Source organism: Aythya ferina (genome assembly GCF_964211825.1).
Source record: "Aythya ferina genome assembly, chromosome: 4".
Lineage (NCBI taxonomy): Eukaryota > Metazoa > Chordata > Aves > Anseriformes > Anatidae > Aythya > Aythya ferina.
Window position 1 is genome coordinate 19,106,097 of NC_140300.1, and position 143,078 is coordinate 19,249,174.

A 143,078-nucleotide genomic window follows, 5' to 3' on the forward strand; every position below is an offset into this window, starting at 1 on the left:
GTCATCTTTTGCCCTGCCTCTTGACTAACTTGGCCGCAGCCGGGCCGGGACGCTGAGCCCGGCTTTCCGACCAACCTCCAGAGCTACTCGGCAGCGATGCAGCCTGCCCACAGAACTCATTCCCCTCGCTTTCTTCTTCTGGTCCCGTGTGAATGAGCGAGGCTCCCACTGATCGCTTTATCCTCTTTATTAAGCCTGTCCCTGCAGAGACCATTTTAATTTAATTCAACCTGATAGCAAAGTCTCAAATCCCCGGGACTCTCTCACAACAGTACCATTTCTGACTATTGGATACAAAAGCACTTCTGCGCCATCCTCTTGCTTCCCTTCAAATCAAAAATATCAAGATCCAATTTCTCTAAATCAGCTTTTAGCTCTTGGACTTGTGCCCTTGCTAAGCATATGGTACTAGCAGTGAGCCCTAAAGAAAGTGCTGAGAATTGCCCCTCCTTGTCAGAATACGTGACTGTGTTCAAACGTGCATGCTAGACAGGAAAGGACTAAAAAAATGCCTTCCCACAACACAATTTAAAGAAACATTGTTTGTCAGCCATATCTGCCAAAGTTAAAAAGTTAACTAAGAAAATGGTAAGAAATTTCATTCACTGGCAGATATGTGAATCATCTCTCAGTTTTGTGGGTTTGTTAGTTTAGTCCAAGGACATGTATTGCTAAAACCTACTGTTGTTGGTTTGCAAGATAAAGGGAGAGAGCATCTATCTGCTGGTCTGATTGAACCCACAGGACTGACACCACGCTAGGATTCGGAGAGCAGAACATCGATGCTTCAGGCAGCTGGATGGGCTAAGCTGCTCATTTAATTAAAAATAAAACCAGAATGAGCACCTATACAGGGAAAAAAAAAAAAAAAGAAATTAACACATAACTTAAAAACAGAATAAAATGAGTTATGTCTCTGACAGGCCAGTAACAACTTTTATTTCACAGCAGTGAGGCAAACCTTGGAGAAGGCTGTGATATTCCAGGTCGCTGGTAGATTGCGACTCCTCATGGGAGTCCTTGTGCAGAATCCTCGTTTGCATCGCTGTTCGCATCTGGATGTTGGAAAGCCTGTGAAAACATCCCTATTTTTGGTATTAGGTCATGTTTCATGTGTGTGTCCAGGGCAAAAACACGAAGCTCACTCAGCACAGAGGCAGTGAGATACTCGAGCATGGAAAAAAAGGGCATTTTTATTTGCTCCACTTGCTTTACACAAAGCCTTGCTATTAGCCAGTGTGGAAGTGCAGCAGCAAGACTCATGATAAAACAACCTAACAGGCGATGCAGTATGAAAACAAAGAAAATATTGTATACACAAAAAAAAACAAACAAAACAAACAAGGCTTCTGCTATACAACTTTGTTGGGTAAATATGTTGGAGCCTTTCCAGGAGAACGGTCCCCAGCTGTTACCCTGCCAGAGGCTCTGTGCACACCAGGACTGCTGCCAGATTTAAGATAAATGAACGCCTTATTTTGTAGCCACCCAAAACACCAACGAGACGTGGACTGTTCACATCCTGCTGCATAACCTGCAAGACTTTTGAAAGCTTGGCAACCCAGCAAAAGTCTGGGGCCACCAAGAGGAAACTCTTCTTCTTGGAGCCAGGGTAAGCTCTAGCTTCAACAGCTCTAGCTGCCTCAGTTTCAAAAGACCTGGTGACAACAAAGTCCTGTTTGGTTCTCAGATTCCCCGAGTACAGCTTGTGATGACCAAAACCTGAATTTATTGCTTGTGAGCTGTGCTGGAGGGAGAACTCAGAAGAATAAATCATCTCATTGTGTACAGACAAGATGCAGCATGAAGAACACGGATGTAGATGCATGTTACAAACTAAATTTAAGCTGTGCCTTGTGGAAGAATAAGACCTTGGTAAAACACCTCAGAATCTACCGGGATCATCAGGAAGAGTGTGAATTAGGGCACAATGAGATGTATTTCTGGAATACCTATTAATCCACAAAGTAGACTGAATCTATAGTCAGTGCACTCAAGGCACCAAGCAGCCCTCTGTTATTTTCTGTCTGTATTAACTCGTTAAGATCTCACAGTCTAGAAGCAAAATACCTTTATTTTCCTGGCCACCCAAGTACTCTGGGCTGGGCTCTTGGTTACGTACAATTTGTTGCTGAAATAGTGATTAATATAAGAAAAATGGCAATAGATTTTGACTTTCCTTTTAATCTACAATGAGTTAAAATGACACCTTGGTCTTACTGCAAACCACAAAGACAGATTTTGAAGATAGAGCTCAAGAAACCAAAATGAAATGTATTCCGGAATGTTCGTTTGCTTTTACAGTTCATCAGCAAGCATGATGACCTGCTTCTAATCTTAAAATCTTTGCTGAGATCTTAGCTAAAGAGTCAAAAGCATTTCTCTGCCAAAGCACAGAAATGGTATGGCTTCCTTGTTGCTTTCATTATGAGATGTCCAATTTAAGGTAGTTTTCTGGGTAAAATTTATATTGTTCTTAGATGTCAAAATTAATCCTAATGCACTGCACACTCATCTGAACGGCTGCAGGTTGCAAAGTGTCTTTGAAAAAGGATAGAACGGACATGTCATGCAGCAACCGAGTAAATGCAATCCCTGATTAATATGCAAGTTTTAAAAGTTCAGAAAATGTCATCATACTCCATAGGTGCTCCCTGTTCTCGGAAAGGTCACTGTTTTGCTCGTGTATAAATGTCATTCTACATGAATTTCAATCCAGCAGCTTTTCATAAACTCAAGTCAATGATGATATGTTCAAATATTTGTGTGTTTCCTTTAAAACTGGAGGCAAAGAAAAAATCTCTTCGATCCGTTGACACAGCTGTGAAAGAACGCGGCGCCTGCACATAGATTTCTTTAAATAACCTGAAGATCTTCTTTTCACCATCCCACTGGTATATCTGGGAGAACGTATAGTCACTTCCCAAGGCTAGGTAGTAATTATTCTTAAAGGAGAAAGGCTGCAGCGTCATGGCTCCTCGGGAGGGAAGAGCCTGTATCTCCACGAACTGTTTGCTGTTCCATTTCATTACTCTGGAGTCACCGATGAACCTGGTGAGCGTGATGTACAGGTTGTTCTGCATCCTGAAACTCTTCACAGCCAGGACATCTTCCATGTTGGGGATCTCACTGTGTGGGACAAACTTCTTGGAAGCTTTGTTCCACTGGAGTATAATGGGGACCTGTGAGCGGCTAGAGAGGATTAAATGGGATTTCCCATCTATATCAACAAACTCGGCGTCGGTGTCCCTGAACCACTCGTGAAGGGACTGGTAGGAGTAAAACCCTTTGTTATTCCACTTGTACACTGTGGACAAACCTGCTTTGGAACTATCTGCGATGACAAAAAACATCTCACTGTCTATCTCAAAAAGCTCTATATCATTCGGCTTAGAAATGCGAGACACTTCGATATCCTGGAATTTGACAAACTTTGTCCAGCTTTCATCGTACTTGTAAATGTGCGAGCCACCGAAGAGCTGTGCCACCACCACAAAGACTTGGTCACCAACAAGAATGGCTTTACATCCCACTATGGACTGACCTATTGCCCAAAGAAAAGCACATATTAGCACAGTACAATGCACTCTTCAAACCACAAAAATATTACCAAATCACCCATCCCTTCTTGTAAATCTTTGTCATCTCATAATTGTCTTTTACTACACACCATCAGAGCTTCTTTTCTTGCTTTCTTCTCCCCGGTAACTGGAAAACTGACTTCAAATTGCACCCCTTAAAGGTGAACCCTAAACTGCTCACTACTCTTTATCCAGAATCCTTTGTCCAAATACTACCCAAAACAATTATTTGAACCAGATTTTGTTACTCAGTTACAACAGTTCTTATCTCTTGACTCAGCAAGAATTTGAAATTCTTTTATTCATGGGATGTCTGTATTTCCAGTTTAACTAGAAGAATGAAATATATTCTGTTTTTCTTGGTCCAAGAGGGCCAGAGTCAGCTTTTTGCTACTGATGCGTCTTGTGGATATCAGTACCACAGCAAGATGAAAAAGATAAATCTAACTCTGTTGTTTCTGAATTTTTGGATTACGTTAAACTCAAAATATTTAGGACTACTGCAGTTGCCAGATTAAATCATATCAAGTTATGGTCCATTTTAACAATCTCAAGTCACTATACAAGACCCACATCAAAAGGTAACAACTGAACTATTTATGAAATGATTTGTTGCAAGAAAAGAAGTTGTCTCTGAAACAGTTTATGTAGAACTGAACCTGAACAGACCCCTGTGCTTGCTCTGTCCCCAGCTGGCCCTCACCCACTGCTGTTTCACAGCTAGCCTGTGATGAACCATCACCCATCCAGTGCCAGTAACGTAGGGATTCGTCTCCAGTACCATAAAGTATTTGCAGTGTAGACATGACTACTTGAGCTGATCATTCAGGCTCTTTCTGGTCTAAGTCAAAGAGCACTCTAGAAAATGGTTCACTTCTTTCTTTGCATGTTGAGTATTAAGGCAATCTTGACAACTAGCTCAGGTCCATGAGCCCATATTGTAAAGGGCTAAATTCAGACATCTGAATGCCAAACATACAGCTAATAATGAACCCCCCCTCCCCCCCCAACGAAGTGAACAACCTGTTCCTAAGCCCTACAAAACACACTTTAGGCTCCACAAAAAGCTCTTTACATGATTGTAGTCTGTAACTCTCACACATTTCAGAGTCCAGTGCTTAAGCTGGGCTTTCTGAGAACGTAGGATAGTCATTTGAGAAATGGGTCTCTGCACATGTGCTGGGTGTGCAGCTAGGGTACAAGTCCAGTGGACTTGTAGGCTTGTAGACTGCCCACCCACATGTATCCTTCAAGCCTATTTCTTTCTACATGCAGCAGAATATTTCTGCCTTCTATTTTGCAGGCACTTCACTAACAGCGAGGGCTGCTTTAATCTATCCTTTAACTTAGTGCGATTCAGGCAGGGAGTGGCTCAGCTGTGACATTCACGTTAGTGTTTGTACCTTGAGAACAACTCACAAGTTCAGGCTGAAAAAGCCTAGTTTGTGTGCTATAGCAAGATTAAATGTGCATGTATGAACAAAATGCACTACTCCATGAAATTATTCTTGTACAAATATCGTGAACTTTAATCTGCCAGTTTAAATATAGATGCAGGACAAAAAACATCATCTGGTCCCATCTATGTGTCTCGCCCTCACAATTTTTCCTTGTGAAATGCCAATAGTTCATCAACAACTGGGATCCCAGTGTTTGTGTACCTGTGATGTTGTCGTAACTCCTGAAATTCATTTCAATGTGATCCCACTCCAGCACCATGCAGTTCTCCATGCTGGGCTGTGCAATGGCTACAAACACATCGTTCTTAGAGTTGAATGTATCCACTGACACTGACTGGTAGGGCAAAATCTGGTGAACAACAAAATCTAGGAATATACATTTACAACAGTTAGGACAGGTCCTTGCTGAAAACACAAAGTTGCTGACTATAAACACTAGAAAATGAGTGATATATTCTGAATTTTGTATTAGCCTAAGATGAAGGTGTCAGTGCTCATGTGAGGCATGCAGCAACAGGGGAAAGTGTCTCCTTGCTTTAAGCATCATGAACTGTCCTCTGGCAATACAGCTGCCAAGGAGATCAAATAGGTAAACAGTGGCAGAATTCAGATTTTGCAGCTAGGCTGGCTGGCATCCATGAAATTAGGATCATGTTCACATGCTGTCAAAGAGAAGTCTCTTTCCCCACAGCTGGAAGTTGCTTTCCTGTCAAGTAAAATGGCCTTGCTAGAATCACTTTCAAGCTGAGAGACAGCAACTTCCAGCTGAAGTCCAATAACTTCTTAAGACATGCAAATTTAATCACTAGCAATTTGTGTTACGCTAAACCAGGCAGAAAGTGAAATTATATCCGAAGTTTGCCTGGGGATAACCCCATTTTAGCTAGACCATAGACAAAATGGTGTAATCAAAAACTCAGTTAACGTACCGTTTTACAGGGCATTGTAAAGTAGTTTAAGCATAAAATACAACCAACCTGCAAATTACTATCCAGTGGAAAACTTATTCTAGATGCTAAGACTGAGGAGTTGGAACAACCTGTAAAGGCCAGGAGCGTAACTCCAAAATTCAAGATTTCTACTCAAACTCCAAGTGCCTGTACATTGAGCTTTAAAAGTCACATTGGGCTAAAGTCAGTAGCCAGCACAGAACCAATTTGGGGAAAAAGAGCAAACTGGGTCTGAGTTTGATATTTGGCCTGACAGGTTGTCAAGGTCATTGTTATCAGAAAAGGACATCAGTATAGCAGAGCTGACAAAGAGAAGCTGACACTTCTAAGGTGCTTCTGTCTAGAAGGTGGCAGAAGGCCTGCCCAGGAGTTATACGTAGACATAAATATACAGAAAAGGAAATGATTATCCCACGAAGAGTTTCTCTGCAGAAGCAGACAGCACTCTTTTAAACTCTGTTCTGCTCTGTGCTTCCACCATTCACTCCTACTTTGGAAAGCCCTGAACATCCAGGGATTGGGGTGAAATGCTGATTAAGCCCTCACTCACCCTGGTCCCTCACTTCAGTGTGTTATGAAATGCATGTCTTCCAATGGAAAATTCATCTCTGCATGCTTGAAAGCCTTTGCTATTGAGAAGTTACACTTCTGGTGAATAAAGGCAGATGACTACCATTACACAAACAGAACAGCTGCAACAGAAGTGACAGTCTCCATCCTTTGAGAGACTGTTACAGATAGAGCATGGGCTTGATTCATCAGTGCAGGTAGGAAAACAAAGTTACCTTCATTCCCACTGCGAAAATAAAAGGACTGGAGAAAACTGACAATGTAGGTTGCAGAAAGTAGAAGTGATAAATCATAAGAAGTAAAGTATGGAACAGGAACAGATATAGTCACAGAAAGTTGAAATATTTTTAAAATCTTGAGAGGGGGACAAAAAACAGAACAGATCTAACACTGAAAAAAACATCTTAACAGTTTTGAAACACTTCAAGGAAATCTGTGGGTTAAAACATACCAGTCGATGTGTTAAAATCCACTGCTCATTCAGAAATGATTCAGTGTTAACACAGCTATTTTTACTTGTACCTGTCCTTGGGCTCTTTATGGCACTGGACAACTAAAAATGGGTAACTATGTCAGCCATAATCAGTAAAATGCGACAAACCAGCTGGAAATACCAGACTAATGTGGGACAGAGTTACACAGTAAAGAGATGCTGCCACATCGGGCGTGCCAAAAATCTAGGCCTTAGGGGCGATGGAAGGGGAAGGCCTGTCTTCAAGCCTCCTGAAAGCCAAGCTGGGCTTATAACCAAAAACACGGCGCCCTTGCACATGGTTGCAGGAGAAACACACACACACAAAAGTGAAATGAGTTTACCTATTTGCATGATGCAAGCCATGAGAAGTGGGAAAGACAATATACTACCATAGAAAGAGTTAAAAGTGCAGGTCACTGGCACTGCCAATCACTCTCACTGTGAATAAGTGATCAAGAGTTTCATCCATTGGCTGTTCCTTTAATCTGGCAGCACCTCTTTTACATCTCCCCTTCTGCCATCACTGTGTCAGTTCAGCAAATGCAATGGAGCCTCTGAGATGCACATTTTACCAAGCAAACTCCTTTGTTACCACATGCTACACCCAGTCACGCTCACAGAGCATCAGAGAGCAGAAACAATGAGAGTCTAATCAAGGCTGGCAAAGGAGGGAAGATGGTGCTAAAGGCTAATGTGAATGAAAGATTTGTAGGCTTTCCTCAGGGGAGCGTGTGCTAAGAGCACTGACCAGCACTGAGCAGGAAAGGAGAGTATACCTAGGGGATATGTTACTTTATTTCAAAATACAGCACAGGTCTGAGCCTGTAATTAATCAGCCCTCGGGGAATCAATATGGGCATATTTAGCCTCCCTTTAGATCTGGGTGAAGCAAGGGCAAAGAAGGAAAAGACAGCTGTGGGCTTAAGCCACAGGCCAGCAGACCCACTGGAGCGCTGCAGCACGTGATGCTACATTTATCCTCGGTGTAATTTCACTTCCAGCAGGCAAAGGGACTAACATTAACACATGAATTTTGTCTGTAGCCACTTTATAGCTCAGTATCTAGATGCAAAGACATGACAGAGCATAGGTAAGTCAGTTCAGGTCTGAGGACCAGGAAGACACGGCTTGTTTTTGCAACACTGTCGGTGCTGTTAAATTTCTTAAACCAGACTGAAATGAAATGAAGCCTACTTTTAACATCGTACTTCTGCTCTTCTGTTTACAGACACAGTAACATAACCTGGGAGCAGTTCTAAGCAACATCGCTCGCCTGTTTTTGACATCCTTTCACGTGGCACATTATCACTCCTTACCTCTGCTGCTCTTCTAACATATTTTTGAATTATGAGTTCGTTCTCTTTCACTTAACATATTGCCCTTGGATTACTTTTCTGACCCTGTCCTGAGACTTTATCTTATGTTACCAGTAATCAACTTCTCTACTGTCTCCTAACAACAACTGACTCAATGGCAGATGAGAACTTGAATGCCTCTGACATTACTGTATAGAAGAAAAGGCAAAATACTGACATTATGTACGCGAAACATGAAAGCAATACTCGGAGCTGATGTTCTCATTTGTATGATGTGACTGCATTTAAATATAGGCAACGTCTGCTATTTAGTCATAAAATATAAGCATACCCACATGCAGGATTCTCTTCACTTCCTTCTACATGCTTTACATTACCTAAAATAAAAGTCAAGATCCTGAACAAGACAGTACTTGAAATATTATTGGACATTTCTCTCCAATTTAATGGAGTTCTATAAAGAACTGCTGGCAGTATTGCTGCCACATTTGATGACATTATATCGTGGCCTATTGAATAAAAGTAGCAGATATAGCCAAATCGTTTAAACTTCTCATCATTGCTTTCTGTGAAATACAGAGATTTTGGGAAGCTCATCCGACATCACTATATGGCCTTATTCCAGAAAACAGAAAGCATTCTGTGATGGAAATTAAGTCACAAGTGAGTCATAATCAAGCCCTTTGGAATATGAATGGTCCCAGCTCTTCTCCCATTATCACTTAATCCAAATAAAAACTTTGTATTTCAGCTTCAAAATGAGATTTTCTCATTTTATGCTCGTTCTAGTACTTTGTAGGTACGTAACCCTTTCCTCCCTTCATCCCCCCAGGTCATGCTCACAGAAATGAAATGGTTTAGTCTACAGCTCTGATATTTGACCATTTGCAGTGTGCTTAGAAATATGCATTCTGAATACCTGTAGTGGTGCATTCATAAGCAAAACTTGTCACATCATTTAACTTCTTATCCTGATATTCTGCTGGACCAATACACAGGACATCAGAAACAGTGGAATTTGTCATCTTTAACCACAAAAACAACCACTTGGCTTTGCAGTCACACTCAAATTTATTTCCCCTTAAATCTCTAAAAAAACACACAGAAATAAATATATTTGAAAAGGTTGATAGCAACATAAACACTACAGAACTGTTAGCACCTTGACATACTGAACTTAAAAATATGTGAGTACCTTTGAATTGTTTTTGAACTGAGAAGAGGAAAGACTCGATAAGTTTTATTCTGATGCTCTTTATATGTACACTCCTTCACGGAAGTATTGTCCTCGGAAAAACAGTTTCAGTCTAAGAAATAAGACCATGCATAACACTACTAATAAGAGCACTGTGATTCATGTGCAAAGTCACTTGTATTTACACGTTTTCATAGGATTAGGACTACAGCATAATAAATCCTCACAGGGCGGCTGTCTGCTGCAAGTCTGCTTCCCATCATCTATTGCTGACACAGACAAACCCCATTCCTTCACCAAACTACGCAGCACCAGTGCTTGACAGGGTGGGCTTGCTGCTATCACTTTTGTGCTACGTTAAAAAACAGACCTAAGACTGGTATTTTCAGATTCCCTGCTGATGGGGAGTCCTGTCAGTTTAACCTCCCCCCTATTAACTTACGTACAATTTCACATACTATGCCTGTTCTCCAATGCTTTGGCAATTTTGCGGCTTACAATTGTACTTCTTTAGTTAAGAGAGTCAGGGATGCTGACTAGCAGCTTAGTTACACACACACAGACAAAAAACATGGACTATAAGTCAGCAATGTGCTACAACTGCACAAAATCAGGGGAAAAAAACATTTTAATTAATACATTTCACTAAAATAATCTCAAGTAATACTTGCAACAGCAACAGGAAAAGCTATGCAGAGAAATTATAGTTTTAAAATTTGTTGTCTCCCTTTTGCTAAAGAAATATAAATATAAAATAAAATATAAATAAAACATTAGAGAGAAGTACAATAATGCAAGCTATGTACAGCACCATGAGAAGCAACACTGATTTGAGAAATAGCAGTTATTCTAGAGGGATCTACCAAGTAAACAATCTTAGAGAAAAGACAGAAGAGCAAAATGCACGTTTATTTTCTGCAGATATCAGACACACACGAAAGCAGAACTTCAAACACAGAGCAATAGAAACACAGAAGCAGGCAGGCAGTAGGAAGATTTTCATTACTTACAGTTCAATTAGAGAATCTAAGTCACTGAAGACATCCCTTGGCAGAAATTTAAGATGGTTATTGGCCAAAGAACTAGAAAAAAAAAGTTATAGCTTAATATAATTGTTATCTCTCATCTTGTTGACTCTTACAAAGTCTGAACTCGCTCACAGAATGTTAATTATCGGATACTGTCCAGCCACTGGCATTGTTAACTACCAGGAACACGCAGGCATTAATTACACTCATTCAAGAATGGTGATTGCTCAAAGAAAGAAAATGAAGCTGACGCAAAAGTAAAACATATAAAGCTTTTTTATTGCCTGGGTGAAATGTGACACAGAGAGCAATGACTGAACATGCTGAAAAGAAAGAGGAATGTTAACCACACGTACACAGCACCACGGTGGCACCACTGGCAGCACCCACAGGCAACTGCTGCACCCCAACACGACCTGTGAGCATGCACAGGCAGCTGAATGTGCCTGTGAATTTTTTTAAGGCCGTTTTTTAATTTGTGGGAGGCACGTTACTGACTGTTGAAGGTTGCTGAAAGCACAGAGGTAAACAGAGGTATTAAATGTGGCTTGAAAGCCAGCTATCTGCAAGGAGAGTTTTGCTCGAGTACAAATTACTGGATGTTAAATAACTTACAGGTGGGTTAGGTCTCGGAGGCCACGAAATGCATTTCTTGAAATGGTTTCAATTTTGTTTCCTTCAATGAATCTAGGCAAAAAAAAAAAAAACTATTTTCAAAGACTTTAATTAACGTTATGAGCACCACACCAGTGCTTTAGCCTATGTCCTCCAAACTCAGCAGGTTCCTGGGTAGTCCCTTCAGACTTAGAGGTGGGGAAGTCTTGGTGGAGTTGGTCATATTGCCTCATCACCTTGCCCCTGGTGTACCACAAGTAATGATGCAGGCACCAGGCCACAAATATCTGGCAGCAGAGGAACAAAATGGACAAAGCAAAAAAAAAACAAACAACATTATTCCTTTGTAGTTTAATTCTCATGGAGCGTGTTGTGTGAGGAAAGAGACCTGGGTAAGACAGACTTCTGAGATGGACTTTAGAAGCTAAAGTCCTGCTTTCCTCTCAACGGCTGCCTGAATTGTGGAATCACTGGGCAGCAAACAGCCAGGACTTCACAGGCTGCAGATGGACACTGCTCAAGGAGCCCACATCCGAAGGAAGAGTGCCCACAGCCAGGTGGCTGTACGCACAGTATCACCTCTGCACCCGCAGAGCTGGAGGGCTCCCAGCCCACTGTCTCTGCAACAACGTGAACTGCACCTACATACTGGTATCCCAAGCCCAAAGTCTGCCTAAACGGAAAGACCACTGCCAGAGGCCCTGTTTGTCTTCTTGCTGCCACATTCCAGCGCTCTCCAGCTGGGACATCACCTCTGCAGGGCACCCAGCTGCACACAAGTCATGGCCCTGCGTACTGGAGAACAATGGTAGTGATGCATCGATTGCTGGAGCATGCTGCTCATCCCGAATGCACATCAGCATTTAAACAAAGAGCTGATATTCGAGCATCCTGACCCCAGAGCACTTGAGGACACATCCATAAATATACCATCAGCACTGCAACGTCGCTGCGGCCAGGTGGCCATCAAGATATTGCATGGTACAGCTGTATCTGTAGGAAGAAAACTGAACATCAACGTCAAAAATAGTTTTATGAAACAAAATGGTCTCCCTTTCCCCTGTGCATCCTTGTTTGTCTTACAGGGAAATATAGGAAAGATCATTATGCATCAAGGTTACTGCTTCAAAGAGTCAAGACAGGGCTGCAGCCCCGAGTGGGAGGTGAGATGACAAGAGCTCTGGGTTCCTGAGTTGAGACAGCCAAAATCCTTCATGAAGTGACTGGGAACCTCACTGCATGCAAAGGATGCAAACTAAAGTATCGTGTCTGCACGGAGGATGTCAGTAAAGGGTCAACCATACTCTGTTACAAGGCAGCCTGGGGAAATGAATTCAATCCACAGAGCAGAGAGCCAAACTGCTCCCTGACACAGTACCACACACACCGCCAGCTCGCCCTCAGTGCAAATAAACACGGCTTCACTGAACACAGCATGGAGGGACGATGGAAATTTAGGCTGGGACTCAGTAATTTGCTGGATTCCTGTGTTACCAAACCCAGCCTCGAAGGCCTTCTACCCTGGGAACAGCAGCAAAGTTCCCATCTTTATCAGACCTTTCTCATCCACACTGCGCAAACGTAGGCTGGCAGTGTCAGTGGTGCGGGTGCATGGAATCCTGCTATCAGTTTTGCGAGTGCGGTGTGACACAGTGCTCCTGCTAGGGGATAGAGGTAGCTGCTGTGGGTGCTCCCCAGCTGCTCTTCCTTTGGAGACTGCATGGTACACAAAGAAGCTTGCTCTTGTTCTTCAGTAAGGTTTCCTTATGCTCTGTAAGGTCTGATCATTGGCAATTGTGAGACACCAGCTATTACAACTGTGACGGTGTTACTGTCTGCAGAGACCCAAAAAAACAAAAAGCCCAGTCACATTCAGTTCCCAAAAGGTACTGGTGAGATTTGCTGGGAAGAGGAAGCGCCCTCAGGACTTGGCAAGGCAAGGAGAATGACCACAACCATTAACTGAGACCATTTGGTCGGCTGTCACTGAAGGAAATTCAGACTGCAAGGCTTTACCAGTCTTAATTGTGTTCCCTGGTTTGCAACCAGCAGCCAGAGACAGAAATTGTCCCTTTGATGAGCTAAGGAGGGGCAGGATTTTCTTCTTCCTAACAGGGGTCTGGTTGCAGTTACCAATGCAACAGTTACTGTAGCGTATGCTACTGTGCCAAGCTCCATTTTAGACTCATCAGCTCTTCAAAGCCTAAGCAAGTCATCATGGAAACAACATAAAAATATTTGCAGGGTTGGGTTTGTGTTTTGTTTTTCTCCTTTTTACCAGCTTTCTACAATTTACTTTTTTTTTTTTCCTGCAGACACTTGGAAAAGAGAATAATCAGCTAACTTACTGTCACTCAAAAACCTAAACGTAGCTGAATTGTGGATTTCAGCACGCATCACTTACGATTATCCTCTACCTCTTGGTCTGCTAATTCTACTGTTGACTGCTTCTCGTGTATTAGACCATTAGTCCTGAACATACACCAACTTAATACCTACTTACCTGCAAGTCCTTAGCAAGAATCAGTTTTATGAGCACTGGTCTTCCTTTAGGCAATGACAGAAATGTTTTCCACAGCTACCTTTCAGCGCAGAAAGGTGGGTGGAAAGACAAATTTTTTTTTTCAGATTATATTCAGAGTTTAAAACATACCAGCTCATGTCCGGTAACACAGAGAAATGGCAGTCCTTTGCAGTAGAAGTGAGGACAACCTGGTACCAGGGCTAATACATTTTTAAAAGAAAAAAGGGTGACCTAAAAAAAGAAAAAAAAAAAGATCGGGAAATGAAAATGATGTAAAAACCAATGGAGACGTGAACTCAGTTAAGAAAAAGGAAAGTCAAATAAATGTAAATAATACTATAAATAATTACAATAATTATATGAAATATATGTTTATATATATCCATATATTCATAATTATTTATAATATGAAAATAAATGCCATGGGCATTAAATGAAATATCAGAACAAAGACAAAGTTGGAGAGAAAAGTTGGGGAAAGAGGGCCAGTCCGGTAATCAGGGCCGTTCTGGGCAGTACCCTGACACCCTGCAGCTCCTCTTCAGGCTGTCAGCAGGCCACGAGAGGCTTCACCGCCTCTTTCCTGAGATCCAGAATTCCTTCAAAGTGATGGCACTGTTCTGTAAAGCCAGGACAAGCTCTTGTTCAACAACATTTTTTCAGTGTACGGTAATTACACAGAGCCACCTTGCACCCACGGCATATTTTAAAAATCCACTGCAACCTCTGGAAAATGGTGAGCAACCATAAAGGACATTTGCACAGAAATGGAACATAAATCCTTCATCTCTCCTGCTCCTGGTAATCATAGCAAAGACTAAGACTTCATGGCAGGAGTCTTGGCAACTTATCAAAACATCTTGATTTATAAAGGACGGGGATATACATAAAATACCAGACTTACAAGTATTCTAGATGGAAGAGACCGGCGAAGGCATCGTCTCGTATAACAGTAAAGGAGTTAGAGTTCAGCAAGCTGCAAACAGAGAGCAGGCATTAGGAAAGCACATTAAAACCCAACACACTGTGTTACGCCAGTTGTGTTTATTGACCGTGACCAAACCCATCTTACCGACTCCAGCCCACATTGCCCCACCAATGCAGCACACATAAAACACTGTGGAACGGTCTATAAAAAATTTTAAAAAGAGGCATAATGTGATGCTAGTTCATGTCCACTACTCCCCAAGAAATACGTTTGCTGTACCATTCACCTTGGTTAAATACAGCCTGGTGCTAGATTGCTTTGTCCCCTAAGTAGGACAAGTTGTCCTTTCAGGGTGAGTCTGCTGAGTGTGGACCCCAGGTGCCCACAACCCTGAAGCCACGCTGAAAGTTTTCAAGAGAGCATCTCAGTGCCTCTCCTAAGCTTGGAGACGTAGGGAGCCCTTTTGCACCGGCACCAGCTTCCATTTATGCCATCTTGGTGGATCAGGGCTCGCTTGTTTTTAGCTCACAGGTGGATGCTCCAAGCCCAACCTGTAAACGTCGGAGGAGAGCACACAGTTTGCACGACCTGTTTGTCAGCTGCAAATGCAGACGTGCTCAAACTGCCAGAGACAGAAAGCCCTCCTGCCCCTGGAGAGCAAAACTCCACATCCAAATGAACCAAGGAGAAGCAGCTCCAGGTACTGCCTTGCCCTGCCTTGTGAACTTCAGGGCCAAAATGTGTTGGAGCTGCCCCAAGTGGTTTTCATCTGAGCCAGGAGAATGCAGTTAGGAGAAGGAAGCCATGGAAAGGCTTGGCCAGCTACGTTCCTCCTTTGCTGTATCAGAGCACACAGGTAGACAAGTCTCCAATGTTTATGTTCAAAGGCAAACTCAGCCATCTCCTTTGAAGAGCAAAACTTCTTCAGTCTAAAAAGCAAATGCTACTCAAATCATTTTTGTAAAATTTCAGAATTTTCAGCTATAAGTGAACATCTTTGCACTGATCAGTTTACTACAGTAACTTAATCTTCTTTTTGTATGGTTTTAGGCATTTTGCTAAAATTAATTTATACGACTAATGAACATGAAATGCAAACTTTCCCTGTGATCATTGCATTACTGCTTCATCATGGTGACTGTGACCAAAGATACAGTCCTGATGTACACCAGTGCTCTGTTCAGTACTTGTCGTCATTTCATCCTCCCTTTTTGGCTGTTTGAAGGGCAAACTCCCCAATTACATGGACCAATGAAACGTGTCAGGGTCCAAGGTGATGATGGTGGTGGTTACAAACCCCTCTCAGTCCAACATCTGATCTGCCACATAAAATGAAACTTCTGACTTTCTCAACAGCTGACCTTCCTGCCAGCCCAACACTTCTTCCTGGAAGTCTGTTACACCTATTGAGAGGGAACAACCTTCATCTGCTCAGATTCCCCTGTTCTATTTTGCACCTACAGATTCATCTCTTTCCTTCACAAATGGCACAGGTCTGCTGTTTCCACCCATTCACAGATGGGCAAAGCACAGGACTCTGTGCTGGTCCTGAAGTCCCACAAAAGCTTTGATTTGGGACTTAGCTTATGCTTAAACACTGCAGGGTAAATCCTCTATTTCCCCAAAGAGATCAGAGAAGGCATTGTAGGAACATGCTCTGCTTTTAGTCCTGATCTATGCTTTCAACAAAAGGGGGCTTGAGGACATCAGCTTTTCCTTGCTTAGGTAAGCCTTTCATGTAAGAAATATTAGAAAATACTTTGTATATTAGAAAAACAAACAAACAAAAACTTAGCACAACAGTAAATGCAATTTTTCATTAGCATACATTGTGACAGCTGTATTTAGAAACGAGGTGATTAATTATTTGCTTATCTTGCCTACTGTATCCTCTCACCCTAAAAACCAAAGTTGATCAACCTTCTCATCCCAGGCTGTGTTGCCTGGTGTTAACAAAGGTGAATGCCTCCGTAGACCTCCTGACCAAAGGTGAGTCAGAACCTGCGAAGACTCAGCCCCACAGGCCTTAGAATCATGGAATCATTTAGGGTGGAAAGACCTTCAAGATGATCAAGTCCAACCACCAACCCAACCTACCAAGTCCCATCACTTAACGGCGTCCCTTAGTGCCACATCCACACATCTCTTGAATGTCCTCCACAGAGGACACTCCACTACCTTTCCAGGAGCAGATTTTGATTCTGTGAAGAAATTCCTCTTAACTTCCACCCTAAAGCTCCCCTGGTGCAACTTGAGACCTTCTCCTCACATCTTATCGCTCATCACCTGAGACAAGAGACCAACACCATCCTCACTGCAGCCTCCTCTTCTCCAGACCAAACAACCCCATTCCCTCAGTCATTCCCCATAACTTGTGTTTTCTAGTTCCTTCACTGGTTCGTTGCTCTTCTCTGCACATGCTCAAGCAACTCACTGTCCTTGTAGTGAAGGGCCCAAAACTGAACGCAGTATTAGAGGAGCGGTCTCACCAGTGCCACACACAAGGGAACAATCGTTCCCTGCTCCTGCTGGCCTCCAGCCCTCACCTTGCCCACTTCTCCCCAGTGTTTTCCATGGGGTGCTGTCCCTGTCCCCAGGCAGTGAGTGGGAGAAGGACCGGGCAGGCCGCAGGAGAGGCAGCTGGCCATGGCACTCCCAGATGCATCACACCACCTCTTCCCCCAGACCAATTTAAGCTGATGGCTCTGTAGCCAGCGCTCAGCCCACATTTCTGTTGGGCCACGTATCTTTTAGCCTTGTATCTCTTCAGGGCCCCACCAGGGCGAGGCAAGGAGGGCTGGCCTGGCACAGGGAGGCACAGCACCTCGCTGTAGGGTGCCGGGAGCTGGGACATGTGGCAGGGTCACCTCCTGCGACGGGGTGCATCCCGCCCATGGGACCCCTTCAGCCCTGGCCAGACCAGGAGTTGGGGCAGCCACCAAACCAAGAAGGGTCACGCTGCAGACAACACACACATTTTGGGCACAGAGCCCTTCCTGGAGGGGTGCAGGTGTCCTCCTGCCTTCCCCGTGCCATGCCACATCTCCCCATAGCGTCCCGGAACACCACGCCGTGAACCTGGCGCTCAGTGCAAACGGACGGGGAGGGGAACTCTGCCCTGAACTTAACGCTGAAACTCAAAAAAAGCACTCAGGGCGCCAGAAAGCGCTTTCTGCCCTCCTTTGGGCAGTGCAAACAGACTGCACGATGGCTCACGCTGCTGCAGGATGGCGCACAGCTGCCCCGGGCTCCCAAGCGCACGCCGTGCCCTCAGCCCGGCTCCTGCCAAAAGCGCAGCCGGGGCGCCGGGCAGCGTGCGGGGACGGGCGCCCCGTGCTCGGGGTACTTACAGCAGCTGCAGGGAGGGCAAATGGGAAAACATCCTGTCCTTCACCTCCGAGAAGGTCCCGTTTACCAGGCTCCTGCCGAAGGGAAAGAAGAGCCGCGGGTGAGGCTTCCCGGAGCCTCGGGTTTTGCCGCTGCCCGCAGGGAAGGACGAGAGGGGGAGGCGGGCAGGGCTTAAGGAAACCGTGCTAAAAACAAACAAACAAATAAACAACAACAACAACAACAAAAAAAACAACAAACATGACCGCGACCCCCCGGCCGCCCCCCGTCCCCGGGCACTCACAGGGAGCCGAGCCCGGCGGGGAGGCTCCGCGGCGCCCCGGCCGCCCCCACGCACAGCGCCGACTCCCGCCAGCAGCTGCAGGGCGGCCCGCAGCGAGGCGCCGGCGGCCTCCGGCTGCCGCAGGGCACGGCCACCAGGGCCACCAGCAGCCCGGCCGCGGTAGCCCGGAGCGCCAGCAGCCGCCGCGGCCCCGCCATGCCGCCGCCCGCTCCCCCCCGCGCCGCCACCTCCCCCGGGCTGACATCAGCGCGGCGCCGCCCCGCGGCTGCGCGGCCCGCCCAGGGGCCTGGCCCCGGCTCCCCTCAGCGCCTGCCCCGGGTGCCCCCCGGCGGGGCTGAGGCCGTGGGTGGGTGCCCACGGGGTTATTTTGCCCTCCTGGAGCCGGGGTGTGTCGTGGAGCAGCGTGGGGGTGCTGCCTCGCCTTGTTTTTTTGGCCCCCCGTGAGGGAGATGCTCAGCAGTGAGGTGTCTGCTCCCGTGTGGCATCCCCCCAAAAATCCATGTGGCCGCTCCCCTGTGCAGTACCCCCAAAATCCATGTGGCTGTTCCCGTGTGTCATCCCCTCCAGGGGGCAAAAATTGGGAATATACAAGCAAGAGTTGAGTCAGTAGGTTAATGCCTGTACCATCTGGTTAGGTTGAGGCATGCCAGAGAAATGATTTGAGGTCGGTGACATTCCCAGTTTATATATATATACATAAATATATATATATATATTATATATATTCCCAGTTTTTTTATATATATATACACACACTTGTATAAATACATATGTATTTTTTATTAAATATATATGTATACACCGTGATTTTAATGATTCACATAACACACCTCTTCACAGGAGCTGTTCTGCAGGACATCTGTGTCTTAACAACCACAGTAATCTCAGGATACTTCACTGGCAGGCACGCAGCAATTGTTGCAAACTACGAGCCCTGCTCGATTTTCTTCTTACAGCTGGGTCACAGGCACTTTACACTCTCGTTGTAAAGCAGAAGAAATGGGCAAAAAAAGCTGTGAGAAGTAAAACGGGTAGAACAGTAATTTGCCCAGCACCACATCCAGGTGGCTTCTGGAGATCTCCAGGGAGGAGACCCCATGGCCTCTGGGCAGCCTGTGCCAGGGCTCCGTCACCCGCATGACACAGAAGTGCTGCCTGGTGCTCAGATGGAGCCTCCTGTGTGCCAGCTTGTGCCTCTTGCCTCTTGTCTTGGCACCGGGCAGAAACCAAAGTATTCACTCTTGCCAAGTGGCATGAATGGTCTCAGGTGGTGGGATAGCTACAAAGTTTTAAATGCCTGTAGATTCCTACTGGCATATAAAGCACCTTCTCTAAAAGATATACACCTATTTCATCCCCAAGACTTTATGATCCCAACTCAAATCCGCAACTTCTACTTGAGCTGAGCTGTCTCACACAGGCTCTTTTCAGAAGGGAATGCTTTTTAACCTGCTGTCCCTGCCACAATTAATTTTGCAGACAAGCCGCTTTCTAATTTAGCTGCACCTTCTTTGCTGGTCACCTCCACATCTGCAGGGAAGAGGAAGGCGGCTTTTCTGCTCTCCCTTCTTGCTGGGCTTCGCACAGCTTCACCTGCACCCGACCCACTCCATATGGTGGCTGTGTGGGGTCTCAGGGCCCTAGGAGCGACCTTTCCAGGCTGCTGGAGGAGGACAAGGAAGGGAGACACATGCAGGAGAGAGGCTGAGGAAAGAGCCTGGAGCAGCAGCAGGATGCAGCGGGTGGCCCCGTCTTGCTGAAATTAAAAATGAGCGATGGTTTCCAAACATTGGAATGACAGAAAGCAGGTGCGTGGGGGTGTAGAAATATAAATATGCATACACACGCACCCACGCACATATATACATTTCCTTAAAACAACATTTGGAAATTGTTTGTTTAAGAAGGGTTGTCTACTGTATCCATACGGTAGCCCTGCATAAAAATGAAATGCTTTCACTTGAGAAGAAAAAAGGTGTCAAAACAGAGCTCCAAAGAACAAGGAAGAATGCATTCTGTTGCTTTCCTTCAAATTTCAGTTCATAGGTTTATGTGATTTTTTATGTAGGCTTGCAGGTGCATCCATTTAAGTCATGACACAAATAAATGCAGTCAACTGCATATGAATGATTGTGCTATCAGATACCCATAGATAAAATGGCATTTAGAATGAGTAACACAATGAAAGAAGCACTCAGACAGCATGTCAATGAGCGTGACATAAAAATCTGACCAGATATACGAGGCACAAAGGATATGCCATAGATTTAAGTGCTCCTCACAGTCAAATGTGCACAAAAACATGGACAAGTGCACATGTGTAAGGGCATGGTCCTCAAAGTGGACATTGGATGGAAAATATGCTGATTCTCAGTTGAGAATGGCTTGGGCATCTTGGCACTTTGAAGGATTACGATATTATCATTGTCACTCCTGCTAACAATGACTCTTTTCCAAAACCTTGGTTATTGAAGGGAAGTGTAATCACACAGACATTTAGGAGCACATAAATATTAAAAGACATATCCTGACGTGAAAGTTGTAAACCCTGATCCTTCAAGATCAGGAAGGTGTTTCTCACACAGTATCATATCTGCTTCTCATCCTCTTTTTTGTACCCCCCTGCTTTATTCAGTATAATATTAATGTAAACCCGTTCACTGTATTTTCATGGTGGCTTTGACAGTGGACAGAAAACCACGGATTGGCCCACTCCACATGACATGAGAAGTGTAGAAGGGAAGAAAGATTTCAACCTTCTGTTTGAGAAAATGCAATTTCTAGGTTAATTTGCAGATCACAACTGACCACCTGTCCAAAGAAATTTGGGAAAAAAATTGGGTGAGATGAAAGTATGTCAGTAGAAGTGTTCCTGATACGAGGACACTTAATTCCTTGTGACCCTGCTGTGGAAGAAAGTATGGGAAAATTAATGCTCTGAGCAATATTCATTTTGCTGAGTGTTTTCCTTTCTTTCTTCACTCGTGGTTGATGTGACCTTTTTGGACTCCAACTGCTAGAGGAGATGGACTGCAACATGCAGAGTACATTATTATTCTCTTGAATTTTATCCAGCTTTTGTACCAAATGTTTAGTTTGCTTGGTCAGGATTAAATGTCCTTCGCTTTTGCCTTCTGAAGGTTTCTGGACCAGATCATGCACCTGGTATGTTACTGCAGTTTTCTTTTAAGGAAGTGTGAAAGCAGTTTTCCTTGCTGAAATGCAGCACTACAAGGTATGCTTTCAAAAACTATTAAAAAAAATCTCAGGAATTAATCAAACTACAGCTTTCCAAATCCTACTTCAGGAGAGCAGTCTGCTGCAGTGACACCCTGCTCTCCACCCCCCTCTCTTACACCAGACATAAGCTGCATGCTCTGTTTGACAGATGTTGTTACTCATGTTACACACTGCTGGAAGAAGAGCATTTGGTCACGCAAATTGTCCTTGCGTACAGGTTTTCCAAAAGCTCCCTAAACATGGGCTCATTGTGGCTCCAACACTGGATCTGGGGAAGGCATGCTGTGGGAAAGACGATTAAACAGAATAAGTTGGGGCTCCCCAGAGGTGTTCACACCTAGCTTCACCTACAGTCCTACCTGGCAAAAGGTCTCGCTGGAGCGCTCCCTGTCCACCCCTCAAATGAGGTCTGATGGGATCTCTTCTGTCCTCTCAAAACTGGTTCAGACCAATTGAGCTCAAAATTTATCCAAGGTTTCTGGGAAATAGACCCAAATGTAAGCAGACAGTGCAATAACAGAAGTTGCATTTCTTTACAGCACTAGGCAAAAAAAAAAAAAAAAAAAAAAAAAAAAAAAAAAAGCCAATAGAGAGGACAGCAATTTACAAAACAAAGGGATTTTTGTATGTGAAGGTTGACTCTGTATGAGAATTGGTGCACTAGTTGACCCGCAAAAAGTCAACTAGGAGTTTTAATTTTTCTCTTTCCACCTTAAACAAAGTAAAAAATACCTAAATTAGACTTGTAAATGAAAGTAAAATTCATCGTTTATATTCTCAAGGGCAGAATATCTATAGCACTGGCTACAAAAAAGTGTAGCAAATGTATATGGATTATGTCCTTTGAAATCAATGAAACTGAAATACTGTATTTGGTGTTTGTGTCTGTGCATGGCCAAGGCTCAGATAACCTGCAGTCCTTCAAAACCATAGGCATTTGAAAAGAAATCCTTAGATAACCCATAATTCAGATAACTCACATAAAAAACAGATGCAGAGACAGGGAGGCTGTGGGAGAAGGAAAACAGCCTTTGTGGGAATTATGGCAGGGGACTGTTCAGATAAAGAAGGTCAGATTTTGCCTTGTATGTACCTGTTTACTGAGAAGTTCTACAATCAGCTAACAAGTTTTAATGCTATTTGATCAGCTGCAGCCCCCTGACCACTTCACCCCAATTTTGCTTGATTCCACGTGCACTGAACCACTTCAGAAAAGCACCGATTCTCTGCATTCCCAGTCCTGCTGAAAGGGACACCGAAATATCTTGGCTTCTGCACATCTGAGTCAAAGATAGAGATGATGTCTGTCACACAACAGACATTACCCAGCTTGTAGGTTGCAAACACCAGTTTTAGTCAAAGGAGTCGGACTTAATCTGACATAGCTTTATATATGCTAGAAAGTGCTATGAATATTTTCTGAATTTCAGGTAAGTTAGACCCCATTTTCACAGCAAAGGAGGACAGAAAGAACAGCCCAAGACTGAAGCAGCTTGGCTATATCGGCAGCATGGCATTTGGTGCCATCCTTGATAGATTTTCTCATCTTCATCCTAATTTCTACGTGATTTTGGTCTGTTCCAGAGCCTAGATGTGCTAAATGCTGCTGGAAGTGTGAAGGCGGTGGTGCTGCCTGAAGGGGAAGGGGCCTTGTCGTTTCCTGTGTGCTCCTCTCTCTCCCTTGTAAGTCTATCTTGCTTGGTTTTATATCTTAAGAGCTCTGTTTCCACCACAGCATTTGTACACTGGAGTACTTGTAGATGTTTCTGTCCCCTCGCCAGCTCTTTCTTTATGAAGCAGCTACGTGAAGATGAGTGGCTGAGAGCCCAGCTGCTCATCCTTCCCACCTGGAGAACATCAGGCTGGAAAGCAGCTCCTCCATGGCTTGCTATGCTCATTTTCATGCAAGAAGCCCTCAGTTCTTTTCCTCTTATCCCAATCCTATGAAAATCAAGTGTGGTAACTACTGTGCTACAGGCTTAAAATTGAAGGATGTAAGTCGTATTTTCACTAAATGGGTTCTGTAGCTACTGACATTACACCATGTTAAAGCATGTTTTGTGCTTAGCGGCTTCACTTACCTACGTTTACCATGACATACACCCTCATCCAGTGCACTAAGAAGCTTATCCTGATGTGTATCCTGATGTATATCCCGATACAAGGAAGGCAGGTTTAATCCCAGACGCCTTGAGCCTCAAATAAAAGCCAGAGGACGAGCAGCAGGGGTGAGCTCCATGGGGGCTGCAGCACCTCCCTGTGAGGAGAGGCCAAGCCGGGATCCTTCAGCCTAGAGGAGAGGTGGTTCGGGGGCACCTTCCAGGAGTCCTCCAGCACCCACGAGGAGGTGACCAGGCTCTTCGCTCTTACCTCATGGAAGGAGGACAAGAGACAGCATGTGATGAAACGAGAGGGGTGCAGACTGGATGCACGGGAGAGGCTTTCCCCAGGAGGGCAGTCGGGCGGTGGGACAGCCTGGAGGGGCTGTGCAATCTCCATCCCTGGGGGCTTCGAGAAACGGCAGTAATGACCCCGAGCAACCTGGTCTGACCTCAGAGCTGGCACTGCTCTGAGACGAGGTTGGGCTGGAGACCTCCTGAGGTTTCTTCAGCCTGGATTATCCTGGGATCATTTGAGTCCGTGATAGCAGAGCTCTGTTTATAGGCTCCATAAACAAGGAGCCTGCTTGTAGGTGGTGTCACTGAGAGTAAGAAATGCAACCGTGCAACTGTGAGTTTTTTTTCCTTGCCTATATTTAAACTCTCATTAAAAATGATGGATTATTTTTTTTAACATCACCCAGATATATTCATATATGCACACATCCGCATATAGAAACAGAGAGTGTCTGTGCATTTTCCTCTGTGTATTTATCCACTAAATGCATGTTTTATAATCCTCAATGTTTTGCAAGGCTACAGGGTAATCTGCTTCATTCAGTAGTTACTCTTGCTCAGGAAATGCACAACAGCCACAAATGCTCCTCAGATTGGTTGCTGGGTAAACTGTAGCTCATTTGTATTCAGCACCCTGCGTAAAAGTGATAAGAAGCCAAATACTCCTAGGAAACAGCACAAATGAAATACAGCACGCAGGAGGCAAAGTATTTATAGAAACAAAATATCAGCATTTTCCACACATTTACACAAAGCAATTTCAGTCTTTTCATAGGAAAAAAAGAACATCTCTGGCACTCATTTACTCATTTCCCTGCAGTCATATATTTTGGCCAAAAAGCACTGACTACATAGAAAACCTTCAGGTCACAGCAAATTAAAGATCAATGACAACCCAAAATAGATGCTGTCGTATTTTCACTCCTAACATGTCTTTGTAATAAGAGCGTTGTTTTAGAAAGTAAATAACGTGACATTTCTGCTTGAATGGGGTTTTAGCATCGTGGCTGAACTCTGCCCACAGATCCCCAGCCTGCTATCAGAGAAAAAAATGATGTCTGCGCTTAACTCCTTGGGACCTCTGGGCTGGTTAGCTGAATAAGTGCAAGGCTGAGGCCTGGTGGTCAGAAAACCAGCCCACCACACCTTCCTTCATGTGCACATATCCACTGTGGGCTCTGTTCAGGCTGGCAAAACCTTGCTGAGTTTGGGTGTGATGCCTGCCCGCATGCATCCCTGAGGATAGTCCCTGCAGATCTGCTCCAGCTAACTGCTCTGGGCAGTTTGGCCAAAAAGCTTCAGCTTTGCTCAAGGGAAGGATGAAAAGGACTGTGGCAGCCTCTTAAAGAAGTGAAACTCTGCATCCCACTCACGTCAGGCCAGCTGTATTGGTCGAGGGAGACGTGGGTCAGGCCAAGACCCTGCTGCCCACCAGTGCCTGGTTCTGCTGGTGGTGCTTGCCCACCCCTCCCATCCCATCCCATCCCATCCCATCCCATCCCATCCCATCCCATCCCATCCCGTCCCGTCCCGTCCCGTCCCGTCCCGTCCCATCCCATCCCGTCCCATCCCGTCCTGTCCCCATGCACAACACAGTCACCGAGTGCAGCACCCACACAACTGCTTCAGTCACCCAGCTGACGAATCATCCTCCCTCATTTCTTTAAATGATGGGTTGGAATGCAGAACTATTTTTACAACGTGATTTTGTTATGTGCACTTGCCTTTCCTTGCGTGCATGGCTCATCTTGTGAGTAGCATTAGTTCTATGCAATAACACTTATAGATTGGGGAAAAAAAAAGTAGTTGCTTAGTCATTCCATGATAAAGTATTATAATATACAAAAATCTTTGCATGAAGCTTACAAAATATGCACCTATTCAGCTAATTCCAAGTTTTATTCCCTCGTGGTTAATGATGTGAATAAAGGTTGGGAGACACCACCAGCTGTACCTTCTGCTGTGATCCCTGAACATAAATCATGATTTGGTATTTGTGGATTTGGGGTGGGGGTGGATTTAGGCATGCCTGGAGAGTGAATGATAAAATCCCTTCTGAAAAGTGAATTTATCTTTTATTGCTTTTTTATTGCTGGAGTTTTTATTAGGAACGCTGGGAAACAGGAAAAACAAGTTGGAACCTTCTAATACAGAGCAAAGAAACACAACAATGAATAAAGAAAGCTTCTAAACTGGGAAACAGCAGAAAGACATAAAACGTCTTTTTTTGGCTGTCATAACCTTAAGCTGAGTCAAGAATGCTTTAGACCAAAATCGTTTTAACTATTAGTGGAAAAGACATTACATTTAATGGTACCAAGCAATCTTTGCACATCTCTATTTAAGCTTAATTCTCTTCGATCTCTATCAAGGTTAAATAAGCAAATAAACGTGCACATCAGTGATGTACCAACAGCACAGAGGAGGCTCGGACAGCACTGGCTTGACACACAGCTTGACATGGGATTTTGTTGAATCTGTTTTCTGTCTGTATCTACACACACACTCTGTGTGCAGGTAAAGGAAACAAATTCAAAAGACGAATTCCTACCACACCAGTTTCTTGATCAACAGGAGAGCAACCTGCAAAGTTTCTAATCTGCTCCTACCTGGCAGAGGAGTGACAATATGTACCCACCCGAGACAAGTCTGATAAGACAGACCACTCTGGAAAAAAAAAAGGACAAGGTTAGAAAATCTTTTAAAAACTGACCCTAAAGAGGCTGCAAATCAGCAAACACAAGATATTTTTTTTTCTGACCAAAATATGTGGAGGCCTTGCAAGTTACTCTGCTTAGGAGAAACTGATGCAATGATGCTCCTTACAAAATGTTTAACCCCATTCCTTTGGGCATTGGAGGGACTAAGTAAACAAGGACAGTTTCTTTGCTTCTGCCAAGTCTCTTCCAGACAGTATAATTCAAAAACTGCCTCTCCAGGCTTTTTCTCAGGATAATGCTTATTTAGGGTAGATCTGACTTTCCACTCATTTCTGTGTCTTTCTCTTCCCTTGTATATTCAGTCATGCATCGGGAAAGTTCCTCTTCCTAGATGATTTTACTTACTTCAGTGCATTTACATGTCTTACACTGGGACTTGCAGTGATATGAAGTGAAAGAAGGTTGCTTCACCAACCTCTGCAACACAGCTAGGTTAGCACAACACCTACAGGAGACAAAAGATGAGTATTCAAGCTCAGGAAATCTGTTTTAATCTTCCAGACACTGATTTACTGATTTTCTGTAGTCTTTAAGATTAATGCAAACACTCCATTATGTTTTGGGTCATATGGTTAACTTGATCTGGTTTATTCAGAGCTGTAACAGGGAAGCCAATGTTTCCGATTTGTGCACCTAAACAGTATCTTTTTTTTTTTTTTTTTTTGTCATATCAGATGTCTGTTTCCCTTGCTAGGATTCTTGTCTACATTTCAATACTCATAAATCATACCGATGCAACAAAATAATTTCTTTTGTTGTGAAATCTCTCACGGGGTCAGGAAGATTTTATCTAGAGCAATGCAGACATCAGAAGCTGCAGTTTAGGCATTGCTTTGAAGGAAAGAAAAAAAAATCAGGCTTGGAAAGTAAGCTAATAGCTCTCTGCATGGGGTCTAGGTGCAGGACACTGAAACCTCAGCAAAGTATCAGATGGACCTTGAAGGCCACGTGAGAGGGCACGAGACTCTTCCCTCCCACCGGCAGGAGGAAGGATCGGTAACAGCTAGCTCAGGGTAGGCTGGAGGGAGAAGAATTGCTGATGCAGAGGTGCTAGACTGAATGATTGAGGCATCCCTTCTTGTGTCTTGACCTTTCAGAGAAGAAAGATTCTGCCTGAAGTGGAGCAGGCTGCATTGCACAGCTTGGGAATTCAGGCATCACCTGCAGGTGTGACTCTGTGAGGTGGCCACCCCTCAGAGTGCTTGGCTGCTGCCTTATTCTGGTGGGTCCCAAGCTCAAAAGGTGCCTGTGTCCAAAACCACCCAAGCTGTGGGGCTCCAGGTCAGGCATACTTAAATTCAAAGGAGATCCAGAAACTGAACATTTCTTGCCTCTGTCCCAGTGAAAGCCTTGCTATACCAAGTTTTCCTAGCACACTGTGCTGCTCCAAATGCAAGTAGGCACCCTGAGGATCATAGCCACAAAGCTCAGTACCCTGATCCCCAGCGTGGAGGCTTGGCTCGTGTGGTCCTGCACTGGTCTAGCAGCCACTGGCACTCTGCAGGCTGGATGGGGCCTTGGCCAATGTGACCTAGTGGGCAGCATCCCTGTCCATGCGTGGCAGGGGAGCTGGAACCAAATGATCCTTCAGGTCTCTTCCAACCTGAGCCTTTCCATGACTGTGTGACTTCTTGGCTCCAGCACAGAGCCCTGGGCAGTGTAACCTGCCGTGCTGACAGCAGAGCAGTGATCAGCCTGCTTCATCCATCCACACAAATCCAATGACGTGGCTTACACCAGGAGAATCAGCACTGCCATACCTCCTAGCTGGAGTGATGCTCTGACAGTCACTGGAGACAGAAAATACCTATCGGTCTGAATTCTGAATCAATGAGCTTAAAGAACGTCCTCGCTTAGATAAAAGACTGAAGTCACCGGTTATTCTGTACCATTTGAATGACTCTGCTTTATATTTATATGACCTTTCTCTTTCTTTACATTTCCCCTTTCGCTTTCAAAAGCAGGATTTTTAAAAGGTGCATCAAAGATGCGTTTGAGTGAAAATGATGTATTTGTCTTGGAGCAGCATCGAGCCCCGTTTCCATAAAGAGTGGAAAAGTACAGCCAAGATGAGAGAACTTCGAACAAAGACCAAGGTAAGTTCTTCGGGAGCACAGCCAAAACCCCGCGCGTGGAAGCCGCGTTCCCAGGAGCGCTGCCTGACAGCTGGCTGCGAGAGCGCAGGGAGAGCCCAAAGACCAGCCTGCAAGAGCGATGAAAGGTCAGAGCGGCGAAGGAGGAGTACGGAGAGATTAGATTAATCTGTTGGGAACCGCATATCGTCAAGAACAGGCTTTCAGGAAGATCTGCCAGGAAGATGAGGCAGGCAGAATTTGCTTGAGGAACAAAGGGGAGCAACCCGGACTGAATTTGGAAATACTTAGCACCACCTATTGGTGACAATTTTACATGGAAAAAGCTGGCCTGTTCCCAAGTATCTTTATGCAGATTAAAGACAAAAAAAAAAACAACAAGTGATAACCATCACTCGAAATACTTATAAAGATGAGATTCTTAGTTGCGCTTCTCGTGCCGTGGTTTAGGTTGATTCTCAACAATACCCTAAGGACTTGGGAAATATGCACGTTGGAGTTTAACACGACATCACTAGGTCAGCATTAGGTCTGACCTCACTTCAATTAAAATGAGAGAAAATCCACTGAAAAGCTTTTCCTATGTCTTTCACACTCACCAGCATTTAAAAATACGTGCAAAAAACTCCACATGCACTAACAAGCAGCAAAGTTGGAAAGATAAAAAGAAAAATATCTGTAAAGAAGAACTCGTGCCTTCTCTCCAAAGCTGATCTAATCAATCAAAATGCATTTTGCTCTGCATATTTGCCTATTATATTTGCTGACCTGTGTAAGTAAAGCTCACAAATATTGGCAGTCTTGTGCTTTTCGGGAAGGGAGCTTTCAAGCAAGGCGCCATCCATCATAGCATCAGTGCTCCTAAGAGCAGTTTGGAAATACACTAGGGTGGAAATATGCTGGGACTTGTTGGATCAAGCATTCTGGGGGCTTTTCATAACCAATTTTGGTCATTAAAAGCATGGTCACTGACCAGCATGGAGCAACACAGTTGCTGTCTTAGTAAACCTACAATCTAAATGCATTAATTTGTCTACTCCCTGTGCCCATCTTTGCCCTTTTAAATTATTATTACTACTGCTTTTACTGTTAACTAGAAAACTTCACTCAGGGGAACCAGACAGGCTTACAGCTTAGAGGAGCTGTAATATCTTTGGGAAAAGCTGGTGTGGAGACTGGAAGATCCACGAGGAGCCACGGTCTTTGCCCAGGATGGTGCCAAGTACTTTCTGCAGGTTCTCCACAGCCAGCGGGATCAGACCACGCTCCTGCAAGCTGTATTAATGTATAATTGGATATGTGCAAAGGCTTTCCCAAACAGCAGTGTTTTATCTCAGGCCTGTGCTATCTTTCTTCCATTTAACAAGCGGTTAAATAAAGGGCAGCGGCGAGAGGGAACAATTCAGCTGGGAGCTGCCTGTGCTTGGCCAGCCGAGTGGCTGCAATCAATCGCCGCCTGTGTTCAGGCTGTTTGCAAACACCAGCTTGCCCGAAAGGCTGAGCGCATGGCTTGTGGCTGCCTGCAGCAAGTGTTTATCACTTAGAAGAAAAAGCGCCTCTGTTTTTGAATGTCTGCCATTTCTAAATGCAGCTGTTATTGCTATTGACTATTTAAAACATCAGGATTTCACAAAAGTCTTGTGAGGATATGTGGGTACTATTGAAAGCATCCAAGTGAAACGTGAAATCATAAGGAAAATTTTGTGTCAAGATGGATTAAGTGTGCCTTAGGTAGGTGATCAGGATTTATGGCACCTACTTAACTAAGAGAATAGTTCAAATCTAATAAATAATTAGGATTTTATCTTAAATATATCTCAGAAATTACTTGTTTTTTGCCTTTTATTTCATATATTTGTATATGTGCTCTACTAATTTCAGATATTTTTCTATGCCCTCTATTTTGTTGTTGAGACCTTGCAATGGAGCTCAGTAATGCCCAAACTTTGGATGAAAATTATAACCTCATTGTAAAACAGAGCAAATCCCTGTGGAGCTGCAGGGCACGTTGCTGCTCTGCTCTCCCCCTGTTAAGCATCAGACAGAAAGATCTGCTCGGAGACAGGACCACAAAGAACACAAATGGTTTCTGATTAACTGATAGTGCTGAAATTTTCACTGTCAAAATTTTATTTTACATTGCTTTCTGGAAAGCTACAAGTAACTGCTTAACTATGTTTTATAATATCACCGGACTTTGATTGCATGTGGAAAAGTTATTTGCTTGACTTCAAGCAAGATGTATTTAACTTTCCTAAAACCATCAACTTCAAAGGCAGGATTGCCAGTGCACAAGAGACTATGTAAGTAACATTGCTGAGGTTCTTCAAATACTTCAGAAAAATATCTGCTGACAGGCCGGAAAACTGGCATTTTCTGGCCGTAACCTGAGCACGATAGAAATGCTGATGGCGAAGTGTTACTTCCCTGCTCCTGCACCGTACCTCTGGAAGGAAATCAGAGGTCTTCATGTTTCCAAAGCACCTTTTATCCTGGACCCTTTGAAACAATCAAAGAGGCTAGCGAGTCACAAACATCAGCCTGGAAAAAGGGAGCTGCTGATTTCATCCCCATATCTGCCGTAACATGGCATTTGGTCTTTCGAATCCTATGGCAAACCTTACTCAGGCAAAAGCATGTTTATCCTCATTTCAACAGCAAACAGATGAAAAAAGAAGAGTGGAAGTGACCTGCAGATTAGAGAGAAGTGCTGGCACAGGGACTGTGTGGGTAGGGGGCTACCTGTCCTGTGCCCAGCCCATCTCCTTCTATCTGCTGCTGGGAGCTCCTTGGGGCAGGGCCGAGGGCCAGCATGGAGTCAGATGCCTGTTGATACCCCTCAGTGCTCCTTCTGCCTTTGCTTTCTTGTCTATAAAGTAAGAAGGATACTTTGTGTAGCTTGATCTCACGGAAGGATGGAGGAAACTACACTTTTTGTTACAGGCTTTGTAGATGTCAAGCAAAACTAAAAAATAATTGCAAGTGTTTCACAACCAAGATCATAAAATAAAATCATGATATTGAATTTTTAAATTAAATGATTTAACTGTGTGTGTGTGTGTGTATGTGTAAAGCTCTCTGAGATCAGCTTTCCCCCTCCTTATGCCAGCTGCTAGTCTCTACTGCTTTTTTTGGGGGACGACCTCAAAGCAAGTCCCTTATGATGTACGTGCTCTAGGCCCGGACCGGTGATACAATCAATCTTCTGAGACACCGGCGTCCTCTGCACTTTCATGTCACAACGCTTACGCTGCTCTATTTTTACTGAGGAAATGAGGTCACTGAAGACTCACAGACTCCCAAACACAAATACTGTACTGTAAGGCAGAAGAACAGCAGCAACCTCAGCCCCAGTGTGACTGGAGAGCCAAGAAGCCTGCAAAAGCATCTCGTGGGACATCCAACCAGGGGAAGAAAGCCCCAAAGCATGGGACTTCTGCCACAGAAATCCATTTTCCACATCCAGTGTAAGGGTGAGGGAGAGCGAGAAGAGCTCAAGGACTGCCCCATGCGTGCAGTCAACACCTGCACTGCTGTGGTGGGGCAGAACTGGAGGAAGAAGTTGAAGCTGCCAGGTGACAGCAACCTGGTAAACAAGCGAGGGGCTGGCAGCAGGGACGCTTGTCATTAAAAAACACCCTGCTCTTCCTGGCGTGGCTATTTTGGGAGCGCGTTTATTGTGCAGGGGCAGCTTATCTCCGCAGGCCAGGGAGGAGGATAGATCCGCTCTCCGCTGTCACCCCGGCTGACAGGCAGCTGCCGCGGCGGCAGAGTGACAGCTGAAAGGCCGCACCATTGATCCCTGCGCTGCCGCGCTCCACTTCAGCTGGCGAGGAGCTCACGCTCGCCCCGCTTTTATTGAAGCAATTTCTTCTAATTGGCTATTTAATGCCTTAAAAAATACGGGGAGATACAGGTCAGCGCTCCCGTAAGCTGACGCTTGGGCAATGTTTTCCAGGTACAAATGAAGATTTGCTTACACCCAACACAAAGGCTGCGGAGAAAAATTAATGATCTTATCAGGTAAAGCAGGTGTTGTGGTCACACCATCAAGGTCACCGGCATTAACAAAACACTCCCGAACAGAACTGTGGCATGTTCCCAGCAAGGTGCTGGAGTGTTGTAGAGATAATGTGCTCGGCCTCAAGGGGAAAAAATACGATGCGCTAACACTCACTAACAGCTGCTAATGGCAGAGGATCGTGGACACGGGGAGGAGGTTTGACCTAGCGGTCCTTTGGAGGCAGATGCAAACAACTGGCTCGATTCCCCGCTGCCTTGCCCCCACTACAGTGCCAAGTAAATGCAGCATATATGCTAAGTGGTATCACATCAAAAAGGGTGAGCCCAAGCAACATTTGCACAGATGCAAAAACCTGCAGAAAGTGCAAGGTAGGGGAAAAGCAGGGCCTGTGTGTGCAGGAAAAGGGGCTCACACAAGAACAAGGTGCAGGGAGCCTCAGAAATGCAGTTTTAGGGACTAAATTAAAGCAGCATCTTGTAACTCTGCTGAGCAGAGCCCCGGGAGCAGTCTGAGTCACGGCTGCTTGCTTCCACAACAAAAATACCTTTTTATTGTCTCTCCTTCCCAAGAGAAGAGAAACCAGACCTCTCCCCTGGATCAGCAGACCAAACCCTTGAAGGCCAGCAGCGCTGTACCCTCCTGCCCAACCTGTCCCTTCGAAGGGCCACCACAGCCCCTGCCCTGCCTGGCAGCAGCAAGGACATGTCCGTATTTGGAGCTTGAAGCCCACCAACACTGCTGACATGGAGCAAGAAGCCCACCAGCACTGCTGACATGGAAGCTCAAACACCCTCGAGCCCGCTCCTCTCTGTGAGGAGACCCCCAGGGCCTTGCTGTCTTGCTGAGGCAGCGGTAATGTTTTGCTCACCGCAAGGTTTTAATGCTGATAAAGGGTGTTCCAGCAATAAAGCAGCACTTGTCCTGCCAATCTCAGTGTGAAAACAGAAACTATTTACCTGTGAGGAGCACGTTGATCCAGAAAGTCACCACAAGGCACTCTGAAGGGTGCGTGTGGCCTACAACGGTCGGCAGTAGCCACAACCAGCTCCTTCTGAGGCCAGGCATCACCGAGGAATGTGTCGCTTTTAGAGGTCTTGGAGCAAATGAGGCTGAAATTTCTAGGGACCCCTCCAGAGAGGCGAGAGGAACTGCCTGGGGCCCGGCCGGACCATCCACTGCTAGGTGGTGGCCATGCTGTGCAGCTTCTTCTGCAGCCCAAGGTGCTGACACACCTCGATACAGCTCACAGAGTTAACGCTCGGCTGCAATTTTTTAAAGTAAAAATGAACAGAAAAATGGAGCGTGACAGTTTGTGCCATCTGCCTGGAACGCGAGCTTGAGCTTTAATGGCATCAGTTATATCATTATTAACAAACGTTTCTGTATTCAGACCCGTTTACTGGTTATAAAGCCTCTGACAAAAAAAGCTCGCGGCATGTGCGCTCGCACCTGCTGCTGTCCTGTGCTCCGCTCCATTTCATGCCCGCGTAGCTCTGAAACAACAGGGGGGCAATGTGCTGGTCGGCAGCCTTCCCCCGGCCTTCTTCTTATGCAGTAGTACACCACACACACAAAAATAGGGTGAAAAGGGGGAGAAAAGTTTCAAAGGAAGATACACGAGTGATAGAAATTAATAATATTAGGAGACAGGGTGTAAAATGTGAGCTGTTTTGGCACTGTTGTCTGGCACTGCACATGGTTGATGTTTAGCACAGTGCAGCAGGTCAGGACTTTACAATGCATCTTCAGATCCTGCTGAAGATTCGCTCACCTCCTCAGCTGCACAGCAAGCGTTTCAGGCTATTTCTATTTTTATAACCTTCCCATACACTTTCCTAATCCTCTATTTATGCATCTTTAACTGCATCCCAGGCCCCTCACCCCCCCAGCCACTTGCAGTTTGTGCTTGGCAGTCTGATATCAGTACTTATGCGGGATGCCTTCCTCCGCATGGGCACTGCTCTCTCCTCCTGCAGCCAGACCTCACCTCTGGATTTGAGTGGGATCCACCAGCCTCGGTGCCAGGGCAGCACTCCCCGCCTGCGGAGGTGTCACTTACTGCATTCAGACCCCAGAGCAAAACAGTTTAGGTACAGGATAAAAACAACTGCAAATATTTTTGAAGAGTTTACAGCAAGAACTTCACACATAGCAAAAGCCAAGCACATATAACCAATATAGAAACCTTCCAAAATATCGGAGACCTTGCTCTTTTTCCTTCTCTTTTAGCTGTTTGCTCTTCTGGCACCTTCCAAAGACAAGAAATGTGCCTGTGAAGCAGCTTTTGGAAAGAATCAGTCAGTAGAAACACTCCATGCTTGTTTGAATTCCCGACCATTTAGTGTGTTCCTACTTGGGATGCCTAGAGACAGAATAATTAAGAATGCACACACCTCTGTTGCCATAACGTTATTCGTGCAAGACCAACTTCCCACCTCAACCAATGGTCAGTGTAAGAAGGGAGCCTGATCTTTGAAGCTCTTTGAGAAAGAGCAACAGGAGATGTAGCAGCCAGTGAAGCCAATGAATACAGTGAAGTCACTGTAGTTATTCTATTCCCATTAGGCTTAATTAAAAAAAAAAAAAAATTATTTTGTTATAGCCAACTCAGAATGGATTTGAAACCAGACTCTAAAGGCAAATAAAGTTTCACAATCAAGGTTAAGAAAGAAATTCAGCTTCCGAACCAGATCAGCTCTGATGACATGCTGATGAACTTAGCTGAATTGTGGTATAGTGAAGACTCCTGTTCAGCAGCATATGAAATTGTCAAACCCATCTTAATTTGATCAAGAACTTGACTTTAGGATCCCAAAAAGAGTGTTCAATGCTTGGTCCAGTTACAGTGAAACTGGTCCAGAACACTGAGGCTGATCCAGCAGGACAAGTACATCACTGGTGCTTTGATATGACAGGTGCTTGATGAGTGACTATGACAAAGCAAATGCTTCTGTAACTAATTTTTAAACGGCATTATTAAACTGCACTAAAATTTATGTTGTTATCTTTGAGGGATAAAAAAAGTGTAATGTGTGAAAAACAATTATTACAGAGCAGATACAGCACAATTTTTCAAGCTCTGGTTTCAAAATTAAAACCATTTGAACAAAGGTTCTCTCTGAGGAGTCACTTTGTAACTAATTCAAGCCTTTAAATAGCTATTGTTTAAAAACCAGCCAGCTACATACACTGTTTTTCCTTCAGATCCCAAACCCTGCCAAGCCAGGTTGATTAAAATGCTGCATCTTAAAATAAGAGGCAATCTAATCACCCCTTATAAACGGTGAAAACAGCAACTCAGTTTTTAAAGCATCGTGAACAAAGGGCTATAGCTCATCTATCATTCACATATGGATTCGTGTAATGATTCTTCAATTAGAATTATTATCTGTACAGCAACTGATGACTGAGAACTGCTGATACACTGCAGATGAGAACATTTGGTAGTCTCTGGGCTCCAGCCTTTCTTAAAAAATGATGATTGCACAATATAGATCGCTCGGTTTATATGTGTATTAAGCTGCAATGCCAGCATTTACATTTGCAACATTACAATTTTGCTTTCTTAGGCTCAGGAGAATTTGCTGCATCTGGTAGCTTTTATTTGCTTTGTATCTTCGGCAATCGTTAGGAACAAAGTGCGAATAGGCGATATTATTGCTCAAATAATCCTTAGTTTTGTTCATTAGCTCAGTTACTACAAAAGTAAACTCGGAGTGCGTCTGTGGGATGGATCATTCAGTGTCAGTTTGCTTGCACTATATTATCCCAGCGCTATTTTTATAAGGCTAGTCCATCTGCTCCTTCATTTCTTTCACCTATATAGATTCAGACAGCATAAGAGGTAGCATCAGAGGGAAAGAAAAGCATCTCATGAAACAACTACAGGCGTCTGAGGGGGCATAAGGCGCTTCAGTGGTTCAGACTGCGGCAACCTGAGGGGTTGTTGCCTACCCACGCACCCTGCCACGCTGCCAAAGGTTATGATCTTCAGGGGCAGGTATGTGCAGACCGTGTTTTCTGCAGAACAGGAACCATGCTTGCTCCACAGGCACCGTTTCTCCTACCTGCAACGCTCACTCCAACACTCCTGTTTCGGCAGTTGTTAATACAGCATATGACTTGCGGCAGATGCCAAGCGGGCGGATTGCTTTGCTAGCCCTGCTACGAGGCAGTAACTTTTGGCAGAGCAACCAACTAGGTAGCAAGAGCAGTAACCTCCTCAACTTCTGAACCCTAAGTTCTTCCTGAATATTTCAAGTGCTTGCCCTTTCCTGTTTCACCGCTGGTAACCACGTGACCCATAACAAGACAGGGACAGGTAGCTACAGAAATAGCATGTTTGTGGTGTTCCTACTAAGGATTCCTGCTAAATGAACCCCAAGTGGTATCTGAAGCCCACGACGCTTTCCTAAATGTCTCATTAGTAACACGGATGCTGCAGATTACAGGTTGGCTCTAGCAGATTTTTGAGGTCTGTGAAAGTCTTTAGTGTCATGTGCCTATATAGAGGGCAGGAAAAGGGTTGCACCATTCATTTTTTGAGTTAAGAACCTTCTAACTTCATTGTACGACCTTAGAAAGAACTTCACGGATGGCAAATATTGCCAGTATATTTGTTTTTTGGCAAAGTTATGTCCATGTTATTATAATCTTTCAGCAGTACTACTTCTAGTGGGTGAGACCTGCCATAGCCATGGAATCTCCCCCTATCTATTACACAAAGAAAATGAAAACTCTGCTAATAGTTGCATGTTCCAGTATTATTTTATTACTTTATTATAGACATTGGTGAATAGAGAATAAGTGGTCTATATTCTCCTTGAAAAATACTATCTATCTGTTTCAAGTATGCTGTAAATAACCATTTCTTCTCCATTTCTTTTAAGGTATATCGCCACTTGAATTCCTTAATGTTTCAATATAATTATCATGGCATTATATAATGCTTCTGTCTATATAAATTTAGCATTAATTACAACTTACCACATCTCAGGGGACAAAGCAGGTAAACACAACTGTGAACTGGTACAACTTACCAAAGTAACAGAATACAAATATTTAGTTCAAGAGTTTATACCTCATGGTGGGCGTGTTTCTCAAAATATTTTAAACTCCCTGACTTTAATTGGAGGAATGATTAAGATTTGTGAAGAGCTTTAAATGACACACAGACACACAATTTGTAACTAAACGTGTCACGTTAAAATGTTTTTCAATTAAAAACAGGTTTAAAAGCACAAAATCAGAACAAAGCAGATAATTTTTTCCCTGGATATCTGTTCAGACAGTTTTGTTTAATTTTTTATCTTTGTTTTCAAGTGGGAAGCAATTTGAAGACAGGATAAACACTACCTGAGAAAGCAGTTTAATTCAGAGTAGAAGCGAGTAAATTATTTGCAGCAGACAATTTATTACAAGAACATACAAGGTAGAGTAGAGGTCTTTTCCTCTCAGAAAAGGCAACTGCTGTTGGGTGTTTTTTTTTCCAGTTTCAGGATATTACTCGTCAAATCCTCATTGTAGCTGCTACCATGCAGCCCCCCTAAACTCTCCTAACAGTAGTTCCAATATTCACATTTTGTGACTAGTCATCTGAATCAGTAACTTACGCTCATTCAGGCAGGAAACGGCAATACCCAAAACCAGGAAGAAAGGTATCACCAAGGCCCCGCGGTTTTCACTCTCTGCTCCAATGCTCTGAATACAGAGGGCAGAGTGAGCTACAGAGTTTTCTCCCTCAAGCCTGTGGGAGAGCTTTACTGACTGGAAAAACTGAGGTATAGCATCATCTCAAAACAAAACCAAAAAAGAGAAAAAAAATGTACATCTCCTTACGGCCACAAGGACCGAGTGGCCAAGTTATATTACCTTTCTCCTAAGATGTGCTTGTACAGCAAATAACAACTGTGCCTGTAGTCCAGGGAGCCATCCCTTCCACAAGCTTTAATCAATCTGAAGTGTAACTGTAGCAATAACAATGTGGGAGCAGGTTCAATTTAAACTAAAGATACAATGAGCTTCGCAAGTGAAAGCACCTTCAGGATGATTAGCAGTCTATTAACTTCCACATATGAACTTCACCTCTGGTACCAATCCATTTGAACACGCTGGAGGGACGGTCCTTTCAAAAGCACTGTTTTGATAAGGCAATTTCCAGAGGGCTCTGAAGGATACGGCTCAGATCCCACCAAACAAAGTAACTAGAAAATTTCCTGACATTTAGAACTCATTAATCGTGGTGTCCCAAGTATTACTACGTTACGGACAAAGAAAAATGTCTTTGAATGTTCAGCTCACTCTGAACAGCAAATGACATAAAAACCTACATACAATGTAGTAATTGTATTTAAGAATAATTAGCTAAAAATTTTGCAACCTACAGCACTGTCACTCCAGTGATATGGAACCTTTGTTCCAGGAACAGACCCTGGATCTATTGTTTCTTTTATGAATTCAAATCAGTAACTGCACACAGCCACAGAAGCACGAGTGCCAATAGCAGGAGACAGTTCCGAAGTGGATGTCTATAAATTTAAAAACAATGGACTAAAAATGCCAAAACACCCTCAGGTCTCGCTGCCTCTTGAAACTGCTGCATTCATCCCACAAAGCTTTCCTCCTTTTCAATGGATCTCTGACCTGAGTGCCCCTATTCAAGAGTAACCATCAAAGAAGTGATGAAATGAATAAAAATGTTTTTCCCACTCTGCTCCACAGACCCGTGCTTTCACAGCTGCTCTTCCTCAGCATTCCATTGGGTTGCTGAACTATGAAAATGTTCTCAAGAGCTGGGTATTGGCAGGATATGAGGTATTCTAGGTTCTCCTTTGCCACAGATGGCTGCTTTGTTCTAGGCAGTTCATGAGACGTGAGAACATCTAAAAAGACTACTAGTCCAACTCCGTAATTTCTTCACTGAGTTTCAACACTGTATTTAGTAAGGGCTATCCCAATGCTTTTATATAAATCTTTGAAAGCAAAAGAAAAGTGGCAAGTAAGCTGAGGAAAAGCAAGACCCGTTGAGAGTTTTGAGCATTTCTTGGTTGTGTACCTAGACAGGAATTTAGTCATTGCTACAGAAAATCTCGTTAACGAAGAACACATGAGTAAGCATTCTGCGACCAGTCCCAACAGTCACCCACAGGCTGACAGGCCAGGTCAAGACTTTTATGAATGCAGAGCTTTACTTTGGCAGATATTAAGTATACTTGTGTGGTGCAAAGAGCTTATGTCTGACCTTCTAGGAAGGGAGAATAGGAGAATATCATCTGTTTCCTCTGAGCCTGAATTTCACCCAAGTTTTGTTGTTGTTATTTGGTTTTTTAAGAATAAATTTTCTGCACTGCAGCTTCACAATGCAATACAAACCTCATACTTCAAACAAAAATGTATCTTCCTGTGTTACTGCATCTGTATCTTCTAGTTTGCAAGTTGTTCTGTGCCTGTATTAGAATCACATATTTCATTCACACTTTTTTCTTTGTTTCCTTCTTTTCTACAAGTCTTCAAACACTTGTCCAGTCTTTTTAGGAATATGTCTATGTCTCGCTTTTTAATTCCAATTGCTGATGCAGCATTGAGGTAAGCACAGGGATAGTCATTTGAATGTGACATAAAGCCTTTAAAAGTGTAGTTATTCACTGTCTGTACAGTCCCACAAGGAACAACCCTGAAACAAACAAAACTGTGATTCAGTTAAAGATGCCTTGAATATTTTGATGTGATACTCTACGATGAACATATTCATACAAGTTCATATACAGAGCAGTACCTCCTAACTCTAAACAAATGCCTGTAAGCAGGCTTCGAACAGGCATTCTCCAAGTTAGTGCTCAAGCATTGCTATGAGTGACAGTGGTAGCAGATCCTACATTAGGTCAAATCTGTGGGCATAGGTGGATGTCCCTTCCCCTCTCCAATTTAATCACTAAGATCTTCACTTCTGGTATTTTGAGTTCCCCAGCATGGGGTGAAAGACATCTCAGAATCACATTTCTCCCTCACAGTGGATACTTTTCACCACTGCTTTTACCTCTTCCTCATATGAAGAACCCCTACCTACTAAACTCTATTTCTCAGCACACACCCATTCCCTGACAAACCAAGACCTTAATCCACACCCTTCCATGTCAAACTCACCTTATGGCTCTAGTTAAGCCTACCCAAACAGTTAACACCAATCAATCGGTCAGAATTTAATAAATTCCCTGCAATCCATTTAGGAAACTGCGTTCAGACAAACTCCACCAGGATTAGCAGATCCTTACTGTACTGAAGTACTGAAACCACAGCTTATGCAAAAGCCTGTGTGCTAACAAAGCAGGAAGTTGCTATTATTACCACTGCCATGCACCACGAGCCTAACATTTAAAGTCTGTCAAAATGCCAGGTCTAACTGTGTATTTACTGCAAAAGAATCACTTGCTTATACAAGAAAAGGAGAAAACGGGAGCCTTTGTATCACACAAAGGACTGGAGAGCTTTAACTTTTCCAACATAGAACTTCTTGAATCATTCCAGCCAAAGATGACTGAAATTTCAGGACAAGCCAAGGTTAGGACAGGCAAATTAAAAAGAGCCTCTAACTACAGTACATATAGATTTACTGTCATTCATCTGTGCGGGAAGTGGAATAATCCAAGCTAATGAAGCATACCTTCTGATGTGGAAACAATCAACTCTGCTACAGAAAATGACATTAAGTCTACAGCAGAAGCTAGCATGGCAGCAGTAGTATTCAGATTAAAGAATTCTGCCAAAACAAATTCTAAATCATTCTCTTCTTTTAACATGTTTAAACCAAAATCATTAAAAATGATTTGGCTCACATTTCCACATACCAGTGTCAATAAGAATAAATTCAGCTCACACCGGCTCGAGTTGAAATTGTTTTTTTTAACACAGTTAGTTCTGGAAAGCGGGATTTTCTTCCATATGACAAAAAGCTATGCAGGGTATTAAAAGCTTATTCCCCTGACGTCCAGCACAACCGTATTTGTGCTGCAATAAACAAAACAAAGATCTTCCTTAAGCAGCTTACAACTTAACTGTAAGATCAGACAACAGATGGAAACTAAATGAAACCAAGGGGTTCTAGGGAATAATGACACTGAATTAAATGGGGATAGATTATCTATTTAGTCTACCAAAGCTAACAAAGAAGGCCTCATTGCTAACTCAGGCAGGTACACACATTATTAGTAGATAACACTGAGGAAAAAGGGTATATTACTCTTGGAACAGTAATTGCCACACCGAAATCTGTAATCATGAGGCAACTGGCACAAAACAAGTATTATACAATATATTTTATGAAATCCTAACACAACCCCAAATTTTCAAGCTCATAGCATCCTCACCTTGCTCCAGAAACCTGTCTTGTGAAAAGCATAGATCCAAGCTGGGTAACGGCTACATCGTTATTTTCATCTAGATTCTTCAGTGACATGGCTGAAGTAACAAAAGATCAGATTAATACTACTACAAAGGTAATCTTTTCCCAAAAAGAGAACCGTAGGGGATAAGGTGGATAAGGTGTCTTCCAACAATAAAAGTCTGGCCAAGTATTTGTGTTTAGATACCAAGAAAGAATAAATACGATTATGTTTTGTCATTTTGTTTTCCCACAAGCTGTCATGGATTACTTCTTTGGTTGGACTATACATAAGGCAGAGATTCTGCACAGGGGGAACATTACTTTGATGTTCAGCAGAATTTTTGGTTAGAACAAATATCTTGAGTAGGAATTCCATAATTTGTTTCACAGCACTGTAAAATGAAGTGAGAAGTAATTACACCCTAATTTATTTTAAAATCTACTTGTTTATGAAGTCTTACAACACGCTAACATCTTCTGCCTGCCTTGATTACAATAAATGAGTACGTTGGACAGGAGCAGTTTTGTAAAAAGTAAAGGGCCTGAGTCACTGCTTTACTACTCTGCTTTTATAGATGGTTACCTTATTGGGTTCAATGGTTTCATCCTGGCTTAAGAACAATTTAATGGAGTGTAGTGAACAATGACTAATGTACAGGAAATGTATATGAAATGGCATTACGAATGCACAGGATATTAGAATTTCTTTTGAAATATAAAAAACAAGAGTTACCTAAGGATATGGGATTATGTGGTGTGTCTAACAGTCTCTCACTGTAGGTATCTGCCAACTTCTTCAGCCCACTTGAAAGATAGGAAAACATCTCCTGGGGAAAAAAAAAAAAAAAAGAAAAGATGCAATACTTCTGTTATTAGCTATCAAACAGAAAACAGTACCTATTTCACAAAACTAGTAAATCTTCATTACATCCTTTTTATGTGCACCGAAGAAGTTGTCCAGACGTATCTCTGAAATCCTTTTATAAATGAAAAGCTCCATTTTCTTAACCCTGCTCTTCCCCTCAAGATGATGGAAAGCCCTCTATCTGGACTAATATACGTGTTTGGGATGTCAGCCATTCTCGCTGTGGAACTGAAGCCTAGGGAAGTAAAATCTTGAAGAGATGACTGCTATACAGCAGGTCCTCCCCCACACTAGTATCCTGTTGAAGGAGTTGACCTTTCCCCACTCCTGCAGGAGCTTCCCCTCACCCTGGCCCCACAAGCCAAAGAATGATCTGTTACCATCACAGACAGCCACATTGTGAGAAACTGTTCCTTACATTCCTTCTGTTCCTTCTATTAACGCATTCCAGACTAAAACCAGCACATTGTGTTACTACTTATTATGCAATCACGACTCCCAAAGGTTCATAGACTTTCTGCATGAGAAAAGCAATACAGTCTCTCAAGGAGAAGGCTGTGACTACATGGTTTTGTTTCATACAACATAAAATTCTCCTGAATACTCAGCTGTATCGTGTAGCCAGTCCTTTTCCTGGCATCAACCCCTCCTATTCAAGCCTACTAAAAAAAATGGAAATATCTGAATTCCTGATATCACTTACTTGGATTCCACCCTTATTGTGAAAGTATCATAAAAGTGAGATTCATAAATGTTTTGGCTAAGATACAAGTCACATTGCACATTAAAGTATGCTTCTCTTCCTTCATCCCTGTTTTATTTCTATAATAATCTACAATAACTGCTCATGGTCTTCCTCAGTTTATTGTCTTCCCCCTCACATATCAGCTCAAAACACAACACAGTAAGAATTAACACCATTCTTATATTATTTGGCTTCTCTTCTGTTCTTTTTAATGCTTTGTTTCTCATAAATAATATCAGAAACATGCAGATACTGGGTAGTCTTTAAAAGATACTACACATTAGATTTCTTCCCTTTCTGGCCAAAAGGACTCTGCCTCTCATCTGCTTCAATGTGACTGCCTGTTTCAGCATCCACATCAATATCTGGACCTGACAAGTGATTTTTCATTCTTTAAATAGAGTTGTCTCTTCTGTTTGCAGACCAGTGTCCTGTTCTGACCTGCACACTCTGACAGGTACGAATTATAGCTTGTGATCAAAATTATGCTCTTGAACAGAACCTCCCACAGGTCTTACGAAACCTCGTGAGTTTTGCAGTAGCTAAGTTAGAAGATTACAGATGTTTTTCTTAAGCCACTGCAGTGAAACCAGTCTCACTTCATGAGTGATCAAATGAACGCCACTCCTGACTTGCACTTCCTAATACCATGGAATGAATTCTGCCGGGGAAAAAGAGTACTGTGTTACTGTCTAAATAAATTAGGCTGCAGATTCGCTATCAACCACACCATAAAGCTTATGCAATACTTTGAACAACAACAGAAAACTATGGGAGACATCTATGGCATTCCAGAGCTTGAAATCTGTGAAGAATCATTCCACTGACATTTTTAGAGGTATTTTGAAATCAAATGATTTTGTGGCTTTAATTCAGAGCTTATTTACAGTTCACTCGCAGAAGTTGAAAAACATTTACTCAAACATTCCAACACTTTTCCATTCCTCTTAGTCCCTCACCGAATATAAACACATTGCTCACTTGTTATTTGCTTTCCACAATGAGCATCATTAATATGTTTAGCCATTATATCAGGATTTTTTTGGAATCCAACTCATAAACTAATTTGTGCTCCCTCTGCTGGCTATTTATTTCTACAACCAAAGCAGAGTTTTACAGAACTATACATTAATTGTGCCTACTATGGAGATATTATCGATGAAAACTGTACAGAGAAAAGCCTATTCTGGAAAAGAAAGAAATCCCCAAGCAATTCATTTGTCTTTCCCAAACCTAGGGAATTCTCCATAGCATCTATTATAGTATTTATTAATAAAAGGACTTCAAGTTGTTATAAACAGTTACCCACTGTACTAAATTACATTGAGTACCTATGTTACTAGATCAGCCTTCACATACACAGGAATTTAGCAGAACCAGTAAAAATGCAAAGATGGGAAAAAAACAACATCCAAATGTGCATTTTTATCAGTTTGACTGAAGCTATCTGAAAAAAAAATCAGAACTTCTTATTTTTACATCCTCTTGATATTTTATAGTTTCAGAAGTTAAACAGTTTGTTGTAAAATAGATTAATGGCCTCTCCAAAAAAAAGAAAAATGAAATATTTTGTGAGGTCAAATCTATAACCAACCCCTATTACAAAATATTTCTATTATGTGGAAAATTTATAAGCACCCTAAGCAATTATACCCAAATGAGCTCTTACATAATTGAATTTCTGCGGTAGACATTCAAGTTTTCTCCAGTGAAGCTAACTATTATGCTGAAGTTGCACTGAGCAACCCAAGCACTAAATATCAATTATGTTTCGTTATTTAATTCTCTTTCCCCTTAAAAAATTAAAACTTTACCACCTCTTTGCACTACATACAGACTGACTCTCACATATGGAACCACAGAATGGTTTGGGCCAGGACCTTTAAGACTACCTGGTTCCAGCCCCCTTTAAAACCATTCCCCCTTGTGCCACACCATTTCATGCACACAAAAAGAGGCTGCAATGCTGAGCACAGCAGCCTGTTAATAACAGCACCAAGAAGCCCCTTTCAAAGGCTTCTTTTCTTGAAATGCAACCAAAAACATAACAGAAACTGTACATGTAATTGTGCAACACCTACACATACTACAGTCTCATTTACAGATTCTCTTGCATTTCAAGAGAAAAAAAAAGAATTTTCTTCTGAATTCATAAATCAGTGGAAACTTTAAGAATTACAAAACCAATTACAGAACTTTGAAATCTTTGTATCACAAAAGCAACAGATGACCATTAACAGCTTGAAATTCATCAAAGGTAAATGGTGGGCTCTGCACCTGGGACAGAATAACACTGGTCATAAGCACAGACTAGGAGACAAGTGGCTGGACATCTAGACCACAACCTGAATAAGGTTCTATATATTTCACGATGAAAACCCAACAATACTCCCACAGGTTTGACAAACTACTGTGTAGCAAACTGACTAGGCCAAAAAAAAAAAAAATAATAATGTAATGAATATCTTTCTTCTTGCAAGAATATTTGAAGTTTTACATTTTTAATATGCAGCATTAAATCTTTTCTCTTAAATTCAATCTTAAGTAGAGCAGCAATATAAACTCCTACTGAACAGTACAAATAATTTATTCCTATCAGAACTAACCATGTTTTCTTACATCAATGATAAAACACAAAATGTAAAACCAGTATTTTACTGAATTGTAAAAATCAAACAAATTCCTCCCACTCGGTGTGGTTTTAAATATTTTAGATGCACACTCCATAAGGACATAAGAACGGCTCCAGATAATCACTCTAGAAAGTATACAGACAGATGAACACAGATATAAAAAGCTCCATCACACCCCAAGTAACACAGAAATATTTTTAAGACGATCAGAATTAAGTAAGAGTGGTACACTGACTAGTTAATTGGATTAAATGCATCGGTTACCTACACAATGGAGAACAGTTAAAAGGTACTAAGCCTGTTACAGAATGTAGGTCCCTTGCTCTCCACCGGGTCTGACATGACGATGGAAGCCCACTGCTCGTGGTATCACCCTCTACCTGCTACGTGCAGCCTGGCTCACACAAACACACACAAGCAGACAGAGTTTTAAGAGACCTGGCAATACAGAATACGGGGCACAACGTGACTGGCACTGAGCAAATCAAAGCAGTCAATTCATCAGGATAACCTTTACCTAATAGCATGAGTTAAGCAACAATATTAACAGATTTGACTATGGATCTGTTGTTATTGTCTGCACTACAAAAGGACCTAGAATCCCTGACTGGAATTAGAAAACCATTCCTCTATACACTACGTAGACATATCAAAAACCATACTGAGAATCTCATACAAGCAAGAAAAAATGACTGCTGGTTAAATTTTTTCCATCCTTTCTCAAGCAACATCAAGGCTAAATATGACCACGGAGCACATTCCTTATTACATTGTCATAAATTGACACATTTACCCAGATAGCTGGACAGCACGTATGTGTTACTCCCTTGCTCTCCTGTCCTCTGATTCACTGCACCATTTTATTCCCTCGTATCCAAACATACAATTTCATACTCTTGGAGAATCTCAGACTCCATGAATGCTAGCCTGTCAGAAAATACCATGCTAGGTACATATCTGGCCCCAAGGCTGGTGTCACTGGCAGAATTTTGGATGTTTTTGGTCATGGGATGATCTACATGACACCAGGCCTGTCAGGATGCACCTTTCTCAAAGTAGGAAATGGATTTAGTCTCAAGAGTTTGCAGGGCTGATTGAAGGAGCTTTAAACTTCAAATCTTTGAAGGAGGAAAGGAGTAAAATCAGGCTGGCATGGGATGGCGTGCCAAAGTTTGAGGGGCTGGGTGCCTGCAAGGCCCTTCAGTCTGCTCCAAGATGAGCTGGATATGCTGGGGCTCCAGGAAAGCTGCCCTCCTAAATTTGCTGTTTGTAAACAGAGAGGGTTTCATGGCTGAAGTGGCAATTGGTGGCTGTCTTGGCCATAGTGGCAACGAAGCAGTCAAGTTTAAAATCTTTGAGAATACGAGAAAAACTGCCTGCAAAATTCTGACCCTTGATATGGGAAGAGCAAACTTCAGGCTGCTGCAGGAACTAGTTATGAAGGACTCCTGGGAATATGCTTTTTAAGGTATTGGGGTCCATCAGTGCTGACCACTTTTGAAGAGCCCTCTCTTAAGAGCGCAGGAACAGGCAGTTCAAGGCGTCAGGAGTCAAGCAAGCAGAGCAGAAGGCCAGGTTGGCAGAGCAGGAATCTTCTTCTAGAGCTTTGGCAGAAAAGAAAAGTGTATGACCACTGGAAACAAGGTCAAGGAACATGAGAGGACTACAGAGATGTCATTCACCACTGTGAAAGAAAATCTGTGTGGCCAAAGCTCAACTAGAGTTGAAGCTGGCCAGTACTGCGGGGACAACAAAAAGAGCTTTTTAAAGTATGTTAACAGCAAAAGGAGGACCAGAGGTAACATCGGCCCATTGCGTGATGGGGATGGCCACAAACAGCAACATGGATAAAGCAGAGATGTGTAAGGCCTTTGCCTCTAACACCAATGATGGACCTTGGGGCCCCCCAAGCCCTGAGTTGGGGTACCGTAACTGGGGGAACAATAAATTGCCATCTGACTCTGAACTTGTTCAGGATTTGCTGCTCGAGCTGAATGCACCAAGTCTGTAGGGCCTGAGAGGAGTCATCCCAGGGTACTGAGAGAGCTGCCTGCTGTTATCACAAGACCTCTCTCAATTATTTTTCAGTGGTCTTAGGAATCTGGAGAGACTGGAAGCTGGCAAATGTTGTTCCAATTTTCAGGAAGGGCAAGAAAGAAGACCCTTGCAATTACAGGCCTGTCAGTCTCACTTCAGTGCCTGGTAAAATTATGGAGAAAATTATCATGAGAGTTACTGAAAAACACTTGAAAGACACCACAGTCATTGGTCATAGCCAACAAAGATTCCCAAGAGGAAAGCCCTGTTTAACTAACTTCACTGCCTCCTATGACAAGGTTATCCATCTAGTTGTCCAAGGGAAGCCAGTAGATCTGATCTTTTGGGATTTCAGCAAAACTTTCAGCACTTCTTGTCACAGTGTCCTTCTGGACAAAATGCCCAGCACACAGCTAGAGAAGCACAAAATACAGTGTGTGAACAGCTGGATGATGGGTCGGGCTCCAAGGATTATATTAAACAGGCTGGAGGCCAGTCCCTAGTGGGGTCCCCCATAGCTCAATTTTAGGGCCAGTTTGGTTCAGTGCTTTTGTAAATAATCTGGATGCAGGACTTGAATGCATACTAACAAAGTTTGCAGATTATACTAAATTAGGTGGACATAATGTGAACCAGCAGTGTGCCCTGGCAGCCAGAAGGGCCAGAAATACTCTGGGGTCCATCAGGCACAGCACTGGTAGGGTTGAGGGAAGGGATTGTCCTGCTCTGCTCTGCACTGCTGCAGCCTCACCTCAAGCACTGTGTGCAATTTGGGGCACCACAGTATAAGGACATAAAACCATTGAAGTGTGTCCAAAGTAGGGCTACAAAGATGGTGAAGGGCCTAGAGGGGAAGACGTATGAGGAGTGACTGATGTCCCTTGGTTTGCTCAGCCCCAAGCAGAGCAGGCTGAGGGGAGGCCTCATGGCAGCCTGCAGCTCCCTCATGAGGGGAGCGGAGGGGCAGGCACTGAGCTCTGCTCTCTGGGGACAGCGACAGGACCCGAGGGAACGGCATGGAGCTGGGACAGGGGAGGGTCAGGCTGGGGGTTAGGGAAAGGGTCTGCACCCAGAGGGTGGTCAGGCACTGGGACAGGCTGCCCAGGAAAGTGGTCACAGCACCGAGCTGCCAGAGTTCAAGAAGCTCTCAGACACATGGTCTGATTTTTGGGTGGTCCTGTGTTGAGCCAGGAGTTGGACCCCATGATCTTTGTGGGTCCCTTCTAACTCAGGAGATTCTATGATTGTTCTTTTCCCTTGGTTGTATGAAATTAATCTCTTCTCAGTAATATTCTGGTCTCTCTGGCTTGAGCTCAAATAACTTGAAATAACACTCATGAATAAGTATAAAAAGAGAAAGAAAAAGAAATATTGGAAGTTTTTTATAGCTGACTTTGTGTGAGTAGGTGTAACTGCACCGATATAGAAAGGAGTACTCAATGTCAAGCTATAAATAGTTCCTGCTGAGAGCCTAATAGCTCTGCCTCTGCCTTCACAGAGCACAGGCAATAAACTATCACTATTACATTTTTACAATTCAGGAACAAACACATTTAAGCAAAAAAGGTTTCTATTCCTACAGCAAATCCAATAAAAGAAACATATTTATGCCATATATAAGGCTATGTTTATAGAGTATACTCACAGTTGATATAAAAAAGACCTGAAGTTGTAAAAATGTAATGCTTTATTAACTTTAGAATCCTACTTCCAAGGAAACGATATAATTTAAAATATACACCTATTCATTAGGACAATTTACTTATGAAAGAATTATTATTTATGACTTGAACAATATTTATATTGCCCATTATGTTATCTGCTGACTGTGTAAACCTAAACATCAAAATCAGTATTGCAGAAGACAAGATAAATTCACTTGAAACTCTTTTGGAGGTGGGAGTAAAAGGAGTGAAATATAAAATTTGCTTTTAATGAAGACACAAATCATACATTGCAATAGGCACAGCAGTCCAGAATAAAACAACCTTAGAAACTGTATTCCAGCAGTGGCAAAAATGTGACTGCTTTCAGTGTTTCACAAGCCACGTTTTCAGTTTGGTGGTACTCCATAGCTTAAGTCAACTAAGCTGTTCTTTTTTTTTTTTTTTTTCTCTATATTCTAGCTATTCCTAGGGATCTCAATTCCAGTACAGAGTATTTGCATGCCTGTACAAGGAGCTAGAAAAAAGTCATAGCATCTAGCACTACTGCTCTGCTCTGATATCAGAGGCAAGAGCAAGCTGTCAGCAGGAAATAATTGGAACTTATTTCATAAATAAAACAACGGAGCACATCATGCATGATTTAAAACTATTAATTTACAGTATGTAATACACAGCATTTCCTTGTCTAAAACCCTCTACAAAAATATTTCTCTACGTTAATGCATACAGGTAGCATCAGGCCTTTAATACGTCCAGAATTAAGGACAACTCGATATGTAGAGGTTCCAACTTTAGACCACAGGAATATCTGTGCAATGCAGTTATATCCAACTTAAAACACACAGTCTGGGAGAGGCACAGAAGAAACCTAGCTCTGTATCTAGATAAATGCCTTAAATTACAGTCTTTTAATTGTTTTGTGGCCATCCACAGGATTTATAACTTATTAGAAGTTGTGATTCACTAGAGAATGCTGTACAAAATAATTTAATTAAACACTACCATAGCACAAAACCATGATATGGCCATGAAGATGAGCAGAAACCCCTGGTCTGCGTGTCCAGTCTCTTGGTTTGGTCCTGGAAGCACTGTGATTATAACACTGTAGCATTTCTCAGATTCTACTGGGCAAAATCCTACTGTATTAGTCATACTCTGAAACAACAAATATGAATACTGCACGAGATAGATAGTACAGGACCTCAGTTTAACTCTCTGGCTTGGAATACAACAAGGAAATCAAGCTTATTCATGAACACCATTTGGCCATGAAGTAATTATATTGTATTGCCTTTCCAGATTAAGAACTGCGAGCTCCAAAGAAATTCAACAGCTTTCTATAAAGAAACAGGATTTACTACGCAAAGCAGTTTCGCAACAAGACTTTTAACAGCTGACTTCAAGAAAATGCTGATTTCCAGAAAGCTTACCTTTCTCTCTTTCAGTAACTGTTTGTAGCCACTGGCACCTAGAGACAGAAGTGTAATGAGGACATCTAAAGAAGGAGATGCAGAAGCTCTACCTGGGAAAAACAAAAACCCAATATACAGATTAAATTTACAAAAGAAAAAAAATGTAGTGAAAGACAGCTGATAATCAAGTTTTCTACAGTTACTTTGTATGGATGAAATCAGTCTGTGAACTACTTACCTGGATACATTTTGCTGATCTCCTGAATGAAGGACGCATCGAAGCCAGCAATGATAGCACCACCTACTGGAACCATAAAATTTTTGTCCAAGCTCTGAACAAAAGCATCTATTCTGCCTATTCGAGCACCCTTTGTCAAAAGGAACAACAACAAAAATGCACAGCATACATTAGAAGAGACTTGTGATAGCATCATTATTAAACATAATTCAGCAACGTAACTGAAACAAATGCAATTCCTAAAACTCTCTGATACTGTATTTGTAATGAACAGTTAAAAATTGCAATATTACTTTTTCTTAGTGTTGCTTATCATTATTCATTGTCTGCTTACATAGTGCCTTAAAAATTCTCATTTTGCTGCAATTTGAAATATTGGTTTAGTTCCTGCAAGTCTATAAAATGTAGCTCATTCAGTAACTACCAAAAAATCCTTGCAATTTAATGGAAATTATGCAGTTAAAAATGTACAAATCAAAAAGTCTCACAGATTCTGATAGTAAAGGGCTACACGTTAATGCTTCATGAGAAAATAAACATTTTTTTGAGATATATAAATATATCAAAGTATCAAGATAGATTTTTATATATATATATATATATATCTACATCAAAACAAGAGAACTGCGATGCTCTCCCATGGAAACGCATCTGGGGGTTCTGGCTGATGGAAAGTTGCATATGAGCCAGCAGTGTGCTTGGCAGCCAAAAGGGCCAACCATACCCTGGGGTGCATCAGGCACGGCATTGCTAGCCGTGGGGCACCACAGTATAAGAAGGTCATAAAACCATTGGAGAGTGTCCAAAGGAGGGCTACAAAGAGTTCAAGAAGTGTTTGGACAACACTCTCAGACACATGGTCTGATTTTTGGGTGGTCCTGTGTGGAGGCCAGGAGTTGGACTCCATTATCTTTGTAGGTCCCTTCTAACTTGGGATATTCTATTGATTCTATATAACGCTGCTTGCAAATAACTTCCACACAGTAGATTCCCCCTCTTCCTGGAAAACAAAATGTCCTTATGCCTAGCCAAACACACACTCTTAAAGGGAAAAAATAAAAATAGAAATTAAAAAAGGTAGATTCTGCTGTGTGACTTCAGTTTGATTAATTCAGTAAAATTGAACTGTACAATTAAGAATTATGCACCATAACAGAACCTGAAAAGCATATTCAGGAACATATATGCATATTAAATACTATGAAAGTAGATAAATATTAAAGTACTACATATTATTATTTTATTTTTTTTAAATTGAAAAGTTGAAAGAAATTGAAAATCTGTAACACATTCTATTGAAGGTTTAATCCACATTCAAGTATGACCCATTATTTTACAGTTAGTTATGTCAGTAAATTTATGAAGTATTTTAGGAAAGATTAATAAGGACATAATTCCACCATAACAGACACCTTTATTAAATTAGAAGCACATAATAGAAATAACAAGTATTGTTTTAAGTGCTATGTCCCTCTGCTCCTTGTTCTCAGAAAACTGTTCAACTACCAGGCATGCACAGGATTAGTCTTAGAGCTGTGAAACATGACAAAATTTGCTAGCATTGTCTCTAATTAGAGATTTCTCTTTTTTGTTAAAAAAATATATATATATATATTTGAAATACACAGTTCCTACCTGCTGGATGAGATGCATACATTTTGAAGACTGAACTCCATAGGCATTGTTGACAATATGGGGAATGTCATAGTTAGCACAAATGACAGCCAGCTCCTCCAGCCTGTGAGTATAAAATTGTAATTCAGAGAAATACCGATAACTGTAATTCATGCTATCAATCAGACCTTTGAAAGACTGAAAGGTCTACAAGAGATGAGAAGAACCTTTTTGATTAGTGCCTCATGGTAGTAGTTGTCACCTTAAGCAGCAAAGGTTAAGAAGAACCTGTTAGCTTTTACATGTACTACAAATTGTTGACCCAGGCTGAGATTTTTCATGCTTCACTGAAAGTTTTGTTTAGCACACAGTAAACAGATCCCAAATCACTTCCTTTCAGATATTAACATCTTTTTCATGTTACTTTAATGATAAGTAACAGAACTTTAGCCATTTACGCATTTTTCCTTTTCTTTTAATATTCAACCTGAAAATGGCCTGATGGAAGATTCAGGATGTGTCTTGGGAATTGAGAACTGAGAACATCATAAAAGAGGAAGTTGTGACATGTTTCCAGTTTTGTTGTTGCGTTTTGTTTTGTTTTTTTTTCCTTCAAAGAGCTAGTATTCTAAACTAAATCAGCTAAGCTGATTAACAGAAAGGACATTCTTCAAAGGAATGAACAGCCTTAAAATGATAGCTTTAAATGGATAGCCTTAAAATGTCTGAATGTGGACATCAACACATTAAAATTTTGTTCAATTGTCTACTCAGAAATAAAGAGAAAATTTTCATTTGCCTTTAGAAATTCCCCAAATTACACTGAGTTCAGCTTGGATCGATTTCTCAGTGAAACTAGGATTTATGTGGATGCAGAGGTCATTTCCATTAAGGGACTTCAGCTTTGTAAACACACATATGCTTAATAACCTTTTCAGGGCACTCCCATCATGCTTCATTTTTTTTAATCCCTTGATTTTTTACAAGCTTATATCTTCTAGAAAGAAAAACTATATGTAAAAAATAAGGTAATATACAATAATCTGAAGTGATGATAAAAGGTAATATTAAAAAACAACAGAAAAATCCAAGCCTTCAATGTATTTTTGACTAGATCTCCTTTTGTACAGCCTCCCTCTGTGATTTACTGACACCCATATAAAATGTGACAGAGTAGGAAAACATTTTCCAAGAGGTGACATTCCTTTGTATTCTATTTTTATTACATTGCCCAGCATTGTTTTGTAATGCAAACTCGGCCACAAACCTCTGGCTTCATTTTCTGAACTTCAATCCTTAGGAAAACAGCATCATTACAGTCTTATTTCTAAAGAAATCACCAGTATGTAAATCACAAGTACGACGAGGTAACACCAGTAGTATCATGTACGTATTCATTTTCTACAGTCAAGATATTCAGCAGGAGCTGCATGTCCAGTAATTTTTCACATTTATCAACACCCTGAATCCTGAACTGCATAACATTAACGGGATACTTCAGGAAATGTAACACTACACAGGGCAAAGATTTTGCCTTCCGATCTGGATCAGATTCATCCCTCGCCTTCCAAAGAGACTCAGAGGAAAGTACTTCCCCCTCTGACAGGCTTCTTTTCAAGTGCAGGTAGAGGATTTCACCTACCTGGAAACATGAGGGTTTACTGTTATGTGTGCTCACCTTTCTCTACTGGCTGAGCCTTAGAGAAGCAGTAAGCTATATTCTACAAATCCTGAACACAGAAAAGGCTCTTTACTTTTCCTACAACTATTCTACTGAATAATTAGATCCATGCTACAATACAGGATGAGAGGGCTGTAGCTTGAAAAGAATATGTGATTATGCATGGGAAGCACACAATTAACCACACCACTTGTCTGCTTCCAAGGATTAAACTGAACCATTAAGAGCAGCTAGTCATATCAGAAAAATAAAGCATTAATCTAAGTTAGGCTACTACTCAAGTTCCTAAAAGCCACAAACAGGACTTACAGAAATATTTTCCAATTTATTCCTTCTTCCTCTCCTGCTTGTGAAAGTTCATTAAAAAAAAAAAAAAAAAAAAAAAAAAGCTTTGCTCCTTTTGCTCCTTCTTCTAATGCTAATGAAAGTAACAAGATACAGAGAGGGCTCTGCTAAGTACAAAAATTAACCAAGAAGACACTTTTTTCCTTGTGTTCTCTTTCAAATACAGTAGTTTTAGAAACAACTCACAGTAACAGCAGGTAGACAGAGAACTGATGTCTCTCCAAGAAAGGGATTTATACAGGAGTGCATTATTCCAATAAAGTTAAATAATACTTCAAAGGAAAGCTATGGGTACATAGGCACAAACATCTTCCCTGACCTAACAATCCTAAATCACTAACAATTATAAAACACCACTACAACTAAACAAAACCTTAAAAATGTAAACTATTTAAAAAGAGACTTATAAAATGTTACCCTCCAGAAATGCTGCATTTTCCTTCCTGTAGGAAGATGGATGTTATGGCCTTCAATAGCTGACAGTATCCTTTAAATAGAAAGTGCGTGCATTTCCTCCTGTATCTGTGGTATATTATAACACAGTGCCACTACCTCATATTTCATCTCTTAGTTGTAGAGAACAAAACAATCGCGTGTCAAAAAGAGAAGGCAGATAAGGAGAAGATTCATTTACCCAAGCTATAAAATAGACCATTCAATTTTGATAGCTCTGATTTAAGCTAGCCAATAAATTTGCAACTCAACTTCAAACAATGCTCATGGTATTCTGACAGAATTATTTGTTTTTAACTTCCTTATAGCAACTAGGTTAAACCTCTGATAAATACTGTGGTGTTTTTTTAAAGGTAGGAAAGCAGAAGGAAACATGCCTTTACTCACCATATTTCAAACTCAGTAACATTTCTCTTCTAAATTTGCAAAAATTCAACTAATTTTTCAGGTAACACAGTAACTAACAACAACAACAAATGCACTGCAGATGAAAACTAAACATAAGTCTTCTCAACTTTGTGACAAACACAAAATAATTAAAGTGAGGCAACTGAGACACCACATTTAAAAACATGTAGAAAGTAAACCGTTAGTATCTTGTACTTGCATGTAGTACATGCAGGACCACAAAAATATACCTGTTCAATTTTAAAACCTTGCTAATTTGTTTCTTGATACTTATTTTCATAAGCAAAAAGAGAAAGTGGGTTTTGCAAGTAACAGTGCTGCTTAATTTGGTCAAATGATTCAATATACCAAATACTTTATCCACACCCTACTCCAGCAAGTCATTTTCAGATTGAGAGATTTTTCAAATATTTCAGAACTAATCTACACATAAAAATAACGACTCAAATATTCACTTTCCTATTCCATAACTGTAGTGCCCATCTCTGCTTCAGCTAGTGCTTCAATTACACATTTTTATAGCAACTACAGAAGTTATGCACATGGACATATAACATTAGGAGGGAGTGCAATGTATTGTAAGTGGCGATTCTTTTAATGGTGATTTAACAGCTGGAAATCATAAGAAGCACGAGCAAGCAAGCAGGCAGCAAATGTTCAAATCAAGTGTCCTGGTTTCAGTTAGCACAGAATTAATTTTCTTCCTAGTAGCTGGTGGAATGCTGTGTTTTGGCTTAGAATGAGAAGAGTGCTGATAACACCCCGATGCTTTAATTGTTGCAGAGCAGTGCTTATACTAAGCCAAGGACATCTCAGCCTTTGCTCTGTCCTGCCAACGGGCAGGCTGGGGGGGTGCAGTAAGAGCTGGGAGGGGACAGACCCAGGACAGGTGACCCAAACTAGCCAAAGGGGTATTCCATACCATCTGACGTCATGCTAAACAATATATAGGGGTGGCTAGCCGGGGGGAGGGGGCCGGACTGCTCGGGGTTAAGCTGGGCATTGGATCTCCCGTGCACACATGGGTCGTGTACACTTGACTTCATCTGGATCTGTGGATGTTTGTTTGAGGTCTGGATCCTCATAAATCACTTCCCGTACGGCTAATTCCCTCAGGTACTGGATTCCCTTCTCCATAGTGGTCCACTTGCCTGGTAGACATAAAATATCTTCCTTGAAGGGATACCTTTCCCTCACAGCTGAGAGGAGACGCCTCCAGAGGCTGGTGGGTCGTGCTCCATCTGCAATTGCTTTGTCAATGCCGGCGTCTCGAGCAAGGGATCCCAGCCGCTTGGCTTCCCTGCCGTCTAATTCCACACAATTGGCTCCAGAGTCCCAGCACCGGAGCAGCCAGGTGACAAGCTGCTCACCTATACAGCGACCAAAATCTTTTCGCACATCTCGTAGCTCGCGCTCGTTTAGGCTTCGGGTAGTTACTGTTGCTCTTTCGGCATCCTCATCTTCCTCCTCCTGAATCCTTGACGGCCCAGCGTCGTCATCATCTTCGTCATCTCTATACTTAGTTTTGGCAGAAGCCTTACCTGGATTGGCAGAAGACTCTCTGCGTTCTAAACGACTTGAATTTCTATACCATATTTTCACCTTCTCTACAGGGGCAGCTTGCACTGCTACTGCTCGTTTCTCTGACTTTGTTACAGGGTCTGCCACAGGGGTTGGAATGCCCTCTGCAGGGTCAACTTGCACTGCTACAGCTCGTTTCTCTGACACGGCCACAGGAGCTGGAGCGGCTACAGGAGCTGGAGTTGGAGCTGGAGCAGTTGCAGGAGCTGGGACTGGAGCAGCAGTAGGAGCTGGAGCTGGAGCGGCTTCAGGAGCTGGAGCTGGAGCAGTTGCAGGAACTGGGACTGGAGTAGCGGCCGGAGCTGGAACTGGAGCGACTGCAGGAACTGGGACTGGAGCAGCTGCAGGAGCTGGAGCTGGAGCAGCTTCAGGAGCTGGGACTGGAGCAGTTGCAGGAGCTGGAGCTGGAGCGGCTGCAGGAGCTGGGACTGGAGCGGCTGCAGGAGCTGGGACTGGAGCGGCTGCAGGAGCTGGGACTGGAGCGGCTGCAGGAGCTGGGACTGGAGCGGCTGCAGGAGCTGGGACTGGAGCGGCTGCAGGAGCTGGGACTGGAGCGGCTGCAGGAGCTGGGACTGGAGCGGCTGCAGGAACTGGGACTGGAGCGGCTGCAGGAACTGGGACTGGAGCGGCTGCAGGAACTGGGACTGGAGCGGCTGCAGGAACTGGGACTGGAGCGGCTGCAGGAACTGGGACTGGAGCGGCTGCAGGAGCTGGGACTGGAGCGGCTGCAGAATCCACCGTAGGGGTCACGGTGGCCGTTGGATCTGTCACAGGGTTTGGAGTGGCCGCAGGGTCTGTCACTAAGTTGACAGCAGTATCAATGGCAGCTCGATAGGCATGAGCCAGGCCCCAGCACGTTACAATGATTTGTGTTACTTTGGAACTGCCAGAATCATTACACCTTTTTTTCAAGCATTCTGCCAGTTTTTGAGGATTTTGCCATTGTTCAGGGGTGAATTTCCAACACACTGGGGGTGCCAACTGCTCTAGATGCCTGCCCATATCCACCCATACTCCCTGCCACCCACAACTATACTGCCTCCGGGCAGATCTCCGGATGAGCTTCCTAAGTAGTTGTTTAACTTTAAGCAGAACTTGAAGTGCATTCAGGAGGCAGAACAACAGGACTATGCTGGTCTGAGTATCCCAAGGATATTCAATATCTTGGAGAGCTATTGTAATAAACTCGGAGGATAAGAGGGTGGTGAAGGAGGAAGGGAGAGTGATCAAGGAGGGTACAGGGGTGGTGAAGGAGAAAGGGAGAGTGATTAAGTAAGAAAAATTATCTTCCCCTTTCCCCTCCACAGATTGACTCCCTAATGAAAAAAGGCAACAGATACAATTGCTAATAGTTTCCAAAATACAGTTTCCAAAGTATAGAATCGAAGATGTTACTGAGTACAAATACCAGGTTAGAGTCATGGCCAGATATTTCATCATCTCATAAGCCACTGATACAACACACAGTACCATAACGGTCTGAAACCAGGGCCCGGAGAGGATAAACAACATGACAGAGAGCACATACGGAAAATAATGTACTATAATACTCAATTTGGAAAACAGGCACAGCACAGTTGAGATTAAAGCAATCAGCATTATGACAAGTGACTATTAAGCAGGTCTAATACTTATACCAATTTTAGTTTAACACACTCTGGTCAGATCTGCCGTTATCTCAACCTTTCGAGCCCCACGTTGGGCGCCAAAATGACTGTCGTGGTTTAACCCGGCTGGCAGCTAAACACCACGCAGCCGTTCGCTCACCCTCCCCCCTCCCTCTCTGGGACGGGGGAGAGAAATGGAAAGTGAAGCTCGTGAGTTGAGATGAAGACAGTTTAATAAGACAGGAAAATAATAATAATAATAATAATAATAATAATAATAATAATAATACAATGATGATAATAGTACTACTACTAATAATATGTACAAACAAGTGATGCACAATGCAATTGCTCACCACCCGCTGACCGATGCCCAGCTTAACCCCGAGCAGTCCGGCCCCCTCCCCCCGGCTAGCCACCCCTATATATTGTTTAGCATGACGTCAGATGGTATGGAATACCCCTTTGGCTAGTTTGGGTCACCTGTCCTGGGTCTGTCCCCTCCCAGCTCTTACTGCACCCCCCCAGCCTGCCCGTTGGCAGGACAGAGCAAAGGCTGAGATGTCCTTGGCTTAGTATAAGCACTGCTCTGCAACAATTAAAGCATCGGGGTGTTATCAGCACTCTTCTCATTCTAAGCCAAAACACAGCATTCCACCAGCTACTAGGAAGAAAATTAATTCTGTGCTAACTGAAACCAGGACATCAAGATATGTTACAATAGGGCAAATCGTATGTTACACTCCTAAAGCACATCTGCACTACAGATTTTCAAGAGTTTTCTTGTACCAGTATATCTTTATTAGTGCTATGGACACCAGCAGAATACAGAAAAGAGTGGCTCAAAGGGTTTAAATGTTGGCTGTAGGGTTTTTTTGTAGTTTTTAATTAATAGCCTAGGAAAATTCATCATTGGCTACAGAAGAGTAGAACAGGCAAGAGTAATATTAAAATTTGGCATTAGGTGTGGAATTATATTTTCTGGACTATGTTTCTATGCAAGTCTACTCCTACTACTTCTGTAAAATTACAAAGCAAATCACTGCCAAAGCAACATTATTAAATTATTAGCAAATCACTGCCAAAGCAACATTCCTTATACTAAAAGTGACCTCAGTCACGTGAGAGAAGGAAGACCTGTATTACCCTTACTTCCATCACACACTTTTCTGAAAGTGGAACATTGTTTGACAACTTGCTGTTACCCTTACCCAAGGGGATTAAAGTATCTGCCCTAGTTGTTGGCAGTAATTAGGCAATGTAAGAAAGACAGGGATCCAAAACACACAGTTTTTTCACAATGACAACAAATAAAGCACTTCTTACGAAGACTACTTACCTATCAGGTACCCTTGGAGCAAAGCAAGATGTTGTTGAATGCACACAAAGAATATTTTCAGCACCGAGAGCCTTGATTTTAGCCTCCACTGCCTCAATGTCTGTCCGTAGCTCATCGCCTTCTAGTACATTCTCTATCACCACAGGCTCAAAACCTAACCAAACAGAACAAGACCTGAATGTGTATCATGGACTCTCCAACTGATTCTGGAGTTTTGGTTCTAGAATCCAAAAAAATCTTTCTCCTGTTAACAGATTCTTTTAGATTTGGATTAAGAACATAGACGCATTAGTATAGAACCCAGCCCTGTTTCTAATTTTTTGGTCATTTTTATCTAATGAATCTTTTATGCAGAAAATAAGCATATCCTAGGAACTAAAACCAAAATCTATGCCACCACTGGCTCACTGAGCTGGAAAATTATGGTATCCCTTACTTGCCCTTTCCTTGATCCCATGAATCTGCCTGAATCAGAACAGGGACAGACTTCTATCCTTAGCTTGCTTATAATCTGCTAAACAAGGAATTGCATTTTGGAAAAAGATAAGGTTTGAACTAAGAAAGGCATCAAACTCATTTTCTGAGCGAGCACTGACACTGCAAGATTACAAATGAATGGGACATCTAACACTTGCCATGTTCCAAAATAATAGAACGTGCAAGTCAGACGTCTAGCTTGTCACCTTCTGATCCCAGTTCCTAGGGGACATTTGTTTTTTGCATAAACCTGAGAGGGCTGTGAACCATGAACCTCAGTCTTACAGTGTTCTCAGGAAAGCAAATTAGGCATCTAACTAAGGAATGAATGGTCATTTCCTTGGTATTGTGCTCTCTATATGCATCTTCCTACCTCAGCATACTCCAACATTTTATAAGACATTAGGAAAACTCATGTGATTGGCTGTTAGAAATCAGGTGTGTAGAAATAAAGCACTTAGCACTGCTATGCATCAGACCTTTTCTGGATCTTACTCCGAACAAGTGAATTCACTATCACTCTGAAAGATGAAGTTTTACATGTGTTAGAAGAACACAACTGTGTAATCAGTTGTCCCTCTATTACCTGCAGTTATCATTGATTTAAAGCAAGACTTCTGGTCTATACGTGGCCAAATAATGTATTTTGCCTTTGGTCTCTTGTGCCGCAACGTTAAAAAACACAGAGTTAGACTCATGCCAGTTGCCATAGGAACCACAAAGCAGTTGGTCACTGTCTGGACACCTGCACATAAAAAACAGAAGTCAGAAATTAACACGAAGAACACAGGATATGTATACACATAGATATTTTTAGATTTACACCTACCAGCCAGCTTTATAATATCCAGAACTACTGAATTAGTAAGTTTGTTCAAAAGGCTGGACCCTGCAGCCTTAGGCTGGACTGCAGAGATATCACCTGACCTTCCGATTCCATGGATCAACCTAAACAAAGAAGGTGGAAAACACAGATCAAGACTTTTCATGTTGCAAAGCAGCAACTCTTGCTGACTGAAAAGAACTGTTTGATAAACAACTGCAGAAAATGTATCCAATGTAATACCTGCTATTTTGAGTTCCATTATAACACACTACATATACTAGTATGAAAGTGTCCTTTTTTTTGTTTTGATCTGTAGACTAACCATGTTCCAGAATGCAAATAAAAACTTGGAGAAGGCCCAAAATTGCAAAACCTTTAGCATCTGGCAGGCTTACTTTTAAATACACCCCAGCAACTTCTTGATGCATGTTGAGCTAGCATGATAAATACTGATACGTCCAGACACAAAAATCCAAAGCAAAAAAAATCAGTTGCCTATAGCGTAACATAGTATAGGCGTGGTGGTACTATACGGATACTCCCCTGACAAATGCTTTACCCTCACAGGGCAAAGAAATAATACGTACCATGACAAAACGCCCTCAAAGACATCTAAGTTAGTGTATCTCTTTGCCCATCTTCTTCTATACCTGCAATTCATCTACCTCATTGTACTATTCAATTTATCTATTGTACAATACTGTCTCTCTCTGCATTCTACATTTATAAATAATGTTTATAAACTGTGCTTATAAACCTTAGATATTATTTAGCACCTTTCAGGATTGAAGTATCCTCAAATCATTTATAAAACCTAAACTGACAGAAATAACTTTACCTATGGCTAAAATGCAGCTGTTCAAGCAAGCTACTAACATTTATTTATGGCTTTAATTCTGTTTTTGTCTTGGGAATGAAGTAAAATGCAGTCTCACGAGTGGATGAAACTCAGAACTTCTTGGAGCACAGTTTTACAGCTTAGTATTTTTTCCCCACTTCAGACTATAGTTTGAAATGAACAGTGGCTTGATAATCAGTTGAAACTTGCACCCAATCCTCATTTCATCAAAATATTTTCTTCCCTTAGTTTCTGCTGCTATGTTCTTAATGGTTTTATCACACTTTGTTTTCTTTTCTGCACATATTTACTTCTTTCTAAGGAGCCCTCTACATCTGGCCCTTAGAATGCATTAAGCAGAAAGGACAGACAGCTTCACAACCATCTCCTGCCACCTCTAACCACTGCCAAAGTTAGCTGGTAAAACATACTGCAGAAATAAGGAGCATGGAGGAAAGCCACTAAACCTTTCTTTGCTATTGCTTACACTCCCGGGTGAAGGTGCGATGCCATGGCTAAGGACAGCCTAGGCTCTCCATGGCCAGAAGCTGGGCCTGCCTTCTCCAGCATCTTCAGAAAGCAGCTATGTAGATACTCCACTGCTGTGACTCTCTACCTCCCTCATGACATGTCTTAGACCAGACAGCAGTACAGAAAACAAAAACCCCAAACTGATGTATTAGTGGATTTCTCCATCAGTTTTTCATGGTATGGTGGGGCTTCAGAAAGCCATTAAGGTTCAGTAATTCAAATTCCATATGGTAAAGCTCACAAAAATTCTGGCCGCTAATATGCTTTCATGCTAATATTTTGAGGATAAACATTCCAAGAAGTTTCACTGAGTTTCATTCATGCTGGACGAAATCAGCAGACACTCAGCACAGAACACCATGCAAAAAAAAGTTTATCTTCAGATATTAATGCAGAGCCACTAGAATTATAGCATCCAAAGCACCTGTCAAGTGTAAGAAGGGCTTCAAGCTATTAACAGCTTTTCTAGTCTTTATAAATCTGCTTACTTCATATATAAATTTTAAATAGACTGAGTTTTTATGCGCATATCAACTTATCACATTATAAATATATTAATGAACATTAAAAATACAAATAGCTGTTCACTAGGAACGTTCAATACTTTAGAACTCCAACATTCAGTACTTTTGAATAATACACAGAAGAGCTGCACAGCGTTAAAAAGGCAAGTAATGCATGAATTATTTTAAAGCAGGAAGATCTCTCCTTGCATTCAATCAATTCAACAACTCAGGCTTCTACCAGTTCAGCATACAGGACACAACCTTGACAAAAGATTTTTGTTATATTCAAGTCTTTCCAATGAGTTATTAATGAAAATTTAATACAGAAAGTTGCATCAAGTCAATATCGCATTATACTGTTTTTCTCAAATGCTATCTAGCTCTCAGATAACAATTTGCAGTAAAATAAGCACTTTGGAAACATTAATAATAAAACAGAATAATTCAAACTGCCAATAAGGTGTACCTGTAATGCCTTCGGGCTACAAGTCCTGACGCCACTCTTCCTTCCCTCTCACCCACACCGCAGTTGCCCAGGAAGTTATTGCTATCCATTATGGCAAGCTCATGAAGAAACAGTTCAATGGTGCTTTCATCCCATCCATCTTCAGGACACTTTCCCTTAATAACAATATAAAGATAACTCCTAAACTTGGAAATTAAGAGCAAGCACATCTTTATATAATCTGGTTGATTGATGTTACCCTTCTTTTCTGCGCTGAACTGTAGTTTGTATTTTGATTCTGCTGTTACCTAGTGTTACGAACTTGGATTCAAAGAAACGTTAATAATGATTTTTCCATGTATTCAACATGATTACTATTAGCATATCCTGATATTAAAATAGTCAGAGTATTTTTCACTATCAAGTACTCTTTAAGGTACACACACCACCACTGCAGCCCATACATGCTGATTGCTCCCTAGAAGCCTATGGATTATTTGATATATTCTCCACACAAAACCTAATAACTTCTGCAGAAATTCAGCAGAGCAAACTGGGTGAAAATGAGATAATTGGGATAACAGCACCAAAATTATTAATTAGAAGTGGAACATAGTTTCAGTTGTAACTCATCTTCCTATCCACATAGTTTCCTTTCTAGTTATTACCCTAATTCAAGACTTAACTACTTTCTGAAAGTAATTTGTATAGGACTACAACCAGATAGAGTTGTGTGAGCTCCTTTTGGTGTTAGAAACGCAGTCACCTCGGTGAAGTACAGAGAAGACCCTCACAGGAAAGGCACTGCAAACTCGTAAAGCATTACTATTGCAAATCAAAGGTTGGTGTTTTTGTTGTTGTTGTTTTGTTTTTGATAACAGAGCTAACTCGAGCACGTTTTTAAGTTAAAGGTGTTGTATGAAAGCGAAGTCCGTCATGGTGGATGATGCGACTAATGCAAACGTTCGAGAGCTAAAAGAAACTCCGGTAGTGGCTCCGGAGACAAAGAAACACATCCCTCCGGCACCTCACGAGAGGGATTTAATTTTGTTATCGACGCATTTCGAAACCGTTTGGCTGCCTGCCACCTCCCCTCAGCACCGCGCGCCCTGAGGACGCCCTGAGGACGCCCTGAAGCAGCCCTGAGGCAGCCTTCCCGCCCCCCACGCCGCGCGGCCCGGGCCGGCCCGTGGCGCTCCCGGGGCTCCCTGCCCGCGATCCCGGCCCCATTTCGGAGCCCCCCGGGCTCAGAGGGAGCCGGGGCCGTGCCGGGGGAGGCGGCCCTGCGGTTACCTGCTCCAGCAGGGCCCGCAGGAGCAGCTCATGGCCGCGGCGGCCCTGCGCCCCCTGGCGCACGTAGGCCGCCGCCACCAGGCGCTCGCTGGAGCCGAAGTTCTCCGCGTTCATGGCCGGGGGGCGACGCCCGGCTCCCCCTCAGCGCAGCGCAGCGGAGCGGAGCGGAGTCCCCGCCGCCTCCCGCAGCACCGCCGGCCGCTGCCCGCCCCGCGGAGCCGCATGCGCCGCCCGGCTGCTCCCCCGGCCCTCCCCTGGTGGAGGCCGGGCCCGTTCCGGGTGCTGCCGAGAGGTGTCGGGCTGCTGCGGGCTGCTCCGCGCCGCCGCCAGCCTCCATCTCCCCTCCTCGACCGGGGGGGCGGCCGGCGGCTGCCCGGCCCTCGGGGAGCGAGCCCCGCGGGAGGTAGACTTGTCGGCCGCGGAGAGCTGGCCGGGCTGTGCTTGCTTCCCCCAAAAAGCGTAGCGGTAGAGAACAGCCACGTAACGCCCCTCAGGTGCCTCGCAGGGTAAGGAGACCCTTCTGCTCCTCAGGAGGTTTCTGCGAGCTGTCTGTGGTAAATAAAGGTGGTGTGATCACGCGGCCAAACTCAGGCCAGGCCGGGCCTAGCTGAGCAAGGTACTTCAGCAAAAAAAGGCAAAAGTTCCATGACAGGTAGGGAAACATGCTGCTGGGAATGATCCCCTTTTCTTCCTTTTTGTGTTATTTGGGAAAATAGACAGTTAAGCCAGTTGGAAATCTGGGACAGGCTTTGCACCCTCGCTAGGAATTGCCAGCAAAGCCTGAGCAGGCAGAAACCTACCCACCCTTGTACCGGGGGGCTGGCAGCTTGCCCTTTGCTTTGCTGAAGTACCCAGTGGCTGGCATGCAAAAAAACGAAGAGGCACATTAAACACACAGTGTGTTTGTTCCAGGGCTTAGTCTTAACCAGCCCATGCCTGGTCGACTGAATTTGTTGATGAAGTTTTATCAGATTCTTCTGTTTTACACTTTTAAGCTGAGGTGGCTAAATAACATGAGAAAAGTACACGGTGACCGTCTTGATTCTGTATGTTTAATTACCCTGATTAGGATCTGTCAGGTGTTTTGGCTGAGTAATTTTACACACCTGTTTGAATTGTCAGCTGCGACTGTGATTAACACAGTTTCTTACCCCTTTCAGCACAAAAGAGCTTTGCAAATTGAATTGTCCTGCTTCGTAGTCTCCGTAGTCATTCTGCATCTGGACTGTTATGAGGCATTGTATTAATATTATTTTAGAAACAGAACTATTCGGCTTGTTCTTTACTTGAAAGGATCACAAGAGGGCGCTCACCTAAAGCAAAAAGTGCACTTTGTGCATGTAGTCGCTGTTTTTTTTTTTCTGTTTGTCCCGTTCCAGTGTTTTGACGTGGTGCTCAGATTGGTATTATAAACAAATGAGAATGCAGCCAGTGGGCTAGAATGATAGAGGCACAAGTGTCAGCATGAGGAAAATGATCAAACTTATTCGCATGCTTTAATTGTTAGTAATTTTAGTCCAGGTAGCTAATTGAGAGTGTTAGCTGCTCAGATTTAAAATTAATTGTTTGTTAATAACTATTATGGTGGCGTGTGTTTTGTTTAATGATGAGCTGTTGCAACACTTGAACTCTGAACCATTGAAGACTGAGGCAATGTAAAGGCTTTGAGACCAAAACACGGGCAAGTTACGGAATTCTCATTACAATAGCTCAAAGGTAAGCGTTAAGTGCATGTACACGTACACTAGCATGTGCAGATGGATCCCTAAAGCAGAAGAAATAACTGATGAGTTATTTCTTGTTTACCTTATTCAAGAGAAATAACTCTCAAATCTTTTAGAAACACATGGGTGAGCTGTTCAACAGAATACTAACAACTCACCCGTAACTACTGTAGCTAACGGGAGAGGCACTCTTCCTGAATGATCTGCTGAGCAAAATGTTAAGAGGTCTCTCATTTTACTCTGCCCTTTTTGCTTGCTTCACGCAGGAAATAAGCAGGACAATTTTCTGCACTGCATGTTGCATCCAGTTGTTGTATACTTCATATACTTGTTTACTGGGCATAAAATGCCTATTCATTTGGAATCATAATTGACTGAATATGTTCGTTTTTAATAGAGAGGAATGGAAACAGAAATGCAAATGTGAACAGCTTTTAACAAATGTTACAGATACTAGTAATTACGTAACAACCCAACTTTGTTCCAAAGTCCACTTGCTGACAGGTAATCTGAGACAAAACAAACACGAGTGAAGTATTTCAGCAAGGCTTTATTTTGTTAGTAACTGAGCAAAGTAATTTTCTTTCCATGATCCAGGTAATGTACAGAATGAATCATTATGGCATGAATAATTATGAGAATAATGAATAATAAACACATGCTATTGTTTTAGCTGAGAACTGCCTCACTCCTGGTACAGTCCAGAGCCTCAGTTCTGTAAAGGAACTCCACGTATGTATTTTTGTGCCGTATTTCACTAACATCTCTGAGTGCTGTGCTAAGGAAGAATGCCCTTGTATAGGGACATGCATGAGGCTGAGTCCAGGTCACAGTGTGGTGGGGTATGATGGGTGATATAAAGTGAATACTTTACTGAGTTCTTCCAGTTAGAGCATGCCAGGACGGCTGTGGGAAGGTGCAAATAATTATGATATGCTGGTGTTGTTTTCCCTCATTGGGAAGTTGCACTCTGCGGCCTGTGCAGAACATCTTGTAAGGTGGGAAGAGGCGTCCAGGAGCCCATCCAGCTTCGGCTGTGGAGCTGAAGGAGCCGTTTCAGGGCTGTTTGTTGCGTTTTGACGCCCATAGGTGCTACTTCCCCGAGGAGCACCGCGCAGCGCTGCCTCACAGCGCCGCTTCCCTAGCACCTGCTGCTTCCCCCCTTCACGAACACCCCCAGCGGGCCCCTCCCCGTCCCCACGCGGCTTCCCCGGCTCCGTTTCCCCCCAGGACCCTCGAGCCCCGGGCCGTGAGGGGAACCCGCGGGGCTCCCCCCGCCGCCCTCAGCCCCCTGAGGCGGCGGGGGCGGGCAGCGCGCATGCGCGGCGCGGCGGCGGGCCCGGCGGTGGCGGCGAGGCCGCCATGGGGCGCGGCGGAGGGGCCTGAGCCCGGCGGCGCCTCCCCCGTCCCCGTCCCCTCATGGCGGAGCCCGAGGAGCCGCTGCTGCGCCTCGCCGAGCCGCCGCCTCCCGCCGGGCCGCCGGCCCTAGGCAGAGCAGCGCCCGGCGGGGCCGTCAGGCTGAGCGGGGAGCCGCGGGAGGTTGACGACGACGACGAGGAGGAGGAGGAGGAGGAGGAAGGCGCCGAGGGGGATGGCGAGGAGGAGCCCCTGCTGCGGCCCTCCTGGGGCAGGGAGCCGCGCCGCGCCGCAGGTAGGTGCCGGCACCCGGCGGGGCTGCGGGACCTGCCCGGCGTTTGTCTTGCCCTGTCTCCGGATCCCACCTCGCAGAGGGAGAGGGACGGGGGTGAAAGCCCCGAAACGGGCGGGCTCGGTTATGAAACCGAGAAGCACAACGAGCACGGCTGCTGTGCGGGGTGAGGTGCTGGGGATAACCTGCACAGCCGCTGCCTGCTGCCTCTCCTCCGGCTTCCGAGCTCTCAGCTTCCCGACGGCTCTGCAAGCAGATGGACACCTCGGGGTTAGCTCTTCGGAGAGGGGTTTGTGGCCCTGACCAGGATGTGTTGTCCTAATCATACTGTAGGATTTCTTGCCTGAGACAGGAGTAAAAAGAAAGTTTGTTTTGGAAGAACAGTTCGTTCTAAAAGCAACCAACTGACCCTTCCCCACCAATTTGAGCAAAAAAAGCTATGCTAGTAACTTTCCTTTGGGTAGCCATAGGGAGTTTTTGCTAGCATCCTGTGTTTAACCATAAGGAAAACAAGAAAAAAACAGTACTTAACATTTCGCAGTGGATACAAGAGGCATGTGCCTTGCCTTGCTGGGGCAGTAAGGATGGTGAATGCAGAGCTCTTGAGATCCACCCGAGACCATGTAAGAAAATCTTACAGCAGCATCGTTTCTCTCAGTCTCGTTTCCCTGTCCTCGCCTTTTCTGCCTGTCAGACACCTGAAGGTACAGGGGTCTTTCCTGCTGTTCCCTGGGTCACGTGGAACAAATGCACCAGATGTTATTCGTGGTTATTATTACAACACCGAGACTGTTCTCATAATACAGTTATGGTCAGAACATGCATAGGAAAAGATTGGTTGAAGGGACTACCTTACTAATGTTAAGAGTATAAAGCAAGTTTAGTATTACAGGAACTGTCATGCTACACTGACAAAATATATTGGTTTAGCTTATGTCATTGCTAACTTGATGGAGGAGCAGGTTGAAGTATACACAAGGGTTGTCACCCAAGTGTCATTGGGATGTCTTTGTTCAAATACAGCAGCTTCACAGCCTCAGACCTCGTGTGAACTAACTTGAGGCAAGTTAGATGGACAGTTAGCCTGTGGGGGTGAGCCCTGGTCTCCCAGTTGGGGGTTACTGGAAAGAGTCATTTTCACAGCTGTTGCAAGAAGAACCTTGAACACTCAACAACTCTTCAGTTCAGAGACTGTACTAGAAACAAAAAGTGACTGTTACTTGTTTTCACAGTGGAAAATTTGATTATTTTAATCTTTGAAGAAGGAAACCAACTTGGAAGACCCTCCCACTTTCAATAGACACTGGTTCCGAGTCAAGCTGCTTATTTTCATTTGGGGATTATTGGTAAACTGAAAGGAAACTTCTTAAAACTGCCGATGTCCTTGCTTTCAGCCATATGTTTTTGTACGCCCCCGTCGCCGTAGTGATGGCTTTCTAGTAGCACAGTAGCAACACGAACAAATCCTGTTTCAAATATTTTTATCTTGAGCATACAGCATAACATTTTTTTAAAAAATTTTCATTTAATACATTCTTCCTGCAGTTATATTTAATTTAAGAAAACACGTGACTGAAGAATATATTCCCCGAGACAGTAAGGATTTTTATGGTTATAGGTTCTGGAGTTAATGTCAAGGAATTAAAAACTGAATTCTGAGAAAGCTAGCCTAAAGATATGTTGCAGAAATCTTCAGTTTAAAAACTTGCACCCAAAAAAAATGGAAAAAGTTTGAAGAGTAATGCAAGTTCTAACACCTACCAACTGCTTTTCCAGTTAACTTTCTAAATGTCTCGTATCTTTGTAGAGCTGATCTTTTAGTCGGTGTGCGAAGAAGTCGTACAAGTAGGCAGTGGTGCTTTAATGCTGGAATGGTGATGGCATGCTGTGCATGACTGGGATGTGGATACCACTTGTCAGCTCTAGGTGTAGCATACTGCTTTGTGAATAGCATTGTGTCTTAGGAGCAGTTAGCGAACATGCTAGCCAAGCTGTGAGCTGAATAATGTGATACCATTCTAACAGTGGATAATGGACAAGTTCACTTTGTTAGCTGTTTCTACAAATCTTAATAAAAGCAATACATAAATCTTTAGTGCATTCATTCATTCATTCAAACACCCATTTTTATGGGTGTTTTTGATTTTTGTCTCCTTTTTTTTTAGGCTTAATTCTGTAAATAAATCTTTAAAAAATCATTGGAAAGTATAAACATTTTGCAAGGGTAGTCTCAAACGTTGTAAAAGTGTTGTAGATCTGGCTGAAGTTTATTGGATGTGGGTAAATCAGTGGGCAAGCTTGCACTGATTTAGTGGGCTGGATTTTTCAGCCTGCTATTGACAAGGCATTAGCAGGGAAAGTTACTAGTTCTTCTATGTGTTTACTTCTGTTGTTATTCATTCTTAGTGTAAATTGCACTTAAAATTGCTTATTTCCTTATTTTTTCAGGGCACACAGGACACGCTGTTGATATGAATACATTTTTGGATGATCCAGAATTTGCAGAAATCATTCTGAGAGCAGAGCAAGCTATAGAGTGTGGAGTTTTCCCAGAAAGAATCTCTCAAGGGTCCAGTGGGAGCTACTTTGCTAAGGACCCAAAAGGGGTGAGCAAAATACTTCAGAGACTCTAACAACTAATTTTAAAATGAAACTTATAAATTCCTTTTGAATTGAAGGCCTTTTACCTAAAATCCTTAATACTTTATGGTATACCAAAATTAATTGTCTTTTATTTAGGATGTTTTTTTCTCTTTGCTCCTATGTGATTGGTAGACAGTCAAGATGAGTGATACAACCAAAACTGCCTTTTTACTTGTATTTGTCTGCTAAATCTTAACTTGGTAGTTTTTGTTTCCTTTTCTTTCCCTTAGTACTAGATGGTACCTTAAATATATACGATAACATCGAAGAGGTATCCTAAGGTTACTGTGAGACAAAGACGTTAGTTACCTGAATAGATTGCTTGAAAAGTAACTTTTGGGTAGAATTCCTTAATAAGATGACACATTTCTTCACACTTCAGACATACTTTGACACTGTTTTCTTTAAATCAGAAATACTTTGCTTATGGACCTGTTCCAAAAAGTGGAGGACTCCAAAACATTTTCAGCAAATACCAAAAAGACCGTTCCGTACACCTTTGATGATTTGTTGTATCCAATTTTAAGTTCCATGAACAATGTTTGGTCTTAGATGTAGATGTTTGTTAATTCTGAAGATCCTATGTGAGGTAGGCATGGAAGCTGTAACACTTCAAGTTTCAAGGTTTTCAGAACACCTTCAAGATGATTTCCTGCATCTCCAAACAGGTCATTTCCCGTTTGTCTAGGGTTTAGCTTAATTTCTGTTTTAACCTTTATTCACATTATTGGTCAGTACAGAATATATTCCTGTTCTGCCACCTACTTTTCGTAGATGTCCAGCTTGTTTTAATGCCAGATTTCTGATGATGGCATTTACACTTTTGAGGCAGTGATTACCTGGCTTAATTCAAATAAATATGTGAATAACTTATGTTGTGTTCTCATTCTAAATTAATTTCTAATGTAAAGTGATAGAACTACCTCTAGAAAATCCAAGAACTGCATGTTCTAGATCAGGCTCTTTGACCAGCAGATGCTTGAGGCTCACAGTGTCCAGGGGCTAATGAGAAAGAAAGCATTGTTTTTGAAACCATAGTGTTTAGGATGGAGCACCTTTTTTCTTTGTTTCTTCCATGGTGGTTCTATTGGTTTCATTTCTGTTTTGCAGTGAAGTGTTGGTTTTGTTCCCAGCAGTGACGTGCTTGCCTCTCCCCACTTCATGCAGGTCATTGGTTTGAATGCGTCTAAGAGAAGTGAAAACATAAACTAAAAAATCAGTGATTTTTTTTTTTTTTAGGGAGGCCAGAAAGCTTTCATTGCAAAATATGAAAGTATTTACTAGCATGACTGATAATAATACTGAATTCCTACCTTGCTTTGAATTTTGCTTTTGTTCTTTTTGCGCTTAAACCTTATCTAAATTTGTTCTCCATATTAAAGGTCTGATTAAAAAAAAATCATTTTGCCACTACTGTGACTAGAATGGATCCCGTTTGTAGAATGGATTTCATATCCTGTTTGACAGAGTGTTGCATCATCCTACTTCAGACCAGTTTTGTGACTTGCTTTCTCCTACTCTTCTTGAGTAATCTTCTCGTTACGTGGGAAAGAGCTTATTAAAAGACGCACTCACCCTTCTTACTGGTCAGCTTCTGCAGTGTTTACCCACGCTAATACCAGGTTAGAGCTAAGACGTTGCCACTAGGTCATCTTACTGATTTGATTCTTCCAGAAATATAAAACTAAAATTGTCTAATTAAAATGATCACCTTTGTGTATTTTATTGGCATAGTTGTATGCTGATAAGCAGCAGTTCAGTACTTCAGCAGCACTCCTGCTGAAATGATGAATATTTCTGCATTTGTTGCTTACTGTGTAACCAGGAAAGAAAAAGAGATTGTCTGCTGCAAACACAAACTCTTCTGCAAGGTGTTTCTGACCGTTCACCTCTTAGCTAACTGGGAATGTCAATGGAGCCTGTCTAGAAATTGGTTTTGGCTTGCACAATGAAGGCTGGCCTGCTGGGCTATCTACTTACTGAGCTGTCTGGTTTTACTTTGGTTCTCAACAGCAGTGGCTCTTACTTCAGGGAAAACTTCAAAAACATGCCTAGATTTGATGCTACAGCACAGTGTGGTCCAGGTGAGCACTGGAATGAGCTAAGCTCCTTCTTGGAGCCTTCAATTTGCGGGAAGTGTTACCCAGAGAGTGACTCAGAAAGGAGATATGAATGGCTTGGCATATACTACCACGTACACCGCTGTGTCTCTGGGAAACAAAAAGCTGCCAGCTTTGTTTTGAGCAGGCAGGTACCTGTGATTCACCGGGAATAGTTAAATAGCTTCTTAACATTTCTAAACCTAACGCTGGGGTTTTGACTAAAGTAGTATACCAAGTACATTCAGTTTCCAAAGCATTGTGACTTTTTTAAAAGGCCAATTACTGATGTATTCTGTGCAGAGAACATAGGTTTGCATCTCACACTGTCGCGTTACAGAGAATGCTTATTGTAAACATAAAAGCCTTTTGTGGAGGCCTAAATTGAATAGTAAGTGGTTCCTTGCATAGAATTTGCTTGTGATTCTGAAGGTATTCTTCGAATCACAGATAGCAGCATGTTGTAAGCGTAAGGGAACTTTTGTCACTTTGTTTCCTCTTGATAGGAAGCTTATTTTATAGGATGAATGCAAATAGTGATATTTTATAACTTCTTTATTCTGGTAGTTGATGGGATGAATCCAACCGGATGGACAGGACAGGTGCTGTACTCGTGTCTGGTGGCTGGTGTACTCTGTTTACAAATGCAATGAAGCAAATTCCCTGTAGCTAATCTTGTCCAAAGAAGGATTAAAGGCAGGTCCAGAACAACTAGCTGGTTCATCTCTGTAATCTAGCAGAACAGGCAGTTCATGCAGAAGGATGCTAGTTTCTGACAGCCAGCAAACTTATTTATGTCTTGTAGTGTAAAACAGCTATGAAAACTGTGGTACGGCTACCATCAATGTTTGACTTATTGGGAGAGTCACTTTTTTTTGTAAAGATTCAGAAAAATTACTATGTGAAAATATTTTAAATGGTTGTTTTCAATATTTATTAGATACATGTAGCACCATCAGGCTAGAGTTTATCACACATAATTGGAAGGTTATATACATTTCAGTGTAATAATAATCTTGCAGTTTGAGGTTAACAAATATAAAATCGTGTAGGAGGCACCTTGAGAAATCACCTCTTTAAGACAATCCTGCTTTACAGCACAGGCATTAACAGGATTCCTGATGAATGCATAGCTAACCTGTTCTTAGCGGCATCCTGTTTCGGAGACAGCACAACCCAGAATTTTGTTCCAGTCTGGTTCAAAAGAGTTTTTATTTGTATTTTATCTGCTGGGTTTTAAGCATACATGTATGATTTCTTGTTTCATTAACAGTAGATGTGTTGTTGTTTGTTTCTCTATAGCAAGCTGTTGCATGGTTCATTTTGTGTCCCATTCTCTGTTTTTTAGACTAAACAATCTCAGTTCATACAATCTTTCATTATTCACATTTTTCTGCTTATGCTCATTGTTTTTTTCAATTTTCTCTAGTTAGTCCACAGATTTTTTGAAGCATAATGTCCAAAATTGGACACACAACTTTGAGTAATTTTAAGCTTTTTTTTCTCAGTGTCTCCAATGAAAATAGTGGCTGATGGTATGAATTGTCAGCATCGAGTCAAGGAATCTACAGCAGTAGTAAATTACACCACTCTTTGGAATTGCAAAGTGCAGTTTTTTATTTTGATCTATTCTAACTAAAAGCAATAAATAAAATGAATACAAAATATAAAAATTGATTATTTGCATTCTGTATATTTGTTGCTTTCCTGGAACCATTTTGTCTCTGTCTGGAATATCTAATCAATCTGGAATGTCTAATCAATCAATCAGGCTGAAACTGCTTTTTGAAGCTACTCTTAAAAGCTCTTTTTTATTCTAAAAGGCCTAAAGGCTTTTTAATTTTGTAAAACTAGTAAATGTTAGCTATTTTTGATTTTCTGTTATAAAGAGTTTAATTTGAGTTTGTGCTACTTCTAGAAAAGCCTTTGGTGACGCATCTATTTGATACATCTTTTATTAGATCTATTATTATCGTCTTTTTATTTATTAGATTTATATTGGTTTTTATATATATTTTGTTAGATATAGTTTTATGATGTTATCTAAAAATAGCAATTGTAAAATGCAATGTTTAGTGTTTAAAATTATTTTGAAAGCTATTTAACTGAAAGTATTGGTTAATATTTTGCAACTTAAAGCATTCTTAGTTTAGTTTTATATTATTTATCCTAGAAAACTATTGGAGTATTCAAACCAAAATCTGAAGAGCCTTATGGACATCTAAATCCAAAATGGACCAAATATTTTCACAAGATTTGTTGTCCTTGCTGCTTTGGCAGAGGCTGCCTCGTTCCAAATCAGGGATATCTCTCTGAAGCTGGTGCCTATCTTGTAGATGACAAGCTGGGGCTAGGAGTTGTACCCAAAACTAAGGTAAAAGTTCAAATACATAAATTATTGAATGCAAATATACGGTCACAGTTGTGTCGGTCTCTGGACTGTGGTTGTGAAGACATCTTTGTGTATCATGCTTTAGCCCTGAGTCAGTTACAAACTATTTTAAGTCCTAGTGTACAGTGGTTTAGCATAGAAGTGACTGTATGATACAGTCAGTGTATGAAAACAGACAGTGGCTGTATGTTTTTTGTTTTACAGGGTAAGTCTGAGAGCTTAATTCTTTTTTTTTTTTTTTTTTTTGAGTTACTTTAGCTTTTAGTATTTTCTTGTATTTTTGTGCTTAGTGATTTGGTGTGAAACAGTGAAACATCAGGATTGCAAATAGCAGCATATAAAGATTCCAATTTAAATGTGTTTCATCACATTTCTGTTTGGGATATGTAAAATAGCAAATATTCACCTTCTCCTATTAAACTTGCCTGTTAGAAATGCCTGATGCTTCCTTCTTGTTTTCTTGGCAACTGAGCATAAAATTTTCTGTTAATCTATAAAGAAAATGAAAAAGAACTGTGCTGTGTTTTTATCATTTGTAATGGATGTTTTCATATTTTAAGGTTGTCTGGCTTGTCAGTGAGACCTTTAATTACAGTGCAATAGATCGTGCAAAGTCAAGAGGAAAAAAATATGCTTTAGAGAAAGTGCCAAAAGTTGGTAAAAAATTTAATCGAATTGGACTACCTCCTAAGGTAAGATTAAAGATAAGTGATCTGTGCTTAATCATACAAAACCTTGAATAATAAAAAACCCTTAAAGAGTAGAAGAAAAAACTTGTTGCCTATTTAAAAAACTATTTCTGAAAGATTAATGGTTGATATAACTGTTACTAGGCAAAACCTGACCAGTATTACATTGTTTCTTTTCTTAGACTATATTTATGATCCAGCCAATTTTTATACCAGTTTGCAGTCTAGTTTTTCTGTTGGAGGAGAAAAGCACATTAAAATACTGTACTTTCTGCTTTTCTTGAGTGCATAGTGATATTCCCTTCAGTGTCTTTTTTTTTTATATTGTGTAATTGTTTCTCCCATTGATAGTTATCTATTTCTTTCATATTTCCTAAATCTTTCTCCCCCTTCTATTTGTTTTCTTCTTTTAGGTATCCTATTGTTACGTTCATCCTACCTTCCTTCTTGTGTCCATTACTTCATGACAAAAACCTCACATCTTTCTTGTATCCCCAGAATCTCACCACAGTGTCTACTCCTAATCTTTTAAAACACAGATTATGCACAGCTTTGGTACTTGTCATTTCCAGCAATTTTGATTCATGTGACATGTTATACAAGCTGGTATCAGCATGGTTACTTGACACACTGTATATTCATCCACATCTCAGCATGTGTGCATCTCTCTGTGTTTTATGTCTCAAATATAATCCCTCTTTTGAATTTTAATCTTGAGCATCTTTGCTGTTGTCCACATATATGGAGTCTATTCCACCTGTAGTTTTCTTCCCTGGACTCTTGGGAAATGTATTTCACCAATTTTCATGCAAAAAGTATCTGTCTTGGAAAAAAATAACTAAAGCTGCTGGTCTCATCAATGAACATAAACGCTTTTCAGAGAGGAAGAATTTTCTGCTGTAAATTTTGGTGAGTTTCCCGTGAACTAATAAACCAAGTATTCCCAATGAAAGAGAATAGACTGTATTTCTTCCTCTTTTCTTGAAATATTGCTCATAATACCAGAGGTTCATTTATGTTGATCTTTCTGGCTACATTTTGTTCATGGTAAACTCAGTGAGTACTTAAAAACACATTAACAAACAAACCAAACAAAAAAAAAAAATACTAAGGACAGAAGTCTTTTAGAATTTAGGAGTGAAAAAGAGAACACTTAATCTTTTTTTTTTTTATATGTATATCACTCCTGCTAGGTGGTTCTGTGTAATATTTCCAGTGTTATATACTTTAAAAGGATATCCTTTCAATTTTTCTGTTAATGTTAAAATTATTTAAATGGGCCTATGTGGGAGTGTTTTCCAAATACAGTTCATTAATGTTTCAGGTTGGCTCCTTCCAGCTGTTTGTTGAAGGATATAAGGAAGCTGACTACTGGCTCAGGAAGTTTGAAACTGATCCTTTACCTGAAAACACACGGAAAGAATTCCAGTCACAGTTTGAAAGATTGGTTATCTTAGATTATGTCATCAGAAATACAGGTATCATAGTGTCCTGCAGTATGTCCCTATCCTCTTGATACAGAAATTGTAAATAATGCTGACTGAAAGCTATCAATGAAGGCTTTAACGCATTTCAAATGTTTGTCTTGCAAGTGAAGGCCAGAATGCTGCATTTAAAACTTCTTCAAAACCACAGAACTTCAGATGCAAACATTACATATTAGAATATGATGAAATCCAAACAACTTTGTGTTGGATCAACATTAAATATTAGAATGACTATATCCAAACAATATTTTTTATTTAAGAATTGAAAAACAAATACTTCTTTCATGATACTTCAGTTATGTCAGTAGGCTATTAACTAGCTGTTTCCCCAAATTAGGTTAAGGGATGGTGGGGTTTCAGGATAAGAGAAGCCACAACTACCATTCCTTTTATTTATGCTAAGTTGGATGCCATTAACAGCACACTTTCACATCAGTGCAAAATGCTTTGTATTCATTGTGACCAGGCACTGAAGTACAGCTGCAATGTGTCTGTGTTCTCCTGGGTTCATGTTTCTTTCACTCAGCAGCTGAGATTCATCTTTTGACTTTGTGGGTGATTTATTTTTCCTCTAAAATGCAAAGGCAGTTTTATTAAAGTGTTTCCTTTGTTGCTTCACCTGAGCTGTGCATCTGTAGTGTTCTTCAGGCATGCCAGCACCCAAGGATATTTCTTTATTGATGTTTTACTGTATATTCACCCAGTTAGGGAACCTAAAGAAGTAATATATAGTTAAGAATGCTTGGTAAATTTTCAGTCATTCCAGGAAATCAGTTACCTTAAAGGTTTTATTAAAGGTAAGACTTGTTGATTTGGGGGAGGGGGAGTGGGTGGAGGTGAACAGTTTTGCCTGACTCCTTTGGTAAATCGTCAGTTTACAATATTAGTCTTTTTATATAATTTTAGATGCTGATTACTTTGTAAATGACATGTTGTGACATGCATTTTCTTGTTTAAAGACAGAGGTAATGATAACTGGTTAGTCAGATATGATAAACAAGATGATGGGCCTGATCTGTCAGATAAGGTAAGAAAATACTCTGAAACACTCTGAATTGTTCTGTATCTTGATTTTGCCTGGGATTAAGTAAATGGCTTTAATTCTGGTACATAGTCCTAAGAAATCTGATACTGCAAATTATTCTAGGCAAAGTGAATGGAAACGCTATTTGGATTTGACTAGTCTGAACAGAGCACTGCTGGAAGTTATTTGTTCTTTTTTCTTTTCTAGTTTGAACTATAGTAATAAAACTGTCTGCTGTTTCTGAAGTACATTTCTACAGCTATTTCTGTGGTGATTATCTTGTATTTTATTGTATATCACTATTTTTGTAATCACACAAGCACCGCTTTAAAATATTCCTTCCCTAGGATATCCAGTGGACTGTAACTGAAGAATCTACTATTAAAATTGCTGCAATTGACAATGGCTTAGCATTTCCTTTTAAGCATCCTGATGAGTGGAGGGCATGTAAGTATTGCATTCTTCAATATTTTTGGGAGAGTAACTTCTAAATAAGTATTTGCAGTCTGGTTTCATAGTTCCTTACTTTTATAACCCATCACTGTAGTTATATATTGAACCTTTACATAATGGCATACTTTACTTCAGAAAGTTATCAACAAATTATATTTCTGCAGTGGTATATGCAGTTCCATCCTTGTTAATGTGTTTTTTTTAACCCTTAGAACAGTGTGTAAACTGGTAGTGGAACTGAAAAAATAAGTGTTTCTCACATTTTTCTCTTAATGTCATAGAAAATGGCTTGAGTGTAAGGATATGCAAATTTCCTATTTCAAAAGTATTTTAAGGGTACTGTTATAAGTGAATAAGCAGACAATCTGCATGTTGTTTTTGCTTGTCTTCAGCTTTAGCTTAGCAATCTCCAGTTAATACTATGGCCAAGCAGATTGGATATTGACGTTTCTAATAATTCTAGATTGCGTCTGAAAACATCTCTGACTACTTAGAGTTTAGAGGGAAGTGCCTGGCAGGGCTTACAATTATTTGTCTGACCTATTAGCCAAACAGGTAATTATGACTTAAGTGTGGGCTAGTTTTATGGGTAAAAGGCTAGCTAATTACCCCACTCACAGCTCTGTGTAGTCCTAGACATCTTGATACTCAATAGCTGCTGTCCCAGGTATGTCTCTGCTACAGTCAATTCTGCAGACATGGCAATGCCTCCTTCCCTTAAAGGTAGGAGGAAACACAGCAATGCTTGCCTTCTCTTGAAAAAGCTGATTAATAGCAGCTACGTGAAAAGTTCAGAATATTTCTCTCAGTGTACTTAGAAAAAGACATCTTAATAAAAACAAAAGACTGTTAAAAATAGGTACTTCTTTGTTCTTCAGTATGAACTGAACATCTGATAGGTTTCTGATTGTAGCCGTTATTTTATTCCAGAGGAAACTGCATTACTGCACAAGGAGAAAGTCTCTACTTCTGTTTACAGTATTTAGTTATTGCTTAAACTAAATACTTAAAATATGTTTTCACTGTTTGGAAAAAAGCTAAGTAGCTGCTTTTGTAATTGCATCCAGATGAGGTATGTGTGGTAACAGGCAATGCTGTGAAAAAGTGTGTGTTACTGTAAGTTTTGGGAGGGAACACAGCAGTGGTAAGCATTGAAAAATTTAATTTTTGCCTGTTGTTAATCTGAAAATATGTTTTACCTACGTCTAGATCCCTTTCACTGGGCTTGGCTTCCTCAAGCACAAGTTCCCTTCTCTCAGGAGACCAGAGACTTAGTTCTTCCTCGCATCTCTGATATGAACTTCGTACAGGATCTCTGTGAAGATCTTCATGAGCTATTTAAGGTGAGTAGGGTACCCCGAATTTGGCGTTAGTGAAGTACCGAACTGTTCCATTTCAAGTCTTAGCTGTTTTTTCTTGTTATGATTTTAACTTGTGTATGCCATGAAGTAGCTTTAATACTGGCATGGGTTTATATAATTAGAGGAAACTGTCACCATTGTGATTATTCAGCCCATCTGAGAACATAATTATGTTTTTATATATTTAAGTATCACATAATTGAGGCTAGTTAATTTTTATATCACAAATGTCTGTAACGATTCCATTTAACATACCTCTGTAGTGTGTATACACTTAAACTGTATCAGCCCAAGATATCTTACGTTTAATATAACTTACAGTACCTGTATACCTTTTACATACTTTTATTGTGTAAAGCTGATACTGAAATCTTGACCATTGCTATTTTAAATGAGTTTTCAAGTGAAAATATTGTCAAATTTATTTTAAAGATACTGAAACTGTGCTACAATATTGACGTGTAATGGAATCTCCTTGTCTGAAACATTCCGTAAACAGTTTTGTGTTTTGGTAGAGAACTTGTAATATTCACTAATGTATCTCATGATCATTTGGATTATTCCACTTGAACGGGGTGGAAAAAAATATGTAATTTCAAACTTAATGAAAATGCAGCAGTAATTTGAAAGCTAGATCCTGAAATGCTGGCACTAATGTTTGCATCTGACTCATCTACGGTCAAAGTGACTCTGGGTTTTCTGTTAAACCCAATAGAATTTGAAGGATTTAATAAAACTGGAGGAGGAAGTGGTGTTCCATTTGCAGAGTAAGGGTGTGGGTCCAAGTAGTTTAACACTGGCATTTAATACATAGGTAGGCTGGCTTAAATGGTGTTTATCGATATATTCTACTTTTCTATTTTCTATATCAATATTCTATTGATATATTCTACTTTTATGATATAGTAAATTGTTCGTTTTCATATATGCAAATTTTCTGCAATAAGTGGACTCTTCTGAAATTTATTGTCTTGGCAAATATGACCATGCATAAGAAGAATATGATTCATTTGCATGCCAAATGCATAGCTGAAAACAAATGAGTCATTTTCTATAGTAAGTGTGTCTTTTTTGTTTTTAACAAAGACTGATAAAGGATTTGACAAGGCTACTTTTGAAAACCAAATGTCTGTTATGAGGGGGCAGGTAAGACTGCATTTTAAAAAATATCTATATATTTAATATGTCGTCACTTCTCAGATGTTAATTTTTGTATCTTGGGGGTGGGAGGGACACAAACTCCTATACATTTGAAAGACACTTGAAGGTCTTTTCATCTAAGACTAAATTTTGTTCTAGAGGTTGTTCTTACTGGCATATACTCAAGACAACAGCACATACTGTTGTTTGTTTTTTTTTTCTTCTATAACAGATTTTCTAAAATGTTAATTGGAGGTTTGTTTGTTTGTTTTTTGGGGGGGGGCGGTTGGAGGTGGGGAATGGAGATGTACATACCTGTATATGCTTAGAAGGTGTTTTAAAAAACAACCCACCAAAGAATAGTCGTAATAGTCATGGAAAAAAATGGTGGGGAATTTAGGTATGTTACTAAATATGTCTTAATTTTGGAGGATTAACTTCATTAATGTCTTACAAGGAAGAAATAAGGTAATAGAATTTCTTCATCCTAGCAGATGTCAGAACCAGTGATTAGCAAAGTAACTCGGGTATTTCCAGATTAGAAATTTGGTGACAATTGAAGCAAGGGAAGAAGAGGTTTTCTCCATCTCCTTGCTGCTTTAAAATTGGTGTGATATGCTAGAAAACAAGCTTTAAATAAAACTTAAATGTAATTCATTGTAGAATAAGCTAGGCATAAGCCAGTGATTTGTGAAAACAAGGGAATTGGACTAGATGAATTAATACTCCTTTTAGCCCTGAATTTACTGAAACTGACTTCTGTATTCTGAAATTCAACATGGGTACTTTAAAGGCAGACATTCACAGTTCCAGGAGTGGCCTAATCTGACCTTCTTTCCTATACCAGGAAGTGCCTTGTACGAGACTACTGTTCTTAGTTAAACATAGTCTTGGTTAACATTAGTTGTGTGTGCTAGCTAAAATCCAACAAACCTTATTCCATTTAATTATTAATAGTTATTTCTGAAATAATTATTTGGAGAAGTTTGTGCAGTTGGTGGAAGTATGCTGAAGTATTCATCTTAAACTGGGTTAAGTGGCTTTTTTGTGATGAGTCGATTGGCTACAGGGAATCTGTTATTTAAGAAAATGCTACAGGGAAAAAGCTAATCTCTCTAATTGAGAGAGATCTAGCTAAGGGTGTCTAAATTTATTATCTCCTAAAAAGGCTGAGTGTGGACCCTTTCTTCCAACGTTTTTCTTGAAGTGGATTTAAAAATTTAAAATTTAGAATTAAAAAAAAACTTTTCTACCTTTGCAAGAATGTGTCACTGCAAAGGATGCCTTCTAGCAATGATATCTAGACTTGCTTTTGGTGTAAAAACCAAAGTATGTTTCAAGTAAGCTTATAGAAAAGTCAGATAACTAGATTGATTATGAAAGAAGATAGTAATTGGCTATTCTGCAAAGCAGTCTTAACTAAAATACCTGTTAAAATACGTTGTTAAAAAAGAAGAACCTAGTAGATAAACATAAGAATGATAAAGAGCAATGTATTTTGTATGTCAGGCTTCAGGTGACTTTAAATCTGAGGAACTGGAAGTCATTAGAAGCATGTTGTGAAGCAGGGGAAAAATTCTGGGAAGAGTTTCAAACCCAGCTTAAAACAATTCTCAAAAATATAGCAATTATGCAACTGATCCTATGATCCTAGGAATCCTATGGAGGATTGCCTTAGAACTTAGGAAATGTGAGTGAAAAGAGGAGTTTCTAGAAGAGCCGATTTGCATTAAGCCATGCTAAGGATTTTCTGTCAGGGTTCTTCAGCCATGGAAGTGTGAAATGAACAGAAGGTCAGTGAGTTGCACAAGGAAACAGACATTGTGCCAGAGGGGAAAAGAAGGGGTTGAGATTACAGCTAATGCAAGTATGTCAGCAAAATTGAATTTGAATGCTTGCTGTAGTTTACAGTAAGGATAACATTGAACATGGAGTAAATTATCAGGGTAGTGAGTACTGAAGCTTTAGAAGTAGTAATTTACTTACAGATTTGTCTACAATACTTTATAAAAATTGAAAGAGTATTAACATAATTAGAGTAAGATAGTCAAATAGCAGTTGGGTGTCACAATGTTAACAAATAAGGTATTTCTACTTGGAATTGATAAATCAATTCTGTAGAAGACTGTGTTATTGAATAAAATGAGTGACAGCTAAACCTATAAGCCTGTTAGCCACAGATGAACTTGTGTGCCCTCACCTCACCTGCTTTTACTCTTTTAGATACTAAACCTTACTCAGGCATTAAAGGATGGAAAAAGTCCCATTCAGCTTGTTCAGATGCCACGTGTGATTGTGGAGCGAAGTAGCACTGGAAGTCAGGGCCGAATTGTTCATCTGAGTAACGCATTCACACAGACCTTTCATAGCAGGAAGCCTTTCTTTTCCTCCTGGTAGCAACAGAAATATATGGGAAGAGTAAGCTTCTCTAACTGTAGTAAGCTACTTCTGTGTAAAGGCTCTGCAATAATGTACTTCTGCTGTATACCAAGAGCTCCGACTGCCGACACCTCAGAACTTAAATTCTAAAAGACTTAAGAAATGTATTTTGAATGTAATAAGTTTACAATTTTTGTGTCAAAATTGTGAATTCATATGTCAGGGAATGAGAAGAACTTGTCCATACTGTATTTTTATAGGTTAAATTAATGTATTCTGAATAATACTAAAGGGAAGATGCACAGTTTGCATATGCTGAGAAACTACTTTTGAATACAACAGGAATTCTTTTTGTTTAGTATAAATGTGAGAACCCTATCAATTTCTTTTTATATGCTCTTTAAAAAAAAAAAAGTGCAGAATGTTATCTTTGTGAAAATGCTTTTCCTTGGAATTTCTTCCTGATGTTTTAAGCTGTTTGTAGATTTTTCATAGGCTAGTTACTTGAAAAAAGTCATGCACTTAAGAAAATAATAATAAAAAAAAACTGCTATAGAGACACAAGTGAAAGAAAGGGAGAAGGGAAAATATGCTTCATGTAGACTTTTTTTTTGCACATGGGGACCAAAAATGGTTAAATAGTTTTCAGTTGAATTATAGCAAAATTCATCCCCAGTAAGTACACACAGTTTCTACTGTGACAAACTGAACTGAGTGTACATTTCAAAGGGTGAAGCTTCACCTGTAGCTTTTAGAACTCGTGTATTTAATTACACGTATAGAAAATGTGAGATTTTTGTTGTGATGGATCTATGAAGAAGAATTGCACAATGTTACAGGTTGGATTTTCAATATGAATATAAATGTGTTCATCAGTCACCAAAGTGGTTCTTCACTGTTAATGACAGAAGCACTATTCATCTCAAAGCCTGTCTGCCTTCTGAGTTTCTATCCAAACACACTATTATTTTTTGACTGGAAGAAAAAAAAAACTGTAATACATAGAGCACAGAGACTTATAATTGGACTCTTAGCAATGTCATGCTTATTTGCCAATTTTCATTTGTGTTTAAGTTGTGTCTTAAGACTTGATGGTCATGCTTCTAGATCCGTGGCTTATGTTACATGATAAATATTTTGGTAATTTTCTGGACAGTGAAGACTGGGAATGGGAGAAAAATTGCTGCTTTTATGAAACCTTCAGTATTTCAGACATTGCTGTATTTTGTAATTCTAAGCAATACTGTTGAACTCAAATAATAAAATGCTTGTATTTTATATAATTTTGAGTGGATGTAAATATTAATGTAGCATGTTAGCAATTCACTTGATTAACTGAATTGTTTAAGCCTTAAATGTAAAACTTACTGTGCGGTGGAGTTCAAAATGAGACTGAAATGACCACCTTTATAAACTTTCCATGATTTGTTTTTATCCAAACAGTTTATTAAAATTTAAAGAAGGTATTTATGTACCAGACGTCCGACTGAAGAAAATAAATGTCATAGTTGAAAATGCACAGGTTTTTGCCTCTGATGTTGCCTCTGTCCTGCAAAAAAAAATAGTCCTTAGTTTTATTTTGTTTCAACCATACAACTTCGTGATAACAAATATGTAGCTGTCACAGGGTGGAAGTGTTTGCTAAATTGTATCTACTGAGGTGATGTAGCTGAAGAGGCACAGCAAGGTAAGTTTAAAAGCCCTGGCCCTTGTGTACTGTGGTCTGCAGTCTGTGCTGTACAGAAACGTGTTTCCTCATGCCACGCTGTACTATTTTACTGGTTTTTCATAGTAACTGAGCTGTTATGACTTGGTGACCAGAACACTCGTACATGCTCTCTAGATCTTGAAAGGCTTCATCACGGTATTGATGATATGGGGGGAGAAATTGAACATGAAGCTGCAAAGCTGCTTTTTGGTTTGGGGTTTTTGCCAATGCTTAGGGTCCTAGGATCACCTCGTCTAGGCATGTGTTGTTCTTTGTTTTTAAATAAAAAATTAAAACTCACAAAACTCTTCTCTGTTCTTTCCACATGTCCTTCCTCAAAAGCATCTCTTCTTTAACACCTGGTTTTGATTTACTGCTTTAGTGGGAGGTGTTGAACAGGTGCTGTGTGTAACCTGTTTACACAACACACCAAGCTGTGGTACCTCGGTTAATAGGAAGGAGCAACTGAAGTTCAAAACCTTGCCTATTCTTGTTCTGTGTGGTGTTGCTTTCTTGGTTTTTGTTTTATTTATTTATTTTTTAATTTTGGTATTTCAACCAGAGTACTTGTAGCACTAGACCCCATTTGTAGATTTAGAAATCCTTATTGAGAGAAGGGCAGAGAAGTAAAAAATGGTGATTTTTTTTTCCAGAATTGTTCCACAATTTATAACGTTATTTCTGCTAAGCATCCTTTATTTGCATTTCTCAACTGTAATGTTTAATTTTAAGGACTTCATCTGACTAACAGCGGCGTAACGTTAGGAAGAGGGCAGTTTTGGCAGAAGCATCACCTTGACGTAAAGCGTGTTCAGGGCGTGTTTCTTTTGCAGGGGGAGGAGTTGCGTTTTTATTTTTTATTTTTGTTATAAGTAATAAAATTTGTTCAGGAGGCCCAGCCCGCCGCGGGGCTGCCGGGAAGGCGGCGGGAAGATGGCGGCCGGCGGCGGGGCGGGAGCGGGGGGCGGCCGGCAGCAGGCGGCGGCAGCGACACCGGGACCGGCACCAGGAGCGGCCCTGGCCCTGCTCGGCGCGGTGCCCGGCGCCCCCAGCTGCCCACACGGTGAGCATGGGGTCCTTAGTCCCAACGAGGGGCTCTGGGGGCCCTGACTGAGTGACCGCGGTGTCCGGGGGCGTTAAAGATGTTAAAAATGTGTCCCGTGTGTCGAGGTGTAATGGCGTCTGTCCCGCAGGTCCGGCGCTCCTCTTCGTAAAGGTCAGCCACGGCAGAGAGGAGGGGAGAAGATTTTATGCTTGCTCGGCTTGTAGGGATAGAAAAGATTGTAACTTTTTCCAGTGGGAGGATGAGAAGGTAAGCGAGGGCTGCTTCAGACTAAGTAAACATTGGGGATTTTTTGCTCTATTTTACAGAAAACTGAAAAAAAATATGTTCTGGAAATCCGTGGCAATTGTTTTGTAAATTTCGTCTAATAGTTTGTATTCAGGTAGTGGACTATTCTTGCAGTGGAGAAGTGTTTCATATATAGCTTTCAAGGAAGGCTGCGTACATTTTGAGCAAAACTGGTGTTTGTTTCTGTATCACCAAAACACTAAGGAATTCAAGTTATGAATTTTGCTAATACCATGAGATGTTGAACAAAAAACGATAGTTCTCATTCCAAGTGGTTCTCATCTTCCATGGCTAAGACAGAAAGCCTGGTGGAGATAGGAAGATGGTGTGTAAAATACACGAAATAGTGGGGCCAGTGGGATGCTCAGTAGTCTCAGAAGATCTGCAGCACTTTTCTTAAAGATGTTTGGTCAGAAAACTGGGGGGCAACAAAGTTCAGATTGGCGTGTATTGATGGAAAGCTTGCCATAGCTTCTGTACGCTGCATTCTGTTCCCTTCTGTGTTACATTAATGAGTATCTTGTGGGTATTGTCCTCAACACGTTGACAGGTTGGAATTTATTTGGGTTCATAAACTTTTCAACCCTATCCTAACTACTGTTGAAAAGTTTTATGACGTGAACATTAAGTGGTTAATCACTTGTATTGATTTAAATGGTATTCCTAGTAAAATTTCACTATTAAGGTCACTTGTGTCACAGGGACTTTTGTTCCTTTGAATTTCCCTGTCTCACCCTTTAAACAAATCTAAGTTTTGTATAAATGTCTTGAAACTGTTAACTATAAAACAAACAAGTATGTTGTGTGGAAGCAAAGTAAGAGAATCAGCAGAGCTGACGTGCTTTTAAAAAAACAGCACACACAAGACTTGGGATGCTTTTCCACTGTCAGTCGTGCAGGGTAAGGTCATAGCTCTGCAGAGGGAATGCAGCTGTTGGAATGCATTCATAGACAGTACATCCCTCTCTGTCTGCATAATAAACATGTTTTGAGATTTTTCCCCCAGTATTACATGTGGTAGAAGAATGAAATTATTATTATTTTTGCATGGATTAAATTCAGAAAGAGAGACTTCTGTTTCGCAGGGTGCCACTACACCGCAGTCATGCTTGTTTCTGAGTGGGGAATCCAAGGAATGTAATAGTTTTCCTGAGCAGGATAACTGAACCATGAGACCTTTGATTGATCCTTTTTGTTTAATACTGAAATTGAATCTACAACGCAGTGATACCTGTTTGTTTTGTAACTTCTTATATACATAAATTTTACAGGTGTCAGAAACTAGGCTCGCAGCACGTGAAGAATATAATAGAAATCATCAGCCGCCTTTTACTCACAGACAGAATGTGGAAAGGTATTGTTTCTAAATGCATTTTCTTTAGGAAAAATCAGTCTTACATAGGTTAAGGTACTCTGAATGTGGACATAATAGAGATATTTAGAAAAATAATAAATGGTTGACTGCAAAAAGTAAATAGCATGAAACATCTAATTATAACATGGTGTTTTCGACCCAGGAACTGTCTTCTTTTTCATAGGTATTTATATATATATGAAAATATATATACTTCTTACACTAATGCTCACAATGTACTAGCAAGAGGTCAGTAGTGGTGTGAGTTCAAAAAGTTATTCCTAACTTTCAGTGTGAAAAGACACAAATGCAGTACGCTAATAATAATCTGAGAGTCTTGTGTATAAGCATACAGGACTGCTTGCTGGTAGTTGTTACAGAGGCTTTGCTCTGTAACTGAGTTATTTTCTGGGAACTCTCAATGTATTTGGCCAGTGTATTATTGCCAAGTGCTTTTAGGGGAGGCTTTTTCAAAGTGTCTTTGAATATTTTTTTTCATAAAAAGTACTTCATTGACATGCAGTTAGTGGAATTTTATAAAAGCAGCTTAAGCAACATGCCTATTTAAATGTATTACAAAATATGAAACTCCTTTCATTTCTTTTATAGAGGGTTTTTCAAAAATTTTTTTTTTTTTAAAGGTACGAGAATTTTGTTCTGTTGCCGTTATCAAAGAGGAGGTTTTGCCAGGAATGTCAGCAACTGCTATTGCCAGCTGAATGGGGAAGACATTCCAGTCACCAGATCCTGTGTGATATCTCCACTGCCCAGTTAAGAAGTCCCAGTCAACTTCTGTATCCACTGGAAAATAAAAAAACAAATGCACAGTATTTATTTGCAAACAGAAGTTGCCAGTTTCTACTGGACCTTATTATTTCGTTAGGATTTAGACGAGTGCTCTGCGTTGGAACACCTAGGTACGTCCGTGGGGATTGTTACGCTTTCAAATAATAGTACTGTCTTAGAACTGTGCAGCTTACTAATATTTAAAATTTAAATAATCTAAGATTCTCCTATAATAAGAGGTTCACTATGCTTTAATTGGTTGGAATTATCCAGGCATCTAGTGGGACCTTGCTTAGACCTCACAAGATACACAAGAAGAGTGTAGCAGCACTGCAGTTAACTTCCCACCCAGCCACCTATTTTTTAAATGTCCTTTGTTTCTCACAAAACGGATAACAAGTTTCTTAGCTTATGGTTTGGTGTTTTTTTTTTTCATGGTGATCCACTAGTGATGATACCAGATGATACCTGAGGTATCGTCTTTTAAGACTAACATAGTTTTCTAACTTTAATAAGCTAAATAGAATTATTCAAATTCAGATTACTCCATTTTCTTTATCTGTTTGGTTTTAGGTTTAGTAAAGTACCAGACATTCTTGTCTTGCAAGATATTTTCTGAAGCCAGTGATTATATGTTAAATCTCTTTGCTCCGATTATACTTCAGGCTTCATGAAATGATCCAGTCAAAAGCATCACAAGAAGAAGATTTCAGGGTTAGAAGCCTTCTGCTAGATATTGATTTCAGGTAGGTTTTGACAAATGTTTATCTGCGTGAAGAATATGTGCAAATATTTGTATTTTAATACTTTAAAAGATAAATTGGTGTTTGTTTTCTGTTTACGATCTCTTTCTTCTCCACTTCTACACACATACACAAATGGCAGCTAGTTTATGAGAAAAAATAATTGTACTTTATAATTCCTGGTACTGTGTTGTCAGTAATCAAAACCTTCTTTGCTAAGGTCTTGTTTTCACTGTAAATGCCCCTTAGGGCAGGCAAGAAGATATTTCTATTTTTCTGTTACTGTTAAAACTTATTTTGCAGGTATTCACAATTTTACACAGAGGATGAATTCTGCCACTACAACATGTTTAATCATTATTTTTTTGGTGGAGAGGTAAGAGCAAGTATTTCTTGAATGCTTTGTAAAGAAGTACATGTTGTTGATGCAGAATTTTGTAAGAATATCCTGTCAAGTCTAGATGGTTTGTTAGAAAGCAACTGTTATGGGATGAAAGCGGTCAACAATACTGGAAATCAAAAAATAACAGTGCCTCTTCATGAATTCTTTCCCACTTGGTTCAACGATAAGTTGCATGTTAAATTCATGCTAAGTTTACTTACCTTAGCTCAGCTTTCCCTAAAAGACAGTTTGGTGTGACTTGTTGCCTTACATAAGTATTGGTTAGCCCTGTTTCTGTGTTGCTACCACAGAATTAATTGTTTTGTTCCCAGCCTTCACAAGCCCAGTGGATGCTCCAGTACTTGTTCACTGATGTACTGGTGGGAGGGAAGAGGAGGTTGTCCTGGTTTATACCAGGCAAGCGAGTCAAAAGATTAAATTTGTCATAAAATGAAGTTGAATTAGTGTCCTAGGTAAAACAAATGCTGAATTTGTAATTTGTTGTTTCTTTTTAAATGGCACATTAAGTACTTGAGTTTGTTAGGAAACTTGCAGCTACAATAGAACATTTACTGTAGGTTGTTTTGTTTTTTTTATGGAGGATCATAGTGTAATTTAATTCCAAACACTTTTCAAAGCACTTAGCCCAGTAATTTCCTCTATCGTTTGCTTTTCTCCTGCCATTATTAGTAAGCTGCCACGGATTTGTATAAACATGCTCAGTGCAGTACATTTCACACTGTGTACATAAGGTTTTTTTTGTTTTTTTTTTTTTTTTTCATTCTAAAGCCTAACTTTAGCAAGTTATTGAAAATAAAAAAGAATCCTCTAGGATGAAATGGAAGGGTTCATATACACAAGAAGAAATAACCAACAGTGTTAAAGTTGAAACTTCTAAAATAATAATTATCTTGCCAATACAGTCTTTTTACAGTTCTTTAATCTACATTTTTAGAAATTAATCTTTCTTACAGGCTGCACATGAAACTTGTAGGAAATTCTTGCATCAAGACAAAGATGAAAGAGTTATTATGGTGACTGATCCCCCATTTGGAGGTTTAGTGGAAGCACTGGCTTCCAGTTTTAAAAAACTGATGGCAATGTGGAAGGAGACAGAAAAAGAAGGTATGTATTACAACCAGATAGGTGGGTTAAGCTGTAACATCACTGTAGGAAAAAGTACCTATTTAAAAGTCTGTAATTCTTGTGACTTGCGTGAATGCCAACGCACTCATAATTTCTAAAAATAAACTTCCATATGTTTAATTTACCTTTGTGATAATAAAGTTCTTCTAAGTGCCACATTTTTTTTTTTTAACAAATCCCCTTTGCAATTAAAATGGACTTTAAGATAGAGAAGAATAAGCTATGAAAATAGTAACACTTCTTACCAACCTAGGCAGGTGATACAAATTGTTAGAAGTAAATGGAACTTAAAAGCTCAGTATACATAAACATGCCAAAAACTTCCTGCCCCCTAAAAGAACTAATTATTATGCCCAGAGTGACATGTGTATGTTTATGTATTCAGAACATTTACTGTATTTTTTTTCATGCTTCACATACATTTGTTTTTTTTTTTTAATGTAAATCTAAATCTTTTCATCACAAGGTTATGAGAACCAAGAGATGCCCATGTTCTGGATATTTCCATACTTCTTTGAGTCTCGTATTCTTGAATTTTTCCCAAGCTTCAGTATGATGGATTATCAGGTATGACCAAGCCCAGTTAATTTGCTAAATTTCAGTCGTGCAGTGTGAACAGGAATATGATGAAAGGGGATATGATGGTATTAGCCACAGATGGGCCTTCCTCAACTTTTTGTTCTGTTGGAGGCACTGCAAAGCATGTGATGCTCATCCTGTGAACCCCAGATTCTGTATTTGTATTAGTCATACCTTTGATAACTTTGTCACACTCCTACAGCTTATTATATACCTTTAGCTTGTCTGTCACCTCTCCATTAACTCATTTCTTCTGAAATGTTTTCAGCATGACAAAATTTGCACTAATTTTAACATGTGCATATTGCAGAAGTGAAGAGGTAGCTTGAGGAAGAGTGTTTAATTTTACCCAGTTATTGAAATGTCAGTAGCTTGATGGGTAATGCCCAGCCCTGGTAAAAAGAAAGCTTAAGGTCTTTACTATCCAGAACTACTGGGACAAGAGTAGAATTACAATGGACGTTTTTGGAATTACATAATAAATGAAGTTGTCAATGATAATTTGGCAACAGTTTCTCTAATGTCGTATTCATTCTACAAGTTGTTTAAGAATGTTTACATCAGTGACTTTTGAGAGTTATATCGTGTATTGATGATGTTAATTTTATTTTCTTATATAACAAGTCTCCTTAAAATTTGACATGGGTATTCCAGACAACATATTTGTATTATGTAGAATGGAATTCCTAGAATAAAACTGGAAACTAATGCTAGTCTAGATTCTGTTCCTATGGGCGTTCAAAGATGAGAATTTCAGGGGCATGTTTTAGGAGGCAGTGCTGGAAAAAGCAGTGCTAATTGGGTTTGCAACTTCGTAATTGTTCCGAGATGGGTTAAGATGGACATCAATTCTTGTTCTGCTGGACAGAACAAACAATATAGTTCTTTTTTTTTTTTTTTTTTTTTTTAATAGGTTGCACTTTTGTAGAACAACCCCTTCTTCAGTATAAAACAACCAAAATGTTATTTCAGATCACAGAATCACAGAATCACAGAATTTCCTAGGTTGGAAGAGACCTCAAGGTCATCGAGTCCAACCTCCAACCTAACGCTAACAGCCCTCCACTAAACCATATCCCTAAGCTCTACATCTAAACGTCTTTTGAAGACTTCCAGGGATGGTGACTCCACCACTTCCCTGGGCAGCCTGTTCCAGTGCCTCACAACCCTTTCAGTGAAGAAGTTAGATGCCCTATGCAAAAGAATAAAAAGGGAGAAGTTAACTAGGATAGTTGCAGTGGTGGGAACTTGGTTTCCTGAGTCTAGTCTGATATTATGCTGCACAAATTTAAAAAGAAATGAGGCAAAATACTTGCTGTAGAATTTGTAATCAAATTTGAGGTTAGAGTCCTTTAGATAAAAATGACAATTTCATAAAGAGAATAAATATGCAAGTAGTTCTGTCTGTGCTTACCATTCAATATAAGACTTCTTTTTAAAAATTTATGTTTTTTTCTAGGTAGACTATGATAATCATGCACTATATAAACATGGCAAGACTGGTCGCAGGCAGTCTCCTGTCCGTATCTTCACAAACCTCTCCCCAAGTATGATTGTACTCCCTGTAGAAGAGGGCTACAGGTAAGTTGTGTTAACAGGCAAAAGACTGAACAAATGTTTATTTTTAATTAGGGTATAAAGGCTCCAAAAGACTTTGGAATGTGCTCTTCAGTATTGTCATACCAAACGTCTGGATGGCAGGTTCAAGAGCATGTTTCACTAAGTGTAAGGTCACATGTTCTGTAAAAAATGTGTAGGAGACTTGGACGTCCAGAAGGAGTTCACATTTTCCGTTGTGGAATGATAGGAAATGTGTACGCCTCTGGGAGATGGAGATGTACAGCTGTCCCAGATAATCAGCTTCGTTGAGACACTAGTTAATAACATGCACACCAAGAGAAGCATCAGGGATGAATGAATTTTACTGATTGAGATCAATTAATGGGATTTGGTTCAAATTACTGCAAAAAATATGTTGCTAATTTGAATTCCTGCACCTGAATTTTTACTGCTTTTTTGTGCAGTGTTTGAATGATTATGAAGCTCTAGGCGTAAGTGGTGGCTTATGTATCAAAAACATAATCTTTGATTCAGCAAAGTGATTTTGTAATCCTTATGTTTATTTTTGTTGTATAAATTTCATTCATATTGCTTCATTAGTAAGTAATGGACCCAAACACTTAGAGTTTTCTTTTTAACAGGTTCTGTGCTATATGTCAACGATACGTTAGTTCTGGCAACCAGCACTGTGAGATATGCAATTCATGTACATCAAAAGTAAGTATTCTGACTTCTTTCTGGGTGATGATTTTAGCAATAGTCTAATAACTTCTGTAGCAATTGGTCTGGTAAAAAAAAATATTTTGATACTGATTTCCTTGGGAAACCCCAGACATTTCAAGTTGGTAGTTTAGCTGACTTCACTGGACATCATTCATAACTTGCTGGGAATTAATTTCTGTTTCCTGATTCCTTTCTGTTGGAAAGAGGACTGGAAAGGTTAGCTGCTTGCCGCTAAGACCACACCTTTTGTCAGTGGTCTGTTTTACACATACCTTTCTTCTTATGTTTCAGAAGTTGTAGAACTTGTTAAATTCAAAATGCAGTCATTTTACTGTGGTTGTCACAGATTCTCAACACTGATGTGTTTCAATTATGGTCCTTTCTACACAGGACCTGTTTCTTTAAATAATGGGGACCATGTACTAGAAATTCAGTTTTAAAATAGAATCAATGTTTTTTAAAACAAATACTGCATTTATTCATCTTTTATTTGCAGGATGGTAGACAATGGAAACACTGTAGTCTTTGCAAAAAATGTGTAAAACCCTGTAAGTACAGAAAAATATTTCTCTAAATAAAAGTACACTTAAGGTATATTTCAAAGAAACTGAGATGACAAATCAGAAGAGAAAATATTCTGTAAGAGTAGTAAAATGGGATCATACAGAAGACATAACTTAAAGGAAAAATCTGTTTTACACAAGTTGCCATAAGATAATGTAGTTATTTCCACTCAGTGGAAATATACCTCAGTTCTTCTCAAGACTTATATTTGTTATGGGAAGACTGAAATATTTCAAGCTGTCATGTGTTTCCTAATTTTGTAAACTTTTTCATTAGAATTTTATAAAGACACAAGCAATTGCTAAAATGTTTGTGAGGGCATGATCAAGTTATGCTTCATACACAAATGAAGTTGTATTTAGAGTGATGTTTTATTAGCTGAAGCAACCATTTGAAATGGTTGCCAGTATTGAAATTGTATCTTTGAAAAACCATTTTAACATGTGAGCCGTTTTTTCATGTTAAGGTCATGTACAGGATAACAGCTCTAATGACAAAATAATTCAGTTATATTGAAATAGTTACACGGTATCTCTAATGAATATTTATCAAGTATGGTAAGGGACCAGAAAATGAGTATCTATATCCCTGAAAAAGTAAAACAAAATATCAAACCTCATAAAACAGCCTATATTTAAAACTCAGCTTCAGAATGATAATAACCTTCTCAAGATCGTAAGTCATGTTACTTGTTTTGCAGCTTGGTTTCACTGTAACAACTGCAACTGCTGTGCTCTTCAAAACCACACTTGTGAGAAGACTGATGCTGGCTGTTTTGTTTGTGGCAAGGAAGGTCACAAGCGCAGTACCTGTCCCAGTCTCTCCCGCACTAGAACATCATGCCAGTAAGTGTGATACTGTATTAATATAATGAAAAATAGCTTTCAGATGAGAGTTGACCCTATTTCATAGAAATAATTTAGGAAGACAGAATTTTAGGCTTTGCATGCTGGTGCTGGCTTTTCAGTATTTTCAACACTTTCAGTATATTCAGACAGCTTTTCAACACTTGCTGTGTTGCTGGGGAGTATATACTAAAGGAGGATATGATAAAAACCAGCTTCATTTAGACAGGTAACTTCCTATAGTTCCCAGTTCCTTAACTATGACTTCTTTCAAAAGGGATTTATACAGATCCCAAACTTGGTGAATGGTGCATGGCGTAGCTCTGCCAAGAACATTCAAAATTAATCTAAAGTAATGTAAAACTTTTATTCCCTTCAGATTTCTCACAGAAGGGCACTACACAGTTTTTATTGTTTCTAGTCTCTTTTGCTTTGTTGTAGAATGTTGGTTTTTTTTTTTTTCAATCTGGTATTTCAAGTGTTTGCTGCAGTAAGGTCTAAATCTGGACCATGTAATATCTTTATTAATAAGGGGGACATAAAGTACATTTATTCTGCCATGACCGTGCTTCTGTAACATACACAAGTGCATACTTATATATATGTCAATAGACAAGAAGTCTATTTGATAGTCTTCAGAAAGAACTAACTGAAAAGAGGGAAGGGGGGTTGCTAAGAGATGGTCCAGCAGTTGGCTCAGTTATTCCAGTTTGGGATAGTTGGCCCACACTTTTGTAACTTACCCTGCAGATTGTATGGTTTTGTTTGTGATTCTTGACTTAAATGGAACTAACAGTGGAGATGCAGATCTTCCTTCCCCAATGATGTACCTCTCTTGGGTAGTGAGATTCAGGCAGTTAACCTCTTGGGTCAGCATCAAGATGTTGACCAGCTGCCTGCTAGATCGTAGTGGACTACAGGTGTATTGCTTCATGTCCTGCTATGACATTAATCCAAGATTTTGTTATGGAGTATTAGAGTTAAAATGCAGCAATATTTTGTTTTATGTTACTCCTTCCCTTAACAGTTCTTTGTTTGCTTAAAAAAGTAAAAATGATACTAAAAGAAATTCATGAAACCTCATCTGTTTCTTCAGTCAGGTATATCTTGTACTGGGATGGTTTAGTCCTTTCAGGCTATCAGTATTTTATTTAGCTGATTTCTTACTGAAAATAATGTGTGTTTCATTTGTCTAATAAAAACACCTGTAAATATTTTACTTATTAAAATTACTCAATGTTTTGTGCTATGAAATGCATCCTTTGTAGGGCACAGAAAACAAATAACTTACTAATTTTATTTGGGTAACATATTTGCACTTCATAATGTTATTAAACTTTATCTGTTTTCTTCTACACCTTTCTATTATATATTCTTACATAACCTTCTCAGCTCAAAAGTCCGTATGTGCTGTTTTATACTTGGTCAGTGGCATTTTTTAAGTTTCCTATAGGCAGTTAAAGGTAAATGCTGAATGAATACATAAATGAAAAACAATAAATTGCAGTAAAGTGGACAAACAGTTTTAGGAACATTAAATGTCGTAATGCTATAAGATGGAACGTACTGTGAACTTGTTGTGACAGTACTTTGAAGTTCATATACTTATATGGACAGATTATATAAAATATCAGCAAATGTAGAAAAGTCTGTTCCCTGTTTTATTCTAATCTGTTTATTTTTCTTGCTTTACAGAGCTGACAAAAAGCAAAGACAGAAAACTCTAAAGAGGGTAAAGATAGGGATCCATAAAAGATTGGCTATGAAACACGCCATATTCTCCAGAAGAAAAATCAAGAATAAGAAAAAAAAGACATGACCTCTTGATATATAATTATTTAAGAGACTTCTATGGAAAGGCTTTGATTCTTTTTTTTTTTTTTAATGTTAATATCAACGTTCAAAATAAAACCTGATTTAAAGTGACAATTCTGTTGTTGCACATCATTACTGGAGCAGAGGTGCGAAATAAACCACGCTCTTTACCGTGTGTTTGTATAATGTCACAATTTTGTGTGTTTACGTCTCTGTTTTAGTACAGGAGTGCTGCTGAGAGGCCAGGTGTACTGGGGTGGGAGTGGGTACTGCGGCTCGGGGTACACACTGGTGAACTTGGGGCGAGGCTGAGCGATGGAAAGGCACAAACTCGTAGGAATCCAGGCTGCGTTAGCTCCGTTTTTCTCACAGTAGGGTTTTGTGAGAAGAAAACCGGGGACTCGCCTCAGAGCGGGACGCGCTCCCCTCAGGCGGCGGGGCGGGGGAGGCGCCGCCTCCGGAAGGCGGCAGCGGCGGCGGGCGGGCGGCCGTGAGGGGCCGTGAGGGGCCGGGGGCTCCCCGCAGCAGGGCCGGAGGCTGCCAGGCGGCCGCCTGGAGGAGCGCCGCCGCCATGCCCGCCTTCAGGCAGGTCGGCGAGAAGCAGCTGCCCCAGGAGGTCGTCTTCATGGCCTGGTCGCCCAAACGGGACCTCATCGCCCTGGCCAACAGGGCCGGGGAGGTAAGCGCCGCCGGCACTGCGGGCTGGGGGGCTGAGGGAGGCGGGGGAGGGCGGCGGCCGCCATCTCGCGGCCGCCCTCCGCCGTGTGTGAGGGAAGGGAAGGGAAGGGAAGCCATGCTTTATCAGGCTTCGCAGAACTCGTTACGCTTTCCGGTCTTAATTTGCAGAAGAAATCATAGGGTTGGGGCGGGAGGGGTCTGAAGGATCTCCCAGTCCCACCCCCTGCTATGGCAGGGGCACCTCCCACCAGCCCAGGCTGCCCAAAGCCCCATCCAGCCTGGCCTCGAGCACCCCACAGGGATGGGGCACCCACAGCTGCTCTGCCACATCCGCAGCCTCACCACTTATAGCAAATAATTTCTTCCTCATATCTAATCTAAATCTACCCGCTCTCAATTTGAAGCCGTTAACCCTTGTCCTGTCACTACAGTCGCTGATAAAGAGACCACTATAAGGTCTCCCCAGTGCTGCCTTTCCCCAGGCTGAACGCCCCCAGCTCCTCACAGCCTCTTGATCATCCTTGTGGCCCTCCTCTGGACTCACTCTAATATGCTCACATCGTTGTGGTGTGGGCCCCAGAGCTGAACGCAGCGCTCCAGGTGGGGTCTCACAAGCAAAGCAGAGAGGGAGAATCCCCTCCCTTGCCCTGCTGCCACACTGCTTTTCATGCTGCCCGGGATGCAGCTGGCTTTCTGGGCTGCAAGCGTGCATTGCCAGCTCATGTGGAGCTTTTCATCCACCAGTACCCCAGGCCTTTCTCTCCACAGGGTTGCTCTCCATCCACTCCTCACCCGCCCTATTCACGTTTGGGATTGCTCTGATCCAGGTGTGGGACCTTGCGCTTGGTCTTGTAGAATGTGCTGATGAAACTGTGGGTGCCTATATCTATGGGATTTTAAAGCATTTCCTATTTAAATTAAATCTGTTTTCAAGCTTTTCTTCCTCCTGAAACTGCTGTGTGGTCATGCATGCAGACTGATTATGCTTTTGGACTGTCGTCGGCAGAGAAGCATGGGTAACCCTGAAGGGTACAGGCTGCTAAATTCTACAAGGCACTGTCTATTCCTATGTATTGCTGTACAGTAAGCAGCATGCTGGTCTCTAAATCACACAGGAACGAAGCATCTACTCCAGGAAAAGGTGTTATTGAGGATGTGGAAGTTATTAAAGAATAGTAAAAAAAAAAAGCATCTTCAATTGATTTACAAATTATATTAATGGTTTTATTTAAATTAATGTTTTATTTAAATTAGTATTTTATTTTTCTGTCTTAAATGTGTTTGCTTTGTAGGTTTTGCTTCATCGGCTCGCAAACTTTCAGCGAGTTTGGAGTTTGCCGCCAAATGAAAATACAGGAAAAGAAGTGACTGCTCTTGCTTGGAGGCCCGATGGCAAAAGTAATGTAACGTATATGAGGTGACATGCTGCAATAAAAATCCCACTGGGAATCGCTGAAGGTTGTGGTGTTGATACATTTTATCTGCAAAAGAAACTTTGAAGTAAACTGTATTTGAAGAAAAGGGTAGCTTAATTTTATGTAGGTTTATTGAAAGTGATAGCAAAAGTTGAAAGCAATCACAAAAAAAGATTTCCAAGATGAATTTATGTCCAAAATACTGCTTTTCAAGGTGTAGCAAAGCATCCATTTCCTAACACAGCAGATGTTTTTTTATGTGAACTACTAAATTTATTGGGAAAATAGTGAAAAGCTATCTGATCAGGACTGTGTTAGAAGCATGTAAACATGTTCAACATGTAAATAAATAATTGTGGGATCAGGCTTTTGACAAATACATAACTTAAAATATGATGGGAGTTCAAACCCTCATTCTAATTAGGTTTCAAGTGAGAATTTGGAAGCACTGTAAGTGGACAGAGAGAAAATTATGCTCAGAGTTGGACTTTGAAGATGTGTTGTTTCAGTGTAAAGTACAAAGTTTTGCATGTTGGTTATTTATACATTTTACTTGTCCTTTTCTAGTTTTGGCTTTTGGCCTTACTGATACCAAGCGGATTATTCTGTGCGATGTAGAGAAACCTGAAAGCTTGCACTCCTTCTCAGTGGACTCATCTATTACCTACATGCACTGGATGGAAGTAACTGAGGAAAGCAGGTGGGTCTGAGAACCTACAAGTACATTATGTGCTATGTAGCACTACCTTACTAATAATTTATACTGTGTATGTTACAAACAGTCAAATCAGAAAATATGTCATAGCAGATGTCATCTTCTTACTGCTTTATTCTAACCAGAGGGAAAATTTTAACAGGTAGCTTTCATATGCTTATTTTCAGTGCTGACACCTTAGTCTTGTGATTCTTTAGGTTATATGCAAATATTTCAGCATAAAACTGTTAACTTTTACAGCATGTCTCCTGATCCAGTTTATTTCGATACCAATTAATTTATTAAAATAATTATAATAATGTTATAAGGTTATTTTGTTTCGCTAGAAAAGCTATTATATTTAAATCTTTCTTCACTTGTGCTTTCAAGACCTTTAGTTTGGTGTTTACATCTTTTAGCAGTGCATCTTTGATATGACATCCAAACCTGCTGGTGGTTCTGCCATGGGTGTGCTTGCTCAGGAAGTCAGAATGTTGCTTGTAGTGACTGTGAACTCTGTGGCATTAAATAATTCTCAGTAGCACCTGTGAGCTGGGAGATATCATTGTCCCCATTTCTGTGGTCTTACAAAAACCTCTAACGTGCACTTTATTGTATGCTAGGATAACAATTAATAAAACATTTATTTGAAAAAGAGAGGTACGGTAAGTCTGACTGATTTCCCACCCTGCCTCCTGAGAATGGAAACCTTAATATAGCAAGAAAACAGATATATCACAAGTCGTTCTAGTGTTCTTCTGATTGTAGAATTATAGAATCATGGAATGGGTTGGAAGGGACTTGAAGGATCACCCAGTTCCAACGCCGCTGCCATGGGCTCAGATGCCACCACTAGATCAGGTTGTCCAGGGCCCATCCAGCCTGGCCTTGAACACCTCCAGAGGTGGCATGGGGCATCCACAGCTTCTCTGGGCATCCTGTGCCTGTGCCTCACCACTGAGTGAAGGATAGATAGGGATAGACTTGTAGAGAACCTAATCATTCAGACACATCTAAAGTGTGGTATAAGGACTGTGTTTTAGTCTTCATACCACAGTACGTGTCTTTAGAGTGAAGCTTTGTTGAGCTGCTAGTAGGTTAGCTGCAGGACTGTACGGGTTTTAAACAGGAAGCCCCACTCAGTAACTGCATTACAGATGATGGGGGATTCAGTATTAAGGTACTGAGCGAGCAATTACAAACTCCAAATATTCCCCTGTGATGGAATTAAAAATAAATAAATCAGGCCTCTTTTATTAATCTGGTTATTAGATAAATTTAGTTATTAAAGGCCCCATAAGGGATTACTCTCTGATATTTGTATCTTTTTAATATGAGTGACATGTTGAGTATGTGCTGTAACTTCAACATTAGAAATTCTCTTTCCCCTTCCATTTTTACAGTTTGGTTAGTAAAGATAATCTTATTTGTTTTTCAGTGTTCTTACTTCCTTTTATAATGCTGAAGATGAGTCAAATCTCCTTTTGCCTAAATTACCAGCACTACCAAAAAAGTAAGTGTTATACTAGCAATCCAGGAACATGACATTTGTGTTTGTTGTCATTGTTTTGTTTATTAACTATACTGCTCTACAGATGCTTTGGATTAGATGTCAGCTGATTATAATTGAAAATACTGTTTTCTTTTTCAGTTATAGTACAACGGCAAAAATTTTCAGGTAAACTGTGATATCTTTTTTAGTTTTTGTGTTTGTTTGTTTTTCTGCTATTGAGACAAGCTACAAAAAAACCAATCATGTATTTTGTATTTTCAGTGAAGAAAAGTCAGATGAGATTATGAAGCTTCTGGGTGACGTAAGGTAAATTCTGTTTGTGTGTTGTTCTTCCTCTAACATTTATTTATTCATTTATTTGTGGGCTTTAAAATAACGGAGGGGCTTACTTTTACGGTATTCATAATCTGTCTTTAAGGGTCCTGGAGAAAGGGTATGGAATGTTTCCTTTTTCACGTACAAAGATGAAGTTCAAGGAATATACTTTTTTTAAATCTCCATCAGTTTACATTTTTCCTCCTCAATTTAGAGGGTTTGTCAGACACCTTATGAACAACTGCTGTTGGTGCCACATCTTCTTTTCATTAGAAGATTTCTTGGGGCACAATTGAAGGCTGTCCTGCAAAGACCCTGTCTTTGCAGCTGGGTCTGTGTTACACATTTATTGCTGCTGAGATTTTCCTGAGGAAAAACAGTGAGCAACTGCAACAGACTTACTATGTGTGTGGTTAGGATAAATGCAGGGGAATGGAAGCATAGCCTTATCAGAATCCATTGCAGCCTGTATTGGTAGGCGGGCTGTTGTTGTAAGCTGCTCCTTTTTTCTTCTAGAAGGTTCGAATTTAGCAAAGATTGTATTTGTATGCATTAGAAGCTGACAGATATGACTTGTGATAGTCTAGGAAAAAAACTGTTAATTTCTTTTGATATGCTCATCAACACATACTCTTCTGTTTTGATAGGCTTAATGCTCTTGTCCTTGGAGGCAGCTCAGGGTTTATTGAAATTTATGCCTATGGAATGTTCAAGATTGCTACAGTAACTGGGGTATGTTTCTTTCCCTTCCATGTATTTTTTCTTCAGAACATACCAAACTATAACTGCATTGAATGAAATAATAACGTGTGCTTAAACATAAGTGAAATTGGATTGTTGAGATTTCAAAGAAAGGAGTACTTGTTTCTCTGGGTTGGGTTGTGTGGTTTTTGCTGGAAAGACATTTCAGCTCTAACTGATTATTTTAATGTATTTTCATTTTTAAATGAAACTAAGCTCAACACTAATCCACATTAAAAAGGGTGCTTTTGTTCTTGAACTGTAGCTGAAAATTCCATGTTGTTTTTAGATGTAATTGAATGCAGTCTTCTTTGTATGTGAATGTGGTAGAGCAGTAAATGCATCATAAGAAATTGCAATATTTCATTAACATTTAAACTGCAATCCTTCAGGTGGCAGGTTCTTGTCGTGGACTATGTTTGTCTAGTGATTTGAAATCGCTGTCAGTTATTACAGAAATACAAGACTCTTCGGACAATGAAGCAGAGATAACATATTTTCAGGCAAGTAAAGTAATTTTAAACTGTTCTTTAAAGGTAAAACTGTTTGCTTTAATTACTTTCAGGTAACATTATTGCTTTCCCATTATTTGCAGAAAAACGCAACTATTATTTTTAGTCTCTTTGAAATTCACCCTGATCTAGCTTTTGGATCTATCACGTTGACATGCAGTTTCACAGATGAGACTGATGGTGATGCTCTGAGGCATTCTTTTAAAATATTACTTTAAATATAATGTGAATTTATTCAGCTAGTTATTCAAAATTTCTTTAGTCTGCACACAAAGGCACGGTAGCAATGCTGTTGATTATCCAGTCTATCCAGACCAGTCATCCTTCAAATAGCTACTGTTAGAAGTCCAGAATTAGGACTTTTTTCAAGAATTTTTTGCATGTATTAAAATTCCTTACTTCTATGAATTAACTTCATTTCCCTCTGAAAATCAACTTGGAAATGAGAAATGACAGCTTTTTTTTCTGGGTTCTCCCCATCTGTCTTTTCATTTTTGTTATCTAATGCTGTTTCAAAGACAAATCATCTGCTAATGTTGCTCATTTTGTTTGTTATAGCTGGACACCAGTCTATTATCAAGTTATTTACCTGAGGTAACTCGCATGGCCCGGAAGTTTACTCACATTTCAACTCTGTTACAGGTACAGTTTTGTTATGACATCTTTTTAATATTGCAGTTCTTACACGCTTCAATATTCTTAAATCAAGTAATTTTTTTTCCTAGTAGGAAATGTAAGTTGGTTTTAAGTAAACCTAAAGCTCTGACTTGAAAAATTGATAATAAATTTCATTTGTTATCTGCAGTATATTTTTCCTTTGCATTGTAACAGCCAGTTCTTTAATGTGTATTGAAGGGGAAAAAAAAGGGAGTAATGCTAGTGTTTGTTTCTTTCTTGCAGTATATAAAGTTGTCATTGACGTGCATGTGTGAAGCATGGGAAGAAATACTGATGCAGATGGACTCACGGTTAACAAAGTTTGTACAGGTATCGTAGTATTAACTGTTCTTTTGGAAAGAACATTCTTTTGCAGTAGTTCTGCTGTTCGTGCTAACAAACTGTGTATCTTGATGTTTGTGTAATGCTTCCAGATAAAAATTTCTAAGTTCAGAGACAACCTCGTTGCTATTCTGTATCAGTCGCTCTAGCACTGAATATACCTGAGTACAGTCAAGTGCCATTGTATTGTGATCCTCATTTACTTCATTTATTCTATTTTTTTTTTTTAAGTTACAGTTTTCAGCTTGCACAGCTATTGAACAGTTGCTTTTTATTTAAGGTTGTGTTCTTTGTACTTCAGTCACTGATGAACTGACTGCTATAACTGCTGAGTGGCAGCCCACCAGCATTTGCAGCCTGGTTCAACAGAGCACATGTAACAGCTAGGATTGGGATGCTCGTGAATTTGCTTGTATTTTGTGTGCATGGCTGGAAGTTAATTGAATCAAATAATTCATTTATTTATTTTTAACGTAGATTCTTGATGGTGGGAAACTGAAATTTTTAGAATTTTTACTGAGTAACACAACTGAAAATAACTTAAAATACTGGACTTGAATCATTGAATTGAAATGAATTTCCAGTGATCAGTAGTCTGATTTCAGCATTCAAGGGTATGGATGGGTTTTATGATGTACTTTAACTGAGGCATTTGTGAGATTATTTGGGGCTGGATTTAAACTCTTGACCAATCTATTTCAATCATTTTGACTGACAGGAAAAGAATACAACCACTTCTGTTCAGGATGAGTTTATGCAGCTGTTGTTATGGGGCAAAGCAAGGTAGTTACTGTTGTTTTATCTGAGTACGTGTTTGCATTTGATATTGAAATACAAAATGAAAGCATATTTGGTTTTCTCTCCCTCACCCCCTTTAGTCTGGAACTTCAGGCATTGCTAATGAACCAACTCACAGTAAAGGTATGTTAATATTATTTAATATTTTAAAGTGATCTATTTCGGGATCTTTCAATCACTACTCTGTTACATTAATAGAACGTTGTTGTATGTCTGTATTTCTTTTTTTTACAGGGTTTAAAAAAACTCGGTCAGTCTATAGAGTCCTCCTATTCCAGTATACAAAAGTTGATCATAAGTCATTTGCAGAGGTAAGTCAAGAAACTTCCAGTGTATTTTAGATTAAATGGCATATTATATAGTTTGGTAAAATCAGTCGTTCTTTGTATATAGGTGTGCTGGTGTAGAGACCATGGTAATGAAAACTGCACTCTTTTCTTCTTGGGTGATGGAGAGCTATTGAAATAATTCAAGCAGTCTCCATGGTCTATCAGCTGTGTATTACTGCTTGGTGTTTTTATAGGTTATATGCAAAATATTCACATCAACTTTGTGTGATAGTTAAAATCATTAGGACAATATTTGCTTTTCTGTGAAGTGATAGTTTGTTAACTGTTATATGCCAGATGACCTTATAAAGCTCTCTGCTTTACCCATTAAAAGATAAAAATGTGGTGTGTAATGAAACAAAGAGTATAAAAGAAGTATAAAAGATTATACTTCTTTGCTCTGCTTTCCTAGTGGCTCAGAGGCACTGTTATACCACTTGAGTGAATTGAAGGGGATGGCTTTGTGGAAACAAAAATATGAGTCTCTGGGATTAGATGCATCTGGAATTGAAGGTACAGTAGTCTGTATGGTACTTACCCACTCTCATTTTACTTTTGAAAGCTTAATAACAATGGCTTGCTCTCTTTGCAGAGGCTATTACTGCTGTTGGTTCTTTCATCCTGAAAGCAAATGAGCTGCTTCAGTAAGTATAAAGTCTGGAGAATTTTTAAATCTTGTCTTACTGCATCTCATAGATCTATATGCCAAGAAGACACTTACTGGGAGGGATGCTGTCAGCATTTTTTAATAAATCGATACATTTACAGACCTTTCTGTAGTAAAGATGGAAACTTAAACCCAGAACAGCTTATGACATTTAGGTCTGGTAATTTTTTGTTGTTTGTTTCTTGTGCAGGGTTATTGACAGTAGTATGAAAAACTTCAAAGCGTTTTTTCGATGGCTGTATGTTGGTAAGCTTGATGACTTAGTAAACATTCGGTATCTGTTTTGTATGGTAAGCACTGAAATGTTAATAAGTAATTAAAACAATTTTAGTTATAACTATCTATTTATTATTATCATAGAAATTTTCTGGACATCTGTAAGTTTACAGTTGATGAGGCAAGAATAATTAAAAATTTATTACCTGTTTTATATTGATAGATCTCAATTCAATTTGTGTGTGTTTAGAGTGGGTATTCTGTATTTGTAACCTGTAGTATTACCCCAGACTGTTGTGTGCTTCATTGAGCAGTTTGCTGGTCTTGACTTGGAGAAATGAAAGGATTGTTTTCAGTTTACACCAAATTTGAAGTACAGTGTAACTCTTTAACTCTGTCACTCACTGTTTTCTCCTATGGAGACCTAGCTTACATTGATGTTTAACTTCCTGTTAGCAGTCTCTGCATGTTCTGATGCAGGGAACAGAACATAGGGTAGCTGCAGGTGAAACACTAGAAGAAAGATCAGAACTCTTTGTTTTAGACAGCTTGTTTTCATAAAGTGGTTATGAGTAGGTTTATATTTTCTATTGTTTCAGAACTTTTTTTTTTTATAAAAACCTAAACAGTCTAACTTGGTACTGTAAAAGCACCAGAAATGCAGTGTTTGTGAAGTTACAAACAGGAATATAATTACATGAATTTTAAAAATTGCAGAAAGTAGAACTATTAGAGTTCTGTCATAACATTATTAGCACTTTAAATAATTAAATATTCTCTGTGGTGTTTTTTTGTTTGGTTGGTTGGTTTTTTGGAACTAAACAGAGAACTTCTTATAATCCTTTCTGATTTGAAATCAATTCTTTGCAATTCTCTTAACACATGAGTACTGTCATGGCCCAAATAAGTGTATTATATATACACACACTTATATGCACATTTTACTACTCTTACTATGGACATGAATAAATTTGTATGAACTGTTTATAAAAATTTTATCTCAGTCTTTTGGAGGATATAATGCAGTTGGAAAGGATAAAAGATAAAAATTATCCAAGATTTCTGTTGCAAGTTAGTGGGACAAGTGAAGTTTAATTTCAGACCCAATTCATAATTGCTCACTTTTAAAAATTAATCTTTCTTATATTTTCAGACTTGTCTTATTATACAGCAATGGAAAATTAAGAATATTAGGAAAAATATTAATATTAATGCATTAAGAATAGCTTTTTTTTTTCCTCCTTAGCCATGTTGAGAATGTCAGAAGATCATGTGCTTCCAGAGTTGAATAAGGTAGTAATAACATTTTCTAATAAATGGAGGTGTATTTTGTATTCTGCTTGACTTAGAGGGCAGAATTAAAGGTTTATTTTTTGTTCTAAAACCAAAATGGTGTCTGTACAATTTCTTTGAGAAAGCTGATATCTGCACATCCACACTTATACACTAAGGTGCTGTCTTGCATATACTAATTTTCCTATTTTCTTTAATACTATTCTTTTTAGTACACTGTATATGACACAAGACCTCTGTGAAATATGTATATAGCAGCTCTTTAGATGCCCTAAAAGACAAAGCTAGCAGGAGTGGGATTTTAACATCTTTATCAATGCCCTGAAAGAGGAAATAGACTAGACTACACCTGCATCAGATTTGCAGACACTGCCACACTGGATGAACTAATTGGTACACTTGAGGGCAGAGGGAGACATCCAGGAGGAAATATGCTGCAGGAATGGACCCGTAGGGACCTCCTGAGGTTCAGCAAGAGTGGATGCAAAATTCTTCCTGGGGAAAAATTTGCAATGGCACAGCCTTAGCTAGCTGGGGAGCAGCTCTGTTGAGATGGACCTGGAGATGTTGGTGGATGCAAGCTGGTCACGAGCCAGCAGTGGGCCCTCGCAGCAAAGACAGCGTGGAGTAACAAGGGCTATACTAACAGAAGCATGGTCAGAAGCTGAAGGGAGGTGATTATGGTCGCTATTTAGGGCTAGTCGGATCACATTTAGAATGCTTTCTCCAGTTTGGGGCCCTCCCGTACAAGACAGGCATGAATAAACTGGAGTGAGTTCAGCAGAGGGCCCACAGGCTGGTGAGACACTGGAGTACTTACCCTGTCCTCACAGCTGAGGGAGCTGGTCTTATTCAGCCTACAGAACAGGTATTCTGGGTTCACCGAGTTGTATTTCTCAACCTTTGCTCCCTTCTTGACCCCCCCGCCCTTTTTTTTGGTTTTGTTTTAGATGACTCAGAAAGATATCACGTTTGTTGCTGATTTTCTTACTGAACACTTCAATGAGGTAAGTTATATTGGTGTGCTGAATACAGCAGTTGTAGTTAACAACTGTATTTTTGCTGCTGGTAATTGAATCTGAAAAAAAATAAATACTTCAGTCATCTTTTTGTACCCTACTTATTACCTTTGTATTTAAATTTTTGTTTTCTTTGCGTTATTTCTTTTTCAGGCACCAGAACTTTACAATCGTAAAGGAAAATACTTTAATGTGGAGAGAGTTGGCCAGGTAAAGAACGAGGGAATAAATGGAAAAAGAGAATAAAAAAGATAATCCTTCGATGGAGAAAATTCTAAAAGCTATGCCCACTCTTCTTCTCTGTCCCTAAACATCATTTAAAAATCAGTTCCATATGGAAGTGGCAGCATATGATCTTAGATGATAGTTCATTTTCTTATTCATTCCTCGAAGTGGTAGAATATTTAATTTTAAAAGCAGAGGTGTTGTATTTAGAAGGGATGTTTCATGGATTCATGAGAGGCTGTGTTAAAGTGAATTCTAATGACACTTACTCTTAATTTGCAGTCTTACAAATGTCTCTTTATTTTCTAGTACTTGAAAGATGAAGATGATGACCTTGTATCACCACCTAATACAGAGGGAAATCAGTGGTTTAATTTTCTTAAAAACAGCACTCATCTTAAAGGTAATATATGGTTCACAACACATTGAATGAAAAGTATACAGAGAACTTAACAAATGTAGAAGAATAATCAGTTTTTTCATGCCTATGAGTTATTTCTGTAGTGTTAGTTATGACATCTGAGCAGAATAAAATAAATGGGCCTTGCTATTTCACAGAGTATTTATGCAGCTGCTTACTTAGTTGTCTACAATTTTCTGGTTATTTGGAGTTTTCTACATTTTATGTACCAGTCTCAGAAGTGTAGGTTTGGAAGGAATTGCAGGAAAGTGTCTGTTTTAAGAGATGTTAATTCCAGTGTAAAGAAGTAATAAGTACCATTTGTTCATATCCTGGGAAAGTGTTCTTGCTTATTCTCTTTTACTGAATTTTATAAACCTCTGCAATGTTCCTAGAGTATTTTGTTAATTAGTAGTGAAAAGGAAGTAAGAGACTATAGCAAACTGAGGCTGAGAATGATTCTTGTTTAACCACAGAACTTGTAAACTGTAAAAACTTTTACAGCGTAAACTGTCTTGTAACATAATTTGCTACAGCTGCCTTTTCCTGTCATCACCAACTAATTCGATAAAAAGAGGGGACGTGATAGCATTTTCTGTTTGGCAAAGCAGAATCTAGAAAATGCTATCTAAGCTATCTAAAAAGCTGTCTAACTGGAGTTAGAATTTATAATGAGGGAATAATTTAGGAGATCACTTAATCCAGCCTTCCGTTCAAAGGAGAGCTGACTTCAAAGTTGGACAGCTCAAGACTTTGTATGAGTTACGAATATCTGCAAGGATAGAAACCGCATAGCCTCTCTAGGTGCCCAGCCCCAGTCCTTGTGAAAACTTCTCTGTATCTGACTAGAATTTCCCTTGCTAGAGCTTGATTGCTCTGTCTCTTCTCGCTGTGTGCAACTTTGTGAATGATGATGCTCTGCCTTCTGTAACTGCTCCTTTAGGTAGCTGAAGCGAGCAATAGGTTCCTTCTCACTTGCCCTCTTGTTTCTAGGCTGAACAAACCCAGCCCCTTCAATTTGTGCTGTAGCTCTAGGAATATCTCATTTGCCCACCACTGGACTCACTCCAATTTGTCACTTTAGTAGCAATGTAATATATTTTGATAGAAAGAGAAGCATTTTTTTAAATGAACCTTGATTCTCTGTTTGCAGAAAGTCCGCTTTTGTTTCCCTACTATCCTGAGAAATCACTGCATTTTGTCAAAAAGCAAATGGAAGGAGTCATTGATCAGTGTTTACAAAAGCCAGCTGTAAGTTCGATTTACATAAATGGTAACTTTCTCTTAGGGGTAGCAGCCAACTGAAGATAGTAGCCAGCCTTAGCAAGGCCTGAAGTTTTAATCTTTGCCTTTAAGTGGCTATAACCTAGGTGGCAGCATGCATTCCAGTTTCACTGCTGGGTGTCTTAAACCTTTGGCTGGGAAGAGCATAATGGGGGATTTCTTGTTTTGTGTTTTCTGTGCATTCTGTGTGCCATGTGCATTAATTAACTGTTTTAATATTAATTAAATTATTATGTAATTATTTAACTTTAATTATTATTTATTTATTTAAGTAATAATTAAGCTGTTTTAATATTAATTAACTCAATGTATGCACTGTAGATTAGATAGCTGATTAGTTGGCAATACATTAATCTGTATTCCAATATAAGTATCGGTGGATTTTTCTTTCAAATATACTAGGGTTTTATTCTTATTTATGTATTTATTTATTTAATGGTCTTAAGAAGGAATATGATTGTGAATAATTGTCTGTATTTTTTGGTCTGTTTTCATTATATTTGTTAGGATGTGATTGGGAAGTCAGTGCATCAGGCATTCTGCATGTCTCTTTACAAAACTTCTCAAAGGTATTTTTCTACATTTTTTGTAAAGTTCAGTTGCACAAAATTATAATAGTATTTTACATGCTGGTTTTGTTTTTCCTTTTCAGTGAAGATTCCGCACCTCAATTATTTAAACTACCGTTTTTGTAAGTATGCTGCTATTTCTTGGTATATGTCATTTAACAGTTATTAAAATGTGATCTGACTTTTCGTTTCCCATTTTCTCCCCCACTGTTATAGGTGGAATGACAAAGCATCCAATATACATTATGTGCTCTTCACCATATTAGAAAGTTCTATTTCTAAAATATACATTTTGAGGAGACATACAGATACTTCCAGGTAAGAAAAATAGAGGAAAAATGTTTTGTGAGATTTAGCATGTGTATAGAGACAGTTACAACTTGCCCCAACACTGGAAGTTACCCCATTCCTGGAAGTGCTCAGAAACAGGCTGGATGGGGCTTTGAGCAACCTGGTGTAGTGCGAAGTGTCCCTGCCCATGGCAGGGGCGTTGGAACTGGGAGATCTTTAAGGTCCCTTCCAACCCAAACCATTCTGTGATTGTATGAACTATGACTCCATTTGTTTTGCTCTTCACAAAATTACTTGCTTGTTAACTAAGAAAGCTTACAAGGAATGATGAGGCTTTCTGTTTTGTTCTGTCTTACCATAAATATTATTCTTTAGTTAACTCTTTATAGCATGCGATTTAATACACTAGGGAAAAATAGGGGCATTGGATTCATAGCTTCAACTTATAGAATACATCTCTTTGGGGTGTAGTTTTGGGCACCTTCAGGAGTTTCTGTACCCAAGATATAGTTTGTCACTGCCTAGTGGTGCTGGTGTAGTTGTTTAAGGTGCATTCTGTCAGTGGAACCACTGAAATGACCAGGGTTTAGAAAACAACAAAAACTTTCTCTCCATAAAATACTGACTTTTATAATCCATGTCATTTAATTTGAGGAGATGACAGGGTGAGAATTTCTAAAAACATTTCTACAGCTGAAGAAAACACATGATGAAGCTATCCTCAGTGTTTCCAGTTGAGAGCTTCTGATGACAAAATTATAGCCTTGTGGAGTAGTTTCCATCCTATTTCCTCCCTCATTGGTATCTTGGACAGCCTGAACTCATTTTCTATAGATTTGAGAAACAAGTAACTTAATGGACCTGGGACTGAAACAGTTGAGCCAAGACTTCAGACACAAACTGTATCCCACAGGCCAACTGCAGTTTCCCATTTGACTCCATTAGTCACATTTTGCTGAGGGGCAGAAGAAATCAAAAGGTTCGCGTCCACCAGTTATATCATTTTGGGATTTAGCCATGTGTTGTGCTAGGCTTAGACAGGCTTACACCCTCTCTTACTACAGCTGCCATTAGAGATTTTGTATTTTCTACAAGTGGAAAAGGAGTGTCACCAAGATAATGATCTCTGTCCTTTTAGGTCTGTCAGTAACGGAATTCTAGCAGTAGAGTTTGGAAACTTCCTGAACAACAGTATAAATGAGAACTCAGACTCCAGGTCAGTATATTTGGTTGATTTTTCTTCCCAAGTTGCACACTGCTGAATTAAAGATCATGTGTTCCAGTGTTTAATTTACATGAGGTTACCTTACAAGTTATAATTTGGCTTTTATCCTGCAGATTAGCATTTGGGATGCCAGACTAGCTTGTAGTTCCTGAGTGAGTCAGGCCATAAGACAGGTGCCATGCCCACATGTCTCTTAATACCTCTAGAGATGGGGTCTCCACCACTTCCCTCGGCAGCCTGTCCCAATGCTTAACCACCTTCTCTGTGAAGAAAGTCTTCCTAATGTCCAGTTTAACCCCCCCCGGTGCATCTTGAGATCATTGAGTTATTTTGTACTTAATCTCAAGGTCAAGAAGCTTTTTAGTTTTCTGGTTGAAAACTAGAGCTTTAGCACGTGCTGAAAACAAAGCTAATTGGAAACAGCTCTTGCTTATATCTGCAATCTTCTTAAAGTAAGATAGAATGGGAGGCACCTCAGAAGGCATGGCAGGCTAAGTTAATGCTTTTAATGTAGAACGGCCAAATGTGGTGGCTCTCAGTACCTTCAGCTGTGTTTTGGAGTTATCCTTGGTGTTTGTGTTAACTGTTTCTTACATTTCAACTGAAATGGGAAGAAATAAGATTGCTAGTAATGTCCTTCAGTGGCATTTGTCCTGTATCTTACAGGAGTTTTTAGCAGTCTTTCAGTGTCTTAGCTGTAAGTCTGACTTTTTTATTTACAGTAAAGCTCCCTGTTAACTACTGAATAGTTGATGTGAGTGCTTTGCACTCGCTTTTATTCCTTGATGCTTTCTAAAATATAAGCACTGTTTTATTTCTATAGATGCTACAGTTGTTTAGATGCACATTTCTATGATGATGAAACTGTAACTGTAGTTCTGAAGGAGAGTGTGGAACAAGAGGGGAAGGAGAGAATCTTGGCTCAGCTGCCTTTATCTTCAGTATACACAGATGAGGACCAAGAAGGGGAATTCATCTGGGATTCTACTAAAAGGTACTGAAAAACTTTGAAGCCTAAAAATGCAGAACTGAAAAGCAGATAAAGCAAATATTCTAATTGTGTACTCCATGTATGTAAATATTTTAAATGGAAAAACTCTTTATGTGCTAGAGAAAGTGTGGTGAAGGACTGAAGTTTCATAAACAGTTTGTTTCATGGGCTTTGTTTTGTTTTAGTTTTGTTTGTTTTTTTGGACAGAATACTACCTGTGCACTTGGTTCTACTTTGACAAAATCAGAGGAACGATTCAAGGCATCTTGTAGAAGCAGAAACCTTACTTGTTTTCTGAAGTGGATGCTAACTTTGCTGGTCAGAATATTGAGTTTAGGATGTTTTCAGTGTATTTGGTTATCTGCCTCTGCCTTGTAACAGACACATTTTATTTTTTTTCGTCTTTCCCCTGGTAGTCACACTTAGAGCTGTTGTCAACTTATCACTGAAACATGAGTTGATGGTTCTTCTCCCTGTGTTGGTACAGGAGGGAGAGAGCATCTGGGGGAGCTGCACACAGAAAAAAAGCCATCGTAGTTTGAGTGGTGAATCCAAGCTTTTAATTGTTGTGCCTCATTTGCTTTTTCTTGTTGTTCCACGTGCCTTTCTGGTGGGTGGATTAAGATATATTAATGGCTCAAAACAAAGAGCTCTACTGCTCTGTAGATTCTTTTTTTATGCCACAAAGAAATTTATATAAAAGAACAAACAGACAGTATTAAAAACCAGTATGAACTAATCGTGGCCACTGTAATAGGGAGTTCCTTCATACAGTCCTTATGAGTGGGAGTGAACAGATAGTTTGGCTAAGGTCATGGAGGCCAAACTTCTGTATAAGTGGAATATTGCCTCCAGGACTTCGTTTGGAAACTCTTCTTGCTGAGGAGGGGTTTGAAGGAAGCCCAAGCTCAGTTTCTTGCTATATCTGTTATCTGTGGCAAGATGGGACTCTACAACTCCCTCTTGTTCTGTTGTAATCTTTTGCCTCAGTTGAAACATGCAGTGTCTCTTCTGTTGGATCCTCTTCTGCAGAGTATCTGGAGTATCTAGAGTCATGGGTTTATCTGTTTGCTGCATATGGTATAATAAAAATTAGACCAAAGCCAAAAAAAAAAAAAAAAGGGATTCACAGAGAATTTTTTTTATTATTACTTTTTTTTTTTTTACTGGAATTTTCTTTGTACTAGTTTTGTGCTTCTCTTCTTGCAGACTGGAGGAGCAGAGTGGTGAGATACCCACACGCACCGTCTTCTTGGAGAACCAGTGGAGAGTGCTGGAGAATATGAAAGCTCAGTATGTTGCTGTAAATGGCATTAGAAAAGTTTCCTGTGTGGTAAGTACAGTATCTGTGAACAAGTCTGTAAAAAATTAAAGGAAACATACTGTGGCTAGAGAGGGTGATAACCTGTTTTTGGTAGTTTATTGAGGCTTATCAAGATGCTGATTTTTATCACTATTTACATATTGATTATTCTGTTAGTCTGTTATGAATATGTCAGGATACAATCGTACCTGTCTCATAAAACAACCAGGAAAAACCTTTAACGGAAGTTAATAGATGAACTAGTTTTACTTTTCAGCCTGCAGAGCAATAAAACAGTTGCCAATTTCCTTGATACCTCCATTTCAGAGATAAAGGCTATTTTCAGGCCCGTTGGGCAACACTTAAATTGGTATTGGTGCTTTCATTTTTTAATTGAAACTTCTTCATGTTTCCATAGCTAAGTTCAAATCTCCGTCACGTGAGGGTGTTTGAGATGGATGTAGAGGATGATGGGGAAGTTGAGGAAGAGGAGGAAGAAGAAATAACTCAGACGGCAGCTGGGGAACCTGAAGAGCTGAATCAGTCTGCAGATAACCAAGAAAGTGTCTGTGGTGCATCTGCTGAAGAACTACCTGATGAAACAGAAGAACATGAAACAAACCTGGAGCCTTTATAGAGACTCTGATACTGATAAAGGGACAAGACTGAAATCTGCCTTTAGGCTGCTGAGATGATGTCTCCTACACGCTCTGCAGCATTAACATGTTGCTGGGTGTCAATTCTGTATCAGTTCTCTCACTTCTCAGCTAAGACCATTTGAGTTCAAGAGTATACTTACTTTTTGTTGTTGTTGTTTTGTGGTTTTTTTTTGTTTTTTTTTTTTACCTGACACATTGGCTTGGTAGGAACTACATTTCTTTGAGTCTTCCATGTGAAGCTTTTTATAGGTGGGGAGAAAGAGAAATGCCAACTAAAGTTTTTATAGTTAACCTGATCAGTCCTGAATACTGAAGATAAAATGAACATGTGTGTGAAAACAACAAAACCCCAAGTTTTAAGGACCAAAATATTTCCCTGTCAGACTTCATGTTCTACTAATGGGTACAGAGGCTACTTGTAAAGATAAAATTTAAGTGTGTGTATGGCCAGCAACAGGCTTCCAGATCAGTATAAAAATAGTGGGCTACCAAAAGTTAGCAACTCTTACTTAAATACTTTTAAAAATTATTCTGATAAAAATCTCTCCTCAGTAACACAGTATTTGTTCAGTTTGCAGTTCCTTGGTTTTCAGTACAACGTTTTCTGTGTACGTGTGTGTGTTTATGTTTTGTCAGATGTCTCAGTCCCCTGGTTTGTATGAGATTGCTCCAGTCTTTCTCCTCCACCCGGTATTTTTGTAATGAAAAGTTACAACAGAGGTTGTTTTTGTTTGTTTTTATTATTCTGATGTGGTGCTGTGGGTCACTGTTGTGTGTTTTTTTTTTTTAAGTGAACTTTCTGATGTTTTGGACTGATTGTTTGGGGACGCCTTTCTAAATAAGCTGTTTAACTTAGAAAGCAGCTTCTTATTTTTAATTTTCCTCAGCAGCCTCCTTGAAAGCTGCTGGTTGTTCAGTGTTCTCATCTAACGATGGTTGAAGGCACAAGGAAGCTGTAGGCCAGCAGGAGCAGGAATGTCCATTCAGGTGTTCTGTGAGAAATGCAACTACAGAACCAACCCAGCTCAAGCTTGCCCTTTTGTTCTTCCAGGAAACTTTTGCCTCTGTTCTTTCTTTAAGAATTGGCACGCTGGAGTGCTTGGAAACAATTATTTTGCTATATTTTCTGCTGAGTATCTTTAGTCTGCCCACATATGAAAATGTGATCTGCCCTGCCCGTAATTGTTTCTAAATTTGTGTTAATAATAGCCGTGTCCCATTTCACAGGGGCATGCTCTTTAGCAATCTCCCTGGGGTTATTCTGTGCACCTTTCTAGTCCGGTCTTGGATGTACTTGAGTCAATGGGAGTTTTGTTTCTGGCTTGAATAAGTACATATGTACTTGCTGCATTTCCCAGTGACACAGTACAAAAGCAGCAGTCAGTGCTACTGAATATATTGCCAGTTCCTTCTGTCAAACTTTGTCTTAATTTTTCTACCTGATTTCTGTGACAGTAAATATTGGTAATGTGTGTTGGTAATGTGCTTATGCATCTTTTTTTTCAAAGGGAAGCAATTGATCTTGAAGTTTTTGAGGATTTTGGTGGTGTCTGAACCTGGTGAATTTACTTTCCACATAGATCTCTTCTTCATCCTCCTTTTTTAATGCTAACCGAAGGCTCATTCAGCCTTTTTTTGCTGTTAATGATTTCTCATTCTTGGTAGTATAGTAAAAAATATCTATGTTTTTCAGCAAATATGCCCCCAGTTTGCTCTTTATAATACTAATCTTTAGGTTTCTAACAGTCAACTACTGCCTTTTTTCTAAAGTCTGCCTGGTTTGCATGTGGTATTTCTTTTTTCTTTTTTTTTCTTTTTTTTTTTTAATTTTTGTCAGCTTTTATTTTTCAGCCATTCATCTCGTGTAGTCCCTTTTTCAGACTTCTTGTCCATGGCTTTTCTGCCTGGTCTCCATGACACGCAAATTTAGCACATTGCCAAGTTTTTGCTTCAGTGTCTCCCCAGATAGTGCTACTTTGCTTCATGGTCTGGGCATGCCGTGATCTGTCTGTGGTACCGTTGCCTCCCGCTTCTGAGGATTTGATTGCCCACTCACATCTGTCTTTATAAATAGGCACCTGAGCCGCTCTCAAAGACAGGAAGTAAATGGCGAGAAATAGTGAATGTAGGCTTGCTCTAGTTAACTGTTCCTTTTTGCAGAGTGGAAAAGAGATGTGTATTTCTCTAACAATACCTGCAGTTGGTCTTGATGCTTCTTGCTTTGAAAAACTCACTTGCAAGCTGTTTTGCATTTGTTTAAGCCCCTATGTAAGCCTCAACAAAAAGGGAAAGCCATCTAGGTGAGTACTTAAGTTCTTTAGGAAGTTTCTGTGGCCTGAGTTAATATCTGTAGCCAGAGTTGGCCCATGTGTCATCAGAAACTGCAGTGATATCTGAGATCTCTTGCTTTTGCAGTTTAATCCAATTTTTTGCTTCACAAGCTGCTGTGGCAGCAGTGCCAGCTTAGCTCGTGCCATGGAGCAATGGTAGCAGCCTAAGAAGGACATTCTGGAGAGGGAAATGAAGACTTCAGCACGAATTCCTTCATAAGGAGGTGCATAGGAATGAGGAGAGAGGATGAAAGGGGTTGTCATAGGGCGAGTTTCATGAGAAGAGATGCAAAATGGCATAAGGATCTCTGTGGAGAATACCACTGTGGAAGAATTCTAAGAAAAAAAGAAAACAAAACTCTGGAAGTAGAATAGAAGAAATGCCACTTGTAGGTGAATAAAATGCATTTAGCTGTACCTTTTGGTTGAGTAATAGAGCTGCTAGCAAATCAGGAGGCGACTGGTGCCAGCAAAGCCCAGTGCTGAAGTAGATTATAATGGGATATAAACGTTGTGTCGGTGTTCTGGCATTCTTCCCCCAGGGGGTATTGTACGGCTGCTGCTCCTGTCTGGCTGTTTTACAGCTCAGTGCAAATGATGTAATCATGCCTACTACTGTGAATCAGAAGACCTTGGGTGGTGTTTTTTTTTCCCCTCCAATTCCCACACCTTAACCTCATAGATAAAGTAAAGAATCCTATCAGGTTTTGTTCTTACAGATCTCCCCAGGAGCCCTACCTCCTAGAGTGAGTCTAACATTGGGAAAAAAAAAAAAAAAAAAAAAAAAAAAAGAAATGAAAAAACTACTTAGGACCTAGTATAGGAAGTAAAAGACTCAGTTTTTAAATCCATACTGTTATATGGATTACTGTCATGTAAAGGGAATTCAGTCCCACCCCAGCAGAGCTCGTGCATGTTGGATCTGGTGTTGGAGTTCTCTCGGTAATTTGCTTGGCTGAAAAATCTTTGATGTTCTGCAACCTGGATATCGAGGCACTTGCTAGCCACCTGAGAAAGTGAGGTTGGTTTGGAAGACCTTCCAAACTGGCCAGTACAAAGGAACTGGGAAAAGAAAGAAAAAAAAAGACAAAACAAAACAAAGCAAACAAACATCTCCACAACATCTTTCTCACTCGAGTGATTCTTATTCATGTTAGAGGCATATCGATTTTCTCTGTGCCCTTCTTTATTAAACGAGTTACTCAAATAGAGACTGATTTTGCTCCTTATCATTCTCAAGAAAATTCATATATAAATTCTGTAATGAAGATGAAGGCTTACCCTAAGGTGCACTGAAAATCATTCTCTTAAACAACCACTACAGATAAGAATCGCAGGGCAAAGGTAAGGAATTTGTTCATCTGGTCACATATTTATTTTAGACTGTTGAAGTAACCTACGGTTTCCTGAGGATAGCAAAAGGCAGGTGCTTTCAAACGTGATCATCTGAAGAAAATAAAGTTTGTCTTTCTGTTTGTTGAATTAACAATATTCCCTTTATGATGGAATCCTAGTAGGCTAGAAGCAAATGGACAATACCCTATGCTTTGTCTTTTAGAAATGAGTTGTATTTGTTATGTTCCCTCTCCTGCACCTGGTCTGTATTGTGCTCGGTGCTGCAACTACTTAGCTTGTCTTCAGGATACTGAAATGCAGGAGGAAGATGGAAGGTATCAGCAGGCACTGTGATTTCCTGACAGTGTAGATTAATTTTGAGATGATGTTATTTTGGTCAGTAGCATGAAAATCAACATACTGTTTGCCCTAATTTCTAGTCACTTTATTTTTTAAAAAAGTATTAGGCCAGGAGAGTACTGGTCAGTAAAGCAGATAAGAATGGTAGATCTTTTTAATGCTTCCCTTGTCATGCCTAGAAATAAATATCTTCTGAATTAGTTTATTTTCTAGATCATTTTTCAATGTAGAGTAATAGAGAACACAGCATGCATGTGATCTTGTTTAAAGGCTAATAAAGAAACTAACAGGAGATGGCCACCTGTTCATAACCTATGGTCAAATCATGGGTAGTTCAGTCCTTACCTTAAAATACTGTGTAGTTCTGCTGTGCAGTAAGCCAGTTTCTGTGCTTCGTTCCACAAAGGATTACCATTTCTGCCCTTCTCTTCCATGGTTGGCGGACACTGAAATTTTGGAGAATTGTAGTGCTAGGGTAGGTATGAATGGGAATGCCTGGGCGTGGAGGTGCCAGAAAGAACAAACAGCAGGGCTATAAGAATGGTATGTGCTGATGTCGCTCAGATTAGCTGTCTTCAAAGTCCTTGCATGCATCTACCTGCAGGTGGTCAGGAGGCAAAGGACCTGAGCAGATGAGCCAATCCTGATGACTCTCAGAGGCAGGACAGAATGGACAGTGATTACAGAGTGATTATTGGGAACTCCTGAAGGATATAAAAAGGCCTATCCAAAGTCAGCACCGAGCTGCCAGTCTGAGAAGAGCCCCAAGTCAAAAGAACTGAATAGCCGGTGTTCCCTGCCCCCTGTATGGTCACAAGGAGTCCTAGACAGACCTGGATTCAGGAGTCTTGGTGCCTGAATGTCGAACAGACTTCGTGGATACATGAATCCAGCCAGGTACTTGTGAGCACGTGAATATGAGGGTGTGAGTGTGGATGAACGAAATCAGCTCTGTTTTAAAATGAAACCAGCTTCCCTTCTTACACTGCATGACTTTAAGGTTTGCTGTGTGGCTGCTACGGTGCTGATTACTTAAATAATGGCAAGGAGGATGGATGTAGCCAGGTGGTTTTCAAAGACTGAAAGGATGGACCCAGTCTAAGGCGAATGAAAGTGGAGAGCAAGAACTGGGTGTAAAGCTTTTTTAGCAATGCATCTGTTGAGATCTTTTTGGAAGAATAAATCAACATACCAGTCAGTATACCAGTTCAGGGATATTTAGATTTTTCTGTGGTATCTGTTCATCACCTTGATGTCTGAATGTAATTTAAAAGCAGGTAGCTCTGGGCCAAGTTCCACATTTGATTATCCCTGTAAAAGGTGACTGGAGGTTCATGGATAGAACTGAAAGCGGGTGTTGTCCTTAAATTCCTACTATCTTTATCACAAGGGTTAGCAAATTGTTTTGTTTTCTAGATCTGACCTACTTCTTGGTCTGGTGTCTCACCAGAGTTTATCACAGATTCTGGAAACTGTGGTCACGCAGAGTCAATGATATCAAGACTTAAAATAAGCAGATAAAGAGAGTTCCTCACACTTGGAATCAATATCCAGACTACAGTAAAACAAAGCCAAACAAACAAAACAAAACAAACGGAAAAAAAAAAAAAAAAGGCAGCTCTAACTGCTTCACTTGAAATTAAAAAAATACTGATGCTCCTAAAATGGTGCCTCCAAGTAACAAGTGACCAAGATGTTCAGATTCCTATCTGCTTTTTCACTTCTACCTATCTTCTGAGGTGAATCTCTGCTTAGTAGATGAAGTTCAGGGTTGGTCTCTGCCTTCTAACAGCAGCTGCTAATATGAAATCAGAAGTGACTTTATCACTGGGCTCTTATTTGTCAGTTACTTCACAGCCAGGTAATTTTCTTCCTTAAAAAAAAAAAATAAATAATTGAGTATTATTTGAACTGCAGGCAAATCTACAACATACTAGGTGTGCTGTGCTCCCAAGACAGTTTGTACCTGGGAGATATCAGTCTAGCAAGAGATAAAGAATACAGAACACAGGCAAGGCTCCCATTGTGTTCTCACCAGAGCAGGTAAGTAAATTCACTGGAGAATTTGCTTGCATTTTAGTCAATGGATGCAGATCGTGTTTGTGAGATTGGTGTATTGTGTGGAGGTTTCTAGGATTGAACTGACGGCAATCAAGGGTGATCAGTGCACAATATAGAATTTCTAGGCCATTTTCTTGCTCTGATTCAAAATAACCCTGTTCAGCTTCATTTGTTCTCACAGGACATCGTTCTATTAAGAGTCTAATTAGAGGAAACCACATTTTAGAGGTGATAGGCTAGCAAATGTGAGACCAAAGCAACAAATCTAATTGGAATGTACCATGGATATAGTCGTCAGCCTCCCCAAAGTGGGGGAAATAATTCTATTTTTCTACCCCTTCCTTTATGATTTTTCAATTTTTATTTATTTATTTATTTATTTATCCTTTGGTTTGCCTTTGATCCCCTATCTGATCTTAAAAATGTCTAAGACTTACTCTTATCTGGATGTGGAGGCTTATCCCTTGAGGAGTTCTTAAAACATTTTTACCTCACCTGATGTGTAAGGTCTACATTTACTGCGCTTACCTTTTAACTGCATTCCTTTTGTATACTGCCTCGTTAATTTCTAATTAGGTACAAGCCCTTGAGGGATTCTCTAAAAATCTAGTGACAGTATGAATTTGCTAAAAGCTACTTCACGGGCACAACCCTGCACCGAAAGAACAGCCTTCTACCTTTGGGGAGCTGCAGAAGGGAAGAGCAGGGAAAGGTCTGTGTCCCTCTGCAAAATACACCCAGGCCAGAGCCCAGATACTGTATACACCTATGTCTTAAAAATGCTTGCCTAAACCAGCAGTATCTTTTCTGTAGTATTTTTCCTAGACATTCAGAATTGATTAGTTATTGTTACGTACTGGCACCTGATGCATTTGGTTGCTTTGGCACCTGCAACAGCTGTGGATAACCCTCTTGTGAAACAGCTTGGAGCAGAAAACTGTTCTGATATGTAGAGAAAATGGTTGTCTTGCTAATGAACTGTGAATCGCTCCTGGTTCATCTGATGCATTGCTTCTATTGCCGGGAGCATGTTCCACTGCATGTGGAATGAGAGACTGGCTGTCTCATCCCGAAACCTAGGAACTGAAAAAAAATTAGTTGCCTGATGCTGAGAAATCATTAATTTCTCAGGATTTATATTCAGGGACTTTTGCCAGTGTTCCACAAGAACAAGGCTAATGATACCACATTTTGATTTTACCCCTTCTCCTATCTATTGAGTTCTTACATAACTTTAAAAATAGAATGAGTATTTTTCCACATAAAGGATCATTGTAGATGGCAGAGGTATCAAAAGGATCACTTGTCTGATAATGGATGAGATAACTGTCTTACAAAGATGCAGTCTGTATTTTGGAGAAGTTACTGATGGTTGAGAGAAAGTAGGATCTAATTTAAGTCGAGGGATCTGGTGGCTCACTTGGGAAGAATGATATTAAGAGAGTTGGTTTGAGCTGGTTTTCAGGGAAAAGAGAGACCGTGATGACCAAAGAGTAAGCAATTTTAAACACATTGCAGCTGGAGGAGAGTGAAGAGATTTTCTGTTCCCATGGTGGATTAACAACTGATGGGCAGCTAAGCTCCACCATGCTGGTCTCAGCCCCCCTTTCTCAGAAGGACAGGGGCAGAAAATATGGTGAAATTCAGCTTTTGTTCACAGCACACAGGATGGTCCTAAACTCTGGGTCTTGGATGGCACTTTGTAGCTATGGCTAAGTTGCTGCCCTCAGCCCCATAGCTTCGAATCTGTGATAGCGGACAGCCCGTGCTCACAAGGGAACTTCAGACTATTCCTGAATGTTGGACTTTGATCATCTGAGAAGCTGCAGGTTACTGCTAGTGAATGAAGTAACCTGCTGCACGCTTCTGCAAATGCTTTTAACAGAAGCCTGTCTTCACTACTCGTATTTCTCTCAGGAGGGAGTCCTGAACATCACTCCTAGAAGTGGCAGAGTAAGTCTTCTCCCATGGCTTGACGCCACACACACGCTTCTGTTTCTGCACCCTTTGAGCCTTGGGGAGATAGCTCAAGTTTATATTCAAGTGATGATATTTTAAAACAAGTTGTTGAGTTGAGTTCAGAGAAAAGTATAATTTCCAGTATAAAACCTGCCTTCTTCCACAAGGCTTCAAGGAGAACAAGCAATTCAGACAGAATCAGGTTGACTTTCCAAAATCAGCACCTCACACCCTCATTTGAGTGTTTCCAGTTATCACAGAATCACAGATCACAGAATCACAGAATTTCTAGGTTGGAAAAGACCTCAAGATCATCGAGTCCAACCTCTGACCTAACACTAACAGTCCCCACTAAACCATATCCCTAAGCTCTACATCTAAACGTCTTTTGAAGACTTCCAGGGATGGTGACTCCACCACTTCCCTGGGCAGCCTGTTCCAATGCCTCACAACCCTTTCAGTAAAGAAGTTCTTCCTAACATCTAACCTAAAACTCCCCTGGCGATGGAGATGGAGAGTCATAAAATATTATGACGATATTTTATTTTGCCTTTGGATGTCTTGTGATTTGGAACATCTTAGGATGCTCAGAGAACAGAATGAGAGCAACCTTATGGAGCTGTTCTGTGAATATTGTCTTTTTGGGGTTTTATTTTTCTCAAATCAGTTTGTTACCCATTATAATTTCGTTTGTGATCTAATTCTAAGGATTTAGCACATATTTTATCACATAATTTCATGGCTTCATTTTCAAATATAATTTTGCTAATTTATAGCAAACTGCTGTGACTATCTCATATCTCACAAATAAAGTATGAGTGGATGGAGGCAGGAGCTGAACAAGAGAAACTTAGGTGCTGTGTGGAATTGCACTGGTGTTTTACGGGGGTATAGGAATTTTTCCTGAGTGTCTTATGATTGACATGATTGTTTTGGCATCTATATCATCTGTCCAAGCTCTTCGTTATTGCTGCCTTCTTCATTATCATCGCTTACGGAATGGACTTTGATCTATTTTTCCTTACCCAATCTGTTGCAAATAGTGCTTATATCACTTTCTGTGCATCACAGGCTGACCCAGATGACTTTGCTTATAGGAACTTTGCTGCTGCCTGTGCTTGTATAGTGGTAGTAAACAGGCGGGGATGATGACCTCTTTGCTCTGTTTAGGTTCACAAGAGGATGCCAGACTTGGCAGTAAAATATTATGTTACTAAGGTATCAGCACTGCCAAGTGATGCCAGTTGAGACTGTTTCCTAAAGCTCCCTCTCCCAGGACAGAGATTTGTTTTAAAGTCAGTGTCCTTGCAAAGCACAGTTTGACTTACCAGTGCTGTGTTTCAGTGCTTTGGCAGTATCTGAAAATGCCATCACTTTGCGACACCTTGAGGTTAGAAAGTATTGTTATTATTTGTTTTTCAGGTTGAGAAGCAACTGTGGTTGGACATGGATCCTGCCATGCCACAACTTTCCTTGTCTTCTATTCTTCCAGCTGCTGGTTTGGTATAGCAGACTTCCGCAGTGAAAGTCTGCTCCTCAAGCCAGCTCTTCATAAGAGGTGATTTGCCAGAGGTGAGCAGCCTACAGAGAAACAGCTCTAGTGGAAATTTCTGCTGGGTCCTGCAATCAGAGCATTGGGTTCCTGTTTGTTGGTCTAGTTTTTGGAGACTTTACACTTCTTCTATCATAACTATTTGACCCCAAGGCAAGCTTTGTAGTAATTTTCAGGAATGTTCCTTAATAACATACATAATTATTGTTAACACTTTAGGTTCTTAGCCTCTGATTCTTTTGTTTTGTTTTAGGAGAGAAAGACATTGCGTTCTTTGAAAACTGAAATTTAAAAATCTCAGCCCTCCTCCTACATATCTAGAAGCCCTTTGAAAATGTGGGGCAGATGCAAGGTGCTGTAGCTCCATAATAGTAAAGGTTTGTTTGGAGAGGTGAGGGAATGTATTAGCCATGGGTAGCCAGCAAAAATTTCAGGCACTGGCTTAGAAAAAAATGTTCACTGTGTTGCAGATGACTGCATAAACTGGTTAGATGATACTCTGGTTTAACCTTTGTTCACTAGTTCAGAGAAAATATCATACAGCAAAAAAAAAAAACACAAGTAAATAGTATTTTTGTAATCTAGTATTTTCCACAGTTAAATTAAAGTTTAGATTACTGGTAAAACTCCAACTTTGTCCACATGCTTCTGCTCTCCAGTTTTAACCTGTATAGTAGTAACCATATCTTATTATAACCATATCATAACATGTAACTTGTTATAACCATATCTTTGACAAAGCTCTTAATTTAATGCTCAATTTTAAGCACTTGCAACTCTATAGTAATTTATTTTGAAGGAGTTGATCGTTAATGTGAGGGAGACTACATTTGTATTTTCAGTGGAATTCCCATTCAGTCAGAATTGCGGATTAAGTATAATTATTTCCGGGATCTTGTCTTCTCAATCTATGGGAGTGTTTTAAATAAAACTGGAAATATTTGATAGTGCCAGTTCGACTGATCAGGAGGAAAATGTGTGTTGTGTTTTTTTTCATTCTAGTAGGCTTTCCAAATGTTATTTTTAAAACTTTTTTTTCCAGAGTTGAGAAATTTTCTAAAAATAGTTTTGTTTTGTCAAAGCAGAAAATAACTTTGCAAGCATTGAGAAGAATAGATAAGTGAGAACACCCGTGAGACATGAAAGTGAGTACAAAGTCTCTCGTCCTACGCAGACATTATCTACATTATGGTGGAAAAGGGTTTTTGATCCAAATGTTATGATCCTCCCAGTATTTTTCATTTCTCATTGCGATACATGAGCATGGGATTGGTTTTAGACATTTGCTGAAGTAAATATGTGAGGGAGGCACAGTTTCTGTAACTCATTGCTCAAAGTTGCTTCATTGTTTGGGTGGAGTCTACCTAACATTTGCTCGGTAATGTAAACATTTGGGCCAATATTCAGTTTCAAATAACTCAAAATCATTTGGCTAAGAAAAATAAAAGTTTTTTTCCTACTCTATTCTTTCCCAGAAGCCTGGAACAAGGAGTATTACAGATCCCTTGAACGGTATTTCTGAGCTGTATGATCTTCACTCTCACTTTACTTGTGTTACAGAGGCCTTCTGGAGAGTGAAATTAGTAAACTAAGTCCTTTATGTTTGCATGTGCACATTTTGGATAACAAACTGTTTAGTTTTGGGGAGAGTGGTAAATGTATGTTCCTCTCCCAATATGTATTCAAATCCATGTTTTCAAAGTTATTCCATAAAATATAAAACATAGGCCATCGCAAAGACAAGATCGTAAATACAAGCACTTTAGCTATCAGGAAAACCCTATTAGGTTTATATCGAGATAGGGAAAGAGAAAGGGGAAAAATATGCGTATCAAATGCGTGTTCAATTTTTACACTTTCATTGAAAAACTAAACCCAACTTTGTCTCTTGGGGGAAAAAGAGAAGCAAAACTATTTTAGTACTTTAATTTAGCTAACGAAGTATTTATCTGTCTTGTCTGGATGTTAGCAAACATACACTGGAAATAGGGTCAGACGCAAGGTACTGCACATAGCATGTTTTCTATGCATCCTCATAGTCTTGTGACTACGACAGTGACAGGGATCTTTTCAGAACAGGAGTTTTCTGGGAGCTCATGATGAAGGGAAAGTATTTCGTAGATACTGGTTGCGAGGTTGCGTTGATTAGCATGGGTGGGATATCAGAAGGACCAGGGCTGGGAGTGGAAGAAGAATCCAAAAGGGACAGTCATCTGGGTAGAGCATGGAGAGTGGGAGGTGAATGTGGGAGGAAATGAGACAGACATAGGTGGAGACAACATTAGTCAAAGCTGATGACATGAAACCTTGAGTCTTGGAAAGGGAACCAGCAGAGAGTTTGAGAGCAACCCCAGCCTGTCCGATGCAGACAGACATGCTGTCTTAGTGCAATTTGGTTCAGGCATGGAGTGTGCCTGGAGACCTACTTTTTGGGTTTATTTCCTCATGTGAAAGTGATGACCAAAAAAAAAAAAAGTTATTTTCTTTAGCATGCTTCCATCAAGTAGGAGGTCCACATGCATTGCCGTTCTTATCAAGTCAATTCAATTTTGTCAGCAATTTTGCATTTTATCTAGTGGAATGTGTCAGCGCTTGCTAAGGTGTACCGTTTGCTGTACAGGAGTGGTAGGCATGTTAAAGACTGTAAGGTTGCCCTGCATCTAAAAATAAAAGATTCTGGCAGAAAGCTAATGGAAATCTGCGTCACACATTTTTATTTGAAAGAAATCAGATCTGGACATAAGAAAGGATTTGTCTTAAAACTAGCAGACTAGCACAGTGCTTTTATTTGAAGGAGTAAATCATGTCTGGACATAGTGAAAGGTTTATTTTCAGTGTTGTAGGCAAATATTGGTAATACTACTGCAATGCCAAAGATGTAGTGCTTCTTTTTTCTTTTTTTCTAATCTAGCTGAAGTTCCTTACCTATCCAGAAATACATGAACTAAAATGGAGCGTGCCTTTCTGATGTCTCCCAATAGCTCTCCAGTAGTGCTTCTGCATGCTGATAAGGCTGTCTGTTCCTATCTTAGCACCAGGTAACTCTCAAGGTTCACATGTGCAGGTGGGGCTGTGCTTTGAAAAGACCTGTGCTGCATCTCTTAGTTAAAACAAAGAACCGAGTTGTTCTTGTTGTAGCATGTGCAGTGACTTAGGGCTTCTGCCAGACTGTTAAATGTACAAATCCATTTAAAAACTTGGACCAGTATGTATGGATCCGCAAACTATCGTGTAGCAATGTTTGGTTTTACAAAAATAAGCTAGTGAAGTGAGGTAGCCACCTTGCAGTGAGAGCAGAGCAAGCCCACTGGCACTGATAAGGACATGGTTAAAGGGCAATTATTGTGGAATGCCTCGTGTGCCATAAATCCACGCCCTACCTCACCTTGCAGCAGCTCATTTAGGTAGTGTCATCCTCACATCTTCCTATAAAGTAGAATCGGTTTTGGTAAAACAACAACCTGGGCCCTTTTTAATATTGTTCTGATGAGCACATGGAGAATACATGGATGATGTTTATCTGCCTTGGTTCTTGCTGTTCCTGGGCTCACCAGGACCAAGTGGGTGCTTCGTGTGATTGTGAGAGCGGCTGTGCACCAGGCACGTAGCTCTGAACGTCCGGGCTTGGTCAGGAATTCTCTCCTGAGATGGGACCGCAGCAGGTGGGCATACGTTCCTGCTGTTATGAGCACATCTGAAATGCACACGGACCTGATGCATGCTCTCAACAGATTGGTGAAAAGCTTGCTGAAAGGCATGATTTTTATTTTTACTGCCTCAGTATAAAAAATGCTGCCCCCCAGCCTGCTTGCTGTGTGTGTTAAGTAAAGACATGCATCATTTATTCTTTTTTTTTTGGTGTCCTGCACATGATGAGCTTACCACATGTGCCCAGCTCATGCACTCTGTGTCTAGTAGGTCTGACTGCCAGCAGTCAGTGCACACACATTGTAGGGTTGGTCTGTGAAGTGGCCATTTATCAAGAATTTCTGAATACTTGGTAGCCCAGCTAGCTAGGTAACTGTTAGCAGTTACCCAACACCCAGAAATCACAGAGAAATGGCCAAATGAACTCTCTGGAGTGGAAGGAGAGGATCTGTGTGGGAAGAAACCCCCAGAAGCTTGGCAATGCCATTTCCTTACTGGTGAATGATTTTCATGGTTTATTACACAAAGCACTACAATTATTTTACAGTTCTGGATGTTTGGCACTTTCATTACTTTCTCTATGCCAAGCTTTAACTTTGTACCAAGGACAGAAACCTTGGAAAACCTTTTGTTATTGTCCTTTTCCCTTTGCATCCTTTCTGTTTCAGCTGAAGTCCATATTTGTGACCTAAGGTTTCTGGTTAAACCTGTATTTTACCATTTCTGACTGTGTTGTGATTCTGGAGGAATATCACCATGCCCTCTTTGCTGGCCCTTACTGATTGCTAATGGCCTGAAAAAAGGGAAATTAGGATGTGAAGTTTGGTTTCTTGGGTTCATTGGGCTAACTGGGGATGAGGGGAATGTGGCTGGAGCAATTATGGACCTTAAGAAGCCAGCTCAACCCATTTTGTTTATTACTTACATATTTTGACTATGCAGATCTTTTTTTGCTTGTTTATCTCTCTGATTGTTTAGCTCACTCTTGTCCAGTCTGCCTGGACATATTTGCTGCTGTTAAGTTCAGAGTGATCTCTTTGTATTAATTGCTTAGAAGTCATCTAGCCCAATTGTTTGCCATAATAACTGAAAGCAAGTACAGAAAATGAGAATGCAGATTAGGTGGATTTGTTTTTAAATTAAATGAGTGGAAAATATTTACAAGATTCATTGTTTTCTAAATGCAAAAGCTGCTATTGAATTCCTGTTTGCCTTCATCTTAAGTAACCAGGTATTTCTGGGAGCCTTCCAGCAATGTTTTTATTATATCAGATGCCAGAGTCCTCTGCAGGATGACCTGCCAGGGCCCTTGGACACTTTCTCTACTGACCTAGTGGTTACGTCTGGGAATCTTTTGATACAAAGGTGTGTAGATCAGCCGCTGCCAGAAAGCTTGTCCCAAGCACTGATCATTAGGAGCTCATCCTGGAAGTGCTTTGGGGAATGCATGTCATTTACTGGTAGCCTTATCTGGCCTACTTTAATCTTTCCTCTCTTTGTTTGCACAGTCTGAAGTGCTCTGGCCTCATTATTGGCACTTCAGAAACACAGGCTTAATCTTCCTTTGTGGTTTGTCCTAAAATTCCTCTTTAGTATAAGAACCTATTCTAAGCAGTTGTTACATTGGTGACTATGATACACCTGTGATGTTTTGAGAAATTAATATATTTTACCTGGCCAACAGATAAAGCTAGGAAACAAACAAACAAACAAAAAACCAGATTTACTTTAAGGAAGAAAATTGCTTCTTCACTGTCTGTAAATTCATCTGTCACAGCAACTGACTGGTTGGAAAAAAATATATATATATTACTTCTCCCTAAAATCTTGTTTTGCTTTTGAGGAAACTTAATGGCCATCTTCCCAGCTCATGATAATCTACTCTTTCACTTAAATAATCAGTGAAAGTGAAAATGGGTTTGAGCTCACCAGATCAAGAGGGGAAAATGATTTTACCTCTATGTATTCAGATTAAGTGGGGGAGATCCTGTGATTGCTTCATCAGCATCATGTTCCCTAAACTTGTGTCTGGTTTGGCTGCTTGGTTGCCATTTCAAGATGCTCTTCAGAATGCACTTGGAAGGTCTCGAAGACAAATAGTGTGCTGCGTGCTGGTGCAGATAAAATACAGCTGGTGGGCTGTGGGAGTTGAGAGATGAGAGCAGAGACATGACTTCTCCTTTCTTTTCTTTCACTTGCACAAATTTTTGTTTTCCAAATCATAGCAGGAAGTCTCTTCATTTTTTTCCATTATTTCTATACACTGTGAGCAGTGCTGCCTAGGAGATGTGTACTGTTCAGATGCAAAGGAGCAGAGACACGGCAGTTTTCCTATTGCAGAAATCCCACTGAACTGCAGCTTTTTCTGTCTCTTCATCTCATCCACCTTGTATTGGTGGTGCAGCTAGAAGAGCAAAGCACCCTCCATCCACATCACCTTTACAGAATACTCACAGAGCACTTGTATTCTGCCTCAAAAAGAAGGTTGGAAAACAGCAGCGGACTCATGCTGCCACCCTTTCCTGCCAGGATCATTGGCTGGTGTGTACTGAAAGATAATTTGGACCAAAGCAAAGAGGAAACTGGTAGCTAGGCACTGCATAGACAGCTGAGCAATCACTTGGTATCAGAATACCACCGAGTTTGGGGCTTGAAGTTTAAACTTATCCAGCACAAATCTCTGATTAAGGTGAAATGGTTAAGGTTCGGACTGGGTTAGTGATTCACTCTGTTAGAAATTCCCAAATTAAAAATATGAGCAGCCTTTCAATAATACATGCTAATTGCCAGAACTGTTTCAAGGGGAAGGATTTGATTGTCCATCGCTCTAATAGCCCTAGCTGCTGTAAATAATTTGAAAATCTGTCTTAATTGCTTTGTAAGCACTTTAGATTACTGTATTTATCCATTTAATCATCTTCTCTATAAATATATTTAAAAATAGGATGATTAAATAAGCTTTTCTTCCTTTCCTGATAGAAACAAAAGGGGACCTCAGCCTCCTTGCAAGGCTTGTTTTGAAAACATCTAATAATTATAGGATGAATGAGTGATTTGTATTGCTTATTTATGATGCCTCATCTGGATTTGCCCTTGCCTGTGAAGCTTCATTTGGACCTAAATTAATTAGATGACTCTAATTAAAGGAAGGCCTTTGACTTAGGAGCAGGAAAACGTGTTCGCATGGAGACTACACCCTCGTCTTGATCTGACAGCATCCTTGAATGATAGCACTATGTCATAATTAGGCATGTCAAACAAGTTAAAGAAGATGAATCAACTTATAAGTGGTCCCAGAGGAAGAGGTGGAGGATGACTGATCTCCAGAGGAGGTGCAGAGAGCAGAACACATAGGGTTTCTTAAGTGAGAGGTATCCTTAGCTCCCAATATTTCTGTAAGTACCCAATGGCTAATATTTAAGTTCTGAAGCTTGGAAACATCCCTTAAGTGCAGAGGTGAAGGAAGCAAACGCCTCTAAAATAAAAGGTAGGAGAGTGAGCAGTAACACTGCTTGTGCACAAAAGTAATGTAGCTGTGTTGGGTAAGTAGAACAAAATAATTCATTTTTAAAGAAGTAAAACCCAGATCTTAAGAACACCAGTCCGCACAGCGCTTGGCTACCTTCTGCCTGTTCTACATAGTTCACTGTGCGTGTTTCAGCAAGTGCATGCACTTAGTCCCTCTGGGAACTCACACAAGTAATCAGCATCCTTTTGAACATGGACCTCCACACACCACAACCTTTATGAATCATTTGGTTCAGGGGTGATTCTCCAAAACTGCTAAGCACTGTTGAGCCAGTGTTGAATTAATGATTGAAATAATGTTTACATCTGATGTTGGGGCTGCTCAGATACCTACGTGTGGGTGCAAGTGCTGCCTGAGAAGGAGGTATCAGCGAATTATAAAGCAGACTCAAAATACAAAGTTGTGTCCTTGGTTCCTAAAACTGTGTGACAGCATTCAGAAATGGTTAATATTTCTCAGGACATTTTAGCAATGTTCTAGTAATGTCAAATGGACAGCCCAAGCATAAACTTTGTTCCTATTCCTGTGGCTGGGCCAACATCCATGGTCGTCTTATTAGACTTGATTAGAGACCAGCAGCCCTGGTACCAGAGGAAGAGTAGGGGCTTTGAGTGCATGACAAGGACAATGTCAGGATTCTACTTACAAGGCTTTATTTCTGAAGAGAGAACTGCAAACAGGAGCAGGAGGAGCAATTGTGAGTGATTTTTCTGTTTCTTGGCTTTTCTGGAGAGGAAGCCACTGACTCAGAGGTCTCTAAACACCAGGAAGCACTTCTTTACTGTGTGGGTGACAGAGCATTTACCAGAGAGACTGTGGCATCTCCCTCCTCGGAGATCTTCAAAGCTGACTGGACGTGGTCCAGGGCAGCCTGCGCTGGGGAGGCCCTGCGTGAGCAGAGGACTGCACCAGATGACCTCCAGGGGTCCCCTCCAAGCTCAACCATTCTGTGATGCTGTGAAAATGATATTTTTGTAATGGTTTATTATGCAAACTTTCACAATATTGCAAGAATTAAAAAAATAAAAAATATATACCCTTCATCGCTGGAAGAAGATAGTTAAACGTGGAAAAAAATCAGGTAATTTTACCAATGTTTTGAGCCTGTAACTGCTGAGAGATGAGAAAATGGTGTAGAATGAACCCGTGACTTTGGGATTTTTGGCATTAAATGAAGGGATCAGACCCATAGGATGTAAGTGAAATCCAGTAATATCTTCTAGTTGAGGTCAGGGTTCAGTCTGCAGATAGAGCTGTGTGATGATAAGGCGCAGGCATTAGTCAACAGTCATAAAGCAGAGGCAGGCTGTCATCTGGCGAGTTTCTTCCTGCTCGCAAAGAAAAAAAAAATAGCAGCATGTTTATCTTCTAAGATGTTAACTCTAAACAGAGTAAGGACATGGTGAAAGCTGTTCTGTTACATAGAATTAATAGTCAAGATGCTTTTTCAATATTAAGGCCATTTATTCTGAGAAGAAGGTACGAAATGAAAATTACAACTGAAATGCTAGTTGTGAAATGGACAGAGGGAGAAGATGGGAACCAACCTTCAGTCTACTCCAACCTGCCATAGGAAATTTCAGAACTTGGCACCCAGCTGAAGGACATGTCGGTGCAGTAAAACCAGTGCTTCCAGCTCATGGGATACATCTGGGGAACTCTGAAGCAAGGGAGGCAAAAGCATCTTGGAAGGTATCCAGCTGAACATCAGATGGGTTGCGCTCTATGTTTGTGATACTTTTGTTTTCAATCTCCTACCATGACCTGAAATCTTCCTCATGAACTTCTGTTTGTTTTGTCATTAAGATCATTTGGCACCATAGGGGACAAGGACACTCAGGATGACATCAACATGCTTTGGAGTTCACAGATGAGAAATAAAGGATGTATTTGTGTATCCCTGTGAGAGGTCAGTGATCACATGAGCATGGGAAACACAAGAGTTGACATGATTTTAGATCATAACACAAAGGACAACACTGAGGTAAATCAAAAGCTAAGGCCTCTCTTGCAAGGGAAAGAGGAAAGAATGATTCCCACTACTTTGGGGAAATGTTAAAGCACCACCTGAGGGGCTTTGCACAGGGAAAGGCATTCTAAATATTTTAAGGAGGGAGGCAAGAAAACACATGGAGTAAGAAATACAACTCGCAATTTTACAGATCCTCCTGAAATAATGGATGCCATCTTTGAGGGGAGTGTATGATCCTCATCTGGTTTTGGCTCAAGCATAGCAGTGCAGGTTAGTGAGTAGATATCTTACAGATTGCTGTAGGTTCAGATTTAAGTATTGACCTCCCTGAAAGCAATATGAAAGTGCAGATGTCATACTCTCTTTTGCAAGGAACAACTACGTACATATGTGTAAGCATATGCAAAGCAAAAAGAACTCTGATTCATGTCTGAGAAGATAAGTCACCTCATCAACACTGTTCCAAAGTGCTTGCCAGATATAAGTTATATAGAATAACAAGACTAACAGCTGAAGTCTCCTTAAATTGTCATTGTGTGGTCTTAAAAAAGGCTTTTTTTCCCCCTAAATGCAAGTGAAATTGTTTTGTTCACAAATGAAGCAGCTTTACATAGTATCTGCTCTCTCAGGTGCAATAAGAGTTGCTAGAATAGAGGTCTGCAGCCAGCTGAGGGGTCAGTCTTTGCTGCTGATGTGAACTGGTCCAAGAGCAGGCGGTCAGCAAGGTGCGTAGCCTGGCCCTCCTCCGCCTGCACTGGCTGCCTGTCTGTGCCCCGCAGCTGTTGGTGGCTGCCAGAGGCCAGATCAGAAAGATGACAAATTCATCGAGCTAATGTCTAATTGTCCATTTTCAGGTGCTCTTTCCTGAGCTCGACTTCATCTTTCTTGACGAACAGCAATTTAAAGTGTTTTCCTACTCTGATAACTGCATTCAATTCACTGCTGCAGTGAAATTAACAAACGGGTTTGATCGATCATAATTTTCTGTAATTCTAATAGTTTTCTGAGATTAAACTGATGAGGAAAAAATGTTCCTTGCAGAAGCTAGCTGTCTGGCATTATCTCATAACAAACCAACTCCTGAAATTTACTCAGTGAGTTATGCAGCTCCTTAACCAGGCCAGATTAATCTTTAGATAATGTTTGATTGCTCTTGATTACATTTTTTTTTTTGTTCTCCTTTTGCTGTAATCAGTATTAGCATAATAAACAGCTATATAGTTATGTTAAAAACCAACGCTTAAGCTCAAAGATCAGAAAGTGATATACAAATAACCTCAAGTTTCTTGTAACAGATCTGTATCTGTCTTTGGGTGAGGTGGTGGTTAATAACATGACCTGAGCTCCTGATTCCTGCAGGCACTCCCAGTCAAAGCAGCAGCATGCTGCTGTTTAAAATAGAAAGTGGCACTGTAGCTGGGACACAGGGAGAGGCTGAAGAGGCTCCTGAGCACTGGATTGCATCCCAGGTGTGTTCCTGGTGGCGCAGACGCTGTTGTTCCCTCATCTCCTCTCTTTCCCCAGGCTGGTCACTTCTCTCCCCTCCTCTCTGGTCTGAGGCTGACCTAGTTCTGCACACCCTGATGGCTTTTTCATCTCTTCTGCTCACTTTAGGTACCTTGTACCAGCCTCCTCCTCCCTCCAGTCCCTCATGTCCCTCTGAACTTTGTGCACATCACTGCCCAAGCCTGCAACCCCCTCTCCCTCCCCAGCCACCACTCCTTTCTGGAGTGCCCTAAATCCATCAGTGTCCCACAGCTTTTCCCCATTTTGCCTGCTTGGCTGGTTCCTACTGCACCCAACTGCTCTTCCTCTAATCCTTCCCTCCTTCTCAGGCAGAATTCCTTTCCAGTCTCCTTCTCCACTCAGAGCTTCCTTCCCTGGCTGTCTCCCACTCCTTACTGGAGTTACCAGTACTCCCCCTCACATCTGGCTCCCTTCTTACTCATCCCAGAACACTCATTGATTTCGAGACCCTAATCTCACTGTCTATCTGTGACCAGCTATGACTGCATCTCCTCTCTATTAGATAATCAGTTCTTGCCAGACTCTCATCTGTTTCCTCTTCCAATCTGTTTTTTTTTTTTTTGTTGTTGTTGTTGTTCCACACACCTTTATTTTGGTTAAATGGTTCTCCCTGCCGTGCTGGTGGGCAGTGCCACCAAGGCCACCAGGGGCACAGGAGACCAAACTTCCCTGGTCCTAGCTCCAGAACAGGTTTCACCTGGCGTTGCGCTGGCTGTTTGGGGCTGATGTGTGCTTTGCAGGGCTGGAGTCCAGAGCTGTGCTGAGATGGAGCCAACTCAGGCAACTTTATGTACGAAACCCATTGCTGCTATTACTGCTGGTATCTTTAAGTGCTTCCATGTTGTTCTGCTCTCCTTGGGAGTGCTTGTGGTAACTTTTTGTCTTCAAAAATAGACTAAATTGGTTTTAAACAAAGGAGATTGGAGGCTAGCTGGTGTTGTCAGTACAGATTTTGATACCTGTTTCAGTAGGGCTAGGATTTGTGTCATGATGGTCACTGGTTCTTATTTCCATGCTCACAGCATTCAAAGCCTAACACCCTGCATCATCTCTGTAGGGTACCTGTGTGTGTGTGTGTCTTGAGGAATTAGCTGAAAACATAAAAACTCTGTAACTAAGTAGTAAGAAGTCAAAATATAGCCACGTAAGCCTGCACTCTAAATTGTGCTGCTTCCTGTTTATGTGTGCGAGTCTCTATTATATAATGTGCACTTTCTCAAGGAATATGCTAACAAGTCAGGTTTTGCCCCAAATTGAAGTGCATCTTGTAAGAATAAACACAAATTAATTCCACTCTGTAGTAGCCCTGGATTTTTATTTTATTCTTTATCCTGTATATAAAATCTTAGGGAAGTTGTATATAAAACCAGTCACTCCAAACATTTGAGAAGCTCTCTAACACAAATTGCTATTTTTATTTTGCTAACGGATCTAATTTTTTTTAATAATTCATAAGACCTTCTCTACCTTTAACACTTCAGTGGCACAGAAACAGTAGCTGTAACTTGTGTTTGCACATGGGATTCCAGGAGGAATTTTTGAAGGTGGAGAGAAAGAAACCAAGGTCAAAGACCTACAGGGTGCTAATAGATAGAAAGTGGAAGAGATTGGAGATGGACTTGGAAAGACAAAACTCCTCTGAGGGAAGTAAAAGAGAAGCAGAAGGCTGACAGTGGAGGAGAGAGAAGGCAACGCTAAGCAGAAGAGTGTGAGCGCCTGTGTCGAAGGAAGGAAGGTGAGGATGCAGCACTAAGGCTGAGATCATTGCAAACTTTGGCAAGACAGGTTTAATGAAATTACAGATTGCGTTATATCTGAATGTCACCTGGTACGAAAAAGGGTGCGGCCCAGTATCCTTTTGTGTAGTAAGTAGGGATGTCACAGCAGCAAGTCTGAGGAACTTGTCATGCATCTAGAGCAGGCAGCCTTCCAAAACGCTTCCAAAACTCCCAAAACTGGCTGTTGCCAAGTTTAACTTTGTTCTTACTTCCATAAGTATATCAAGAAAATTTATATAAATAACAAAGGTAATGACAAAAGATGCCTGATTGTTATCTGTGGAGTTACACAGTCCTACTGGGCAGAGGGACTGCCCTATCTCCATGGCCACGCTGTTGACCCGCTGTCTCTAATAGGCACTGTTTTTCTGGGCAAGGAATCCCATAGGTTTTCAGAGCACCTCTGGTGACGTTATACTTGAGGGATGCTGGACAGGACTGAATGTGAATAAAGGTTGTGTGATTTGGCTGCTTGTTCATTTGGAAATGAGTCCACTGACCAGTTGGCAGCGTAGCTGGTGTCAACTGGTCCCAAATGAGGCAGCTTCAATGTAGATACATGGTGGGGATGAATTAAAATTTTGCCAGCTATGGAAAAAGTGTGTTAATACACTTACTAGTTTTCATCCATTGCTGTCATAGTCTTTAATGGAAATGCATGACCAATATTAATTACAATTTTACTTTACATGGAAAATGTCTGGCAGTAGGAGTGTACAAAGTAAATATAACACAGGAGAAAACATAGAATACACCAAATAGAGTTAGAAATTATTTATTTTTTCCATTGCTTTTTCTTCCATATTACAGTCTAACTTATATTTCTTATCTGTGAATATTTATTTGCAATTTTAAATCCATTCAATTTTATCTTTTAACTATAAATATGCTAGGATGAATTCAGGAAATGAAGAATGACTTGTACTCGGATTTGCCTTTAGCATTCAGTTCTAAAGTAAAAAAAAAAAAAAAAAAAAAAAAAAAACCTTGGAAAAAGTACTTCCTCTGTACTTAAAAATATATGCTTTTTAAATTTCTGTGCAGATTACTCAGTTTGGCAGATTGGCAGTATGCTCAAGCTAGGATCTGAATAGTACCAAGTATTTAATTTCATTACCTTAAGAAAAATATTTAAGATATTAAGGGTGGATAGGGAGAGACTTGGAATACAATCCACAATTTTATTTTTCTGAGTATTGTTTACATTGGAAACAGTCAATTCAGGGGGGTACTGACTTTCCCTTCATCAGTTCTCTTCAAACCAAGCCTAAGTGTTTTCTGTAAGCCAGATTTTCTGTAGGCTTCAGCCCACTAAAACTGTGGGTTTGATGCACAGTCAGTTGGTAAACTCTGAAACTGCAGGTGCATAACTCAGAGGAGATAATAAATAACAACGCCCCCCTCGCTGTGTGTGGGAAGCTTTCCTGAGTTGTTGCTTTTAATGTCCTGCAAGGCTGTGGTGCATGTTCTCAGGTACAGAAACAATGAAAATGAAGCATCACAATTAAGGAACAAAATATGGCAGCTGCAATCTCTGGCTTGCAGAGTAAAGCAGAGTGGAGAGCAGTTTCCAGCCTATGAGCAAACTTATGCCTCTGCCATTGTTTCTTTAGCCAGGGACAAATTGCCTAAAAGTGCTTTGCATGTTCTGACCGAGTTACTGGGAGAAGCTTTCCTCTTGTCTTTCTGAAACAATCCCAGATGTGTAACTGGAAAACAGGCTGGTTAGAATCCAATATTTGTATTGAGAAAACTTTTCTGTGGGCTGGCTCATTTAAACGGGACTGCTGAAGTGAGAAAGGTGCTACCTACTGTGAGCGTGGACACAAAAATCCAGCCTTTTGCCTGCCCCTCTCACCTGCAATGTGTGCTGTACCAACCAGTACTGACCTGTTTGTGTCCACTCAGGTTTCAGAGGCAGTGTCTCCAAAACAAGGCTTTCTTTAAAGCCTCTGAGCTTGCAGTGATAAATGGGTCAGCCTCGTGGATACCTGCAATTCTGAGTGTTACGCAGCCTCAAAACTTGGCCTTTCATTTGTTATTGTTCCAGAAGAAGTCTCGTGAAAAGGCTGTTTTGTCCAGAGCCACCTCTTTGAATATTGTTTTCTTGCTGGTTGCAAATGGAGAAGGTTCAGCTCTTTCCTGAGAAGTCAGTGGGTGTTGAGCCTGCCTCGCTGGTTGGGAAACACACCTTTTGATCGGTGGCCCTGGAATCAAGATAGCTGGGTCCTATTATATTCCAGCTTGTGCCTGCACATGTCTGGTCAAAGCATGGCACTTGCAAGCTTCATGGGGGGTATTATTTATTTACTTGAATTTACTTTTTTCATAGTGCATAGTCTTCCTCTGGCTAGGTTGGGGTGCCCTATTGTCGAGCTGACTTTCCTTCAGTTCCAGGAATGTGACTCTGCTTGTTTTGTTAATGCTTAGAGAAGCTGGTGCTAAAGATAGTAACAAAGAATCACGACTATAAAGGTAAAGAAAGCTAAGAGAAAATCTGGGAACTCTTGAGTATGAAAGTCTTCAGGTTTGGTGCTTAGCTTTTGTATTTGGATTTTTTTATTTGTGATCAAATGAAACTTTGACAGATAGGTTCACAGCTAAGCTGACTTTCGATCTGAAAGGCTAAAGAGCTTTTCAAACAAACCACTTCACTTCTTTTTTATTGGATCATAAAGCTGTCTTCCCTGATGCTTCATGGGAATGAAGCAATGTTCAAGAGAGGCTTTGCCTGCAGAATTTGACATTTTCAGAGACTAGAAAAATTGAGACTTCTCAGCTTCTTTGTCTGTCTTCATCTACAGTTCATTGCCACCCCAGCTGGAGAGGTGTTTAGTCATTCTAATACTGCAAAATACAAGAGAAGTAAAACTGTTTGTTTGTTTGTTTGTTTGTTTTTAAAAAAAAAGCATTCTGGCAGACCACTTTTCTAATTACTTATTTGCATCATTATTTCAGCTTAGCCTTCTTTGTTGACTCCTAGGCTTTCATCACAGAGGATAAATACAAGGAAGAGCAAAATAACTAGCTTTTAGTAAAACCCTCAGAACACAAGTGATAGAAAATCTGTTATCTACATATGCTGAAAAGCTTAATGAGTGTGTAGCAGGGCTACAGGGCTGTCAAAGAGGAGAGGGATGGTTTTACAGGGGCTTTACACTGGAGCATAAGCAAATGCATTGCTTTGAACTAAGATGAAAAATATTTGCAGAACATTTCTTCACAGCTCTGGTTGGTGCAAAATACACGATCCTGTGAGAACAGATGATTTCCTGCAGGATGACTAGAGTGATGAGCAAGAGGATTGTAGAACCAGCACTATGAAGCTTAGGTTTTAGTAGTTAACATCACCAATCTCCCAAAGGCTAAGCCTCTTATCAGGAAAAAACATCTAGCTATGAGCATCCTGCGTGTTCCTCTGGAAACTGCATGGCTGCAAGGTGAGACTGGAGTGCTGCTGCCTGTGCAGGACAGGCTGTGGTGTGGGGAGCTGCACCTCACAGCTTGCAACCCCTTGCAAGCCTCTACTTATAAAGCTAGCTTTTGGTTTGTTAGTTTGAAATCTAACTATTTTTATTATGAAATATACATTATTGTTGTTATACAATTCTATTTCATTATTTTATTATGCTCAGAGAAATGAAGATTGTTGTTGATCAACCATATGAACAGGTATGAGAATGAGTGATGCTGAAGAGGTACCCTGAAGTGTGGGATGTTGTGATCCCTCATGCATACCTGTGACTTGACAGTTGTGGTCACAGTAAAATGAAGCCCTTGGGAATGTAGAAAATAGACTCATTAGATAACAGTGGAATTTGGGCTCTTTCAGAGAGGACAGGTCAGCACCAGCCACAGGAAGAATGTGCAAGAAGGACTCAAAGTAATGCCAACCCAGCCTTGTCTGTTCAAAAGCAGTGCCTCTACACCAGACTGCACGCTTGGATCCAAAATCAAAGTGGTTGCATTAGAGAAATGCTGCACCCTGTCATGTAAGAACTTGTAGTTTGGACACTGCTTAGCACTGATGAGGCTGCACCACTTACTCCTTTTGAATTATGTTCCCTCAGGGGTGCCCCCACTCTGTTTCAGCACTTTGTGGGGGCAAGTAAGGAGCATGAGATGCACTGCTCTTCAACGTGATGTGCTCCTTGACACTTTCACTGTAATCTCAAGAAGCAATTTTTCTTACAGTCCTGCTTGCTTTAGATATAAGACTGATTGTTTCTGTGGAAATCAGGGTTCCTGAAAAATATAAGCAGGATGAAGCTTTTAATAGAATGAATTTGGATGGAGAAAAAAAGTATCTGGCGTCAATTAGTTTTGACAGAGAATACCACGAATACATAACACCTGCCTACTTCCTTCCCACTTCTGTGGATGTAGAAGAGTCTTATCTTTGTGTTTGATTCTCAAACATTGGCCAACACTTGCTCATCCAGAGGGAACGCCCCTTCTATACAACTCTTTTCATTGACATAGAAGGGCTTGTTTCTGATTTTGGCAGTTGGGTGTAGCACAATGTCAACGTAGTTATGAATGTTACACAAATCTAAATAGAAATAAATAATCTCAGATTTTTTAATGTGAATAAATAGACTAAAGATATGTATTTAGGATTGTGTATTGC

The 143,078-nt window shown here is 40.6% G+C and overlaps 5 protein-coding genes and 1 long non-coding RNA gene across 9 annotated transcripts; 3 read left to right on the plus strand and 3 right to left on the minus strand.

Moving 5' to 3' along the window:
- Positions 1-1,175: 1,175 nt before the first annotated feature.
- On the minus strand, positions 1,176-18,473 carry LGI2 (leucine rich repeat LGI family member 2). The gene is made up of 8 exons (XM_084516487.1): positions 18,274-18,473; positions 17,993-18,064; positions 14,619-14,690; positions 11,191-11,262; positions 10,558-10,629; positions 9,272-9,441; positions 5,243-5,407; positions 1,176-3,544 (listed from the first exon to the last, which is right to left on the minus strand). Exons 1-8 carry the CDS (start codon positions 18,468-18,470, stop codon positions 2,727-2,729), a joined length of 1,638 nt encoding a protein of 545 aa, XP_084372613.1. The 5' UTR covers positions 18,471-18,473; the 3' UTR covers positions 1,176-2,726.
- Positions 18,474-19,116: 643 nt separating this feature from the next.
- LOC311435472 lies at positions 19,117-25,351 on the minus strand. The gene is made up of 3 exons (XR_014692139.1): positions 23,595-25,351; positions 21,873-21,991; positions 19,117-20,029 (listed from the first exon to the last, which is right to left on the minus strand). It is a non-coding gene; the product is annotated as an uncharacterized lncRNA (long non-coding RNA).
- Positions 25,352-37,494: 12,143 nt separating this feature from the next.
- SEPSECS (Sep (O-phosphoserine) tRNA:Sec (selenocysteine) tRNA synthase) lies at positions 37,495-65,904 on the minus strand. Its single transcript, XM_084516489.1, has 11 exons — positions 65,667-65,904; positions 64,395-64,549; positions 62,057-62,175; positions 61,814-61,972; positions 60,751-60,904; positions 53,358-53,460; positions 51,723-51,852; positions 51,503-51,594; positions 42,859-42,952; positions 42,109-42,199; positions 37,495-40,418 (listed from the first exon to the last, which is right to left on the minus strand). Exons 1-11 carry the CDS (start codon positions 65,778-65,780, stop codon positions 40,169-40,171), a joined length of 1,461 nt encoding a protein of 486 aa, XP_084372615.1. The 5' UTR covers positions 65,781-65,904; the 3' UTR covers positions 37,495-40,168.
- Positions 65,905-65,969: 65 nt separating this feature from the next.
- PI4K2B (phosphatidylinositol 4-kinase type 2 beta) lies at positions 65,970-86,224 on the plus strand. Of its 3 annotated transcripts, none has more exons than XM_084516492.1 (10): positions 65,970-66,172; positions 71,487-71,644; positions 75,954-76,154; positions 76,733-76,864; positions 78,186-78,339; positions 79,308-79,375; positions 79,720-79,819; positions 81,035-81,168; positions 82,273-82,332; positions 84,550-86,224. In XM_084516492.1, exons 2-10 carry the CDS (start codon positions 71,510-71,512, stop codon positions 84,721-84,723), a joined length of 1,158 nt encoding a protein of 385 aa, XP_084372618.1. In that variant the 5' UTR covers positions 65,970-66,172; positions 71,487-71,509; the 3' UTR covers positions 84,724-86,224. The 3 variants fall into 3 exon arrangements, with proteins under 3 accessions (XP_084372618.1, XP_084372617.1, XP_084372616.1); XM_084516491.1 differs by lacking the exon at positions 65,970-66,172 and adding an exon at positions 66,297-66,318; XM_084516490.1 differs by lacking the exon at positions 65,970-66,172 and adding an exon at positions 68,622-69,041.
- A 1,098-nt stretch (positions 86,225-87,322) lies between these two features.
- On the plus strand, positions 87,323-98,414 carry ZCCHC4 (zinc finger CCHC-type containing 4). Its single transcript, XM_084516488.1, has 13 exons — positions 87,323-87,476; positions 87,607-87,725; positions 89,036-89,118; positions 89,760-90,035; positions 90,570-90,650; positions 90,951-91,023; positions 92,004-92,154; positions 92,642-92,742; positions 94,214-94,335; positions 94,956-95,031; positions 95,534-95,585; positions 96,302-96,446; positions 98,142-98,414. The coding sequence occupies exons 1-13, from the start codon at positions 87,347-87,349 to the stop codon at positions 98,263-98,265; spliced, it is 1,533 nt and encodes a 510-aa protein (XP_084372614.1). The 5' UTR covers positions 87,323-87,346; the 3' UTR covers positions 98,266-98,414.
- Positions 98,415-98,751: 337 nt separating this feature from the next.
- ANAPC4 (anaphase promoting complex subunit 4) lies at positions 98,752-117,878 on the plus strand. 2 transcript variants are annotated; one of them, XM_084517113.1, is made up of 28 exons: positions 98,752-98,940; positions 100,232-100,337; positions 100,922-101,054; positions 102,487-102,561; positions 102,700-102,726; positions 102,823-102,867; positions 103,524-103,608; positions 104,010-104,120; positions 104,688-104,771; positions 105,030-105,116; positions 105,847-105,911; positions 106,007-106,049; positions 106,161-106,237; positions 106,668-106,768; positions 106,848-106,899; positions 107,113-107,168; positions 108,385-108,431; positions 109,382-109,438; positions 109,604-109,660; positions 109,985-110,078; positions 111,229-111,326; positions 111,867-111,928; positions 112,012-112,050; positions 112,145-112,246; positions 113,358-113,435; positions 114,268-114,438; positions 115,645-115,768; positions 116,157-117,878. In XM_084517113.1, the coding sequence occupies exons 1-28, from the start codon at positions 98,833-98,835 to the stop codon at positions 116,373-116,375; spliced, it is 2,403 nt and encodes an 800-aa protein (XP_084373239.1). In that variant the 5' UTR covers positions 98,752-98,832; the 3' UTR covers positions 116,376-117,878. The 2 variants fall into 2 exon arrangements, with proteins under 2 accessions (XP_084373239.1, XP_084373240.1); XM_084517114.1 differs by lacking the exon at positions 98,752-98,940 and having other exon boundaries at positions 100,232-100,342.
- Positions 117,879-143,078: the final 25,200 nt, after the last annotated feature.

Excerpts from the sequence above, each read along its gene's own strand:
- PI4K2B (XM_084516490.1), top strand. The coding sequence starts at position 68,810 with ATGGCGGAGCCCGAGGAGCCGCTGCTGCGCCTCGCCGAGCCGCCGCCT. Across the intron at positions 78,340-79,307 it reads TTATGTCATCAGAAATACAG|ACAGAGGTAATGATAACTGG; the intron begins GTATCATAGTGT and ends TCTTGTTTAAAG. Across the intron at positions 79,820-81,034 it reads TCCTGATGAGTGGAGGGCAT|ATCCCTTTCACTGGGCTTGG; the intron begins GTAAGTATTGCA and ends ACCTACGTCTAG.
- LGI2 (XM_084516487.1), bottom strand. The coding sequence starts at position 18,470 with ATGGCGGGGCCGCGGCGGCTGCTGGCGCTCCGGGCTACCGCGGCCGGG. Across the intron at positions 18,065-18,273 it reads CCCGCCGGGCTCGGCTCCCT|GAGCCTGGTAAACGGGACCT; the intron begins GTGAGTGCCCGG and ends TCCCTTCGGCAG. Across the intron at positions 3,545-5,242 it reads GAGTTACGACAACATCACAG|GTCAGTCCATAGTGGGATGT; the intron begins GTACACAAACAC and ends TTTGGGCAATAG.
- ZCCHC4 (XM_084516488.1), top strand. The coding sequence starts at position 87,347 with ATGGCGGCCGGCGGCGGGGCGGGAGCGGGGGGCGGCCGGCAGCAGGCG. Across the intron at positions 92,155-92,641 it reads GAAGGAGACAGAAAAAGAAG|GTTATGAGAACCAAGAGATG; the intron begins GTATGTATTACA and ends TTTCATCACAAG. Across the intron at positions 94,336-94,955 it reads CCTGTAGAAGAGGGCTACAG|GTTCTGTGCTATATGTCAAC; the intron begins GTAAGTTGTGTT and ends TCTTTTTAACAG.
- SEPSECS (XM_084516489.1), bottom strand. The coding sequence starts at position 65,780 with ATGAACGCGGAGAACTTCGGCTCCAGCGAGCGCCTGGTGGCGGCGGCC. Across the intron at positions 60,905-61,813 it reads TAAATCAATGATAACTGCAG|GTTTTGAGCCTGTGGTGATA; the intron begins GTAATAGAGGGA and ends CTGTTTGGTTAG. Across the intron at positions 51,853-53,357 it reads GTATGCATCTCATCCAGCAG|GGTGCTCGAATAGGCAGAAT; the intron begins GTAGGAACTGTG and ends CTTTTGACAAAG.
- ANAPC4 (XM_084517113.1), top strand. The coding sequence starts at position 98,833 with ATGCCCGCCTTCAGGCAGGTCGGCGAGAAGCAGCTGCCCCAGGAGGTC. Across the intron at positions 109,439-109,603 it reads TTACTGAACACTTCAATGAG|GCACCAGAACTTTACAATCG; the intron begins GTAAGTTATATT and ends TTTCTTTTTCAG. Across the intron at positions 112,247-113,357 it reads AGACATACAGATACTTCCAG|GTCTGTCAGTAACGGAATTC; the intron begins GTAAGAAAAATA and ends CTGTCCTTTTAG.